Here is a 144,179-nt window from a genome sequence, read left to right as displayed (position 1 = left end):
CAAACTTCAATGCGATTGGGTCCCTGTGACTTCACATCCCCTAAGGTTTATCCCTGGCTTACTTTAGAAAAGTTTATTTAAAGATTTCAGCACCTGGCTTAATAATATTCAGTATCATATTATTCTAGAAAACCTCAGGCTAATTTCTACCTCATTTTCAGCCAGAGAAATCAATAAAGGAGGTCTCTCCTGTGCAAACTGATCGCTATCCGGAAATGACACCTTCTCACTTTAAATTTGCCTTGTTTATAATTGAGTGGGCTATCATTTTGATCTTTTTTTTTTCTTTTTTCCTGTTTCAGCTGGAGCAAACTAAAAGAAAAAGACTTTTCAGACATAATATTTTGGTTGAACCTGAACAATCTTATTATCAGAGCTGTGCTGCTCAGGGGATTTCCGTGTTGTCATAGCTTCATTTTGTCTGGGTGGGGAAACGAGGGACCACAATGAAAAGAAAAAAACTAGTATAGAGAAAAACCCTGAAGCAAAAGTACATTTTGTTTTACTTCTGGGTCTCCTCTTCAAAAGTCATTTGATTTCCAAGAGGAATTTGAGTCCATCAGTCTTGCCTTGTTGTCTTCCTCTAATGCCCTGGAGGTGGGAAATCGAATTTGTGAGAGTCTAAATCTTAGGACAGCTGAAGTGTTAGTACCCAGGAGAGGTGGAAAGAGGACTGGATTACTTTTCATTTGCAATAAATTTACACTGCTTCTGCCTCCAAATTCCGTGTTCCCCCCCACCCCCCCAAAAAAAAGAAAAAAACAGTTTAAACAAGTAAGAGTTTTGATGCTCCAGTAAAAACATACCTGTGCTTCATTGTTCTGCGAGCACTCTTTGGGTCCCAGTACTCTGCTTTGGAACTTCTGAGTCACCCTAGACGCTCTTACATTTTTGGCCATCAACAAAGTCCAGGTTACAACCCTTGTGACTGGGGAGGAAAGCAATTTTTTCTGTGCCCCGTGGTTCAGAAGTGTGTGCCGCCCATGCAGGGTATCAGCTCCTCAGCACTTCCCACTGACTGCTCCATGGAATCTCATACCTTCTTGGATTACCACTTGTGTTGCAGCTATTGAAAATTACTAACCAAACATGTTATCTACACATTAGCATTTCTGTTTGCTTCTTATACTCTTTGTTCACTTGTTTTTCATTTTCCTGAGGACACAAAAGTCTGTTTTGATTCTGTTTTGGCTCTAAAAAATGGAAAAGACTTCTGCACATATACTAAATTTAAGCCTGCCATCAGTACCTGCTTAGAAAGATGAAGCTGGTAGATCCTATCCTTCTAACAACTACGCTTTTCAAACATACCAGTTCAGAGAGATCCCAGAGCATCTGTGGGAGCCAAGTGAAGCAGGTCCTCCAGACACATCCCAGTGTGCAGCACTGGAGACAGGTCCTGTACACAGTGACGGTCAAAAGATATAGGCATCCTTGTGTTGGAGGAGGTCAGTTGGTGTGTCCTGTCCAGATACCCATGGACAAAACAATGGTCCAGCTCAGGACTGGGAGGGAACTTCTCTCATATTGATTGCATTTGGCAGGAGCTGTTGGGCTTCTTGGCTCTTTCTATGACATGAGGGTTCCTCTGTTCCTTGGACTATTAATAAATTACCTCTTTATATCACGGAACAAGGGTGCCAGTCCCTCGGCTTGACCTGAACTGGCCTGACCCTCTCTGCACTGCTCCTCAAAGATGTGGAGAGCTGGAACAGAGGATGGCACAATTTCCCTCCCCTTCTATGGGCCATAGGTGCTGATTCAAGAAGGCTTTTCGGCACTTATTTAGGTCCATCCTCCTTCAACACAATATTTAATTGTGCATAACTCTAACATGCTTCTAAATCTCATTAAATTAAAGCTTCAAGAAAAAATAACCTAAACACCCTTTAAAAAAATCTGCCACAGGATATTTCTTTAGATTACTGACAGAAAGACAAAGTGGGGGATTCATGCAGCTCTGAAACAGAATTTATGAAATTCAATAAACATTTGAAATTGAGATGTTAATACCCATATTTGTAAGTTACAGATTGGTGACTAAGACTAAAAAAATGTGGTTATTACTATGGTTATTATTACTTTTTATTGTTGTTAGCAAAGGGTTCGGTAAAGTTAAGGCAAGTAATAAACCTGAATCTCATTAGAACATGTATTACGTATATACTCAAACAGACTTTATACGTAGGTTTTGGGTTTTTTTAACCAGATATGCCAGGAAGCAGAAATTTTCCATCCAGCTTCAGCTGCAAGGAGGACTTCTACATTAAAAAGGGATTCAGAATATTATTTTTTGTTGCCTTCTGACATTTCTCGCTCTGACCTGCTTTGAAAACTTGGTTCCATGTATCTTCTCCCTGGTGGAAACATCTCTCAACACCTCATCAGCTGAAGGACTTCACTTTGACCACAGGCTGCTCTAAGAAGTGTTTTGCTGGCTCAGGAAAAGGAGCGTGTGGGAGTCAGTATTGCTTAAGGAGGAGAGAGGGAGAGCCACCACAAGAGTAGAAACTGCTGTTACTCAGATAAGAAACTAGCTCTGGTAATAGTGTTGGAAAGGATGAAATCCTGAGATTACATTGGGTTACTCTGGAAGATATTGTGCTTCCCCCAACAACAAATTATACTAGTTGAAGAGTACAAGAGCAACACAAGGTGGAAGATACATAGTTCATCACTGCATTGTTCTGAAGAATGGAGCCATGAGTAACAGAGCAGAAATTTTTGACTTTTTCTTTGAACTTTCTTTGTCTTTGAGGTTTTGACACTTAAAATGACTGCTTTGAACTTCCTCCCCCAGGACTCATAAGTTGGCACCCTATTAACAAGGAGACCTGTTATACTGGGGGAATATAGAAAGTTAGAAAAACATTGCCAGGTGAAGGGTAAAGCAGGAGCGACTGGTGTGCACTTTGGTCAGGCATTCAAATATTATGAGATCAGACCCCAAAACAGGCAGGCTAAAAGAGGTGAATGATATTTTTTTCGTAAGTAACAAATATAGCAACAGCAATGACAAGAACAGGCATATTAATACTTCTGGGCTTATTTTTGCTAGCTTCTAAGTCTTCAGGGAGGGCTCAGGATCGTGTTTTCAGCTATTCTTCACTACACCCTGAGTTAAAGCATAGTTAAAGAAAGGAAAGCTTACACTGTCTTCACATTATTTTTTGGATCTTAAAGAAACATATTAACTACTGCAAGACATATTACTCACTCATGAGCTCTGTCAGGAGAGCAGAAGTAAGTAAGAGTACTGTGCTTGCTCAGCAACATTTTTCAAGCACAATGCTGGGCCAAACCCTGTCATTTTGGTGACAATGAAACATTTTGTGAATGTATTTTAATTCTGCGAAATAATTCAATCTGATGCCTACAACTATTACATTAAATATGCTTGAATTTTCTTTCTTTTTAATGAATTTGGTTTTAAATTTTCCTTTAATTTGAAAATTGGAATAACTAAAAACTGACTTGGTTTCACCTGAATACGTTCTTTAAGAATCTGTTCAATGCAGCTATGGCTGTTTTTGGATATCTAGTATTTAGGCACGGGGTTCCTGCATATTTACACTGTTCCAAAAAATAAAAGCCAAGGGGATGTAGGAAGCTCCACCTCTGATGTATGACTAGTCCATGACACAGACCTGGACTCTTTTCTAAGCGCCAGATGAAAAGAGAGGTTTGTGCTGTTTAGACGGATATGAGTGGCAACTCAGGTGGACCAGGCTGCTGAAGGCAACCTTAAATATTAGGATAAGTTCCCTTTGCTACTACTTGCACATCTCAGTACATATTGGTCTTCCAATAGCTTAATAAGCAGCATTGAAAAAGCCAGCTACAGCCATCCTGACCGTTAGCCATAGGGATAACAGAAGTTAGTGGTTAAAATTAGCGTGGTTGAATGTAGCTTCATCAGTAAGGCTGAATTAATCAAAAAAAAAAAAAAGAGAGTTTATGACCTTTAGAAGAAGGGGCAGGCAACTCAGGAGGACTACAAGGATGTCATGAGGTTATGCAGGGAGAAAACTAGAAGGGCCAAAGCCCAACTAGAACTTAATCTGGCTACTGCCATAAAAGACAAAAAATATTCATTAATGACAAAAGGAGGGCTAAGGAGAATCTCAATCCTTTATTGGATGTGGGGGGAAACACAATGACAAAGGATGAGGAAAAGGCTGAGGTGCTTAATGTTTTCTTTGCCTCAGTCTTTAGTAGTAAGACCAGTTGTTCTCCAGGTACCCAGCCCCCTGAACTGGAAGACAGGGATGGGAAGCATAACGAAGCCCCCATAATCTAAGGGGAAATGGTTAGCAGCCTGCTACACCACTTAAACACGCACAAGTCTATGAAGCCAGATGGGATACACCCAAGTGTACTGAGAGATCTGGTGGAAGTGGTCACCAAGCCACTTTCCATCATTTATCAGCAGTCCTGGCTAACCAGGGAGGTCCCAGGTGACAGGGGGTCAGCAAATATGGTACACATCTACAAGAAGGGCCAAAAGCAGGATCTGGGGAACTACAGGGCTGTCAGTCTGACCTCGGTGCTGGGGTATGTTATGAAGCAGATCATCTTGAGTGACATCACATGGCACGTACAGGACAACCAGACAATCAGGCCCAGTCAGCATGAGTTTATCAAAGGCAGGTCCTGCTTGACTAACGTGATCTCCTTCTATGACAAGATGACCCACTTACTGGATGAGGGAAAGGCTGTGGATGTTGTCTATCCAGACTTTAGTAAAGTCTTTGACACTGTCTCCCACAGCATCCTCCTGGAGAAAATGGCTGCTCATGGCTTGGACTGGCATATGCTTCACTGGGTAAAAAACTGGCTGGATGGCTGGGCCCAAAGAGTTGTGGTGAATGAAGTTAATTCCTGTTGGCGGCTGGTCACAAGTGGTGTTCCCCAGGGCTCAGTGTTGCGGCCAGTTCTGTTCAATACCTTTGTCAATGATCCAGACAAGAGTATCGAGTGCACCTTCAGTAAGTTCACAGATGACACCAAGTTGGACAGGACTGTTGATCTGCTTGAGGGTAGGAAGGCCCTGCAGAGGGATCTGGACCGGCTGGATTGATGGGCTGAGGCCAAGTGTATGAGGCTCAACAAGGCCAAGTGTCAGGTCCTGCACTTGGGGCACAACAACCCCATGCACCGCTACAGGCTTGGGGAAGAGTGGCTGGAAAGCTGCCTGGTGGAAAAGGACCTTGGGATGTTGATTAATACCTGACTATCAAATATGAGCCAGCAGTGTGCTCAGGTGACCAAGAAGGCCAACAGCATCCTGGCTTGCATCAGAAATAGTGTGGCCAGCAGAACTAAGGAAGTGGTCATCCCCCTGTACTCGGCACTTGTGAGGCCGCACCTCGAATCCTGTGTTCAGTTTTGGGTCCCTCACTACAAGAGAGACATTGAGGTGCTGGAGTGAGTCCAAAGAAGGGCAGTGAAGCTAATGAAGGGTCTGGAGAACAAGTCTTATGAGGAGCAGCAGAGAAAACTGGAGTTGTTTAGTCTGGAGAAAAAGAGGCTTAGGGGAGACCTTATCACTCTTTACAGTGAAAGGAGGTTGTAGTGAGGTGGGTGTCGGTCTCTTCTCCCAGGTAACAAGTGATAGGACAAGAGGAAATGACCTCAAGTTGTGCCAGGGGAGGTTTAGACTGGATATCAGGAAAAATGTCTTCACCGAAAGGGTTGTCAAGTGTTGGAACAGGCTGCCCAGGAAAGTGGTGGAGTCACCATCCCTGGAGGTATTTAAAAGACATAGATGTAAACATCCACGTAGATTTAAAAGTGTAGATGTGGTGCTTAGGGACATGGTTTAGTGGTGGGCTTGGCAGTGTTTGTTAGGTTAATAGTTGGACTTGATGATCTTAAAGGTCTTTTCCAACCTAAATGATTCTATGATTTTATGAAAATGCTTAAGTGAACAAGGACGAGGTAAACATTAGATAACAAAAGGTCACAAAAGAGAGTAGTAATTTAAATGTATTTACATTTAAAAATATTTTAAAATCTCTTTCATGGTATGAAACCTGCTTAGAAGTAGAGGAACTGAGAAAAACAAAAAAATGAAACTGCAACTGAAAAAAACATATTGTAAACACAGAATCACAGAATCACAGAATCACAGAATGTTAGGGATTGGAAGGGACCTCGAAAGATCATCTAGTCCAATCCCCCTGCCAGAGCAGGATTGCCTAGACCATATCACACAGGAACGCATCCAGGCGGGTTTTGAATGTCTCCAGAGAAGGAGACTCCACAACCTCTCTGGGCAGCCTGTTCCAGTGTTCGGTCACCCTCACCGTAAAGAAGTTTTTCCTCATATTTATGTGGAACCTCCTGTGTTCCAGCTTGCACCCATTGCCCCTTGTCCTGTGAAGGGATGTCACTGAGAAGAGCCTGGCTCCATCCTCATGACACTTGCCCTTTACATATTTATAACCATTAATGAGGTCACCCCTCAGTCTCCTCTTCTCTAAGCTAAAGAGACCCAGCTCCCTCAGCCTCTCCTCATAAGGGAGATGTTCCACTCCCTTAATCATCTTCGTGGCTCTGCGCTGGACTCTCTCTAGCAGTTCCCTGTCGTTCTTGAACTGAGGGGCCCAGAACTGGACACAATATTCCAGATGCGGCCTCACCAGGGCAGAGTAGAGGGGGAGGAGAACCTCTCTCGACCTGCTAACCACACCCCTTCTAATCCACCCCAGGATGCCATTGGCCTTCTTGGCCACAAGGGCACACTGCTGGCTCATGGTCATCCTGTTGTCCACTAGGACCCCCAGGTCCCTTTCCCCTACGCTGGTCTCCAACAGCTCTGCCCCCAACTTGTACTGGTACATGGGGTTGTTCTTGCCCAGATGCAGGACTCTACACTTGCCCTTGTTATATTTCATTAAATTTCTCCGCGCCCAACTCTCCAGCCTCTCTAGGTCCCTCTGAATGGCTGCGCAGCCTTCCATTGTGTCAGCCACTCCTCCCAGTTTTGTGTCATCAGCGAACTTGCTGACAGTGCACTCTATTCCCTCATCCAAGTCATTAATGAATATATTGAATAGTACTGGTCCCAGTACCGACCCTTGAGGGACTCCGCTAGACACAGGCCTCCAACTGGACTCAGTCCCATTGACCACCACTCTCTGGCTTCTTTCCAGTTCAGCCAGTTCACAATCCACCTCACTACCCGATCATCCAGACCACACTTCCTCAGTTTAGCTGCGAGGATGCTGTGGGAGACCGTGTCAAACGCTTTACTGAAATTGAGATAGACCACATCCACAGCTTTACCACCATCTATCCACCGGGTTACGTCCCCATAAAAGGCTATCAAGTTGGTTAAGCATGACTTCCCCTTGGTAAAGCCATGCTGAGTGCCCCTAATGATCCCCCTATCTTTGATGTGCCTAGAGACAGCACCAAGGACAAGTTGTTCCATCACCTTTCCAGGGATGGAGGTGAGGCTGACTGGTCTATAGTTACCCGCGTCCTCCTTCTTGCCCTTTTTGAAGACTGGAGTGACATTCGCTTTCCTCCAGTCCTCAGGCACCTCTCCCGTTGCCCACGACTTAGCAAAGATGATGGAGAGTGGCCTAGCAATGGCTTCCGCCAGCTCCCTCAGCACCCGCGGGTGCATCCCATCAGGGCCCATGGATTTATGGACGTCCAGATTGCTTAATTGGTCCCTGACCCAGCCCTCATCTACCAAGACAGATTCCTCCTCTATCCTGACTTCTTCTGGGGCCTCAGGGGTCCGGGGCTCCTCAGGACAGCCTCCAGCAGTATAGACAGAGGCAAAGAAGGCATTCAGTAACTCCGCCTTCTTTTTATCCTCTGTCTCCAGGGCCCCCACCTCATTCATCAGTGGGCCTACATTGCCTCTAGTGTTGGCTTTACCTGCAATGTATTTGAAGAAGCCCTTTCTGTTGTCCTTGACCTCTCTTGCAAGGTTTAATTCCAAGGAGGCCTTAGCTTTCCTAGTTGCCTCCCTACATCCTCTGACAACAGACTTATATTCCTCCCAAGTGGCCAGCCCCTCCTTCCATGATCTGCACACCCTCTTCTTCCACTTGAGTTTGCCCAGCAGTTCCCTGTTTAACCATGCAGGTCTCCTGGTACCCTTCCTTGACTTCCTACCTGCTGGGATGCTCTGATCTTGAGCTCGGAAGAAGCAGTCCTTGAATGCTAACCAACTGTCTTGGGCCCCCTTACCTTCTAGTACCCTGTCCCATGGGATTTCCCCTAGCAATTGCTTGAAAAAGCCAAAGTTGGCCCTCCTGAAGTCCAGGGTTGTGATTCTGCTAGCTATTCTGTTCCTGCCACATGAGATCCTGAACTCTACCATCTCATGGTCGCTACAACCAAGGCTGCCCTCAACCTTCACCTCTTCAACCAGACCCTCCTTGTTAGTGAGGATCAGATCCAGCAGCGCTCCTCTCCTAGTTGGCTCATCCACCATTTGCATCAGAAAGTTATCATCAATGCACTGGAGGAACCTCCTGGACTGAGGATGGCTGGCTGAGTAGGCCTCCCAGCAAATATCAGGGTAGTTGAAATCCCCCACGACAACCAGACCCTGTAATTGCGAGACTGCTTTCAGCTGCCTGTAGAAGGCCTCATCACCCTCCTCATCCTGATCCGGTGGCCTGTAATAGACACCCACAACAGTATCACCCCTGCCAGCCTGCCCCTTAATTCGCACCCACAAACTCTCAACTCGCTCCTGATCCGCCCCTGGACAGAACTCAATACATTCTAGCTGCTCACTCACATAAAGAGCAACTCCACCACCTCTCCTTAGTGGCCTGTCTTTCCTGAACAGGACATAGCCATCCATGACCACATTCCAGTCATGCGAGGCGTCCCACCAAGTCTCTGTAATTGCCACTAGATCATAGTCCCCCGACCGAACACGGATTTCCAACTCCTCCTGTTTATTCCCCATGCTGCGCGCATTGGTGTACAGGCATTTCAGATATTATCAAAAACAGATATTATCAAAGGCAACAAAAATACATATAATTCACGTTATTTAGTTTAACATAAATTTTGTGCACTGAGATGTTTATCTGTTCAAAATTAATTACATCTATGTCATCTCAATAATTGAAATAGGTGTAATGTTTAAGATATCATTAAATTGAGACACTTCATGCTAGAAAACACAGGAAAATATATGTGATCAACCTGAAAGATTATCCTCCATTTTAAGTATGAAGGTAGGGTTTGGGAAAATTCTGTAGCAGGGAAAAATAATTACACGTTTTCCTCTCTATTCATTATGCCTGTTTAGCCAAGAGAAAAAAGAATATGCAAATAAGGCACCAATTGCAGAGGCACATACGCGAACTCTGATGGGACCCCAGCTGGCAGAGGTGGCATGCAGATTTGTCATCGTTTTGTGGAAAGGCAGATCTTGTCATTACAGTGAGCATTTAAAAATGACCGAGAGGTGGTTTCCACATTTTTCACATTTGGAAACGGAGAAAGTCCATAACATTTCAAATACTCTCCAGCATAACACAAGACTCTTTCTCCAGTCTTGCTTTCAGCCCAGCTACTGGCAACGAGCTCCACTCTTCCCTCTGTGTCCTTCAGAAAGCCTCTCTCTTTTCTTTTCCATTAAGACCTGCTGCTACCTGCTTTCACTGCCTGTATTCCTACTGCAAAGTCCCTGTTCACTGGCTCTCTCTGCTTCCTGCCATCCCTCTCTGCTCCTCATGCTCTCGATGTTTCCCTTTGGCTGCACATAGCTGCTCTGGGGCAGAGCCGCTCTTCCCCACTGGTTCCCCCCCAAAGCAGGGTACCACAACCATCACCACAAGGCAAACACGTGATGCTTCACTCTGCTCCTGCTGGGACAGAGCACAAAGAACACTCTTCAGACACAGAAAGAAAAGTGATGACCTACCGAGCTAGCACAGACTTGATGATCACCTTGCTCACCCCAAGAGAAAGATTCTTACCCGCTTCATATTTTTTGTTTCATTTTTAAATGGCTTGTTATCCATGCTGATCAAAACAGAGTAAAACCCCAAAATAAATACAATTGGCCTTTCTTTTTCTAGAGGATTAAATTGGTCTGTGGCAAAAACGTAAAAAAAAGAAAGGTGACATAGGACAGAAATCTAGATCAGAAATCTAGAACAGAAATCTGGTGTCTGCTTGATGGAAAGCTTCAGGTGTGAGGTCAAGCAGGACTACAGGGCAGAGCAGAAGACTGTTTGACACATTTTTTTTTATTATTATTATTATTATTATTATTATTATTATTATTATTATTGTATTTTCTCCATGCCAATTCTTTTTGAGGGATTGCCCTGTCAGTGTAGTGTCTGAAGTGTAGCAGCATGGGTCTAACAAGTCTTTCCAGCTCTCCTTTGCTTTACACTGAGGCATATCAGCAAAAAGATCAAAGAAATAAAGGGTATTTCATTATAGCAATATGTAGAAAATGTAAGAAAGAAGATAATCTGATTCAGTGAGACTTTCATGCTAGCTGAGGTGGAGAACTGGGTGAAGGGTACAGCCAAAAATATTGGTCCCAAATATGTTGAGCTTTCAACGTAATATGGAAACTGAGTCCTCCAGCCCAGCAGTATTCTCAGCTCACAGTCCAATGAAGATTAGAGGTACAGGCACCACCTCAAACGCCATAAAGCTGTAGTTACGCAAGCTGGATGCTATGCATCGTTATTAGCGTACGGTTCTGATACAGCTTATTTACTGTAATGGGAGGTGAGCTTAGATGGATCCTGTGTCAGCACAACCGTATCACCACCGTGGTTCAATCCTAGATACCGATGAGGTATCTCTAGCCCATGCTACACTGCACACCGTAAACGTAACCTAAGGTTTCGTAAGGCAGAATGTGCCTTGACTGTCATGATGATGTGTTCTGCCATGCAGCACAGCATTGTCTAAATAATATCACTCTCTCATCTCTTCATCAGTTTTATTTGTGATGCCCGAGTTATTACATTTGGTCTTCTCAAGACTTGAAGTGGAGGAGGAACTACTGCACCCCTGAAATTAGCTGTCCTTATGGTTCAAGCCGTACATGTAAATTTGTCTAAATCCGGCTCACAGTGAGCAGATCTTGTCTGCTTTTGTTCACAAAAATGGATTAACAGAAATCCTTTCCCATGCACGTAATTGTAGTCAAACCATGAAATTATAATTTTATCATGTCTTTGAACAAGTAAACTAAATCTAGAGCTTTAAACTTCTCGCTCAGTAAGACAGGTCTTCCTGACAGCAAATTTCCCTTCAGCTTTTTCCTGAAGTGCTCCGAACCAGATACAACACTCTCAGAAGAGTCTCACTAATCCCTGTATGCAGGTATATTATCATCATTGCAGTTCTCCAACATTCTTGTGCTAACACATTCTGGATCACAATAGTTGTTTTAACTGCTGCATCTACTGGTGTCATCTGTTGAATTAATGGCCACAGTCTTACCTAACTTTATTTTGGAGCCATTAGTTCCCTGAGCTCAGACCTTTATCCAATAAAAGGGATGAGAGAGTGTAAGTATTGATCAGATGATGTAAAAACCCTGACTTCTGGGAATGTGAGGCCGGTATTGAGCACATCTATTTTGGTCAGGTCCACTTGGGACCCTAATTGCTTAATTTCATGGGGTTGTTACTTGCCTTGCTCACATGCCTTCCCTATAAGCTGCAGACAGCCTCCCAGCTGCTTGGTCTGCCTAGCTGGGCTGCCCACCACAGGCTGAACGGATGTCACCAAAGTTAAAAAGAAGTAAGTTTCATTAGGCAATACATTTCCCAAAGTTGTTCTGATGAACAAAGTAAGGGTCATTATTATTTCCAATGCCAGCACTATGGTTTAAGAGAGATGTTGCCTATGTGGAGGGAGAAGAAGGACAAAAATGAAAGGAGGGGTGGAAATCATAGTGCATGGAGAGAGGTGGAAAGGCAGCTCTTGGTGTCTGCAGGGACAGCACAAGCAGGACAAGGTGACCTTCAATGGGAGGGCTCACCCATCTTATGCTCTCCTGAATGACCAACATGGAGCTTGTGGAGAAGTTTGCCAGGATCTGTGCAATGTCAGCAGCACATGAACGAGAGCCAGTGTCCCAGACAGAAGGAAGGCAAAAGGCCTGACTGGTTTTTGGGTGTCTGCACATAGGCATGGTGCAGAACATACTGCCCTGAAGTTATGCCTTTTTGTAATGTAGTGGGTGACCACGCTCACAGTATTACAGGGCTTTTTCCTTGCTGTGGGTGCAGCGTAGGCCAAGAAGGATCTTTTGTTTGCTATTCACCTCACCGAACAATATAAGCTCCACTGGCAAAAGCTCTTTGTAGTCAGCAGAGGCACGTGTGCTGCAGGAGGTGGCCACCTGCAGACCCTCAGAGGGGCCAAGCAGTTCCCCTTCCTTCGCGGCTCCTGCAGCAGATCCGTTCTCGCACTCTGTCTTGCACAGCATCAGCCAGCATTTTCTACCATTACACAAAGCTGTTTTCTCTCCACTAAAATGCATACAGGAGAGTTAGGTACATGCTGGCTCTTACTGTCTACCATGTGTATGGATTAACAACACATACCGCTGTCTGGACTTGTGGGAATGGCACTGAGTTTTGTACTTATGACACAATTTTTATCTTAGCTTTCACTCTATGGTGGGTTATATGCAAGGAGTGCTGCCTTAAAAATCAAGGAAAATGTCAAAGCCAAATTAGAAATTGATCGCAGTCATATGAGCCTGTGCCAAGGCCTTACTTGAAAGTGAAGCAATGCTGATGAAAAACAATAAACATGGATTGCTTACACATTATGGAGGCTGCCCAACCTTTCAGTGACCTTGGTCTGAGGTGGAGTTTGTAACAAAACATGAAAACAGGCATACCTCCCCTGGTTTCACTTTTCAAGGCAAACACTGCAAGCCCAGCCTCAGCGCAGCTGGAGTGTAACTGCCTCTGGAGCCATTGGTGTCAAGGTGTTTGTGTTCACAACCAGAATGTTCTGTAAACCTGCACCAAATCACCTCAACTTGGAAAAAAAGAAAAAAACAGGGAGGGAAACAAAAATTTGAATATCAAGCAGCCTAAGAGAAAAAACAATCCACAAGAGACACCAGCTGCTGAAATGCACATTTGTTGCAACCCAAGATTCAGCTAGGAAAGTGATCAGTGAGATACTAAGTGCGAGTATAGCAGAAAACAAAAGTATGGCTCTGACCATGGACTTCTGATGGGACAGTGGTACTGTTAGCGTCCACTATTTCTCCCTGTGATCAGGTAGAAAGGGAATTCATGAAGTGCCTACTTCTTTTCTCAAGGAAACAGCGGTGAAAACCAGGGGAGAGTTGATGGTCCAGGACCTCTGCTCTTCACTTGCCACAACACAGCTGGCTAGAGGAGTTGAGCTGGTGCAGCAAGGGAAGCCATCACATCTGGGCATAGAAGAGCAGATCCCTGCCCCTGCAAGGAGCAGGAAAGGCCAGGGACTGAAGTGAGACACAGGGGCACTGAGGCAATGGGCCCTTCCACCCAGCTGGCACTGCTGCCTGGCCCAAGTATCACCAGGAGGCACATGTGTCTGAGTCCCCCATAGCTTGCAACCTGCTTTACTGAGGTTATTACTATGCTATAAATGATACACTAAACTCACTAAAGTGCAACATCAGCGTTCAAGAATTCCCCATGTCATGACATGCCATCCCTCGTTCCCAGAAACCATGCTGTATGGCCAGACCTTCAGCTGGGCAAACTGAGGTCATCTTTAGCATTTGCATTTCCTTCCTTGAATGTTTCCACTCCCTGAATGTTTCATTTCCCTTGATTGTTTTCAATAATCCAGTAGATTTTACTAAACTTTGCTCCACAGACTCAGTCACACTCAAAGGGAAGCCAGGAGAAGTTATAACTGCTCGATGTTATAACCACTGAGAAACAGGATTGTATGGAGACATCCTCCACAACCACAGATACACCACTTGGTGGTTCAAGGTCATTATGTTAATGTGTACAGTGTAATGTTATAATTCCCTATGCAAACTTCATCATGCTTATAACATCAGCGAAAAATATTTAGTGCTTGCCAATGCTTTGCCTATTTGCTTCTCCCACCAACCACCACCACCATTTTTTTGCTTGCTAAAGCACTCAGCTTTTGTTTATGCTTACGTGAAGTGAACTTTGCAGGGACAAGGGAGTTGCATTGCAAATGGTACTGGAATCATAGCTTCATGCTTACTCAGCTGTTATATTTAAGTTTCCCAGCTTCCTGATTATTGCTGAGAAAAAAATTTTGAAGTGGAATCTTCCAGTTTATCTCCCACTCTAGGAAAAGATTTTCAAAGTAATAAAGTAAAAGAGAGGGGAAAAAATTCATTTCAGTGGGATTTGTGCTTCTCAGTCACTGGAAAGCTTTTGAAAATCCCAAGGTGAACCTTTTATTACCTAATATTTGTCTCGATTTTTGTAGCTGCTCAACACCCTATATTGATCTGTTAGAAGCTGGTTGTTACCTCTAAATATTTGACTATATATTTGAGTGACTGGAAATGGATTTCTGCATCTGACTTTAAGGAACTATTTTGGAAAGGACTGTCCATAGTTTCTTCTGCAGAATAGTGTTTACAAGGCTGTTGCTCCAGATAATGTTCCTTCCATTTTACAGCCCCTTTGTCTAACTACAGGGCTACATGGAGCAGTTTTATTGATTACTGTGGATTGCCATTCAGCAGTTACGGGAAAATGTATGCATAACATTTTGGAGAAATGCCCAGAATTGGCAGTGGTTTTCTGTCAACTCGTTCAGGACTTAGACTATGTACAAGGAGTACTGATTTCCTTCTATGAAGAAGTCAGAAAAGGATTGGCAATAGAAATGGATGCTCATCTGAAGTGCTAGCATTGCTAAGTACAGTTTTAAAGGCATGCAGAGGTTGCAGTCACCTCCCCTTCCCGGGGTAGGTTTGCTGCACAGGTTCCCTGTGTCTGTTGCGATTACCTTCAGCGCCACAGCAAAGAGGATGCAGACACCATCACAAACATGCTTTGTAAAAGCAAAGTGGAATCAAGCTATTTACAGCACACTGATCTGAGTCTATTGGTAACAAAACCCACAAAACCTTAATTTTTAAGATAAGTAAATATTAGCTTAATTTCACAGAGAGAAAACTCACTCTGCCATATGAACTATGAATCCTGCCAGCATCTTGATCCTTTAGCAGCCTTTTTTGTCCACTTGTCCATCAAATTCAAATACCTGAAAAGGTTAAGAATTTTGGAAGAGGAATTGAACACTGAACACTGTTGGTTAGGAAAGCAGATTGGAAAGAACACCAACATTTTAACAGAACTGCATGGTTTGGAGTACTTTGTACTTCTGCCCTAGTGGAGATTTAATGGAGGCAACCTTGTTAGCAGTAATTAGTAGCTGAAGTGAATAAAAATGCATTTCCAATGAAACCGTGGTAGCTGTCAAACTGAGTTTGGGAAAGTCAGGACTTTAACCAACAACAACATTACATCATGAACTATGATTTTATACTTAGAAAGTAATAACAATAACAAAACCTTTCATTTCTGCTCCTTGCTGAAACCACAGAAAGGCTGCACAAAAAAAATGACTTCTTAATCTTGAGAAATTTTGTTTTGTATTTTTATGTCAACTTCACTCTATTTTCTCCAAAATTGCTCACTCAGGTAAAACCATGGTGTGAACTCTGGATTTAACTATGTAGCTAAGCACAGCAGCAAGGTATGTAGGGTGGGAAATGCACTGTGAATCACATCAGGACACTAGGACATTCTCTCTCTACCACAAATATGCAGCTTTGGGTCCTATATAGGTATGCTGAATCTGCCCCAGGTACCTTTGCTAACTAACAGTGGTTTACGCTGTCACAGAAGTGGTATTTTAACAAACACATGCAGAATTTTGAAGTTTCCTGACAATTGACTCATATGCACATACAAACAAGAAAATGGTGTTTGAATAGGAAGCTATCAAAAACCTATGTTTTCCTGTTTACATAGCGGAGCCAAATCTTACAGCTTGAAAAGTTTATTTTAGTCCTGAATACTATTAGAATGTTCTTACTAATATAAAAATTACCAACACTTCATGTGCAGTGAACACCCGAAATTTTCTGTTCCAAGGTAAGAATATGCAGCTGATGAAACAGAGGGTTCAACAATAGCTAGCAACAGAGAAGATACCAGCACTGGGGACTATGGAGAGTTAAACCACTTTAACTGGTTTGAACTGGTTATTTAGTTGGGCTAGAAAGCCTCAGAACAGAGATTTTGGAAAGTGAAGCAGATTTGATAACTGATTTGTTGGTGGTGGTCAAGGTTCATAAGTGTTGCCTCCTGTGCTCTGGGGCAGTGGAACACTGCAGCGAGCGGGGGGCTTCCTGTACCAGTGGGATGTTGTCATAGACATCAGTGAGGCAACGATAGCCCCCAGCAGCTGTTCCATTTAGCTTTCTACTTCTCTTCATATATTATTAACAAATAGTTGTTATGGGTAATATTAGTTTTATATAACCTTTTGAGAATTGCTTTTTAGTTTAGTTGCTACAAACACCTATACTTGCATGTGAAGGGGACAATTATTATTAATGTATGAATCAGAATACCTTTTGCTCATTTCCCTCCCATTTAACACCTCATATAAACAGTAATTTTATAGTAATTTGTGTTATCCATGCAAATTACTAAAAATGCATAAGACTGATATGTACAAACTGAACATTCTTAATCCAAAATCTAAATGAAGTTTATGAATCACAAGTACCTTGCCACATCATTGGATCAGTTTGTGAATGCCTGGCAAAGATGAAAGGGGCTAAGATTTTTTTAAAAGTTACTTGAAAATGATAATTTCAATAACTACATATAGGGGTGGATTTGACAGCTCTGCTAATGATGTTTGTCATGCAATTTACTCTGAAAGCCTTTCATCTTCTGTAAAACCACAAAAATCTAGTGCCTTCAAATCAGCTGCAAGAATTTACTACATCTGAATAGATAGTCTATGACAGTTATTTCAGATTACAAGCTTCAGTTGATTACTTTAATTAAAACTCAGCTCTTATACCAGGTTTCCCATCTTCAAAGAGGTACAGAAATTCATGTTACTATGTTTTGTTCCATGTCTTCTTTTAAACTCATTACCTAATAGACTGTTTTGTTATGTAAAAATAAACAAAGATACTTCTGAAAAAAACATTGACCAATGTAGATTTTTTATTTACCTTAAAGATGTACAACTGGTTCATTTAGGTGTGGGTGCGACGTGACACTTTTGCCTGTGGTTTATGTGCTAGAAATGTTTTATCTAATGAGCCACTAGCATGCAGGCAACCTGCTGCTGGTTGTACGTGTTGGGAATGAATGATTGTGGTCTGCATGTTTCTCATAGATCAGCACTCTACAGTTACTTAATTGCACAAGAGAAATCTCTGTCATTTGAAGACATTTCACTTCTCACAGGTGAAAATGGTAAAACCTAATGCTTGGCAAGATGCAAAGCCCTTCCCTTCCCTTCCCTTCCCTTCCCTTCCCTTCCCTTCCCTTCCCTTCCCTTCCCTTCCCTTCCCTTCCCTTCCCTTCCCTTCCCTTCCCTTCCCTTCCCTTCCCTTCCCTTCCCTTCCCTTCCCTCATTGTGTGGATGCAACTGTTATGCTCTTGAGAGGTTAGTCCAACACAGCTTGGATGCCAGCCAGCCTGGGCTTAGCATCAGGGTAGGAGAGTCTCTGACTGGTTTTTATTTAGCAATATAGACATAGCTTGGGCATCCCTCTACTGCCCGACAGTAGTTCTCAGTGACTGCCGAATACCTCAAGTAACATCCTTAATCATCTTCCTTCCATCTTTCTGTCACTCCCCGCTTTCCCTTCCACGTGCTTCAATGCAGTCTCTGGGATCTGTCAACTTCTGCTCCTGTCCTTCCCCTGTTTTCTCTCTCAGTGATGCCCCTTGGAAGCACTGTTCGTAAGTTTTGTCCAAAGTGCTAGTTGAACCATAAAACGACTGAACAGCAGAGCTGAAGGGGAAAAATATCAGAGCTTCCTACTACAATGCCATCACCACTTTTAAAATAACCTTTTTAAAAGAAGAGGTTAACTGGACCTAACTTCATGTCTGTTCCACTCCTCCAGAGTCAGTCACAGATTATCTGAAGAGACAGAGAGATACTTTCCCTTTCTGATTGCATGAAGGCAAGAATCTATGCAGAAAAAAATAAATTCCTAATTAATGGTATTGACTCGGCATTTGAAAACCACACAAGATTATGTAAAAGAGGCTGAAGATGTCTTCCAACACTGCAGTAGTCTGACAAAGGATGTCTGCCATCTTTTCAGATAGTAGGCAAAAACCTGACCTGATATGGAATTTCCTTGTTTAAAATGTGGGTTAAACTCAGATATGTACATTATTATATCTGAGTCACTGCTGCTACAGCAATTACTGAGAAATTTGTTCTGTCTGTCTGAAAAGTTTCCAAAGCCCTTCACTTTTACCTAAGCATCACAATCAACTTAATGCAAGGACCTTTTAACCACAGTAATTCATGATCTAAATCAGGTTCAGCTTGTATTTGTGTGTGTGTTAGAAGTGTAACCTACTCAGTTAAAATTAGGTCAGCTCGCAGTGTCCTGCTTATTGAAATATGCCTCTAGAACATGTCAAAACATTAACTGAGGAAGCCAGAGCAATTTGGTGTACCCCAATCTGTTTCAGATCAGTGTACCTACATTTGTCCCCTACAAATGGAAGTGAGAAATCACACCAGCAGATTACCTTTCATGTTATCTTGAAAATACCTGGTAAAATATTTTTCAAAATATTGTGCAACTCCTGTCAAACAAACCTAATTCAACTTCATCTAACGTAGGAATTTGCAAACCCATGTTACATAAGATTGAATTTGCTTTTCCAAATGTAGAGCAGGCAAATAACTTTGTTTAGTTCTGGTATCAACACCTGTCTGCAGGTTAAAAAGGACAAGTGAATAATGCAGATCCGAAAACCTGATTTACAACACCTAAGTTCATTTAACAGCTTAGCCTGTTCTCTGAGAGTACTTAGGCCACTTATATGCCTATATAAAACCAAAACAGAGGTGAGCTCAGTGTTTCATAACTAAGCCTCCAAGAGCATTGATGCAATCAAGATCAGCTGTAATACTCACCGGCAACGAATTAAACTGCTAGGGGATAGCACATCCCCCAAATCCCCCCCAAGTCTAAGAACGACATAGCTGCTGTCAATAGCACATTTTAAAGAAAACTGCATCCGCGTTCTGCAGCAGTATGGGCTCACTAATTTTCTAAGAAGGTATTAATTTTTAAAACTTTGTAACGTATTTATATATATATTTGGCCTTTTCTGCTTTAAAAACACATCAGAAAGCTTTGCTAGCAATTTATTGAGGAGAGAGAAGGTGGGAGAAGATTTGTGAGTATTAAAATAATACCTGATTTCTAGATAGGCTTAACATAAGTTAAACTGTAAAGTCTGATCAAATACCCAAGATGCTTTATTCCAGAATATGAACTCAGTAATATCGAGGAACGTCCATACAGACATATGGGGAGAGACATCAGAAGTTAACTTTAATTCTTCTTTGTAAATGAAAGTTTAAGAAAATGTTTGGTCATTGTATCTAGCTTCCAAAAGAAAGAAGACTTTTCAGCTTAGAACACAAAGCATAACAAAGTCTAGGTGCTGGAGCAGGAAGTTGAATGAAATTCAACCTGAACAAGAGGTGCACATTTTAAAAAATAAGAGAAATTGTTAGAATAAATCATTGTCTGATGTTCTGCACTCTCTTTCTCCTAAGCTCTTGCAATCATAAATGGACACAGTTATAAACACCATCAAGAAGAATCACTAGGATTTTTTTGGGGAACTGTAGGATGAAGTTTCTTGCAATCAAAGGTAAAATCTCCATATGAAAAGTTGGTTTAGTTTGAAATCAGTAATAAACAGTCCACTGATTTCAGTAGAGACAAAAATTCACCCTATGAATATAAATGCTCCAAAACAAACTGATGGTAGGAAACAATCTTTGATTTTATCTGAGCACCAGCTCTTTTTTTCTTTTTTTTTTGAGTTTGTCCTCATTTTGTTCCTTACCTTACCATTGTTTTTGTTGTTTGTATGTTCAGATGTGGGTAGTGGTAGAGAAGAGGAAACCTGTTTTTTACTTCTAATTCATCTGTTTCTGAGAAGCCACCCTAACCCTTCCTTTGCTCAGATTTGGATCTTTTAAGGAGTCTTGCATTTTAACCTGTGGGCTTACAACTGAGCATCAGAAGAATGAAGTAATGGAGATATTTTTCTCTTTATCCTTAGCACCAGGTTGAAGAAAGATCAATTCAAACTAGGATGGTTTGCTCAGGGAAAAGATAAAACTATGCTGATTACCAAGTAGCCTATATAACTCAGATAATGAGAGGTGAAAATGTGCCATGGGCTAAGCTTCAGAGGGCTCATCTAACTCAACAAATTTTAAAGGAAGTGGTGGGGGAGAAAAAAAAAGCCAAATAGGCTGAGGTACAGAAAACATATTTCTTTTAAAGTAAAAGCTAATTGTTGCTAAAAGTGTTAAGCAGAAAACCTGAAGAGACTAATGTTCTTCTCAAAAAAATAAGGAAAAAGAAAGCTTCTGTAAATTCTTTGAGATCCCATTGTTACGGAACAAAGCTGAAGCCTTCTACTTCCTGCTCCCTTTGCCAATGGAAGACCAGAAAAGATCACAGAATCACAGAATCAATCAGGTTGGAAGAGACCTCAGGGATCACACACACAATCACACAATCAACCAAGTTGGAAGAGACCTCTGGGATCATCGAGTCCAACCGCTGCCCTTACACCACCCTGTCAACTAGACCATGGCACTAAGTGCCATGTCCAGTCTTTTCTTAAACACATCCAGAGATGGTGACTCCACCACCTCCCTGGGCAGCCCATTCCAATGTCTAATAACCCTTTCTGTAAAGAAATTCTTCCTGATGTCCAACCTGAACCTCCCCTGGCGAAGCTTGAGGCTGTGCCCTCTTGTCCTATCACTAGTTGCCCGGGAGAAGAGGCCAACTCCCACTTCACTACAACCTCCCTTCAGGTAGGTGTAGACTGCAATAAGGTCACCTCGGAGCCTCCTCTTCTCCAGGCTAAACAACCCCAGCTCCCTCAGCCGTTCCTCGTAGGTCAGACCCTCCAGACCCTTCACCAGCTTGGTCGCCCTCCTCTGGACTCGCTCCAACACCTCAACATCTTTCTTGAAGTGCGGGGCCCAGAACTGAACACAGTACTCAAGATGCGGCCTCACCAGTGCCGAGTAGAGAGGGACGATCACTTCCCTAGACCGGCTGGCTACACTATTCCTAATAGAGGCCAGGATGCCATTGTCCTTCTTGGCCACCTGGGCACACTGCTGGCTCATGTTTAGCCGGCTGTCGATCAGCACCCCCAGGTCTCTTTCCGCCGGGCCGCTTTCTAACCACTCTTCCCCCAGCCTGTAGCACTGCATGGGGTTGTTGTGGCCGAAGTGTAAGACCCGGCACTTGTTCTTGTTGAACCTCATGCCGTTGGTCTCGGCCCATCTATCCAACCTGTCCAAATCCCTCTGAAGGGCCTTCCTACCTCCAGCAGATCGACACTCCCACCCAGCTTGGTGTCATCTGCAAACTTACTGAGGGTGCACTCAATCCCTACGTCTAGATCATCTATAAAGATATTGAACAGCACCGGCCCCAGAACTGAGCCCTGGGGAACACCGCTAGTGACCGGCCGCCAGCTGGACTTTGCCCCATTCACCACCACTCTCTGGGCTCGGCCATCCAGCCAGTTTTTAACCCATTTAAGAGTCCATACATTCAAGCCCCGGGCAGCCAGTTTGTCCAGGAGGATGCTGTGGGAGACAGTGTCGAATGCCTTACTGAAGTCTAGATAGACTACATCCACAGATAAGGAAGACCAGATTTCTCAGAAAACTGATTTTTGTCTCCTAAGGATGTATGCATGCTGCAGAGTGTAGTATGAAGTTCAGGTGCTCTAAGTTTAGCCATGGCACTACAATTACCAGCCTGTCTTTATTTTAGCAAGACTCCAGTGCCTGAACTAGCTAATTAACTTACTTGCAGCCAGCTTCAACACCTCTATATTACATTTCACTTGACAAAGAGACATATCCTTATTGCAGAACACTAACCACAAGACCATCCTTCTTCCCTTTTAGGCTTCCTCCCAGAAACACTGTGAATGACATGCCCAGTTTAACAAAACGCTGGTTTCGTTGTGTCACTATTAATCATTATATGGCTAAAAAGGAAAACATGACGCTAAATCAACTGCAACATCTACTGTCTGAACTCCAGCTGTCATGGTACTGCAAAGTCTTATTGTGCATTTAATCTAGCCCTGAGTATACAGGATCTTGAATTCCAGGTGATTTCAGCACATCCAGTTTTTAAAATACTGGCAACATGATTTGATTTTTGTATGTACTGTTGTTTCTATTAAATTAAAAATGCCCAACAAAAATCCTACACTGACATAACTGTTATTTCTCTAGCAATAGCAACATTTCCACAGGACCAACTATGATCAAGACCCGCTCCTGAACCTACCTTATGATAGCTATAATACCTGTGAGGTTCTGCAGTGGGTCAGATTGTGAGTTCAACAGTTATAATGCTGTAAGTAAAAAAAAAAAAACAAACCTCAAATCAAGCACAGAATGTCATTTGCTGGAAAAGGAGCAATTCATGGTTAAACAGGATGTAATTAAACTTCTTCAGATGAAAATGTACTCCTATCTAGAATAAGGCAAGAAAAGTTTTAGCTTTCTCTATGTCTATGTGTGTACATATATACACATACATATATATACACATATCGGAAACAGCAAAAAGGTGAACCACTGCTATGAGAAAAAGAAGGGAGGAAAAATGAAGTCTTGCCTCAGTTGAACTATGAAGTGGACGTGGGCACATTCTTTGTTACTGACAGGTACTGCTGCTACTTTCTAATTAACAGGTACAATATTCATAGTGTGACATAAGTACAGGTTTTTCTCAAAGTACAGACACCACTTGTGTTGTGTTAATGTAGCAAGGCCATGAGCTAGAAGCTTGTGAAGCCTTGGCTATTAACTCATACCTCTGCTATTCTGAAGTGTAAGGATGTCTAAAGACATTGCTACTGAAGCCATGACAGTGAGAAATCTTGAATGTGCAGTGACTACAGAAGAAAAAGGAAATGAAATTCAAAAGGTTTCAGAGAATCTTTAAATGAAGAATAGAAAATTCAAAGGTCAGGAAATTCCCCCTACATTTACCTTTACAATATAAATGCTTCCAAACTAAATGAAGGTAGAGATGTTTTATTTCTGTTTTCTTTGTTATAACTATTGAATACATTTCTGTATATAAATTAATTATAAAGTGCATAATGCATATATGAGATAGCCAAGGGTGAAATCTATCAGACATTTAAAAGTGACAGTGGAAGATGACATTTCTGCCCAGCAACAGTGCTACCTGGAGATAGCCATAGTCATACCTTTTGATCTCAGTAATGAAAGAATGTTCACTTTTTCTTTCTTCTCATCATGGCGCTCATAAGATAAGCAAAAACACTGGATAGCATTCTCATCCATTTTCCTCTTCAGGAGAACTAGTTATTATGAGCCATTTAGTTATGCTTGTGTTGCATCAAAGAAGTCAATTATTTTGAACGGTACAACTGAAAATAATAAATTTAAGATCATAGAATAATTCAAGAAGGAATCTCCAGATGTTATCTATTTCAACTTCTTGCTTAAGCAACGTCAGCATGATGTCAGAACAGTTTGCTCAGGGCCTTGTGCAGTCAGGTCTTGAAAACCTCCAAGAATACAGACTGTACAGCCTCTCTGGGTAACCTGTTCTACTGCTGGACTGTTCTCATGGAGAAAAAGGTTTCTCTTACATCTGCTCAGAACCAGTCATGTTTCAAATGGTGCCCATTGTCTCTTGTCCTCCTGCCATGCACCACAGTAAAGCATCTGACTCCACCTTCTTGACAACTCTGCCACAGATATTGTAAAACTACTGTTAGATTCCCCCAAAGCATGCTCTTCTCCAGGCTAAAAAAGCCCAGTTCCTTCAGTGTCTCCTCTTCTGGCAGGTGCTCAAGCTCCCAGCCCCCTTGGTGGCCCTCCACTGAACCCACTGCCATTTGTCAATGTCTTTCTGGTATTGGGAGGCCCAAAACTGGATACACATTCTAGACATAATGAGTGCTGATTGCTGGAGGATGACTTTTCTCAATCTACTAGCTATGTCCCTTTTAATACATACCAAGATGCTGTTGGTCTTTGCTGCCAGGGCACACTGCTGGATCATGTTCAACTTGCTGTCCACCAAGATTCCCAGTCCTTTTCAGCAGAGCTGCTCCCCAGCTAGAAAACCCCCAGCATGTACCATTGTGAGAGGTTACCCCTTCCAAAGGTGCAGCCTTTTGCATCTGTCTTCCTTGAATTTTCAGGGATGTCCTATGATGAGATGTCAAACTGCAGAATCTTCATTACACATAATACTTAAAAATAATAATTAAAAAACTATTTCCTACTGTCAAGGAAATTTTGTAAAATTGGTAATGAAATAAAATTGTTTTTCTACTTACAAATGAGCATATTTGTTATAGAATCTGTTAGAGGTAACAAAAACAGTACCAAAGCAAGTAATTTGTACTGATAAAGTGAACAATATTACATATTTTGTAATTTTCTGATTGATGTTGTTTTAATTTCATAACTATAGTATTGCAAATAACTTTGCACAGTATGCTTGATTTTCAGATGGTATGTATCACTCTGTGCTTCTTTCAACAGTTTGGAGAACTTCTCTTTAGCAGTCTTCACACATTAAGAAAATTCAGCACAGCTAAGAGGCTTTTCACAAAACAGCTTGCTTCACTTATGAAGAATACAAAAAGAAACCACGGCTGAACCTCATGCTCAGTGGAAATTTTGAGGTATGGACCACAGAGCAGACTGAGGAACTTTTCTTGCTGTTATGGTGGCAACGTGACATCACATAACCACATTTTTTTATGTAAAGGAATGGATCACACCTCTGAAACAGACTAATATGAAGCCTTAATTCTTCACAGAATGAAATGTTGAGCTTGATTTATGCAGAGAGATTTTACGCGAGTCATTAAAAGTGTAGGAGACATCCTAATTCAGCAGTACTTTTTGGTTTGCTGGGTTTTTTGAAAGAACATTTTTGCAGGGATGGAATACAAATAATTTTAATTATGATAAGAATATTGTCAATATAAACTTCCTCGCACCTTTTCCAAGGCAAACTATCCAAGGCATTTTCTATGCAGCATACACAAGAATACCTGAAATAAGTGAAGTTAAGGAGTAGAGGAAATACAACATTAAAAGATAGCATGCTGTGAAAACAGGATCAAACACATTGCATACAATTAACTGAAAGCCAAATTAATTTTTCAGGTTTTGGTTTTAATTATGTATTTTAATATCAAAAGTGCAGTTATTTCTTGTGTCAGTTCCCATCACAAACTGGATTTAAAAGAATTATCCATCTTGACTTTACAACTCTGTGATGACGAAATTGCCACAACATTTAGCAAGTTGCTTCAACAGTTAATCTACTTTCCTGTTAAAAATCTGCATGTTACTTTGAAGCCTAAGGTTCCAGTCATTGAATTTTGCTTGTCTTTGTCTACCAGAAGGAAGACACCTTACACGGATTCCTGTAAACTGATATCTGAACCCCCATTAAGTTTTCCTTTGATGAAGTAAGAAGACTGAGTTCCTTGAATTTTCTGGTACAAGACATGATTTCCCATCATTCTTGTGGTTCTTCTCTGAACCCTTTCCAGTTCTCAATCTCCTGCTTGAAGTGTAGATATGAAAACTGAACATGATATGACTGTAACTCTACTCAGCATTCCCCCTTCATAAACACAAGGACCTCTTTCATGTCTGGGCCCCAGCAGTAGGCTGGGAAATCCAAGTCTATTGAATACCTACTGTGATACTCAAATATATTCAAGTAGTACTGTTAACAAAAGTAAGTTGCTATTGTCAAGGCATACATTCTTTGCTTTTTAAATTATGCCTTTACTTTTACCATAGAGAAATATGTACTGTTTGACACTCTACCATGCAATCCAGTTCACTTTTTATTATTTGACATTGCTCCACAATTTGCACTTATTTTCAAACAGTAACGATTTTATGTTCCATTCTAGGCCACAAGTTAAATATATAAACAGTGTACAACAAACACCTGAAGTATTTTGCCTAAATAGCAATTTATGATTTCCAGTAGCTTAAGTTCCCTTTTACCTCACTCAGGTTTACGAACTGTAGGCAAGCCTTTCTGAAAATAATACCTATTTATTTTCACATGAAGAATTCCAGTATGCAAAGTCAGAATTTAACACTTAGTAATTAAATCTGGCTTTTATTAAAGAAATTAAATATGGAACAAAAGCAAAAATGTAAAGATTCCAAAACATGCAAAAGGCAGAGAACTGCATTCTAATTTTTTTCTATTCACGTCATATTTTCACATGAGAAGAAAAAAGCCAAAGTCTTGCATGAATATATATATCTATGTAATGTTTCAAGAATATTGGGGATGAAATTTTGACCAAGTTGTATGTGCTATGTGAAGAAATTATTCTGGTAAAAAAGCAGATTAATTTGTATGCATCATAAAGTCTGTTGTCATAAGTGAAACGAGGATGTTGAGGTTTTAGCATGGTTTGCGGGGGCACAACAAAGTTACATCTGTTTCTAAGATAGTACTTAGCTGCAATGTGCCAGTGTGGTTAGCACAAAATATGTAGAGTGAAGAGACACAACATTATTTGCCTGAAGTGATAAGTGTACCGGGTTCTATTCTGAGCTTCAAGTATCACATATAGATGCTTTGATCTGCTACCGCTGGACTACCAGCTTTCCTTTCAAAATTTGACTGTCTTTAATCAACAAACCTGCCATTATTGACATAAGCAAGTTCTAAAAACCTGACAGTTTATTATTTTATCATGACAGAAAACAGAATGTATTTTACAGGTAGGTCTGCTAGTCATTGTCTAACTATGACTATGCCAGTTTCTCTTTTTTGTATGCTGCTGTTTCTTTTTTGATACGTAATTGTTTTATACGTCACACAGCCAATTTAGAAACCTTGTTAGGAACATAAGTAAATGTTATGTAAGTACTATACTATGTTATGCATACTTGGCTAAAAAGTAATAAAGATACATTAAAAATGTAAAAGTATTCTGTGCAGATAGCACTTCTCAACAAAGGGCAAAGGTTTGTGTTTCCCTATGAATTAGCCAAATGCAATAGGACTATTTGTATTCTTAGAGAGCATCATATGTTTGAGTACTTTGCTGAATCAAATCAGGGAAAGGAAGCTTTAAATGTTTTGTGCAATTCTTACCAGGGTACTGCCAAATGCAGACAAAAAACCACCCCAGAATGATGGAGCAGTGTTCAGCTATGAGCAGGTATCTCGGAAGTATTTACTTATTAATTATGTTTCTAAGGTAGCAAGACAATGTAGAACGCACAAGGTTTGCTAACATCTTGGGCAGCTGACAGATTGCAAATTAGAAGGCACACTGAGTTCAGATAATCACAGTTACCTGCTTGCTATGTTCAGTCTTCAGAAAACTGTAAACTGTAGATCAGAAGAATGATTACCACTGAAAACTGAGGATTTATTAGACATCCCAATGTTGAATTACAGATGAATTCATTACAAAGAATGTTCTAAAATTTATGTTAAAAAGTTCCACAAAAAAATAGTTCCTATCATCTTATAGTTAGCCATCACTAGCTACAGGAAAATGGAAAAGTTGAATAAAAGCACAAAGGAACACAAACATCCTATTAACAAGAACATTTCCATGAAAACTATTCCAGAAAAACTTCCAGGAAAGCCAGTAAGAGTCAGACTGGATACAGAAAAAGAAACAACCACTTTAGCAGTAAATAAGGGAAGTGTTTCACCAAGACACTGCTGAATCTGCCACAGAAGGGCGACATCCACTAGGTGCCATCATGCGCCATAGAGATTTTCAGACAAACACCTTTCACCCGTGACAACCTGCAACATGTGTCTGGAGCATGTGGTGCCCTTGAATACACGGCACTTATTAAAAAAGGACTTTTAGTCCATTACAGAAAACAGTTGTGTGGAACCCCACCATAAATTCTAGTGACTACCGATATGTGTGCAGAATTAGTAGTGGAACCACAAATGATGTAGCGCCTAGATTACTGCTTCAGTTGGGGCCTGCTCAGAGCAACACAATGGGAGGGGAGGTTATTGGGGAGCAGCACCCTGTGCCACCCACATCCTTGGGCTGTGTGCGCCGTGCACTGGAGAAAGAGCCTGAGGATCTTTAGTGGGTGGTAGCAGAGCTGAGCTGTAATGGAAGGTTAGAAATAGAAAGGCTGGATAACAAAGATTCATCATCTCCACTGTCAGAAAGCACTCCATTTTCACGTACGTGATGTCCTTTTGGTAGTTTATCCTGATCTTAGACAAAACAGTGTTTTCATTTGCTTATTTTATTAGCTATGAATTGCAATATGTCTTTTAAAATTAATTAATTACAACATTAATTCATTAAAAAATAATGAATTAATAAACTCAACACATAACAAAAGGTGACCAGATATCTTAGCTCACTTACAAGCACTGGACATACTCTGTTTTTATACCAATTATTGATGGACACACTATCAGTCTATTTAACTTCAGGAACTGGTGTAATTTTATTTAGAAGTATCATCAGATTATTTAATATGAACTAACCATAACTTTCCCTGTTGTTTGTTTTGATGTTTTTTTTTTTTAATTTAAAGTAACAGAAAATGTGTAATTGCAATGGGATTTTGCCCTTGCAACAATAAGCAAACAATCCTTTCCCATGGAAGGGAGGACTGGAGATCTAAGACACATTTCTCACAAACTTAAAAAAAAAAAGATTTCTTGATGTTCATGAACAACAATTTTTCATACATTGATGTCTTCACATGTGGTCTTTTTTCCATCAGTTGACTGCTTGTTCAGCTCTGTGGAGAAAGACTTTAATATCCTGTGAAAAGGAAAATGAAATGTTAAAAGGTCATTTCATGTTGCAGCCTGATGTACCTTAAAACTTGTAATAATAATGCCTGTCTTTCCACGGGGTGAGCTTTCTAGTTAGTAACTAGAAGATTATGATGAAAAACTAACTTCAGTGGAGATATATTACTATAAATTACACTTCCGCTAGGTTACATAAGATGTCTTCTAGAAGGGCAGTGAAAACAATGCTGTCATTCAGCTTAAGCACTATGTATGTTCAGTGCACTAGTGAAAACATAAATATACAATTAAAATTGTGGAAAGAACATTCTTCACGGCAAATTCTAAAAGAGTGACTGATGTATCACTAATACCACTGAGGTGATGTTTTCATGTTATCCACACAACATCTTTGCCTTCCATGGTTTTACAAAAGTACATTGTGTAAAAATGTAATTCTTAAAGTAAGAAGAGATCTTAAGCATCAGCTTAAACTTATCAGTAAAGAGAAGTATTAAGACTGTAGTTTAAACCAGCAAATATTCAGAACATACATACTGAGACAAATACTTCAAAAAAGTTTCTTTTATTATATGTCGTATTTCAGGCTGAATTTAAACAACACTTAAAGGAAATGGAAATAAAATAAAATAAGTAACTAACATTTGGAATAATACATACCCATGTTTAGACATCATAGGGTTAAATTTTTGCATAGCTCTGTGTCCTTTATAACACATTATTTGCTTTGTTAATTTTCAATAATTTTGTATTAGCACAATCTTCTTTATTTCAAATTTCAGCAATACTATCCATTGTGTAAGTAGGATGAACAAGGAACTTTTGATTTAAAAAAACAATGTGCTGAATGTTCAATACAAAGATAAATAGTAATTTCACTTTCTAGCATTTTCTGGTATTGTCAGTAAACACATTTTTCCTTTAGGAGAATAATTAACAGTCATAATTTTTATAAAATAAATTAGTTTAAATTCAAATACATACTCCAATATGTATTTTGTGTGTATTTTGAAGACACAGCCTTTTTTCAAAAGCAGAAACTGCCTGTATGTAATGATGCCTCACATACCTTGCAAAATACCAGGATCATTTCAGTGAATACAGAAGAACCATGTTGAAAGATAATTTTACCAGTCCTTTGTTTTAGAAGGTAGTACTAACATTTATCTTTGACTCTAAGAAATACTTCAGTTTAAGGAGGCCTTTTTCAGCACATTGAGTCAGAAAAAGGAGTTTCAATTCCGGTTCGACAACAGTAAATGTTAGCAACTGGAACCTTCAGCAAGTTCATTATCAGTACTTATCATTACCACACAAAGCAGATGAGGATCTCAGTAAACCGTAGTGCTTCTGGCATGATAGAATGTGAATTTTAATATGAGAGTTCTAAATACAAAGTACAAGTCTATGTTCCTGTAAAAAATAAGTTTGAGAAAGCTACTGCTGATCATTGTGGAGCAAATGATATATAGAGACACATCCAATACTGTCATTGTGTTCATATGTGTGGAAGTGGAAATTTTATGCTCTAGGAATGCCACAGAAATATATGTTAAATATCAGTTTAAAAGTAAGAATGGTATGACTGAATACTATAATCTGATCCAGAAAACAGAGTGACAGAACAGCACTGAAGAATGTATTAAGAATGAAAAAAAGTTTCCTCTGGACAGATTCTATTTTTGTAACAACCAGTTTTGCAGAGGAAACCAAAACTAAATAACCTCAAAGCACTGGCGAAATAGTACTCCAACAGATTTACTATTTCTGTGTTTAATGTTTCTGCTACATTAATAGATACTTTTATAATTTTTTAATGTAAGAAACAATATTTTTCATGTATATTTGCATTTCCTAAGATTTTTTTGATGGAATACACGATAAAGAGAAGCATAACATAGGTCTCTCTTTTAAACTAGGTATTTAAACACTGAGTTAAATTTTCCTTCTCTTGTACAGTGAGACATTTAAAACACCACATGAAAAAGGCTTCTCAAGTTTCATAAGTATTACAACTACTGCCTATGAATAGTTGTAATTGACAGTGATTCAGCAGTGTTTTTTTTTCTTCCAAAGCATTAAGTATTGACTACGAGCTATATGGTGCACCTCATAATCTGTGCACCTCGTAATCATATAATCTGTATGAACTCACCCTAGACAGAAACAAATTTTACTTTGTAAAATGACACATGGGGTTCTGAATGTTTGTTGAGTTGTGAAATATTAAATGGCTGCTGTGAGTATAAACAGGTTTTGTAGTAATTGTTCAACAAACTAATAAATGTTTTGTTGATAAAGACATGTTTACAATACATTATGAGAAAACCTATCTCAGTGGAACTCCTATTTGAATGAATAACTGAGCAATGTTACTGAAATTATTAACAAAACCAACAATAACAGCAGTAATAATATGACAATTAATTTAGAAGGAAAAAGCTTGATGCAAGGTCCTGTGTTAAATGTATTTAAAACACAGATGCACAGAAATACAACATGATATCCCTATATTCAAAACTAAAGTTTTTTAAATGACTATTCAGGATTTGAAAGCAGGATAAAAAATGCAACATGACATTATCAAATGCATAATAGTTTTGATATCAACAAACTGAACGCTAATTCTAAACCTACCTTGTTATCCTCAGTAATTATAAGAACGTTAGTCCACTCAAAATAACAGATTAATGCAAGCATTAAGAATTATAAAAGTAGAATATATCCCAGACTCTTTATGTAAATTTATCACAATCAAAATGGAGAGTTACTAAAATGTGTGGTTGTTTCTGTATTATTGTATCTGTGACAGTCTCAGGATAGAAGGCAAAATTTGTAACAAGAAATAACACTAAAGAAGATCCTTTAATAGACCAACTTTTACAGGCAAATCTATGCAGTGGAGAAAGCAGAATTGCTTGCTTCTTCCACCTGGATCAGTTGGTCTAATAAGAATATTCTCTCATTTATTATTAAGTGTATTTAAAGACCATTTCATTCAGAATGTAATGAAGTGCATTCATAAACACACACTCGTGTATAGGTGTGGTCTCACTATTCTAAAGGAATAAATTTCCTCTGATAAGTGAAAAAAATGTGTTGATAATAGCAAACCACTTGAAAGTTCTGGTCAGGACCAGAAAGACTTCTAATTAGGGCAGAAAAGACCAGATGAAAAAGTAATAGAATTTTCAAGCTTATTCATTTGTTGGCATTTGTACTGAGGCTAACAGAAAGGTCATTATCATGTAGGAAGTTGCCAGCCCACTGGTATATGAACTGAGAAAATGAACTCCCTTCAAAAGACAAGGATATATCTCACCTGGAGAAAATACTTTTAACAGAGACAGTATTGGTTAAAATTGAACAAGTCATCAGGAGGCCAAAGGAATTAGATGCCCTAACTCATATTTCAGAAATTGTAATTGAGATACTCCGTTCATCGTTTTCAGCAAAACATTTTATTTTCCACTGTTTATGACTGCAGTAGTAGAAACATTTTAACCTTAGAAACCACACCCTAGCTTGCTATATTTATCTTGTAAAAGATCTCAAAATAACAGCACTGTGGTTGAATTTCATTTTTATAGAGATTTTTATAGTCTCGGGAGAATTTCTGAAAAAATAATTGATGCTAAAAATATTGTTTACTTACTTTGGAAATATTTTGGGAAGAAAACAGTTCACCTGTTCACCGAATATAGTTCTTTGAAGAATTGTCAGAGGAAAACTGTTCCTGGAGTACATATGTTTTTGACCAGAATCCTAACCTACGTAAAAGAATGGCCACTGGGTCTCTCTGCCTGTTTGCTGATGAATATAATAATTTGCTGTAAAGTTGAGTAAGAACTCAATTCTAGTTCCCAGTTAGTAAGAATTTGAAATTAAGACCGTGAAGTGTTGATTTCATGCATAAAACAGCAGTCTGTATCTACCAGTACAGTGAAAGAATACAATCTTCTCTTTTTAAGTATAGAAACCATAGAGCACTGTATTTGAGATACAGTCAGTATAAGCACTTGCAAGAGGAAATCTAAGTATTATAAACGAAAACTGAAGCTCTGCATCACCTAACTGTCAGGTCAGGAGACAGAGGCATCAAATGAATCTGCCAAATAAGTAGAAAAATGTATTATTTAAATGCAATGATGCCAATGTATCTTTGGTAGACAAGCCGTGGAAACTCCCTTGGGATAGAGCATGTGCACTGAAACTCTCAGCTACTGCCAAGATTCATAAACAACAGTTTCTCACCTGCACCTTTTCTTACAGACTGGCGATTTTTATAACTGTACTGCCCTGAACATACCCTACTAGCCACATATAACGTAGGTGATTGATGGTAGCTAATAAATTTCAAACGTACACTACAATCTACTCTTTAAGCTATATAACATACTTTCTCCTGAAAGTGGTACAGGAACATTAGAAATTTTGATAAAGAACAGACACTGTGCTCTTCATATTCAGCCAGCGGTTAGTGTGAAAAGGTTTTAAGAAATCCTCATCCCTGAAAATAGCAGAGTATATGCATATGGCATTACTCAGTTTACACCCTGTACTTTAGGTTGTATCACGTTTGGTCTTCTTGGGGAGCTTGTGTTATGTTAAATGTTGCTAAGTCAGTGAGGTGTTTGTGTAAATAATAGTTCTTGAGATGGATAATGTATAGAACAGAGAACTAGTTTAAGAAATGCTTTGGTCTACAAGAAATTCAGTGAAGTTGGGAAAAATGTTCAAATCAGGAAATGCAGTACTCAATTAAATGAAAAGGGTCAGGAAGAAAGAATGGGGAAGGGAAGAATGACCTAACATTCCATGGTGTCTATGTTCCCAAAGTGGCTGAGACATTAACATAGGCAGGATAGGTACTCGTTGATAGTTATAATCTTCAGTTGTGTTGTCTATGTCTTACATTGTCCTTTTGTATCTCTTCCTACTATAGCAAATAAATTTTACTCCTTTCTTTGACAAAGTAAATATTTTATTCTTGTATCTCATCTTTTGCTAGAATGATTATAACTGATATAATAAATGCTGGGCACTTCACTTCTTACAAGTGATGAATATAATTAAGAAATAACAGGTTACTCCTGGAGTATCATCTATCTTATTCAGATTAACAGTTTGTGGGACACTATGTGCCCCTGGTGGTGATCATCTCAAACTTGTGAAGACTGTTTATGTTTGATCTTTGGGCATGTGAATTCAAGTGTCCTTTCACTGTGTCTCACACTACTTTCTTACACCCCGTATATAACCCCGTATATATTTTTGTCATAGTTCAACACATTTAATAAGTTGATACTCTGGCCCAAACTTGCCTTATGTGCAACTGTTTTAATGTACATTTAAACATATGTGCAGGCAACAAAGACGATCTAGAGTATGGCAGGGAAGAACATTTGAACCTGTACTACCTCTGCATGCCCTCTTCTGCAGCCTGGTTGGCCTGGGATGGAATGTGTTCTATCACATATCTCATGGTGTCTTGCAGTAAGATCCTGTTGGGAAGATAATTCAACTAGGCTCCTTCCTATGAGTGGGGGGAAAGGCAATGCCACATGTGATAAGGCAGTAGAAAAGCTGTAGGCAGCTATACACTAGCAAGACAGGTATAAAGAAAAAGGTCAGAAAGTAGTGCAGTCTTTGATGGATGGAGTTTTCATGGAAAAAAAACCCAACTGATCTAATCTACAACCTGCTATGCTGTATATCTGGTCTACACTGTAAATTGGCAGTATCTAAATTAATTACATTTAAGATTCTGGGATAATGCAAATTTCAATATGTGTACTTACAAAGTTCTTGGTCCCAGAAAGCAATACTTACAGGAAGCTTGTATCCTTGATACCTGTTGATCAAGTCTTGAATGAAAGGATGCTTCAAAAGGAGTGCAACTGGAATGGGTGTCAGATCTTCAGTGCCTAATTCTTTGCATATTTTGATGAAATGCTTTAAGAAAAAAATAATCTGTGGTCAATTTCTTAAGTGTTTAAAAAAATTCACGGAAAAGCAAATATTGCAGGAGGTATTTATTTAACATATAATGCCAGGTACAAAACCTTCTTTGAATCAACCAGCCTACCTTATCATAGATGCCTTCCTTCTCCAGATTACCAAATCTATGATTATCTTCATCTTTATTTCCTCCAGTATGAAACACTTTGAGTAGAGTTGCCACTGAAATTGTTCCTTCACCTATGTAATTCAAGACTTCTTTTTCATCTTCTATTAAAGTTTTCTCATTTGGCACAATGTTGGTATAAGGAAAAGACTAATAAAAAAAAAGCATAGATATAATACTTCCTGATAAATAGTCTGTCAGTAGGTCATCTGTTTCAGTTAGACATTCATTAAGTATCAGTGGATTATACTTCCAAACTTCAGTTTGTACAAAACAAAAATCATCAACTCATACAAAATTATCCACTGAACTATAAGATGAAGGAGTAGATCCTGAGAGTCCAGAAATAGCCACAATGTTTGAATTAGTAGAAGTTTAATGAACAGTTTTTTCCAGGAATGTGGCCAACATTCCACTGAGAAATTAATATTCTTCAGAGCAACAAAACATAAAAATGTTTAACAGTTACAAATTACAATACTATGTGTTTGTATAAGGAGTAAACTTGGTAATTCTGGATGTTCACATGAAAAAAGCAGCATGAATTTTCTAGTCCAAATCAAGAAGTCACTGCAAGAACTTTATTTTGGCTAACAGTTAACATAGGCTCACTAGCTCTCCAGCAAAGAGATGAGAAAGGCTTTATGCAGAAAATTTAGAAGTTTACTATAAACAAGCAATGAGGTATTTTTGTGGTGATATTAGAAATGTCCAAAGAGAAAAAAAAAAACACACGCTGTAGAGATTTGTGAGCACAAAGATGAGAAAGGACCTCACACAGGTGAACAATGCTTTGACTAGATTAGGCCACTGTGTAGACCAGCCACTAACAACAACAGGAAATTGCATTAAATTGATTAAGCCAGCATGTAGACTAACCATTAACAATAACAGGAAATTGCATTTAATTGAATGTACTATTTCTTTCCCCATAAGGAGGGACACACAGACGAGATTCATTCACACTTGTACTACATGTCTTTGGCATTAATACATGTCCTTTTCAACACAGCAGAAGCAGAATCATTGATACAGTCTTTTCAACATTGAACAGTGTAGATTACACAATATCAGCACTTAGGTTTTTCTATCTCCCACTGTACCGTTCACACTTAGCTATAAGACCTACACAACCAATAACAAAATTATTGAGACTTAAAAGCTAAGCATTTTAAGTGCAAGGGTCTTTGCTATGAAGTTAGTAAAAGTAATAAAAGTGTCTACAATATATTTGTCTGATCTTCTCCTATTATCATTAAAGTTTCAGATGTACTTCTGTAGGCAGCTACCAATCAGAAGTCATTACAATTTTCAGCATAGAACAAGAAAAAGAGAAGACAACTTAAACAAGGGGCTGCTGTGTAAGTGCCTACTCACAAACTGACTATCTAAGGTGTATTACAAAACTTCTTTGAGATGAGCTGGATAGCTCTTTATATTCCCACTGATGAATATTCCACTGATAATATTTACTAGATTTCGAGTTCCTGTAGTGAGAACTGGGATATATAGATCACATGTAAACAGCCACAGGTAGACAAAGGTTTAGGTTCTTAATTTGGTGCTGAAAACCACTTCGGATGTCTTCAGGGATCTATGTCTATTTGATGGAGCTTGACTCAAACATGACATGATACCAATGTACAATTTACTTTTTGCCCCCTGGTGGTTGTTGAATATCCTGCACAAAACGCTGGCCCTACTGAAGCCAATGGAGAGAACTCCTTCACTTCAGCTGAACAGGATTTTATTCGTTCTCTTTTTTCTGTATTCAACATTATTGTGAAAGTGTATACATATGGAACACAGGCCATAAGAAGAAAGAAAAGAAAATTATGTTCTATCAGCCCTGTAATTCTGAGCACTAACCTATAAAAGATGACTGTAAAGTCAAAGAGAATCCACATATGCAAGATGTTCATTTAGCATCTAATTCTTAGATATTTCTAGGTTTCTAAGGGTCTCCCTAAGATGAATTAGGAACACAAACTGTCTGTATAATACATTGCGAGACATACGTCACACATAGCACAGATTCACAGAGTCAATACACTGAGTGGGAAACTAAGCATGAAGAAACTCTCTGGTTGGATGGGGTAAAACTCTTGCTCCTCAGAGATATGTTAATTCTGGTTTGAAGGGAAATGTTGCCCTTCGCCTGTGACTCACAGCCGTAAGAAGTCATTGACACATAGGTGACAATGCCAGTGCAGTTACTTACAACCTTACAAAAGTCCCAACCAAGCAGATCAAACTGAGCGGAAAACAGTAAGGAGGAGAACAGGTTGTGTTGCCTTATATCCAATGACATGAGAGTTAGAACTTTCCACTGAAATACGGGAAACTAAGTTCAGATCTACTGTATCTAACTGGGAGCATTCGGTGCTCTCCTTTCTATGAAATGTGAAAAGGAAATTGTCTTATTCAGTCTCTCCCATGGACAAAAACTCTGTTGTGCCAAATAAAAGCAGACACAGGGGAGTACAATAATATATTTTGTCATTTGAAGTGATAAAATGTAATTATGAATATGTACAGGATTACACTGTGTGGTAAAATAATGCCCTTTCTATACTGTTTCTGGAGAGCACAACTGTATTTTAAGTATTAGGCAAATCCTAGAGTCACTGTGGTTGTGACAGCATAGTGAAATATTTTATTACCTAGGAGAGCGAGCTCTTTCCAAGGAGTGTACAGATACATATTTTATGTCTCAAAAAATGACTTATAATTCAGTAATAAGTAACTGATGAATGCAGTGCACTAATGTCAGTTTTGAGACTGTAAAAATAACAACATACTCCAGAAATACTAACAGTGTTCAAAAGCCCAGCTTCATTTGAAGTGACAATATGTTCATCATGGCTCTAAAACAAATTTTAAAACTATTTTATATGAAACTAATTATTAATTATTAATCCTTCTGATTTACAGGTAAACCAAAACACTTGAATATTAACAACAAAGGTGTACATACTTCTAAATACCCCAAAGAAACATAGTGGAAAAGAAAGTAAGACCAGCAATAATATCAAGTTTTGTATCTTTAGAAACAATACCATAAGTCACATTACAGTCTAATTCCTGGGGACTGATAGCGGGACTCAGTTGTCTAAGATTAGGTCAAAGAACGTCCTCTGTTCATCTGTACAAGGAGTAGTTACCAGTAAATATCTTAACTTTTATTATTTTTTGGCAAGCAAATTTTCAGACTTTTGGAATAATACTTCTGAGTATTATTACCAAAGTTAGTGGAACTATTTGCAGAGTTCCCATGAAGTCAGTGGGACTATTTGTAAGGACTGGAGCTACCCAGGATAAGAAAATATACAGAAATCTAGCTAATTTATAATTTGCAAGCACCACTGCTACTCTCTAATGTTTTACTGTAATATTTTACCTCACATGGAAGAGAAGCTTCTTCTTTTCTATGAATATATGTTCCCGTAGCAACGGTAAGTGCTCTGTAAACACCTTCAACCGGATCAGAGTGGGAGGCAAAATAAAGTAGCATCTCAGTATAGTTGAGCAGAGGAGGATCTTTTCTGGTATCAGCAAATAAAGTGAAGAAAAACTATAAAAGGACAAAAATATGTAAATAAATTTCTACAAGTGGAATTTAATCAAATACAAACCAAAGACTGTAGAGAAAAGGATGAAATAAAGTAATGAGTGCTGATAAGTGATATTATCTTTAAAAATGTGTTGAGACTGTGTAAATCAAGATAAATTAGAAGTGTGTCTGAGTCATTCAAGAAAACAGAAATTGTAGTATTTTCTTTTCTAGATTGAGGACTTTCACAGAACAAGGAGAAATTAATAAAATCTTGTATCATGACAAACAGGTCCAAAACATTTTCTTGTATTCAGATCACAGTATTATCTACCTCTTCCATGAAGACTTCCATGAGCTTAGATGCAGGGATCATTTGCCTCCCATTCTTTACAAAGGTGGTTACTGTGTAGCAAAATTAATGCAGTTCAAAGGAGAACAGGAATAATTAAGTCTTTCTGAGTAGATTATAATTTAGAATACTGAAGGACAATTCCTAGGTTCCTTTCCACACGATTTCTAACCTGCAGATTTTTATACATGGAAATCATATTCTGAAACACCATCTGACCTCAAAAAACTACTGACATGTTGCAGCAGTTATGGAAAAAAAAGAGACCCAAGAAACTTTTGAATGAAACCTCTCAGGTTAGAATAGTGAGTGGTCTCTTCAGAATACTTATGTTTTTAAAGTTACCTTTAAGAGATGTCCTAGCCTATCTAAAGGCAAAGGTTCTGTGCAACTTTTTGGTATGCTTAGATCTTCACTTCCAGTAAACCATAAGCCAACCTGATTAAAAAAAAAAAGGTCATTTATTTTCACACATTAAAATAAAGTGGTCTTTATGCTCTACAATTGTTCAACAGATAGATCACTAATTCCTGGACTTAATCAAACTGAATTTGTTATTAATATACAATGACATCAGAATAATTAAGTAACTGTTTGCACTTTGTAACAGATACTTTGGGAATTACTGATAATGGAGTAGGATAGAAGTGACACTATGCTCTTGATAAAAGTGAAAAAGAACTAGGCAGTTGTAAACCTACACTTCCCAAGAAGCAGAATATGATGCAGAGTTTCTATGTGTGTTCTGGTTTCTTCCTTTTAAGGTATCAATTGCTACGCCATAGCTGTTGTCCTAACTGTACTTTTTGAAGCAACATGTCCACACACTTCAATATAATGACAGGCCTGAGGGACGGGATGCCATCCAGGGGGTCTTGGACAAGCTCAAGAAGTGGGCCCGTGTGAACCTCACAAAGTTCAACAAGGCCAGGTGCAAGGTCCTGCACCTAAGTCAGGGCAACCCCCAGTATCAATACAGGCTGGGGGGTGAAGGGATTGAGAGCAGCCCTCCTGAGAAGGACTCGGGGGTACTGGTGGATGAACAGCTGGACATGAGCCGGCAATGTGCATGCGCAGCCCAGAAAGCCAACCATATCCTGGGCTGCATCAAAAGAAGAGTGGCCAGCAGGTCGAGTGAGGTGATTCTGCCCGTCTTCTCTGCTCTGATGAGACCCCACCTGCAGTACTGTGTCCGGCTCTGGAGTCCTCAGTACAGGAAACACATGGGCCTGTTTGAGCAGGTACAGAGGAGGGCCACAAAGATGATCAGAGGGATGGAACACAGCTCCTATGAAGAAAGGCTGAGAGAGTTGGAGTTCTTCAGCCTGGAGAAGAAAAGGCTCCAGATAGACCTTATTGCAGCCTTTAAGTACTTAGAGGAGGCTTATAAGAAAGACAGGGACAAGCATTTTAGCAGGCCCTGTTGGGATAGGACAAGGGGTAATGGTTTTAAACTAAAAGAGGGTAGATTTAGACTAGCTATAAGAAAGAAATTTTTTACAATGAGGGTGGTGAAACACTGGGACAAGCTGCCCAGCGAGGTGGTAGATGCCCTATCCCTGGAAAAGTTCAAGGTCAGGTTGGATGGGGCTCTGAGCAAGCTGATCTATTTGAAGATGTCCCTGCTCATTGCAGGGGGGTTGGACTAGATGACCTTTACAGGTCCCTTCCAATGCAAACTATTCTATGATTCTATGGTTCTGTAACGAAGGAGAGAAGCATGGGTTTTGCCATGCCTGCCTGGTCCCGACAAGAAGACTAAGTGTCCTGTAATGCCTACAGAGCTATACCTACAACTGTAAATTAAAAGTGCCCAGAACCAATTCGCCAATACTAGACACAACACATAGGAAATATCCCACATCAGCTAGATCTCACCTTCTAAAACAGGATGGCCGTGAACAGATTGCCTACAGAAAAACTCACTTGCTTGGAAGTGGCCCATGTTAAACTGTGCCAGGTTGTACAAACAATGTCACAGTATGGACAATTGAGTACCATTGCCTGGGCATGTTCTCTAGCACTGTGTAGTTTACTAGTACAGGTGCAGATAGAGGGGCCAGCTGGGGCCTCAAATTCCCAGTGGAAAGTTCTTCCTGTTATTCTCAATGAACATTGCTTGCCATTGTTTCTTGTTAAGATGGTAAAATAAAATAAAGTTTCCTGACATTTTGAATGCATGTAAGCCTCAGAATTAAATAGAGAATAAAGTTTGTTTCCATTTTTATTGAAAGATTTTAACATTTGAAAAAATCTCAGTATATTCCTTATTAGATTAATAGACTAATAAGGAAGATTTCAAATAGTTGGACATCTTCATGAATCACAGATGTTAATGAGAGATGCAATAGTCTTTCATTGTAGGCATTAAGTTAAAATATTGTAACAAAGTTATAAATTTCATTAGCAACATCCTTTTCCACATTTCAGTGAATTACTACATTCTTGATTATATAAAATATTGCATTATTATTATTATGTGTTTTCTTTACAAAGCAAGAGAATGAAATAGGACAAAACAGGAAATTCCAGGAGTTTTTCAGAAAGGAAAAGAAATTAGTAAAGGTAGTTTTCTGCTTTTTCCCCATGTGAGTTAGCTGGGAAAACCAAGCAAATTAATAACAAGAAAATAGACTTCCTGTTGTCTTTGAGATCTTTACCAGAAATATATCAGATGGTTTGCTGTAGATGATATAATTATAATATCAATGATAACAATTGTTTAACAATTATTTTACTAACTATCTGCTATTGTTCTTTCCTTAATTTTATGGACTGCACTGACTCATTAATTCTCTAGTGCATCATGTTCCACAGAACATGAATCATTATTTTTTCAAGAAAGAAATGAATAAGAAAGAAATGAAACAAGTATTGACCTCATAAAATTTGCCATAAATTGCTCCAAAAGGGTACAACAAACATTGCAATAAAAACAGTTCAGATGTTCCTCTTCAATTAATTTGAAATTAGAGGAATAAATTTTATTTATGCCTGAAAAAAATCTGTTCCTGTTCTTCTCATAACTGTATATGAAAAATTCCAAACCACAGTACTGTCAGTAGGATCTCATATACAGCAGATATACAGGGGTTTTGTGAGGTTTTTAAGTGAAGGAAGTTTTGGTCATATTTTTGAACATGAAATAGGAGTAGCAGACATTAAAACTTTTATTTGCAATATGAACCAGTTGCAGAGCAAAATCTTCAGAGCAATGCAGACTGTTGAACTGAGTTGCTTTAAATAGTCTGTGGAGGTTCCCATAATGCTCTCTTGAGCACCTAAGTTACATGCCTACCTATATAGTTCTCTTCTGAAAAAGGAGCTTCAGCTGTGGAGTTACCTGTGTTTATATGAACTTTGTAGTCCTTTTTAGTCTTTAAGTAACTGTATGCAACTGTAGGTTCAGAGTCGTCACTCTCATGGAAGTTTGGAAGAACTAACAGAGGGTGGGTCTATAAACAAATGAGTATACACCATTGCATATTTACTATCATTGATTCAATATGAACCAATTCCTATCCTGGAGTAAATTAATGGCTCAGTTAATATTACATTTGAACCAGGATTCTGTGTTTAAAATGTACATTTACAGTCAGCATGTCTTGTAACTGTTAGCTTAGTTTTAAACTCTCACACTTCAGTAAAAATTACCACATCAATAGACAAATAGATGCAGAAAGACCTGCACATTTTGTGGGTTTTCTGGCTTTGCAGAATTTGTTTCTTTGCTAGTCTGGGGTGGGTAGGGGTTGGCAGGCACTTCTGGAATAACACAGCCCCTATTTAATTTGTGAAGAAAACTAATACCAGGTGATTGGAAAACAAACTGCAATAAAAATACAAAATCTATGTAAAACAGTTTGAAAATTATTTTAGTTTAACCAAACAAATACGAACTGTCAGAACCGTAGAACTTTTGTGTATACATGTACACACATACATATCTACATATATACGTATAGATATGTATCTATATGTATATGTATCTATATATATGTAGATATACATGTATCTATACATATCCATATATATGTATAGATACATATCTACACATATTTATATCATATATATGGCTAGTACACATTAAAAGAGTGAACCAGCAGTCATGCTAAGTATGATTAAGAATCCAAAGTAAAAGTAAGTGAAAATTTAATGAGCAGAATTTTGGTAAAAGAAGAAAAACATATTCTTAATACTCTTTCATGAAACTTGCTTTTTGAAAAACCTCGCTGAACTATGTGATGGTTCAAATAGAAGTTGTCTTTAGACAATTTTTGATGTATTCAAGGTCTGAAAAGAAATCTTAATTTGCAAAAATTCCTTATTGGAAAAATTCTAGAAATATTTAATTTAAGTAGAGTTGGTGACCCCAAACTAAAATACTTATTCCTGTTTGGGGCAATTTTTTTGTCTTATAGATACAGTGTCAAACAAGTTAATAGTAGTCAAAGTGCTCACAGAATTCTTTCTTTAGAACACGAAGCATTTTCACTTGAAATTAATTCATGGGGAAAGTAGAAAATGGAAGTAAAAAGTAAGCTTAATTAGCCTGATTTGTGGAACTATGGTTAAGATAGATATTAGGCCTTCAATTTCCTGAAGACAATTTTCACTAGAAAGCACCCTCAGAAAACAAAACATTTAAAATTTAGATTGAATTTCTGAATGTGAATAAAACCAACAACACATCATTCAATTCAGAGAGTTTAACAAAAGAATATTATTCAAAAGAGAAAATAATTATAACCTGCATATAGTATTCCTGTGTAATAAAGCCTGATCCAGCTATGTCAACAGACTTGAAGCTATGTAGTGTTTTGAGAAGTTGTGTCACAGATGGTACTGGCCAAGGCTGTGCTGCTGCTAGGAAGAATCTGCGCCAGTCAGTAAGTTCTGAGTTCACTGTGAATGCAGATGCCAGATTTTGTAACTATAAAAACAAAACAATAAATATTGTCAAATATGTGTGCATAAACATACACTTCCCTTATACTCTGTATCCTTAGGTCTTTTTCCTGGTTAGGATGGACAAGGCTCTGCAGTGAGATTAAAGGACATGTACCACCAAACAAAACAGGCCACAGATCACTGTCTGTCACTGAGGCCAATTGGCATATGCAGTTGATATCCCTCTAAATAAATATTCTGACTCCCTAAATAGTGGTCTATATCTAAAATTCCTATGAGATAACAGCCCTTAGTACGTGCTAACCCCCGAACCATGCTCCATCTGGGAGAATGCTAAGAATTGAACAGACAATTCAGCAGTATGTGTACAAAATCTAGTAAATGCTTGGACCTGTGCCTTGGCCCTATTTTGCATACTCTTACAGGTGTCTACCATGTGGCTTTTCTCTGCTCCAGCATTATTTTCAGTTAGAAAAAATTAGTAGTAGAAAAGCTGCTTTGCAGCTTGCCGCAAATGTCTTTTTCCCGATGAAGATGTATGTGGATAGCAGCGCGGGGTACAGAACACAAATAGGAGGATACATGAAAAATCTCCTGACACAGCATTATGAAGGCGTATCTGATACAGGGAATAAAATTGGCACAGTTCATTTCTGCACTACCGGTGTGGTGAGAACTTACTATGTACCTCTACACTGTCTTCTGCCCCACACCCAGACTTCCTTGCCAGGAGAAGTGTCTGGCTTGCTCCAGACTGGAGTTCGAGAAGGAAGCAATGTGTTTACAGGAATAAGGGCCTGGGGCAACACAGAGTGAGACAATTTGGTAATGTTGTAGATGTCATCTGCCCTAACATTGGCAAGTACCATACCACTTATTATAATTTGAAAACTTATTTGAAACTCTATAAATTCACACAATGTTGAAATGGTGAGTTCAGTTCAGAATAGATTGTGCAGAATAATCATATATCTTAGCTTATGCTTCATGAATTTCCTTTTGTATGTAAGTTCTTGCTTTCACTATAAATTTAAAAGTCTCATTTTAAAACGGTGCTTTTACGGAAAGGAAATTCTGTTATTAAAATAAAAATAGTACTTATAAGCACTAAAAGTTCTCAAAGAATAAAGAACATGGGATACATGCACATGTGGTCTATTAATAAATAATGTTTGACTCATAGTTTTCCCCATATAATTAATTTCCTGTGCTAAGAATAGATTTTTATATACTGATGATGACAGCTGTGCCTGGTTTTCACTAAAATCCATCACTCAGAAACTTTAAAATGGTTTACTCCTGCAGTTCATCTGTGTGAAGAATATTTGAATAAAGCTGTTTCCCTCATGTAAAATCCAATTAAAATCTCATTGTGAATCATGGCTTACTGTCAGAAATAATTATCAAAATATGCTAAACCAAGTAAACCTTTTCATCCCATAGGCTTACCAGCAACATCTGAAAGTAAAATTAATCAGAGAATTCAGTGATGGAAGATTTGGAAATACTAAACTATAATTTTTCATATTCCTAAATCTGAAAATCTTGTATAAATAAGTTTAAGGTCATATAGCTCCAGATTTTATTCTCCTGTCTTGGAATGAAGAACATAAACAGTCTTATTTTAAGTCCTGGAAATGAATTTTCAATGGTGTCTAAAGAACTGATACAATTTGAAAATTATAAATAAATATAGTGCTGACAAAAGCATTTTATTTCTGGTACAGTGGCTTCCAGAATCTTTCTCTAGTGAAGCAAAAGAATTTTAAGGAAAAACTGATAATGCCCTATAAAAGTTATACTCTTGACTTTATCATAGTAAGAATAATGCTGCATCTTCTACACAAACCAATACTTCAGTTGAAATAAAAATAGGGGTTAACTTACATCTAGAAGTGTTAAGTTCATCCATGCATCAGGAAGGCAATTTGTTCCAAGATTCAAATTAATCAAGTCAATAAAAATGTCAATAAATACTTTCTTTTGTATAAAACCTAATAAAAGAAAGTCAATATATTAAAAAATTCTATTTACAATTTTAAATAGACTTCTTTAGCTAAAGGAAATCTGTTTTTTTTATTTTAATGGCCATATGGGAAAATTATTTATTTTGCTACTACGTACTATTTATAGTGGTAACATCTTTCAAGCCAAACATAAGATTTTCTCATTTAAAATAAATCATGTGTGGCCTGTCTAACAGCAAAATGTCAAATATTCCAATACACTGCAATTCTTTTGATACTTGTCCTGATCTGCATTGTGGTCACTAACCCATCCTCATACAGTCTACACTGACAGTTCACAAATACCAATCACATATATATGCTGTGTATTGAATACCTACCAACTTTTTCTTTCACTGTATTCTATTTTAATCAATTTTATCTCTACTCTTGAAAGCAAGCATATGTTAGAGAGTAGGATGGAAAACACAGATCATTGTCTGTTAAACTTTGAAACAAAATTGAATTGCTTAAAAAGCTTCTCAGAATTGGCTTGTGGGAGTTATATATAGCTCTGACAATTTTATTTTAAAGAAATAAGATAAAAATAAATAAGTGCAACAAAACCTATTTGTTTTTTTAAATAGGCATGGATTTGCTTATAAGCAAATAAAAACTTCAAACTTCATGCACAATATTAAAACACAAAATGATGAATACCAAAATTTATCAGACAGATATGAGTCTTTTCTTTCAGAAATGGATTTTGCTGGCTCAGTGAGGACTCACTGTGAAACCTCTGCAGTAACAACAAAAAATGCAAAATAAGTTTCAAATTATCTAAATTTTGAGACGCAAATACGATTTGGTCAGGTTATGATCACTTCCATAGCATGAAAACAGTAAGTTTTCAGATTACCTTTAAAAGCAAACATGATCAGTGAAATACTGGAAGGACTGACTTATTTTTTTTCCTTTTTACAGTCAAACTCCTTGTCCTTTTGAAAAGACACAGCTGTGCACATTCTATGGCTAACAAACTTTTTCTTTGAAGTGGAACAGTGAAGTGAAATTTGTTAAGTTTATGAAGAAAGATTTAAGTGGTAGGAATATTAAGAATGTGTTTGAATATTAATTTCATAATGTCAGTATTCAAAATCAAGTGTCAATTTGAACTGATAGTCTACAATCTCTGTAGACCTGTTTGGCTCCAATCAGGAAAACCATGGGTAACACCCTCAGCACATCTTAATACGGCAGAGAAATCCTATACATATATAAGCTTGGAGAGAAGAGAAAAAAAAAAGATTTGGAAGCTTGAAGTCTGTTGGGACAGAAAGAAGGAAGGGAGAAACACCTGGACTTGAAACCTTATGTCCTACCATAAGTTTCAGCATGAAAGCAAAAGCTGGGAAAAAATACTGGCAGATTGATAACAGTGCTCTGATGTCACCTCTTGAAGGTCTTTGAGTTATCTACTTTGAGAAATAATACTTTTTAAAAATCATGTGAGTTAGGCTGTTTACTGAAGCACCTTGGATTGCTGAATTAATAATTTTAAGGTAACTAGAAACTTGTATTTTGATGAGAACTTCAAGCCACAAGAATCCATATGGCACAATAAAGCCTACATCACAGAAGTATCATTATTGGGAGACTTTGTAGAAGATTCAATAAACAAGGTAACTTTTAGTGATTCATGGGGAGAATAGGCTATAGTCCACTAAGAAGCCAGTAAAAACTTTATATTAAAATAATACGAAAAGTTTATACATGTTAGTTGCAGTCTCAAATTGTCTATTGCTTTACCATGAAAAGTCCAGCTATCATAATTTTTTTTTCATGTCTTACTAATCATTTCCCTTTCCACATCTGATCCAAGTACTCTGGCAATCTAACTTCTTTCTCTCACATTATCTTATGGTTTAAACTGTTCAATTCCTATTATTATTTTCATATATGACAATAAAAAAATGCTGTTCCTGTATTTTCTGTGAGTTTCTGGCTTCCTAAAACGAAATTGAATTTTGTTTTTCTGCACAAAATTCTAAAAGGATACTAATATCCTCATGTCACTTTTTGGCTATATGACTTCAGAAATATACCTAAAAAGTATTTGAGGGACAAGGAAATTAAAGAATTTGAATCGAGAGATAATGTCTGGAATGGGATTAGAGGACTGGAGTCTGAAACATTAATCACAACTCATAGAACTTTGATGGGATTGTAGAACATGCTAGAACATAGTTTTCGGGCAAATTTGACATTAGTTGATGTAAGCCTACGGCAAACATGAGTTATTGTGAGATATTTAAGCACTGTCAGGTGATCTGCAGTGTCCACCCATTTTTATTCCTCTGCAGTAAATGTGAAGAAACAACCCTCTCTTTCATTCAGAGCTAAGCTACTTTCTATCTATTAATTACAGAATTGCTGATGTGCTGTAGTGTAATTTCTTTTACTTTACTAACTCGTCCTGAAACATCTGATGTGGGACAATTCCAAAGTGTCTTCAAAAACTTATAATAGTTCAAAAACTTCAAATGGGGTGTGACCTAATTCCTCCTCAAGACATACCTAGGAGGAATGAAGATATCTCAGAGCAGAGAGGGAATCCCTCATAAGCATATAAAAAAGATACCAAATAACTTTCCTCAACATCTTTTTAGATATTTTGTCTAGATTTAATGTATTTGTTTTTATATCATATAGCATAGAACTGTTTTTTAATACCTCATTATATTACAAGACAAAAGGTGATTCATCAGTTTAATTCAGGGGTTGCCAATGCACAGAACTGCTTTATAACCATGGAGAGATGCTATGAGTGAGCAGCTACATAGATGGTGCTGAAGAAAGAATAGTGGTGTCTGCAAATGGTACTCTGCAAGTACTAAAGGAAATAATGTCCACTGGGAGAGAATGGGAAAACAATTCCCAGAATTGTCTTTGTCCACCTAACAAGACTGGTTTCAAAACAGGTATGCTCTTTACAAAATCTTTTTGTTAATTCCAAAAAAAAAAAAAAAGAAACAAACCAACAGGGTTTTGTTGAATGATGTAGGAGACTGAACAGAAAATGAACTTACTAAATGTGTAGAAACATTTCTAATTAGAAGGGATAGGTAAGCATTTTGGAAAAAGAATCAGAATTCAAAAACATTTTGAAAAACAGGAGAGATGGTCAAGACCAGTAAGTAAATTTCACTGGAAACAGATCGAAGTACTTTGAGGAAACAGACTGCACAAATTAATACACTTATTACATTGCAGATAAAACCAACCAGGAAAGGACTTCAAGCACTTTGGAGAACAGGATTAGAATTCAAAGTGAACTTTACAAATTGGAGATATAGTCTAGGATAAAAAGGACACTATCCAATAAGAATAAACATCAGTGCCACACTGGGCTGAAATAATGAACTGCATAAATGTCACAATGAGAATCTTACTGCCAAAGTAAAATTTCTGTAGAAAAAGCTCTAGGGATTATGGCAGATTACAAGATTGCCAGAAAGTACATGGAAGACACTGGAAATAATTCTTGCATTCTTTTCAGCTGTTAAGGCTTCTGCTGGCATACAATTTTGGAATTTGCAGATCTAGAAGGATGTATGGAAACTAAAGAGTGCCGAGAAGAAAGCAACAAGAATCATTACAGCCTTAGAAAACACGTCCTGAGAGGCAAGTTTGAAAGAATTCTGCTCGTTTCATCCACAAAAGGAAGGTTATGAGAAAACACAGCAATAGTTTTCCAGTTAAAACCAAATGTTACAAAAAGGAGAGGGATAAGCCCCTCTCCATTGCTGCAGTTAGGAAGAATGATAGGAAATAAAATTTCTTTGCAGCAAAAATATTTCAGATTATAGTAAGAAAACCTATCATCAGAAGGACACCAAAGCAGTAAGGAAAACAAACCACAGATTCTACAGTGGACTATTTTAAAAACTTATCAAAAAAGAATGAGGGGCAAATACTGGATACAGGTTATCTGACTAAACCTGATGCCATTTTTAGACACGGATAACTTCTTGGTATCCCTTTCCAACTAGTTGTTGTGCTAGTATTTTTCCAAGGGCAATGTATCCATTATCTTCAAGCCTAATACTACAAATGTGATGCTGCCCCTGTGCATCATGGAAGTGACTTCAGTATTACAGATTCTAAATATATTTTTGTTCATTATTTTGTTTTTTGTCTTCTGCTGTGGGACATTCTGGAGACACATTTTCAAACTTTTTCTAATCTCATCATAGTTAAAATCTTCCCATTTGAAAACTTTGAGTGGAAAATCTTGGTATTATGGGACTTAAGAAAAAATCCTTAGAATTAGCAATGCCACATATCTAATAAGGTACCCTGTTTAGTATAGATCCTGTTGCTTATTAGGTAAAGTATAACTAAACATTTTTGTTATCTGAGATATCAAAAATGAAGATATTTCAATGACGGACATTTATAACCAACCATATAATGCACAGCACTGATCTCTTCTTCTGATTCCCACAGATTAACTCTACTTGAGTGGACTAACATCCCTTAATGAGGCACGCATTCAAAACCTACTCTATTTCTGACATACTATTTACACCTAGAAGTAGCATGAATATATATGCAAGACACACAAAAAAAGACTAAATATATCTGTGTGTGTGTGTATTGCGTGTGTATATATATAGTATAACTTCTGCAATTACTAGACATGTTTTATATTGAAAGTAGACAGTTAATCTTGATTTAGAAAAGCGTGGTTGATTTAAAGGTGAATGACCTTAGATTCATTTCTCCCAAATTATTTCTAGTTCATCTTCATCACTGTTGGAAGAACTAAGGGTCATTGATGATTTCACTTTATCTATCTTTTGATATAAATCATTGCCTTTCCCTTGATGGTAGAAATATATTCTGCTGGTATATTTTACCTTGATTGGAAATTATCCAGTAGAAAGTTGCATTTAGAACATATAGAATTATGAAATTATGAAATCAGATACTTCTCTGAATAATTCTCCTTCTCAGGTCCTAGATTAAAAATCAAGATACAGCATTCTCGTTGCAACCCTCCCAAACATTTTTAAAGGGAAAAAAAGTGGTTCAAGCTGTGAAGCATATTAGTCATATCCTGGCTGTAGGAGTATTTGCTATGGGAAGACTGATTTGTGCAATTAATAATCAGCAATGGAAAATGGATCTGTTCTGCCTCTGCAGGAAAGTCTTCTGAAGGACAATTCTGACAAAAATCTGTGAAAGGTCATGTTAAACCTTATCCACAAGAGAATAAAAAAGCGACGCATAGAGATATGGAGAGGAGGTACGATGCAAAATTCATAGGCTACAGAGGTCAAGCAATCATTCGATAGAAATAATGCACTGATTTGCCACACTTATCAAAAGAAAATCAGGGTTTTCATAAACAATGAAGCTTCTTGAACTGTTAAACACTGATAGTAAGATGACAGTTAACTCCAGTGGTTATAATGTATTACGACTCAGCTAAATGCAATAAACAATCAGATAGTAGTTATGAGCCATCCCTCTGTCCACATGTCACCAAAATAACAATGTATTCCATTATTTTTGTTCATTGTCTTCAGATTTACAGAAGTCAGGTATAAAAGGGCAAACATAAACATGTACTGGCAATTCAGCAATGAACATAAAGAAAAGCCATATTTTAACATTATAGTACATTATGAAAAAAATATAAATTTTACATTCATTAACCCTGGAAGGTATTCTGTTAAAGTGTCCATGTACGTTACAAGAAGATTGTGAAGTAAAAACTAACAATTTTTGTCTAGTCACTTCCACAAAGACTCTCCAAATCAAACTCAGAGGAGTAATCTGCTCTTTCATTTGTCATCATATCACCTTCCTGTAGTCTTCTATTTCTCTGCCAAGTAGCATTCCACAAATGAATAGCTTTCTGGGGGTCAAATATTTTGATATCTGGAGAGTTCATCTGAATTATCATAAGACCCGTCACACTTTCAGACATCAGTTTAGAGTGCAAATGCATCATGGTGAGTTTCATTTGACTGAAGCCTCGTTCTGTTTCAGCTGAGCTTGCCGGCAGAGTAAGGATCAAATCTACCAATGTCAGGATGTTGGGATACTTCTTTGAGTAATCTGAGTTCACTGAATCCCACGTCAAAGTCTGGATGTTCTGAAATCTAAGAAGCATGGTAAAATTATAACTATCACTAAATGTATTTCCATAATCCTTTTGAGTAAATCAATAAATAGACACAAATGCAATTTTCTTATTACCTGTTATACAGCTCTAATTTCAACATGCTCCATTCAGTTTCTACTTCATCTATTTTCACACTAGCAGCTTCTAGTGTAACTTCATAATGTTTAGTCAAGACAGACACTTCCTCTTCACCAAATTCTATCATAGAGGCAAACCAAAAATATTTTTATGCCTTTAAAAATGTAGAAGGTGCACTTCAAATAGCCACTGTCACAGTTCTATACCTTTTTTCATTTTGTCAGGCCATAGTTTAAAACTTCCAATAGTAGTTGCTCTCAAAACATCTTGACTTGCATCGCAAAAACAATCATGTAGCCTCTTCACCAAATTACTTAGTACTTTGGTTCGTACTACTGAAATATTTCCATTTCCAACAAGCTGGTAACCATGAAAGTGCTGAATGGTGTCCACTAGGCGTTCCTTTGGACCAGCTCTGAAAGATACAGAACACAAAACAATATACAATACTCTTTTATTACATTCTAAGAGATCGTGGTTCAGTTGTTAGAAATGCCAGACCTTGTTTGATACATGTGGAGCGTTTCCAGTGTTGACTGCACCGTTGCAAATATGTCTGCAATGGAGGAGTTGTGATCCAGAGTAACACGTGACAGAATGTTGAGGACATTGATGACATCCAACAAGAAGTGAGAAAACTTGACTACCTCCGTTTTCAGAAGGAGGTATAAAAGGCCTTTGACTTTCTGCTGGTTTGAGGTTCTTGAATCTCCTTCAATCTGGAAATCAATGTAGAAAAAGAAAGCGTCAGGTTATGTGGAACAAAATTAGCCATAACAATTAATTTTTCCTATCATTACATCTAAATTTTAAATCATTTACCTTACTCAGATGTAGAACAATTGCGGGATAACCTTTAAGGAGAATTTGTAGAGCTGTTTGTAGACGAGGAAGCCACTTGGAGCCTCCAATGCGAGAAGGAATAGCTGGGTGTAACTTTATGGCTTCATATGTGGCTTTGAGATTATTCCTATTTAGAGGTGAGTTATGATAAAAGTAATACATATTTCTCAAGACATTGCTTAAGATGTTGTATAGCTGAATATTTTTCAATGCTCCTTTGTAAGCCAGCTTTAGACGGTGAGCAAAACAATGCACAGACTGTACACAAGGCTGAATTTCCCTCAGAAGTTTAGCTACCCCTCTGTTTTCTCCTACCATAACATCTGTCCCATCGCTTCCAAACCCAACTAATTTTCTTGACCAGTCTTGGCTTGCCAGACTGAGCTGAAGATTTATTTGCAATGTTTCCTCAATTGCATTTTTTATAGTTGAAGCATCAGTTTTGTGAACAGGTTGAACCCCAACAATCTGGCAATAGACTTTTCCTTCATTTGCAAAGCGTACATAGACAACTGCAGCTGCTTTGAATACATTGTCTGTGACTCCACCACTAATAACAGAAAAGAATTTACATTTCTCCAGTTTCTCTTTCAAAGCTCTTCTTTCTACTTCAGCAATAAAATGTGTAAACATCCTTGCTGACTTGTCAGTTCTAAACACAGAACCAATATCCACTCCTTTCATATCATCTAGTTTGCACATCCAATCAAGGTCTGTTAAAGGACGACCAGATTTAGCAATAGCATGGCATGTTCTAAAAATATTTTCTACTCTACCTAATGTATGGAGTTCATGCTCTTCAACATCTGCTCAGCAGAAGCTGTATCTGGTGAAGCAGTACTGGCAGCTTCCATGCAGGTAGCCCAGGCATGAGCTTCACTACTCTGGTGTGTATTTATAAATTCAAGTTTGAAGACATCAGTGCCAGAACAAAAATTATGAATATTTTCCCCCAAATCCACCTTATGCTTACGACACGGTGCACAAAACATTATTCCCCTTTCATCATCATATTTTAACCAGGAGTATTTTGTTAGCCATATTTTTGGAAACTGGCGATTCCTCTTTGTTCTCTGATGTTCCAAATCTTTCTTCTCTTTCCCTCTGTCACCAACTTCTCTCTTGCTAGAAGAATTACTCTTGCTTTTAAATTGCTTCAGTGCTCTTATGGCTATAATTTAAAAAGAAACAACTAAATATAAAATAGTTTTTATTTCATAAATTATCAGCTGTATTTTTTCCTTTTTCATCAAAATTTATTTTGTTAATTTGGGACTAGACTGTGACTTGAAATAAACAACCATAAAAGGGAACAAGAGAAACACATCTACTCTTAAATCCCTCGGAGACTAGTCAGGACCCTTGTAAAAAATGGTCAGTTTTTACTCCGATTTCCTTTTGACTACCAGAAGTTTGTCAGAACATGCAACCAGTAAAGTGCAGCAGCATAAATACCATTTTTGAAACAGAAAAAAACAGGGTTAGGGAGTGGAATTCAGAATGGTCTTTCAGGCAAAATGTTTCCAGAAGATACTACTGAAGTCGTAAACCTATTACAATGCCCATTACACCTGACATTAACAGAAGAGTTAACTTGGAGCAAGTCTGTGAATACATAATCAAATACCTGTCACAGAAAGCATAAGATGTTCTACAGCATATGAAGATGACCTGATCTTAAAATATATTTATCAGCAAAATGATTTTATTACTGCTTTGAGAAAGAGAAACTGTAATAAGCTTCATATTTTGTTCCCAAAATGGAAACATTATTAAAGCATTGGGATTGTTCTCAATATTATTTTCCCAAATTGTTCTCAAGATGGTCATTCTTGTATTTTGTAGGAGCAAATGCCATAAGCTGACATTTTTTTAAAATTCTGTCTCTAGAGCTCATGAATCTCCTACTTTTGGCCAATAATTTAATTAATCTTTTAGTACACTGTTGCCATAAAGTCACAACTTTGAAAAGAAAGCAGCCAAATAGTGATGACAAATTCCATGCAGAACTGAGGCAATAAAACTAGAAATCTATTCATTTGGGAAATAGCAGAAGTAAAGCACTGAGGAAATAACCTAAGAACAATCTGACTCCCCACCCTCCTTGCTGTGATGTCTACATCTATTACGTTAAGCTAATCATAGAAAGAAATGCTATTTCTGGTGCTTTAAAAGGTCTTAACAAAAAGAGTCCTTGTACTCCACTCTTTTCTATTTTACAAGAAGGGGTAAATTTTCACATATGCATTATACAATTGTGAGAAATGTTTGTTCCCTTTGTCATAAAAATGACAGTTTGTCTGCTCCATTCTATTCTGAGCATCCTGAAAGGCCATAATACTAAAAAATGTTAGGAACATGCAGTTTAAATACATTTCCATTATGAGCAATTCTTATAAAGAACTTTAAATCTGAGGTAGCAGCTGTGGTCCACATGGACAGCAAAAACAACTATACCACAGAAGCTTTTTCTGACATGTGCTCAAGTACCATCCCCAGGACCAAAAATAGAGGGGGAGAAGAATTCTTAACATATAGTAAAGATTAAAAGCCTTCCCTAAAATTAGGCAGCCACAAAACCACATGAAAAGGTGAAAAAGAGATGGGAGACAGGATTAATGGATCTGTAACTGCGCAAGTCAGAGGGTGGATGAGACAAAATGGTTGTAACACGGCTCTAGTGCCTACTGCTTCTTGAGGTGTATGGGCATCTGTAGAAATTCGCTGATAATTAAAAAAATGGGGATCAGAGTAGATACTGTGAGCCACTGTCAGGGATAAGATTCTCTGTAAGATGGACCTTCAACATCACCAACATTTTTCACACAAGGGTTTAAACTCTTCGAAAAATATATTTGGGACATCATGTGTTTATAAGTGATCAGTTGTATGTGTCTTTAGAAAGACAGCATATGCTGCAGTAAGAACAGTAAATATATAGCTAAGAGGCATGAATCATCAGATCAGCTCTATAACCCATCTAAACTATTATTATACTCATTACAAATCCTCCTTCTAGTATATTCTTACCATGCTTACCTAAGGAAATGAAGGTTATGCAGTTGTGTTGCATATATTTCTCAACTTCAATTTGTCTGCCTGTCAGTTCTCCCTCACTGATAATTTTAGAATGGCTAATTTGAACCAAGTTTGTCAGTAAGGTAGAGTTATGAACGTCCTATAAATTTCCTTCCGATCTGTTCCAAGGTACAGGAGAAAGACCCTCACAACCGCCCTACTGAGGAAAAAGCGGGGAGATGACCAGCTTTTATCCACTCTGTGGCCAGGAGGTGTAAGTCAGCCTAAACTCAGTTCCAGACCACACACAGCATCCAATGCATCTTGGCCATAGCTGTTCAAACAAAACACATAGGCAAGATGACATGAAAGAAAGACGTTAGGTTTGGTTTTGTGTTTTTTTTTTTTTTTAGCTGAGGCTAACAGACATGGAAATGAAGAGAGGATGGACTAGTGGGAGGGAATTGGGAACATGGGAAAGGTGAGATTAGTTGCAGTGGTACTACGGAAAGAACACAGGATACAAAAGGAAGCCAGACTGTACTACTTATGAAGCAATCCCTTTTTCACATAAAAGTTTGTCATCAATGAAATCAAAAGGAAAACTAATGTAGAAAAAGCTACACAGGTAGAATTGTTTTGCATGAAAATCTTTTTAAGAGTATCATTCACTGGTGACATTGACAATCATTTATATATGTTTCAATAAGCAGTGCAGAAACATAATAAACAAATGCAAAAAAAATAATTAGTAAAGAAATTAAGATTATGACCACAAGCGAAACTGAAAACAGAAAAATAAACATTCAAAAAGGAGCATTAAGAATGACAGTAGCATAAGTGTACACTAGATGAGTACCTTGTGAACCAGGACTGTGACATTTTAAAGTGACATAAGAAATAAAGAGCAATCACCATGCCTCAGTTATAATTCACAGATATGATACAAGAGACTATTTCTTAATGATACACCAGTCAGCAGGCACTGTATGAAAATACTTCCCTAAAGTGAGGAACTCTACAAAAGATTCAGATTATAAATTTCCACAGGCAACAAAATATTGGTTGTAAACCTACACTAGAGATGATAATTATGTTAAAATTTTATGCCCTTTTCATAAAATTTCACCAAACCATTTAAACATATTCCTATTCCCCTCCATTTTCACTGAGAAAAATGTTTCCATAGCAATTTCTGACTAGAAGTTTGGATGATAATCTATGCAAGTTACTCATCAGAATCTGTAGCAATGCTATAAGGGATGAATGCGTGAAATAAACCCTGAGGCTGAATTATGTTAATCTGACTTTAGTAGTCTAAAAGCTAGTAAAAGGGGATACTTCTGGCATCAGATGAAAAAGACAGGACTCTCAAAAATATGATTCCTTCCCTCCAAGACATTGAGATACTCATCACCCCCTGCAGGTGATTTTCACTGTAAGTATTTACTTAATTTATTAACTAATTATTACTGATTCTGGTATGTTACATGCCCAATCGTCACTAATTAGCAAGAACTGGGATTTTACATTTGGAATCAAACAGGGTAAGCTATGCCTGTTGCTGCACAGATGCAATGAGGGGAAAAGAGAGTTCCTCTGTCATACTGATTGAAATCTTAATACTTTGATATATATATTCAAATGCACAGAAACGTAAGCAAACGTGTTAAATATGTTTCATAAAAGTAATTGGATACACAGATTTTTAAACACCATAGGCAAACAGTCACAGATTTCTGAAATTAAATAACATATATAATTTAGTAAGAGAGATAGCAGGAGGTGTAAGTGAAACTAAGTCAGTAGAATTACCAAATTTTCTATTATCTGTTGGGAGAGGTATTGTATCTATTCTGGATTAACAGCTTTGTAACCCAAACATTTAGGCATTTTCTATGTACATAATTTGTCTAGTAAAAGGTATTTGCTCCGTCTACAAACTTAACCTTTCTTTTTTTCAAGTTTTGAAAAGAGCATATTGAAAATAAATATAGTCTTACAAAAGTTAAGTTAGAGATGACAAACTTATTTCTATGCTTACATATGGACTTTACTCTCTATTCACATCAAAGTCAGATCATGAGGATTACTATTGTAAGCTCTGGAATTTTTGTTTATACAAAAGTACTTGGGAAGAGATAGCATAATCTATAGACATTATTCAGGGCCAGCATATAATTCTGACTGTTCCACTCAATAAAATATTCTACTAAAAAGGCAAAATTTTAGCTGAACTAGATGCACACTTTAATCATCTATCTGTTCCAAACCTAGCAACATAGTAAAACTCAATTGACAACTCTACAATTTGAAAAGAAATAGCAATACAATTTGGGTATAGTCAATCCTCTGTGTTTTACTGCGAACAATCCACATCTTAGCAGACTATTTTATAGTTTTATAAATAAGCATTTCAAACATTTTTTGGATATTGGATATAGAAGTTTTTAAAACCTGAGTGAAGTATATTTCTGATGAATAATCATTTCTATAATTCAAACTGGAATCGTTCATGAAGATCATGACTGTGAAAAAATGAGTAAAATGTAAAATTCTCTTGTGTAACTCAGTCATAAGGTGGAGAACTGGGATAGAATCTATTTTGATCTGTTTGGTAATGCAAAACATTACCAAAATTGCTTTCTCTGAAGTACCTTTAGAAGAAAATTAAGACATGCCAGATGTGTGCTAATTGAATTGACAATAGATGTGGTCATAGGAAGAATATAGTGCTAAAGGGAATCAAAGAGGATGAGATCTAATAGATGGTTAGTTTGATTTTGTTGATAAGAACAGAATTCATCCAAAGAGACTGTAGAAGAGAAAAGAAAAAAAAAGTGAGTATTAGTAGCTCCATTTGAGACCCGCCACAGTTCCTTAGGCAGTACATTAAAGCACTGTCAACAAAGTGATCAAAGGGGTTAGTAAAATTAACAAATACTGCAGAGCCACCTTGAGTTTGGGCAATAGCACTTGGAATAACAAAAAAAATAATAATTCAAATATTTCTTATCAAATGAAAGACTCTGTTAGTAGGTAGGAAAGTCCAGCATAGGCTGCATTTTTTGTCCATCGGTGCTTAGAATGGTAATGTGCTTCCATGTAGAACCAAGTGTGCAGGATAGAACAAAGTTGTCTGTGATGGATCAGCAGTTCTTTAATACTTTAAATTCCTAGGAAACATAAAACTGTTTACAATTTTTATAAGATTTCTTTTGTAAACACCAAACAATTTATAAGTATATTGAAACTCCCACTTTTTGCTTGCGTTTTGGCAATTTGTTAAACATATCTTGAAAAGACATCCTTTTGATATTTGCCAAATATCTGTTGAGAAAACTGTTTACATGTTTATTTCTTCCAACATAATAATTTCTCCCTTGTTGCTCTTTGTTTTGCTTGGATTTCTAGGTAAAATTCTTCTTCATGCAATCTCCATAATGCTATAGAAAATAAGCCGAATTTTCCATTTTCAGAACAACTTCAGGAATTTCGCTGTTTACATAGTACAGAAGACTGGTAGATTTATTCTGTTTAGACTTGCCCTATAGTCTACGCCTCATGTGCTCGTGTGTGTGGATTTCCATTACGAATGCTCAGAGGACTGCTCAGATGAGTGAGAACTAGAAGACTAAGATGTTTGGCAGCAAATCTAGATCTGTTTAGAGGTTCTCCAAGACAGGGACCAGTTTGTTACTTTTTTGTATCTCCTTCAGATATGTTGTCCAACAATTTCACTCCCGGTGTGCTGGGTGCATTAGTGTTTTTCCCTATTTTATTCAAATAGGAGACTAACTACCAAGGAGGCATGTGTCTTCTGTTGAGCATTCTGTTGAACAAGGGGAGACACAATGATGTGAAAAACTTTCCTAATGTTTTCAGAGAGGAAGGATTGAACTCTTCCTGTAGATTCTCTATAAAAGAGGGGAGTGGTTGCCTTAGGAAATCTGGGATGTGATTTATGCTGTCTTAAAGTGTGTAAGAGAATGGGAGGAAGTATTTTAAAGATGACTTGCACAGCTTCTGTTTCCCATCCTAATTCAGCTATCCAAAAAGGTAAATATCTTGACTTAATAGTCACCAGACAGTAGAAGAATGTCGTTGCCTGTTCTTTGGGACCTTATTTTAAACAATAATTCCTTACCATTGTCCCAGAGAACAGGCAACAGTATTCTTTTACTGTTTGGTGACTATTAAGTCAAGATATTTACCTTTTTGGATAGCCATGCAAGTCATCTTGGGTCATTTTAGTGAATATAATATCATCAAAAAGACAATACTGTAGAAAGATAAAGATTTCTTTCTTTTTTCTGCTAGTTATTAAAAATGTACAAGGAAAATAGTTGTTCTGTCTTAAACATGTCAAGAATATTAGAGTTTGTATTAAACAAAATTTTTTAGTTTTAAACATCTTAATGAATAAATAATTTAAAAACAAAAGAAAACCTTCTAAATGGAATGACCAGACTCGTATCTGTGTTTTGCCTCTATGGCAATATCTAATGATTACAAATGTACAGATTTTTAGTTTCACATGGCATTTACTATATGCTAAATTAATCTCTATAGAAGAGTTTGTAATGCTTACACACACCCCGAGGCTCCTACACTATAGCTAAGATGTTATGCATCTCTCTAAAGGAAAACTGTTAACATCTTTCTGCCTAAAATGGGTTCATGGTCAAAAGGCAAGTGGAATTGCTCCATAAATAAACATGAAAAGCATTTCTGAATAAAGACTTAAATTCAACGTCATTGCACCTTTGTGGCCTTATTAGATTGGAAGAGTTGGATCCAAAATTTTAAGTATGTTTACACATTGTATTTCAAGATCTTAGTGTCAATCATACTAAAATTATAATTATAATAAGGAACACTGGTAGTAATGAAACCCTCTGCAAATATGTGTTTAACTACTTTCCATCTCAGTTTAAAACTGCCTTATTTAAATTATAACACTTATACAGCAGTATTAAGTTTTGAAAAAATCTTTTCTAGCAACCTAAGCCCAAGATTCCCGTAGTTAGAGTGTAGGCACACAATAAACAACTCACATACAGAGGAAAAAAAAGTCATATCTGAGTTAACACTTGCAAATCACCTAAAACAACTGGCACACATTGACTTGAAGAATATAATGGTTAATAGTTATAACAGACCCTATGTAATAGTTTCATGAAAATAATGATTTCTTTAAAGATGTTTTAAAATAATACAGCTTCAGCTGAGCAATGAATTAGTAAATGAGTTACAGACTTGCATCTTTAAGCAAAGCATGATATGCACCACTCTTAAAAACATATTACAGAGACACTTGTTAGAGGAATATTAAGTACGTGGTCTTCAGGATATAAACCCCATAGCAAAGACATTAAAAGATTTCAAGTAGTCTGGTATTTCACATTTTCAATATTCTGCACTATGACTTTGCTTTTATATGTAGCATAATCTTTAACCGTAGTATGATCTTTAATAATATAGGTAACTAATGTTTAGTAGCTCCCAGCAGTTACTTTAAATTTTAAGTAGGTAACTAACAGTCCTTCAGAAGTGAAAAAGAAAAATTTTTGTTACCTTTAGGTGCCACCTGTAGAAACTGCTTATGAAGTGTAGTAAGCTGTGAAATAGTCAGAGTACCATTTCCAGAGGTCTCTATGTGTGGAACATGTGGTGAAGGAACAGGGTCAGGAATCACTTTTACATCACTGCTGATGAAGAAATCTGTTTCTTCTAAAGTAATTTCATATTGAATTTTGCTAGAACTCTCAATATGATGTCGTGCAACCTCAATCAGCTTTTCAACACTGTGAAAGTGTAAATGCAAAAAAGAGTGCCTTTAAAACACGATGTTAATAACTTAGGTTCAAATTTTAATGTGTTTACACTTTGAGAGCTTTCCTGAAGTAAGAATTACAAATCTCTGTGTGAATTCTGTACTCAGTAAAATCATTATGAAGTGTACCCCTCCTCTGGCAGCAAAAAATCTTTTCCCTGTGGTAAGAAATTTGTATAAAGGCAGATCTAAGCCACAGAAGAGACCTGATGAAAAAATATGAAAGGATGAGACTTTCTTTATTCTATAAATTTTACAGGGGTGGAGCATGCATGTTCCATCTGTAATCATCTTTTAGCCTATTTCAATGCCTTGTCGTCTGCTCTGTCCCTAAATCCTAGATGTACAAAGCACTTTCTAGAGTAGCATTGTGGAGGGGCATACAAACTCTTGTTTCAAGTGTAATAAGTACAATTTATACACGGAAAGACATCAGCTGCCTATAATGTTCAACTAGACATAGGTTTGACCTGGTGTGTCAGGTCAAAGGACATGATCTTCTGTAAATACTGTGTCTTTGGTAGTGCTTGTTGTTGTCAAGAGAGAAAATAAAACTGGCTGGAAGGCAGAGCTCAGCCTTCACATCCTACATTCATGTCTCTTGTCTTGGACTTGCCCTGACATGGACCAACTAGCATTGTCCCAGGTATGCTTCAAAAGTTAGTACACGCCAGAAACATTTTCCAAAAGGCAAAGTGACCGCTTTCTTTTGGAGAGTAAAATACTTTAATGATATGGACATAGGCCATTCTATGCCAGATGGCCTAAGTGTCAGAGTGGTCTCAAGCACATTTTATTTACTAGGACAGAAAAATTAGAAGCAGAATTTTTGTTTTAACGGACTTTGAAATAATTTTGAGAAATTTTATACATGGTGGCAATAACAGTAGGTGGAATTTTCCAGCATGTGTAAAGCACAGGAAAGAAAATAACCCCACAATCCAAAGTGACAGAAACCACTGGAATGATATAGAGGCTTCTACTAAATGGAATAACTGGTTGTCTGCTGATGCTCATAAATCTGCTAAATCTGTGGTCTAGAAAAACAGCAGAACTGATAATTACCTCTACTGCTGCCAGCAGAACCTTATAATCATCCAAGAAGGGAGTTATTCAGGTATTTAAGATAAAATTAAATTCCAGTTCATGAAATGAAATGATTACTTTCTACATATTTTTTTCAAATTATTTGCTTCTATATAAACAACTATCTTAAGAGCACAGTCTAGTTTAAAAAGAAAATGTTCCTATTTAAAATTGTATATACATTACCTGGACATTTCTACCAAGAACCTGGATCCAAGCCACTTTTCCATATCTTTATAAGCCTCTTCTGCTTTCACTGTTAGCTCTTCAACAAATGCTAAAGCTTTTCCTTTTATAAGTTCTAGTTGAGATTTTGTGGCTGCCTCTGTTTAAACAGTAATGTGATAATAATTTGTATTTATAAAATTTGAGGAAAATTCTCAGTCTTAAGCACCTGAAGTTTAACATGTTAACCTTTTTTTTAGGCAGTAAAATATTTATTTAATTTCTCATATTCTTGAACAGATTATTTTTCAGAATCACCCCTATTGCACCATGTATTTTACAAAAGCATATCTTCTATAAGCATCAGAATTCACAAGGTAACAAATATCTTAATAAAACTAATACAGAGGTGCAGGGGATGTTTATGTAGACAGTGACATCAAACTAAATTAACAGTAGACAGCAAGAGACCTAGAAGCTTAATGATGCAAGTGTGAGTACCCTGTTATGGATAAATTTTAAAGAACACACATCTAAATCATTATGTGTGTTAATCACAATAAAAGTTTGCTTTTCTGTTTCTTACCTCCAGCCCTTTGCAATTAACCTCACTGGTTTTGCTCCAAGCTTCCTACATATGACTATTTTAGAACCTAAAACTCAGGTTGCATCAGAAAAGAGTTTGGTTAGTGAGCACTAAGAAAATAATTCACCTCTACCAAAATTATGCATGGAGTATTTACATGAAACTTTTAAAAACGTTGAGAGTTGATTGATTCAGAATTTTTTAGTTTTCAGAATGGGAATAACTGAGAAAAAAAAAATAAACAGTCTCTCACTGAGAGGCTAATAGTTAAAAAAAAAAAGGAGCTAAAAGGACAAGAAATGGGAGCAAGTTAGCAATGTCCAAAGTGAAAAGGATGCCAACTGGATGGAAAGACAGCTAAGGTAATGTATTGAGAGAAACATGGAACAGGCACTGAAAGACATTAAAAGCCTTACAAAAGAAGAGTAAGAAAACAGGACCCATAGCTAGAGATTATTTTCAATCCTGAAGGTAAATTCAGAGTTCAACTTGATTTTTCTTCATATTTAGCCTTCTGTACTGCAGAATCTTTTAAACAATTAATATTATATAGTAATTGGTACAATTACTTCAAAGTTCAAGACTTATATTATAATGTAAAATTATTTACATTATAATCCTTATTCTATATGCCCCTAAGTTTTCAAAATACTTAGGTTTGGGGCTGAAACTTTCTTTAGGTAGCCTATGTAGAAGATGGACCCAGAAAAACATAAGGCATGTCCTTTTAATGTTATTTCTCAGTTGCAGTAGAATGCAACACTGCACACTTTCTGTTTTGAGCAAGAAAGAGCTGACATTCAAAATTTTAAACACAGAATGGATTTGGGTCTCACAGAGGGTTATTTTATTTGATGGCAAAGATGTAAGAGTAAAGGTTCTAAGTAACTGAAAGTATCCTAGAGGATGCTTTGTGCCTGTCTAGTCATCTTTCTTTAATACAGTTTAAGGCTGCCTTATTTGTGTCGTCTCTGCATTTTCGTTGAGTAGCTGCTCTCAGTATCTTACAAAGATAAGTGTATGACAATTATTGTCTCCTTTAATTTTCAGAAGCAGGTACTGCACAGTCCTGATAAAGCTGCTCTCTTAACAGTAACAGACGCACATTGATGCAACAGAGAAACGGAATATGAAATCAACATTAAAAACTTAGTAACTGTCCACAACTAGTGACTTTGCTAGTCTCTCTGTATCTGAATAACCAAAAGCACAAACATCCAGTTACCATAGCTGCAAGTGAAACTATGATCCTCAAATGTACAAGCTATGTGCCCGTGAAATTATGAAACACAGCTCAACAAGTTTCTTAGATTCTTATCTTCGATATTTTGTTAAACGTAAGATGAAAATGAAAAAACCTCAAGAAAACAAAACATGTCAACGAATCACTAAAATTTGTCTTCATGCTATTAAAGTCTTAAAAGTTACTATCATTCCTCTTCTCTTCATCCCAAAATCTTAGAATATTTATTCCTAGACAGCTTTTGGATTAAACCATGTTGAAAGTGGTAGGTGTACAAGCATTTGTTCTGGTGTGGACCTAAAGAAGTCTTAGGAATCTGCGTTTTGTTCATTAGCTGTTGTTTGCCCTCTGCTTTTCACAATAAATACTCTGCCAAAGTTAACCCTTTCAAGGATGTAACATACATGATGATGGGCTTGCCAACTTCTGCCAAACAGAATCTCTAACGGCTAAGTTCTATCTTCCCTTTAGTGAGAAAGGTCTTTTTCTTCTAGACTAAACCCATCTTCAAAAAATTTTCAACCCATTTTCAGTTTGGGACTTCTGCTTTTCAGACAGCTATTTTTGGCTGAAATTGACCAATTGGCTTGGAAGTTATTGGGTAAGACAGACAAAGAGACAGAATGACTGAACAATACATAGTTTTTGGAAGGGTCTGTCTGGAAAGGGGTTTGGAAGAATAAACAAAATCTCTGTCTTGCTGCTTGAATCCCATGTGGCTGGAGGAGGAGGGAATCAGAGAGAAGAGCATCAATGAAATATATAATTGCCAACAAATTCTTTCCCAGATCAAAACATTTCAAATACTGAATTCAATTCAATTGAATACTGAAGAGTGGCTAACCACCTGTGTGAAACATTCTCTCATGATGAATACTTGCTTAGTCATGGAAAATGAAATTAAATGAAATGAAACAGGAGAACAAAAAGAAGAATGAAAAACATATTTATATTTTAAATATATTTACCACAAATTCACTGACGACTACCACCCTAAAAAAATCCCTGACTTCTCCAGACACTCCTTTCTCTCCCCTCCTTTTTCTCACTTAGTCATTCATTTTCCCAGGAAGAGTTTCTGGCTAGTTTTGACTATTACACTACCTAAATTAGGAATAACAATCACCTCCCAATATAAGTAACCAAAGAGTAACATACCTTCATGTTTCAAGGCACTGAAATATTCATGCTTTATTTTAAGTGTCAGTTCTCGTTTCTTTAATTCTTCTGGGGTTAGAGGAACTGGACTGACTTCAACCACAGATGCTGTAGAAGTTGGTCCTGCAGGGAAACAGACCCCTCACAGGTTTCGGACTTTGCTGGTAAGTTTGTGTATCATCTGTACACAGGCACTCACAAGACAGTGCATTTTTTTAAATGAAAAATGGCACTTTCCACCTTACTTGATGTGACCATTTATGTGAATACAAAGGTGGTTGTTCAAGCGTCTTATGTCAACAGAACATATTTAGATTTCTGTCACTTTATAGTTTTGTGATTTCAGGTAAGTTATCTAGTACAGGTCTGAACAAAAATTGAGTTCAAAGAAGCAATCCACAAACCCCAGCCTAACCACTTAGCATATGACAGGTGATAGCTACTGATTTTTTATCACAAGGCTTTTCTAGAAATATGAAAATCTGCTACGCTCTTTTGCAAATAAATTTTATATTCTCACCTGGTTGGACAGATTCTTGCCAGGCCTAGGAACAAGATCTACCTCAATGAGTAGATTTTATGTTCTTTATTTACATCATGTTACAGTTATATATAAAAATGATAGACCTTGATAGATCCATGCCACTACATGGCTGATAAATTCTTTCCAAAATATCTTGGAGTGTTGGATAATTTATCCATTCTATTCCAGTACTTTTATTTTAATATTTGAAATATTTTGACTTATGGCTGGAAAGTAGGCAAAATTTAATGGAATTTTGTTTAATTTGATAAACTAGTTCTAAATATTCCATTCCAAAACAGCGCATGGAGAAAAATTAATATTTACTTTCTAGGTTCTATTTAGAATATTTATTCCTACATAACAATAACAGCAACACAAATGGTCAGATAAATTCAATTGCCATTCAAAAGCCTCTTCACTCCTTTATCACTACCAGATTTTCACATTGATATGTCAAATTTGACATTTCAAAAGAGAAAGTAAATCCAAATTAAATGTCTTGGCTTACTCTTTTCTGTATTACTGACATATTTACATTTCAGTAATTTCAAGCACTGCTAAAACAATGTCTGCATTTCAAATACCTTTCTTTTTAGTAGCTGATTTGCGAGAAAGCTTTTTGTCATCTTTGGCATCTTTCCCAGTAGCTTTGCCTGACAGTGTCTGTGAAGATTTCAGATCTTCTTCTAGCTGCTGACATTCTTTTTCTTCCTCCATTTCTTTAGACTGAATTTCAGCTGTTACCTTGACACCATAGTCACACATAGTAAAGTACATAGTATCAACACTGTGCAACTAGTGTTTTATATAGCCTATACTTACCGGAAGTACTTGCTGAGACATATACACACAAATAAAACAAAGTAGATGTTTTAACTAAATACACATTGATTATATTTTGATTATTTCTCACAAATAAAATTCTATAGCAAAAATGCGAGAGAGAGAGATAGTGGTTTTCATTCTTATAACTCATTACCCATACTCTAGGAAAAAGTGAGAAATGTTAAGACTCAACAGTATGCAAAGCAAGACTACAGTTACACTGTAAGGTTGAAGAAATTAACTTATTTTAAAATGATCAAACAGAAAAGAAAAAGCAACCATAGAAACCAACCATTTGAAAAGCCTACCTAATTTAGCTATATATAAAAAAAGAATGTAAACATAGCTTTTGAAGTTGTGAAAGGTTTGAGCAAACATTGCATCACAGGATAAAACTTGTCCCTCTTCTCACGCGTCTATTGAGGGATAAGGGGACAGTTCATCATGCACGAAGTAGATATATAGAGTCAACATTCGAAGTATTTCTCTCAGTAATGGAATGAAAGGGTCAGTTGTAAATACGGAGGTGCTGATAATACAGAGATTCCAACATTTTCCTCATAGAAACACAAACATATTCAATGGAAACACCAGTAGTGGAGCAAGGTGCATGAAACTGAGGTACACAGTGCGAAGGCTGTGTGTTTAGGCTGCCTGCTGAATGGGAGACTTTGACTGTCCAATCCAGAAATGTTTAAGTAAATAAACATTCCTTACCATATCTGATACTGCTGTTACTGCTGTTTGCCATGTATCAGTAATAAGATCTTCACATTTCCTAAAACTGGCCACTCCATTTTCATAATTCTCATCCTTAGCCCTCTTCTGTAGAGTTCCCTTGACTTTTGACTTGGTAATATTTATTTCTAGTGAAGGCAATCTCCAAGAAACTAGAGGAATCCTTAAAAATAAAATATAAGGCATAATTCACACCCCCTTTATAAAAAGTATCAATTTAAAACTACTTTGGAGAATATGCTAAGAAAATGAGAATGTTATTTTCTAAATTTGCCATAGCAGCAGAAAAGGGATGAACTTTTCTTATGACCAAAAGTGGTGAAATATGTGGATAACAATAAAACGGGCTAGTTTAACTACAGGAGCTAAGGAATAATAACAGATGGATAAAACTAGATCAAATGACTGCAAATATTCCACATGGGCTAGAAGCACAGCCTCATTATTCAAATAGTTGAACTATCATTCAGAATGAACTGTAAGTATTTAAAAAAAGCAGGTGTCATTACTGACAGCATTTTTGATACTGTGAAATTATTTGATAGTATACCTTACATTTTAATATGGCATCCAGTTCTGTGCATATTTGTAGGCTGCTTTGGTTTGTATTTGTCATTACATACCCATTTAATTATGTTAGTTGGTGCAAATTTTAAACCTGTTAATGTTCTGTAATAATATTTAACTTAGTTATGTGAGGATTGCGGTGGAAACTGTCAGCAACACAGAGGGAAGTAGGAAACACTTCTCTAGCAGATTTCTTTCTAAGGCAGATTTAACATGTTTTATAATTCAGAGATGTATTAGTGAAAATTATATAAGCAAATCAGCAAAAAATCAAGGATAAATTAAACCTATAAGATGATTCATCATTTGACTATAAACCCTAGTTAAAAATTCTCATTTCCCCATCCTTTGAAGTATACACACATATATTTCCACATTAACCCACAGAGCTATCAGTTTATTGTATTTGTTGATATTTATATAACTTAATAATGCACTTCTACCTTCTTGATTTGTTTTGATCTTCTTTCTGCTCTACATCAATAATATCTAACAATGGGATTCTAGTGAAATCTTGACTGTCTTCTGTTGGAATTTTTCCTTCCATTGCCCTGTAATAGTCATGAAGAAGTCTCTTTGTATCTTGGAAACGATCCACTTCAACCTCAAGAAGAAAGGACAAAAAGATTGCAATTCAAAACAAGACAGAACAAATTTCTGTTACATTTTTAAATACATGATAGCAGAAGCAACTCTAAATTCTAAGAGTTTGAGGGAGAGCAACAAACATAACCATATTTGTTTAAAAATTTATAGTATATTCAATGCATACTTCTACTTGCATCTATAATGCCTTCACACTGGTATTTCTAAGGATTAATAAAAATCTTAGTTGTTAGAATAGGAAAAATTATTCACAATAAATAATGTTTGAGGCGTTAAATTTAATTACAATTTTTTAATGTATATGTATTTCTATAGTAGCAAGTGTACCAGTAGCAACAAATCATATAGATCTTTTGTTCAAAAGAATTAAAGTCCTAAATAGCATAAAATAAAAAGGATTAAGTGATGGAGAAAATTTGAAAAGCCATACAGTTTTTCTGGACAAAAGAAATCAATAGACTTTACACGCCTAAGTGCCTTGAAGATCTTTTCGTGTGAATCATCTTGAAAGAAATCAACTAAGATTCAAAAAACATTTAACACCTGTCATGTTTTGATTTATTGATACAGTATGGTGTTAGTTTCTAACTGACAAAACAGTACTAAATATTCATGGGAAAATGTGCAAAACCACACTCACAAAACAAAGGATAAAACCTTTGTGGTGTAAACCAGCAGTTATCCATAAGTTAAGGAGAAATTATCTTCTAGTATAACAGTGCATAAACAGAAAGGTGGGAAGAAATCTGATAAACGGCATTTATAAAAATCTATGTATTTATACAGTAACAGAGCCACCTGGGGAATATATGTAATTTCCCACAGACGGAGAGCTTAAGACCAAAGAAGCCTATTTTTGGCTGCTTCTCAAACAAAGCCGTAACACAAAGATATAGTTATTATATTTTTAGTTCTATAGTTTTAGCATTAATAATGCATTTATTTTGGGGAGTATATACTAAGTGAAGAAAGTAAAAATGGTTTCCTTTGCTTTTTTTCTTTAGGAAAATAAAACTTCATATATGGTTAATGCATGTGTCTGTAATTTTAAATGGCTATTCTGCATATCCACACAAGACAGATCAAATTAGATTCACAGTGAATCTCCTCTGGGCTACATCATACATGTCCATGAAATTCTGCTAGAAGAGGATTAGGTTTGTGAAGCTATACATCAATACAAAAGGAGAAAAATAAAAGATTTAACCTCAGTAATATTACTGTAATTTGGCTCCCTTATGCATATAATTCAAGATATATTTTTTTTAAATACTCAGTCATATAAATATCCTAATTACAGGATAAATGTGGTTCAGTTAGTCAGCAGTTACTTGATATTTTGACCTCTCTCTTTAGCTGGTGGCCTTACGGGCATTAATTAGGCTCTTTGAAAATAGAATTAATGATTCCTTACTATAGCAACTGACCACTTCACAAACTTTACTTAAATTACCACAACACTCATATGAGATAAGAAAGTGGTTCCCTTGTTTATTAAGCATATAAAAATAACACAGAGAATCAAAGGGCAGGAAGCTCACCCTAAGCTGCTTAGGCCTGATTTTTCAGCCAAATTAGCATCACATGGCATGTGTTTAAAGCATTGTTTTCATTGTCTTCTTTAAAGTTACCAAAACTTTTGCAGAATGGTCACTCAGTTTACAGAAAAGCCTGTCTAGCCTAGTCCAGTCTATTCTAGTCCAGTACAGCCCTAAACCAAATTCATGCACCTAGAACAGCAGACACAGGGAAATCTTACTTTACTTCAGAACCTGAAGTAATTAACGGTCAGGCTGAATGAGAGGAAAGGCTTATTGTGGGGGAGGGGAGAGCCAACTAATTGAAGTTGGTCTCTTGAAAACTTTAAAGTTAGATGTGTGAAAGCTGGGTCATATTTGAACAGATTTTCTCAAGTGCAGCAAATGACATAACATTCTCAAAAACATTCCTTGCAATTTTTTTTGCAGTCTGTAGATAGAATTTCAAGCCGCATTGGTAAAGTTACAACTGAAATAATTTTGTGATATGGGAAATATAGCACAACCTTAACAGCAAGTGGGTGTACAACAGCAGTGAATTATGTAATTTGTAAACTAAGAGCAGATACCAATATGATCACAGAAGGATAAACAGCTCTAACATTTCTGTTACAAAACTCAAATGATTTACTGCACTGATTAAACTGGAAAAAGTACCACTATACACTACAGATTAAAAGTTTGGGGGGTTGGACAATAACAATGGTATTTTTCTTAACCTTTTCTGCCTGACAAACAGTTAAATGCATGTAATGTCATCTACTTTTTGTCTCTCAACTTTCTAGATAAATTCAGAAGAGGCATGAACATTTCCTTATCTAATTCTCAATCCCTCACTTATTTGGAGCCAACCATACAAAATTCCTCTGGGGCTTACTGTCCTCCGAATCTAATCCATTGTCCCCTTCCATTGCAGTGTCCATAGCAGATCCATACCTGCATAAGTGAAAAGAAATGGTTCATTGCAATCCCCCTATGATCTGGCAACCAGCCATCATTCATGATATCAGTACGTTCCTGCTCTGCTTCTTCCCTTCTGTTATCACAGATATCCCAGAGAAGATCTCTTAGGTCCTAAAACACAAAATCAAACAGAGAAATAACTAGTAAAGAAAACTTAAATATCTTTTTTATATTTATTATTAAAAACATATTTTTTCCTGTGCACAGGGCATCTTCCCATTTGGGGCTTTTTCTTTATTGTTCTAAATGTCAAAGCCTGGTCAACAAGTTCTATGCTTACAGAGAGCTGACAGAAAGTAGCTTTACAAATGTTCCAAACAGAAGAATACAAAGGCACGAGATGAATGTGTAGGCTGCCTTGCTTTCCTCAGGCAGAGAGACCTATCTAAGCTAGCCAAAGAGGTGATAATATAAATAGCTAAGCTCCTAACTGCACCAACAACTTTCCACTTGAATGGTTTGCTAGATAATAGATTTATAATACTCTAAGGGGATGTGCAATATGAAAAATTCTGAGAAAATTACGTCAGTTTTCAAGTATTCTTCCAATTTGTATAGCTCCATTCCATTTTTCTTTAACGTTCTTTGTAACTAAGGGCTCTTCAACAAGTGACTATATCTAATAGCACTACGTGGCTCACTGATAAGACCTACTAAGCATACAACATGTGTGCGAACCCTCTGTTCCCATTGCCATCTCTGCACAGAAATAGTGCGACAGACCTCTCTGTAATAAGAGAAGATGGGAAGAGAAGAGTGCTGTTAAATGCAATGTAAAGGTAGGCTCAGATGAGTTGTCTCTCAGGCTCCAAGCAGTTCTACGCCACCTGACCTGTTTCAGGATAAAGAGAAAAGGTGTTCCAGACTACAAGCCCTGCAATGAGGAGCTTTGTCTTCAGGTGATAAGCGATTCCATATTCACCAGGTCTTGGTCTTACCCTAATATGCCAGATCCTGTTTCTCTCCCCCTGTCCAAAGACTTCAGACAAATCCAGTTGTCCTCTGTTGGACCAGAGCCACAGGGAAGCTGACAAATGAGTAGTCCTTGGGCTACCTAACACATCAGTGATGGCATAGATATAAGGTAGCCAAGGTGAAGGCTATCAGATATTCATGATTGTCCACATTGTAGGATATACATGTAAGGATATGCTACTGAATAAAAAAAAATATAAGCGTACAACTTATTTGTTTTGCAGTAGTGGGTTGAATATGGCTGGCTGCCAGGTGTCCACCAAACTGCTCTATCACTCCCCCTCCTTACAGGACAGAGGGAGAAAATACGATGCAAAAGTTCATGGGTGTAAATAATGATGGGGAGATCACTCACCCACTACCATTGTGTGCAAAACAGAATTGACTTGGGAAAATTAATTTAATTTATTGCCAATTAATAACAGAGAAGAATAGTGAGAAATAGAACAAAACTAAAAACACTCTTCCCCCACCCCTTCTTCTTCCCAGGCTCAACTTCACTCCTGACTCTTCTACCTCCTCCATGCCCAGTGGCGCAGGGAAGATGGGGAATGGGGGGTTGCCATGAGTTCATTATGCATTGTCTCTGCTGCTCCTTCCTCCTCATGCTCTTTGCCTGCTCCATAGTGGGGTCCCTCATGGGATACAGTCCTTCATTAACTTCTCCTCCATGAGTCCTGTCCATGGGCTGCACTTCTTCAAGCACTGCTCCAGCATGGGTCCTTTCTGTGTGTGCAGTCCTTCAGGTCGATACTACTCCAGTGTGGGTCCCCCATGGGCCACAGGTCCTGTCAGAACACCTGCTCCTGTGTGGGCTCCTCTCTACAAGCCACAGTTCCTGCCATGAACCTGTTCTGGTGTGGGCTCTCTACAGGCTACCACTCCCTTCAGGGCATGTCCACCTGTTCCAGCGTGGGGTCCTCCATAGGCTGCAGGGTGGATATGTTCTTCACTGTGGTTCTCCATGGGCTGCAGCAGAATAACCTACATCACCACGGTCTTCTCCACAGGCTGCTGGGGAATCTCTGTTCTGGCACCTGGAACACCTCCTCCTCCTCCTTCTTCACTGACCTCAGTGCCTGCATAGTTGTTTCTCTCACATTTTCTCACTCCTCTCCCTCAGCTGCCATGCAGCATTTTTTACCCTTTCTTAAATATGCTGTCACAGAGGTACCACCACTGTTGCTGATGTGCTCAGCTTTGGCCAGCAGCAAGTCTGTCTTGGAGCTGGGTGACAGTGGCTCTCTTTGACATGGGGGCAGTCCCTGATGTCTTCTCACAGAAGCTACCTCTGCAGCCCCTCAGCTACCAAAACCTTGCCACATAAACCCAACATTACACAAACAGAACAAACTGATGTTTTGTACAAACCGATGCGCAGCTCTTTCCAGTACCTTCCTGAGACATGTAAAGAGGAACATTTTCTTCTTTTTCCTCATGTTATTCAAGTCACAGTTTTGATTTACTGTAAGCAGTAGAGATAACTGGAGAGGGAGACTGCTAGGTTTCTTTCTCTGGGAGAAGCTAAAACCATGTTTTATTTGTCTCTTACTTCTCTTTTATTATCCCACCACTCTTCCTCTTTTCAAAGTGAAGCAGCTTCTCTTTCTTTCTTTCCTTGTACTCAGGTGGGTGAAAAAAGAAAAAAATAGATGCATGTGCTGACTCCTTTCCTATCTGGAACTAGAGAAGTAGTGGGACCAAGTGACTGACCATGTTTGATGATAGCAATGGAGTGAGAGGGAAGTTGGAGAAGATGTTGAAAGACATTGTAACAGAGATGGGTGGCTGAAGTGTATTTTATCCACAGTGATTCTGAGTTTGGATCTTTAGGATGACAAAGCCTTGGCTGCCCTTTGGGCTTTAGGCCTTTGAGCAATTTTTCACACATCACAAAATGGGGTGGATTTTTACTTTTTCCAGTTGATATCAGAGAAATCTGTTTTTTCAGGTTTCACAGCTGGCAGCTTCCAGTGTGGATAGTGTTTCAGAAAGGTTCCAGCTGAGGTGACACGGTTGAGCAGTCTGGGAAAGCTGAAATGTTTGAGGAAAAACATTCCACATATTATCACTCTCTTAATTTCTTCTTCCTCCATCTCCTTTTCTAGCACCAAGGAAGGATGGATGACAAATTCTCACATTCAGAGAGGTAAACGGGTAGGGCTTAAAAGCATAGAGGAAGTATCATCTTCACATTCATCCACAGGTGTGGGATCCACAAGGACTAGAATGGGTCATTCAGAAACAAAAATCCTGGAAATCATATATTTACTCCAAACTGCCTTACTTGCTGTGCTTAGCCTTATCACAGTATCTGAGTCTCACTGCATCATATGGGACTATCACCTCCTCTTAACCTAATTGGAAATGGACAATGTCAAACATGGATTTTTGATGTGAGTGAAAGGACAAGTATTTTAAATTTAACTTTTTAAAATATAGGATAGAGGGATTCCAGTCTTTTTATAATTCCATTTAGTAGAAATTAGGAATATAGATGATGATTTTTAAGTCCTTTACTTCATTCTATTGAAATAAAGCTATAGCAAAGGAGGTCCAATGCTTTTTCCATCTCAGCCAATTCATCCACAATTCCATCAATGTTCTCTTCAACTAACAATGTTGCCAGCATTTTTTTCCCCTTTTCTGGGAGCATTTCCTGATATAATTTCAACTAAAAATCATGTCTGTTCTGAAATGAGAATCCAATAAATTCAACAACAGCTCTACTTCCTCTCTCTGTTAAATCTGGCTCTGAACTTGTTAGGACCTTTACTCTTATGGATTTTTTTGAAGAAGAGCTCTCAAGACATGTATGACCTAGCAAAGATCTACCTGAGTCAAAACATTTCAAAGAAATTCTTCGACTTTGTATGAATCAGTTTTAGAAGACATATATTACCATATATCATTTATGGAAAAAATAAATGACCGCCAAGATTTGTTAGAATGTGATAGAAATGCCCAAACTTGTGAGTAAAATCTCTGAAAACCATAAAAGATAAAGAAAGAGAAAGCAGAGAAATATTTATTTTAAAATGTGCCAGAATACCACAGCATAACCTAAAAAAAAAGAAGCAAGACATAAGAAAGATAGGGCCAAAACCCAGACAAATAATTGTGAAGAACACTTTCTGTACAAGAGGAAGTGAAATAGTTTAAGAGAAGTGGTAAAAAGGAAAAAAATGTAAATAATAATATCATTCTTATTATATTGAGCTTCTATACAAAAATAATAATTTAGGGTATATTATAACTTTTGCCATTTACTTACAGTAACTCTTTGGTGTAGTTCTGCTTTTGTTTCCTCATCTTCTCGCAAGTCATCAGCAATTGAATTAAAATCTGATTGCCACTGAGATACAAACTCCTGCTTAAGATCTGGACACTTCAAATAATCTTGGAATTCTTTTCTGTATGTTATGGTAATAATAATTTTGGTGTTAAAAGACATATAGAATGCCACAGGAAAAAAATGCTAATATTAATGCTAATATTTCTACTCACTTAATGTCTGCTAAGTAATGAATCATGGAGTGCTGTTCATCCCTTAGACATCTAAGTATAGTTTTGATGGTATTCATATATGCATTTTCTACCATTTCCCAGTAAGGTACTAAAAAAACAGGTATCTCCTGTGAAAGGATAAAAACATCAAAATTAATTGATACATTGCTTGGTAACCCATTCAGTTGTAGCATTAGTAAATATAAGAAAGATTATTTCATGAAATCATATTACTGATTTTTTTTCACTATGTATTTCTTTTGATTTACTACTATTTACAACTGATTATAGACACTGTATCAACATATACTTTATCCTGTGCATTTCTTTGGAAAAAAACAGTGGCAGTACTAAAAATGAATAGGAAATTCCAACAGAATACTCCAATGTCTGTGGGTTTGGGTATACTCATAAACTAAGTGAAGATACTAAGTGTGTACTTAAGTATCAAAATTTGTTGGTACACAACTGTTCAAGCTGGTAAAAATCTAAGCTGTCTGTCTGGTGTCGCAAAAGTGACATTTGACTGACTGACTGTCATGAAATGCAGAATAAAGCCCATGGCCAGAGGAAACCCAGCATATGCGAGCTAATGGCAGTCATGAAGGCAAAACTGACAAATATTAGCAAGGGAATTACAGAACAAAATACAAAGCATCATTATGCACCCTTCAAATCTACATTTCAAATACTGCATGCAGTCCCAGTGCCCCATCTCAAAAAATTTATAGTAGAACCAGAACAGACAGACAGAAGGGCAAGAATCATGATTGAACATAATGAACTGCTCCACATGAGGAGAGTTAGACGTGTTATGACTGGATTGGAGAAGCAAAGTAACATTGAGCAAAATGAAGACTTAACAGATGCCTGTCAGATCTTAAATACCTTCAGGAGGTGATTATAGAATTATTATTCATTGTATCTCACAATACAAGAACTAGGGTCATAAAATGACCCAAGCAAACAACATTTAAAGCAAAGAGACAGAAATATTTTTTCAGAAAGAGCATAATTATACAGGCTGTATCATGGAGAAAAAAATGTAAATTGCTTCAAAAAAAAGCAACTAGACATAATCATGGAAGGAAAGTCTATTGAGCGCTACTAAACACAGAAATGCAGATACAAAATTATCTCGGGAAAATCCTAAATTTCAGATCATTGAAAACTAGGAAGATGTTCTCAGGGAAAACATGTTAGAAAAAAGTATCCTAGGAGGAAGGTCAGTGCACTGTCTCCCCATTCTTACACGGTTTCCCAACTGGCCTTTGTCAGAGACAGGAAACTAAGTCCGTGCTAGTATTTCATAATATTGAAAAGTATTATTATTTTGGCATCCATGTGCCATTCTTCATCACGATTGTGAAGAAATTAGAAAAAAAACAATGATCAAAATTTTAAAGTGTGCTTCCTTATATATGTTAGTAGCAACTGTTATTTGTATTTTTAGATATTTATAATACTGTATTAGTGTATCTTTCATTGAAAAATATTGAACAAAACAATGTGCAATGAGACAAAAGGTTTAAGTAGAATACGCATAAAATACTGAGGAAAAATACATACTTTAATATCTAAGCCTTTTAATCATGAATGAATGTACCTTGGGAAGTGGTTCATCTACATAAATCCATTCGTTTGATCCTGGTTCAATTGGTGGTGGTGCCACAGGAATGGGAGGAAGATCATCTTGATGTATGACTGGTAAAAGCTCTTTTCCTGTTGATTTTTCTTGAATAGTCCCTTGTATATGAACGTACAATTAGTACCTTCAAATGTATTTTAAGTACCAATAATCAGAATTAGACTTCTATACTACTCTGGCAAATGCAAAATAATGGAACATTCAATATTTCATTACATAGGTCTTGTTCATCAAAAAACATACTAATCAAATCAGTGATGCTATACTTATAAAATCACTTTTCAGTTAAGCTTATATTTTACAGGACTGATACTTTTCTGAAACCGTCATTGTGACAGAAAATGGAAGATAATGAATTAGTATGTATGCATATGAAAAATTCTTTACCAGGTAAACCAAGGCCAGTGGTGTTGATACAATTTTGAGATTCATTATAACTATCATGATTTCAAGGACTCCCTGTTAATTAAAGAACAGTTGTAAACACTTATAGCTTCCATGCTAGACTTGGGAAAGAGTGAATTAAGAAAAAAAAAACATTGAAGAAGAAACAAACAGATAAACAGAGCTAAATCTGGCCTCATATGGAAAATACATCTTACTCTGAGAAGCTGAGAAGTATGAAAGATGACAGATGGGAAAAACGAAAGAGACAGAAAGATCATGTGGTAGAGAAAGAAACAAGTGAAAAACTAACCCTGCTAGCCTATAGTATAGCAAAATAATACTGAATGTAGTTAGCAGCTTCAGAGCATGATTCAACCCTACGATCTAAACAGACCTCTGGAAAGAAATCAGCTTCTCCTCAGTAACCATAGAAGGATCCTACAACAACGAGATTTTTAAGTTAACATTAATTAGCTGCTCAGAATCAGGTGCATGAATTGTGGCCAGTTTTGCTGTGGATTTGAAAACATTCAAAGAAAATAAATAGCTTTGCATTAAACCACTGTTGTACAGTCTTGTCTTTTTGTTTGAAATAAGCTTAACATTTATAGAATAGATGTGGTTTGTTTTACTGTAAGTGTCACAAATCTGCCTCTGACAAACACTGTCTTGCGGGGTGCTTCAATGGAAAAACTGTTACCATTCTCCTGATTTAAGCTTATAAAAAGAAGAAAACTGTTGGCCACATAAAATACTCCAACTACTCCAGCTTCTGCTGAATATTTTGAGAACCAATCTCTGGATTTTGCTTTACCATGTCACTCCCAGAGTGCTACTAATGTCTGAATAATTAATATACAGTCTTATACCTCTATTCTGCTTTTATTAACTTAATAGTGAAGGACAGCTTGGAATCTCTCAACGTAAATATGAAATTAGACATTATTAACTGACCACAGGAATTGCTTCTCCATAGGGAGTAAACAGTCCTTACAGTACTTCTACAAGACAGTTGGATTCTAACCAGAAAATCTCAACTCCATTTGCATCAGTAGGAAATTTGCCATTGACTCCAGCAGGGCTGTGAATTATATCAAGCACATCAAAAAAACTATTCCAAACAGGTAGTTCTGTGAAAACACTCTATCCAGTTTTCTGTCAAGTGTGATATTTCCAAGAATTTTTCACGAACTGGGAACCTTGTACAGGAGTAGTGGTCTAAACTTTTACTGTTAAGAGTGCTTTTCAAGCTAATACTATTTTTTTCTTTTGTGGTAGAAGACACATCAAGACCTTGTAATAATTATGAAGAAAAAAAGTGGTTATTCAGAAGTCTACTAATCCTGGTTTACTTGATGCATCTTTTCCCCTGGATACACCTTTTTTCCTTTTTATTTTTAAATTATTCTTTCCTTTTGGGTGATTAAGAGGAAAAATGGAATAAAGATGCACCAAGGTACATGTCAAAAACACTCCGAGTTATCCATGCTTTTAAGCTGATGCTGATATATGAATATATCTTGATAACAGCAAGTTAAGTCTTTCTTATACCATTATGCTAGGCCATATGGTGAAGATGCTGGATGTAATATTTAAACCAGGAAGAAAGGACTGAATTTAGTAATCCTTTACTTCACAGGACTCAAGTAAACCCAATTGACACTTTCTTTTAAATATTTTAAAACTTTTTCTCAAATATTCTTTACAACTGTGTGAAATTAGTCCATATTCTCTGAAAATATAAAAACCTAATAGAGAGGTTGTCCTGGTTTGGCCTAAAACAGAACCAAATTCCCTTTCAGTGATTTTTACTTTCAGCTAAGTTCTTCTAAGTAACTGCACTTTCTGAAACTAACTGCGTGCTTTGCAGACAGTGTCTGCTTCTAGGACTGATAACACTCAAAGTTTATAGTTATTATTGAGGCACTGGTAGGAATGGTATGCAGAAAGGCTCTTGCTGTACTTAGAGAATGCAAGGTCACTGCTAAATTCCTCACTAATTACAAGTGAAGAGCTGCAGAAGGGTTGCACCTGCAGGGAGGAGTGGACAGGACAGGTGACCCAAAATTGACCAACGAGCTATTCCATCCCATACACGTCATTCTCAGTATAAAGCAGGGGGATCACGAGGGTCTAACTTCTTCTGCTATGGCTGGCGTCCCAAGAGGACTCTGTCCATTTTCCTGCTGCCCCTGATCATGATCCGTGCGTCCCTTAATCCAGTTCCTGTCTGTCACTGGGCTCAGTCTGGGACTTCCTGGAGCCTGCCCTTCAGTGCCGGTGGTGACATGACCGACATCGGGGGAGCTCAATCTTGGGTTTGTATATATTTGTATGTATTTAATTATTTCAATTATTATACTCTTTTTCATTATTATAGTTCATTAAAACTGTTTTAACTTTCCAACCCATAGTCTCTCTCCCTTTTCTCTTTCCCTCCCCCTTCCAGCAGAGAGCATCTGCCACAGGTTTAATAGACAGCCCAGCTTTAAACCGTGACAGAAGTTCACAGTTCTGGTGCAGTTATCACTAACTCACCCATCCCCAAAGTCTTGCAGGGCCAGTGAAAATGTGTGTTTCCATATAGTTTTATACATTAATTATTAGTGTTAATTATGAAGAAAAAAGTCTTTTCTCACTGAATTTTAAAAAGTAAGAACAAAAAAACTTACTTCTATTCTGGTTTTTGGCAATTTCTTCCATTATAATTTCCTTCACTGTTTCGCACACCAGACTTTCTTCTGTCTCTGCATTGACTTTCACTAGAATATTTTGATGGATTTCAAACCATTTCTCTAATTTTGGCCACGTGTCTAGAAAGCCTGAAATTCTACAAAAATCATAGTAATGTATAAAATTAATATCCAACTAAAGACAAATAAAACATTTTCCTAAATTATTAAGCAAAAGAAAAAGCAGACCATCTAATTTAATAAACACATCCAGCCAATATTTTTTGCAAAATAATACTCCATCCACATCAACCCCTTCATTTTCAACATCGGAAAATTTTCAAAATCCTACTAGTTAACTAGTCCCATATATTTCTTACTCTTTCTTTTCACGAGGTAAACCTACTGTCTTATAACTAAAACAATAATAATCAATAATATAATAGTCTAAAATAGTCACTAGTATCAAATATTTAGAAACAAAACTTGTTCTTGGTTTTGCTCTTTATGTGAAGTTAGATGATTCAATAAAAAATACAAAACTAACTGTTTTTATTAATGTAAAAGTGGAAGATACCATTTCAGAAAATCTGTAATGCAATTCAAGTGCATTTCACTCAAGGGCAGTCACCTGATGTATGACATACCTCAGATACATGTATGTATAGATACATATATATACATATAGGTATATGTATAGTTCATGCAATACATATCTGAAAACAAATTCTCCTTGGAAGACCTTGAAAAAGCAAAACACATGTATTCTTATCTTCTAGGATTATTTATAATGTGTCAAAAATGAAAGTACTATTTAGGTTCCACATTAGAAAAACTCCTAAGTAAAATCTCAGCGTTAGGCATGTCAGTACTATCATGGATCACATATGAGATTCGGATCAATTACATGCCTAAACATCAGTCTGAAGCAGCTTTTTTGTACTTCATATAACATACTTATGTAGCACCTGGTCCCTGGCTAAGTCAATCTTCTCTTCTAGGATTTCAGCATCTGAATTTTGATTGTTGTTCTCCCGTTCAGTTTGAGATGACTTTGATTTATCTGCTGCGTGGAAAACAGCATATATGAACATATATTGAAAAAGGCAATTATGCAGGTAGTTATTTGCCCTAAGCAAGATAATTATTAAAAGAAAAATTTCAGTGTTCCTTGATCTTACATTTCTTCATTTAAAAATTGGGTGCCAAACTTCCTAAAAGAAAGGAAAAGTCAGAGAAAATCATAGAAAGATTAGCTGGAAAGGACCTGAAGACAGTGTCTTGCCTCTTCATCTATTTAAATGCAGAGGCAATTATAGCACTAACATTTCCTGATGGATGCTTTGCAGTCATAGAAATTTCCAGTTGTAGAGTGGGAGCATTCCTGTGGGTGGACTATTTCAGGTTTATTAACTGTTAGAATAAACAGAAGGTATTTTCCCAGTCTAATCTGAATCTTCCTTGGACAGTGGGATCAAGTGCACCCTCAGCAAGTTTGCTGATGACATCAAGCTATGTGGTGTGGTCGACATGCTGGAGGGAAGGGATGCCATCCAGAGGGACCTGGACAGGCTGGAGAGGTGGGCCTGTGCGAACCACATGAAGTTCAAGGCCAAGTACAAGGCCCTGCATGTGGGTCAGGGTAATTCCAAGCATAAATACAGGCTGGGCGGAGAATGGATTGAGAGCAGCCATGAGGAGAAGGACTTGGGGTTGATGGGTGATGAGAAGCTCAATGTGAGCCAGCAATGTGCGCTTGCAGCCCAGAAGGCCAACTGTACCCTGGCCTGCATCAAAAGCAGCGTGGCCAGCAGGTTGAAGGAGGGGATTCTGCCCCTCTGCTCCACTCTCGTGAGAACCCACCTGGAGTACCGCGTCCAGCTCTGGGGCCCCCAACAGAAGAAGGACATGGAGCTGTTGGTGTGAGTCCAGAGGAGGGCCACGAAGATGATCAGAGGGCTGGAGCACCTCTCCTATGAAGACAGGCTGAGAGAGCTGGGGCTGGAGAAGAGAAGGCTCTGGGGAGACCTTCTAGCAGCCTTCCAGTACCTGAAGGGGCCTACAGGAAAGCTGGAGAGGGACTTTTTACAAGGGCATGTAGTGATAGGACGAGGGGGAACAGTTTTGAACTGAAAGAAGGTAGATTTGGATTAGATATTAGCAGGAAATTCTTTGAGGGTAGTGAGACACTGGCACAGGTTGCCCAGAGAAGCTGTGGCTGCCCCCTCCCTGGCAGTGTTCAAGGCCAGGTTGGATGAGGCTTTGAGCAACCTGGTCTAGTGGAAAGGTGTCCCTGCCTGTGGCAGGGGGGTTGGAACTAGATGATCTTTAAGGTCCCTTCCAACCAAAACCATTCTATGATTCTGCGATTCTATGAAGTAACTACTTCTTTTCACAACAATGGGCAGATATTCCACTGCATTGGCAGACAAGGTATTCTCTCTCTCTCCGAGTCTTCTCTAGATTTAAAAAACTCTTTAATTGACTAGAAATAAGCCATTTTTTAATAGATTTCTGATTTGTTAATGTTCTTTTAACTCTTTCTGTCACCACATTATATCTTATGAAATAAATTCTGTTTGGATTTCTGAGATTATATCATGTATTATCACATTTTCAAAGTGTACTGGCAACACAAGGTCTTCGAACTAACAAGAATTTCAAGTGTCTGTACATTTATCTCCACTGCATTGTTAGCAGAATGCTTTAATTCAAACCATGTGCTGTGTAAGTGCTGCAGTGAAAACTATTAAGAGGAATTTGGACAGTATGGGACATATGAAAAGAACTTATGTTTCACCAAAGCGAGTAAAGGCAATTAAAAATGTGTGGTCTGGAAGTCAATCAGCCCTCAAAAAGCCTTTGATGCCTTTGCCATTTTTGGCCAAAATTGACTATTTCTGATTGTTCACTGACTAACTAAAGACATGACAAAGGCAGTAATCAATAGGGAATGAATGTTGGCACTCCCAGGGAATGAATGTTGGCACTTCCCATAGTTTATCCTTTCCTTCATCCCTTTCCAAATGTGTCTCCTGGAGAAAAATACTATTCACATATACTCATTTGTAATGAGGCATATTTCTGCATCTCCTGTAACTAGCAATTTTTCCAGCTGTTGTTTTATATGATATGTAACACCAGCCACTGTGCTATCTCAGCTCCAGTGAGAATTCAGTACAAATACAAACCAGCATATACACATGCACTTGCAGACTTCTGATCCGCCTTTGACTGAAACAAATCAGACTATTAGAAATAATCTGGAAGCATTCAAGATGATAATGCACAATTAATGAAAGCAATACTGTGAGATGTAGAGAAATTGTGCAGTAATGCTATTTTGCTCCAATAAGTACAATTTACAGGTATATCTGGTAAATAATGTTTGGGATTAATGTGTTCCTTATACCTAGTCACATACTATTAGTCAGCAAAAGTTAAAAGGGGCCTTACAAATGGAGAATAAAGCTGCCAAGAAATCTAAAAAATTTCTAATTTCATAATTGTCAGAAGAAAATACCGATATTATATAATTTAGCATTTTCAATTAAAATATGGCCTTGCTATTATGTTGCAAAGTACTCACGATTTAGTCATTTCAGTATTATAACAATCTTTACATTCCTCATACATCAGAATCTGCTTGTCATTTAACTTTGTTAAAAGTAGTCGGAAACTTACACTTCAAGTCAGCCACACGTTTCAGCGCCATGGTGTCGGAAATATCCAATAATATAGAAACATCAAATGCATGTGAGGTAACAGAAGGCTTGTTAGGGACTCTGGGATCTGTAACAAGCGAGAGCTTTCCAGGATTTGCATCTTTTGCTTCTGGATCAACCCCTGTGTAGGCTTTTTCAAATAGCTTTGCCTGATTAATTGTCATTGGAAACCCATCCACAATCCACCCCTTCTCTGGTGGTATTTGGCTAAAAGTAAATGAAGAATCAGAATTATACAGTGAATTGATAGCATAATAATACCACCTAAAGAAGTGCTTGCCCTAGGAGTCTTTCATTCTGAATTCAGCATATTAAACATCCCAAGGAATACAGAATATGACACACATCGTTAAAACTTAAACTGTAAAGCAATGGATTTTAAACCAGAAAAATAACATCAAGCCTAACTAAAAGTGGAAAAAAAGCAAAAACAGAACAATTTTTGCTGTCTTATAAAATAAAGTTTCCAAAAACGATCTCTATATAGACTATGATCAGAGGTGCAATTTCACTATTTTCTCTACTAACTTCTGCACTGAAGTAACATATAGCAAAATCTGTTTCATAACTTTAAAATACACTAATGGGAGTAATATAACTTAAATAATATTCATGTGGGAAATGAAGTGCTCATTGCACATCAGGGTATTTGAGACAATTTTCTGTCAAACAAAAGTAGACAAAAATAAGCAATCGCACTGCTTAAGTATGAATGCTTGGATTATGCATCTAAAAAAATGTAAAAGAAAAAATACTAGCACGTGCTGAATATCTTCCAACTAATAAACAAAATAGAGGCATTAGTTATATTTAATGACTATGTGATAGTCATGTATGTTTTTACTTACCTTCAGTAGTGTACAAAAATGTCTGCATAATTTAGGGCTAGATTCTACTGCTGGCATAAAATGAGCATTAACTAGCTGCACTAATTAGCTCCACTTTCCAAGTACAAGACTCCAGTGTTCAAAAAATACCTCAATAAAGAGAAATGGCTGAATCTGGACTACAAGCTTGGTCATTACATTCTAAATAACTGAGGAAAAAAAGCTACACAATTTCGTACTTAATGGCTTCCAATAGGATGTCAATTAGTAACTCATCGGGAATACATTTTCCTTTCTTCAACAATTTCTGTGATGCGGCGCCAAGCTGGGCACGTACAGATAGCTGTGGAAGAGTACAGTGTAAGACTAATATGCTCAGAATGTTCACAACACTCATTGTTAAGAAGAGTATGATTCTACTTTATACAGTATATATTTATTTATTTCAATTTAATGTTTATTGTGTTATTTATTTATATTTAATATTTACTGTTATATTAAGGAGAAATAGTTTCAACTGATGGAAAAAAAGCCTAATTTAATTCAAATCTCCAACTGATTTCATTACACCCATGAAAATGCCAGACAGAAATGCTGTTGAGAAACAAAGGATATGAAGGCCAAGAAATAAAAAATTAAGTGTCCTGTTTCTAAGCTTATTCTGATTTTCACTACCATAAATCCACTGACTGCTTCCTACAGCAGCATTTAACTTAATTAGTTCTACAGGGATTCTTTTATATCTTAGCTTTTGAAGTATTTTCCAGTGAGCAATAAAGTCAAAGAGATCACTGTAGAATTAAGTACTTTTGAACAAAAAGAAAAGAAACCTTGTTATGGGATGAATGATCTGCTTGGCAGCAGCAAGATCAGGAATACATTTTTGCTAACGCAGAAATTACAGAGAAAGTACCACAACTTTTGTAAATGTGAGATTTAACGAGAAGGTACAGAATTTTAACAGTATGTACAAGTCTAACCAACATACACTGGAATAGATTTTCATAATAAACTCTTTTCATATCTCATACAGAGAATGCTTGCAGTGAAGTCAATAAATTAATTCAGAATAAAAGGTTATCACCATTTAAGTAACAACTATTTTAACTAACGCATCTTTATAAAGCAGAAGTTAAAACTGGATTACAAACCTTGGACAGACTATCCTGACTGTTATCTGATTTAAATTCTTGCCCAGATGGATCCTTTTTGACAGGACAATCGCCTATAACAGGTACATCATAAAGTTTGACAATTCTATTACTGTAAAATTTATTACTATAGATAAATAATAAAAGTATATACATCATTATTGTTCTCTGAACAAATCAATATAAAAGGTGTCTACAATTGTTAGAATCATGGGATCATTTACTAATTCAGGTTGGAAGAAACTTCTGGAGGTCACCTAGGTCAAGTTCAACCTTCTGCTCAAAGTGGTGTCAGTTAAAAGGTCAGACCAGGTTGCTCAGTTGTTTACCCAGTGTCATCTTGAAAATTTCCAAGGATGGAGACTACACCACCTTTTCAGGCAACCTGTTTCAATGCTTGATGGTTCTCATGAGGAAAAGAAGACTAGACTGTCTTATGTCTAGTCAGAAGGGGAACAAGAAGGGCTTTTACAGGTGTCTCCACAGCAAAAGGAAAGCTAGAGAAAACATGGGCCTGCTGAAAGAGACATGCAAAAGACTGAGGTATCACAAGCCCCGAGACTAGCAGGAAAGTCTGCTGCATGAAAGACTTAGCCTTGGTGGAGGAGGATCAGCTTAAGGAACATTTAAATAAACTGGAAATAAACAAGTCCATGGGACCTGACGGCATACGCTTACCCGTGCTGAGGGAGTTGGCTGATGTCACTGCCAGGCCACTCTCAATAATCTTGGAAAGGTCCTGATGACTGGGGGAGATTCCCAGGACTGGAAGAATGCAACTGTCCCTCCTCTCTTCAAGGAAAGCAAGAAGGAGGAACTGAGGATGTACAAGCCAGTCAGCCTCACCTCAGTCCCTAGGAACTGATGGAGTAAATAAGCATGGAAACTATTTCGAGTATTTTAAGGACAAGAAGACGAATGGGTGTTGTCAGCATGGATTTATGAAGGGGAAATCATGCTTGACTAACCTGACACCCTTCTACAATGAGGTGTCGGGCTCAGTGGTTGAGAGCTGGTCAGCGTATGCTGTTTACGTTGACTTTTGACACTGTCTTCCTTAACATCCTCATAGACAAACTGATAAAAGTATGGACTAGGTAAGCGGACAGTGAGGTGGCCTGAAACCTGGCTGAACTGCCAGGCTCAAGAGGTTGTGATCAGCAGTGTGAAGTGCAGCTGAGAGACAGTGATGAGTGGTGTAGCCTGAGGGCTGATTCTGAGACCAATTCTGTTTAACATCTTCATTAACGACGTGCATGATGAGACAGAGTGCACCCCTCAGCAAGTTTGCAGTCAATAGAAAACTGGAAGGAGTGGCTGATGCACAGATGGTTGTGCTGCCATTCAGAGGGACCTCGGTCATGAAGTTCTGCAAAGGGAAATGCAAAGTCCTGCATCTGGTGAGGAAAACTGCATGCTTTCAGCACCAGCTGGGGGCCAACTGTCTTGAAAGCAGCTTTGCAGATGAGGGCTTGGAGGCCCTGGAGGAGAACAAGCTGACCACGAGCCAGCAATGTGCCCTTGCAGCAAAGAAGGCCAACAGCATCCTCGACTACATTAAGAAGATATGGCTCCGGTGAGACCATACCCGGAGTGCTGTGTCTAGGTCGGGACTCCCCAGTGCAAGAAAGACATTGATGTACTGGAGCAGGTTTAGAGAAAGGCCCAGATGAATACTAAGGTCTGGGAATGTCTGACATATGAGGAGAGGCTGAGAGCTGGGACTGTTCAGCCTGGAGAAGAGAAGGCCTGAGAGGAATCTTATCAATGTGTAGAAATATCTGGGGTAGGGAGGGGAGTAAAGAAAATAGAAACTCTTCTTAGTGGTGCCAAGTAAAATGACAAAAGGCAACGGACAAACTGAAACACAGGAAATTCCATTTAAACATAAACATATTAACTGTGAGGGTTATGGAATATTGGAACAAGTTGCTCAGTGAGGTTGTTGGGTCTCCTTCCTTGGAGATGTTCAGCATCCAGCTGAACACAGTCCTGAATAACCTGCAGTAGTGATCCTGCTTTGAGGAGGAGGATTGGACTAGATGACCTTCAGAAACCCCTTCCACCTTCAATCATTTTGTGATTCTGAGTTTAAGTGGCTGAGCCCAGTGTCAATTCCTTTGTTGGTAAGATCTGTTGTAAAGAAAGGCAAAAGGAGGGGAGGTGAGAGCTTGCCCTTCATTCATTTGGAAGCTGCTTTTAAGCCAAAGCTGTGATCCTGGACCCTGCCTGTGGTACACTACAGCTGTGTAGCAGCCATGTCTGCACTCTGTGTCCTGTCTTCTTGATTCTGACCCTGATCCACACCTGCTGACTTGAGTTCCAGGCTTGACCTCAGACTTGCTTCATCGGCAGAATTGCTGAGTTATCACCAGACTGAGGCTCACTCTGATCAGTGTCTTCGGACCTGATAGTGTCCCTGACTTCAGTCAATATCCTCACTCTTTTTTGGTGAACGTTGGCACTTCCTGCTTCATTACTGCCCTTGTCACCTAGCTCACCTTTCTTCATGGAGCAGCCTGCACTTGCTGCTCCCAGACACTAGGAATGTGTGGAAAAAGGAAATTCATAATGGGAGCTACCGTGAAAACTCAGATGTCATGGATACTATCTCAAATGTATAAGAGAAAGGGGAATTGTCATTTAAATCTAATAGGATAAGGATTGAAATTAAATTTTATAAATACATATATGCATATATAAACAAAATATATAGGCACCTTTGGTTCCATTGATAGGTGTTTCTGTTTGGAGTGTCTTTGGAACTTTCAGTGGTGATTCTGAAAAGTTCTTCTGGACCTTGTATGAATTATGGAAGGAAATGTATTAGAAAGGAAACTACACATTCCAGGAAAAAAAAAGCCTGTCAATTCAAGCTGACCCTTGAAGTAAGTCAAAACTTAAATTAAGTTTGAAATTGAGTAAAAAATTGAAACAATATGCTTTCTTCCTTGTATATTTCTTTCTCATCTCCCCGTGGGAGCCATAACCAAAATTAACAAAAATGCTTACCTCATTTTTCCCCCCAGAACTGTCTGCTTCCTGTGGAATCACATTGTGCTCACTTTTCATTTCATTTTTAAGAAAAGCTTGAATAGCCTCCTGAACCAGAGTATCAACAGATAGTACCTGAATATTGCAAACTAATACACAAAAAAAATAGATAACTTTACAGTTTGAGTTAAGCATATATAGAGAGAGACTATTACTGGCAATTAAATTAATGATGAGAAGGCAGTATTATTACATGCAAGGCAATGCACCATTCCTTTCATTTGGGCTTTTGATGTAAGTTGTTTCCACTGTCTCTGTAAGCACTGCACAGTATGTATCCACAATTACATAGCTATCTTGCTAGTCTCTTCTACAACAAACATCCTCAAAGAAGTTTACCAAAAGCATTTTTAAATTCTCAAAGCAAAAGTAATACTATATTAACACTATATTCAAGTTCAGATGTTTTTAAACTTATTTTGAAAGATAATGAATGAACAACTTGCAATCAGCTCTTGCAAAATATAGATGCATCTGAGGTTCAAGGATTAGTAATGCAAGGATTTTCCCAAATGATTTTAATTGTAAGAATGGGATTTTTGCACAAATAAACATTTTTGAGAATTTGAGGAAAAAAAAATCTCTACCTTTTTCAATAAACTTTACACAGGTAGTTTTTCCACTAAAAAGTTTTCCCAAAATACATCCCTTGATAGGAAATGGAGGAAATACAGGTGGTGAAGATTTGGGTGTTGAAGGATAGAAAATCTCCATCAGTCTACGAAGCACATGACCCAATATGTTATGATTAAGAGGATGTTTGTTTTCACTGTTCTCTTCAGTCGGGCACCATTCCCCTGTCATATTCTGTATAAATGACAAATTAGGAAATAATTTGTCAGTATGCCTTGTCTTTCATCTTTCTAGATATATGTATTTATACATAAACACAATACATACAAGAACCAAATCTGAATAGTACTAAACAGCAAAATATGTTTTAGAATAGACTCTTGTTAAAAGCTGTAATTATGTCAGAATCATTAAGCATTTATTGATATACACCAATACCTAGCTACGAGAGACAAGTTCTCCTACAAACCATAGATTCCTAGAATATTTTTTTTCATTCCATAAACATGAAAAAATCATTTCATCAATACCACAGAATAAATCAGTAGCAGATTTTTGGAATAGAAGCCCAGTATCCCAATATTCAGCATTCTAAAAACTGGGCAACATTATTGTCCGGTATCACACATAAATCTTCGAAAATTTTTATGGACAAAGATTTCAGATAAATATATTTGCCCAACACGCATTCAATAGAGAGGAAAAGAAAAAAACCAAAACCCAACAACCCAGAACAAACAAACCACCATATAATTAAAAAAAAAGTAAGGGAAGAAAATACTGAGTAGAAACTTCCAGTTCATCTACTCTGAGACCAATATAAATTTATCAGTGGTATGAGTCACCAGCATACAGCTTAATGAGGTTTTGGTAGTAAAGATACTCTTATTGACAAACACATTGGGAGAAAGATGAGAATGGAAGGATGTACTCAAAAGAACTGAACACAAAATTGTGCTTTTGACACTCTAATATTTACTCTACCAGTACTGGGTCTTATAACACTAGGAAAGTCCTGGCATACAGTTTATGCTATGAGAAGCTAAAAGAGAACATTTCAGTATGAAGGGTAATACTAGTTCTGTATTACTTATTATTTGGTTGCAGGCTACTAAACAGCTGTTTGGAAGATATGTGGACTAATGATATTCCAAATTAGATTCTAGCTTGTCATCTCATTTGGGGTGCACAATAAAGGGTTGAGAGGCAAAGTCAAATGTTTCAGCAAGAGAAATTCCAACTAGGAAAAAAAATGAAGAAAAAAATGTTCACAATGAGAATGGTTAAGCACAGAAACAGGTTGCACACAGAGTCTGTGGAATCTCTACCCTTGGAAATACTTGAAAGCTGACCAGACAAGGTCTGAGCAACCTTATGTAACTCAGAAGTTGGCCCTGCTTTGAGCAAAGAGGTTAAACTATATGACCTCCCCATCCCTTTCAATCTCAACAATTGTATCATCCTATAAATTAAATATTTAATCACCATCAGCAGAAGCAACCAGTTTCATTCTAAGCTCTACTGAAAGATAATGTTTTGAATTCATGTTCCAGGTAGAACATGCAATCTTTTCCCGAACTTACTATCCTGAATTAAATATTGCCACAGCATACATTCTACTAACAGGACTTGATCAGTGTTGACTTTGAACGTATGTGCCTTAGATAGAATAACACAATGTAACTTATTACCACTCTAAATGAACATACCATCTATTTGTAATCAGTAAAAACAAACAAAAAAAATATTTTTGAGTTGCACAATATCCCCTCTCCAACATATCTCAGAAAACGTACTTCTTAATATGTAATTTAAAAGACATGCTTAAAAAAAACAAATCCTTGTCCTGTCTGAACCATTCTTGCTTAAACATAGAAGTAGAGGTGGATCAGTTGTTTTAAATTCTATCAGACCTGTAGGAAAAATGAATTCCAAATGGAATGGGCTCCCCATTCAAAGTACTCACCTTTCAGATTTCTTGCCTTTTTAACCAGAAGATTGTTAGAATGTACCTCTTTAGCTAAAGTAGCTTACCTGTCATCAACAAGTTTTCAGGTATCCAGGTGAGAGTTATAGAACTCCTGGCCAACACTCTCAATCGAAACTAGAAATTATTTGATATTTTGAGTAGTGCCTACTGTTACATGTGTTTGGGGTCATTCCAGTAATTTATGAAATGATCAGCCACAACTGATGATGTGGTAGTTTCCAAATATTTTCAAGCTCAGTCTAATGTGGAATGTGCAGCAGACTGATAGCACTGTATTTTGTTCTTGTATTTTATCAAATATATTTGACACTTGTAGTCAGTATTCCTAATGTAAACTTATTATTTTTGAGAGACGCCAAATTGCTTGTGCTGGGCTTTTTTTCTCCAGGGTTAAGAAAATCAGAGTAAACTTTACCAGAATGCCATGCCAATACACTTTTATCTAGAAGCAATACTTTGAAGGTATTAGCTGTTTGATTTTTAGAAGACATAAGCATGAATTGGTGTCTACAATTTTACACATCATATAGAATTGCAGAATAATTTTGGTTGGAAAAGACCTTTAATATCATCGAGTCCAACTGTTAACCTAGCACTGACGAGTCCACCACTAAACCATGTCCCTAAGCACGACATCTATGCTAAATACCTTCAGGGATGGTGACTCAACCACTTCCCTGGGCAGCCTGTTCCAATGTTTGATAACCCTTTCAGTGAAGGAATTCTTCCTGATATCCAATCTAAACCTCCCTGGTGCAACTTGAGGCCTTTTCCTCTCATCCTATTGCTTGTTACTTGGGAGAAGAGACTAGGACCCAGCTCACTACAACCTCCTTTCAGGTATTTGTAGAGAGCAATAAGGTCTCCCCTCAGCCTCCTTTTCTCCAGGCTGAACAACCCCAGTTCCCTCAGCTGCTCCTCATAAGACTTGTGCTCTAGACCTTTCACCAGCTTCGTTGCTCTTCTTTGGACTCTCTCCAGTACCTCAGTGTCTTTCTTGTAGTGAGGGGCCCAAAACTGAACACAGTATTCGACGTGTGGCCTCACCAGTGCCGAGTACATGGGGACCATCACTGCCCTAGTCCTGCTGGCCACACTATTTCTGATGCAAGCCAGGATGCTGTTGGCCTTCTTGGCCACCTGGGCACACTGCTGGCTCATACTCAGACAGCCGTTGACCAACACCCCCAGGTCCTTTTCTGCCACTTTCCGCCAGCTTTCCAGCCACTCCTCCCCAAGCCTGTAGCGGTGCATGGGGTTGTTGTGCCCCAAGTGCAGAAGCCAACACTTAGCTTTGTTGAACCTCATACAGTTGGCCTTGGCCCATCAAGCCAGCCTGTCCAGATCCCTCTGCAGAGCCTTCCTACCCTCAAGCAGATCAACACTCCCACCCAACTTGGTGTTGTCTGAGAACTTACTGAGGGTACACTCGATCCCCTCGTCCAGATCATTGATAAATATATTAAAGAGAACTGGTCCCAGTACTGAGCCCTGGGGAACACCACCTATGACTGGCCACCAACTGGCTTTAATTCCATTCATCACAACTCTTTGGGCCTAGCCACCCAGCCAGTTAATGATGATACAAGCTTACATATGATACAAGCTTTTCATGAATACTGATGCAGAAAGGCATAAGACTAACATCTGGAAAAAAAAAATTAATTACGTTAATGAGCATTTGAAAAAAACTGGTAGTGAAAAAGAGGTTTTAAACGTATCATTAAATGTTTATGACCTCCAGTGCCCTTACATCTAGAGAAGACTGCTAGGTCTTTGTAATATAAACAACAATATGACTGGAAAACTTCATTTTTAATTAGTGCTCCTCAGTAACTGTTTCCTGCCTGTCTGTCCTGTATATCCTCCCTGTTGGTCTTATATACCAACAGGTCTCTTTTCACCTGAAGAAACTGATCATGAAATTCATTGCATGAGTTGATATGGTCTGTACAAGGACCTTATAAATAGACAAATCAGAAAAACATACATTAAGATTGAAACCAAAGTAATTTGAGCTATCAGGCATTCATCACAGAAACTCGTAATAAACGTCTAGACTCATTGCAAAAGAAAATGTAACAATTCAGGTTCAGGATGTGGCTAAAAGCATAGATACATATATTTTGTAGTTATAATTTCCCAACAAGTCAAAGACAGGTTATTTGCACTGATTTTGCCATATTCTAGTTAAACAGATTATTTGAAAAGACTAAATGCATAGCAGGATTTTTTTTTCCAAAGAAAAACATCATTAATTTGGAAAAAATTATACAATACATTACAATACAGGGAAACATCCTTCATCTTTCACTTGTGAAATTTCATAGTGTATTGTAAAGTCAAAGTTTTAAGGAACCCTGAAAAATAGTTACTTGTATTCTAATAGGAGGTTAACAAAAATGTCAGCCATTTTTAATAATTTTCATAAACATTACCATCTTAAAATAAATGGATCACCCAAACCGATAAATCTTGTTAGAAAGCTTTCACTCAAAATTGCTGAAATTAAGACTATCAGGTTTTGTTACAGACACATTATTTAATTTTACTTGCTTTTGCTGTCTACTTTCTGTTGCATTTTCAAATGTGGTAGCATTAACCACACTTCCAAATATCAATTAGCTAAAAATTAATTGCATTGCAATTTACATATTGGTCCTACGAACTCAAGAGAGAAATATAATCAGTGTCATATACAAGAAAGAAATTACAACAGGGTTTTAAAACTGCACCAGCTCTCCAGTGCTACTAGCATAAAATACAGCCGTATATTTCATATAGAACCTCATGCAGTGAAAAGAAACGGCATGTCAAATTCTGATATCAGAAACTAGCAAAATATACAAATGAAACACCACACAAAATGTTTATGATTACGAAAAATCAAGATGTATTATTTTCCATTATGTCTTATCAGTTTGATGTACCTTATATTCATCATAATCTTTTTCATCTAACAGGTTCATTTTATTCAGCTCTACAAGTTTTTCCGGGCTTGGTTCATTTGGCAAAGATTGAATTGAAGCTTGTTCATATATTGGTTTTCCATTAAAAAAAAATTCCTTCCAATCACACATCAGTTTTAATGGAATTTTGCTGCAGCAGAAGAAGAAAAAGAATGAGTTCCAAAACAAAAATTAAAGGAGTTAGATATTTGAGAATATTAGACTCAAATTTACAAGAACCACAATCATGAAACAAGCATATGCTAAACTAGATATATAGTGCTTTCTATAATTATTACAGCTTTTTATAAGTGATTGGTTACTTCTATGATAGCAGTAGGTACTTGTAGGCTTCCGTATTTTCACAAATGTATCATCACACAGTATTTGGCTGGCAGAGCTCTGTAGTAACAGTTTCGCTATAGCTTTTTTTCCTTGCTCCAAATTATTTTTCCTTTTTGTGGAGTAACACCTCCCCTCATCAAAAATCTATACAATTTTTTTCCTGGAAGCTAAAATTAATTCAGAGTTAGATGAGTAATTAAACTCTTTCCTTTTTTTCTTTTAGAAAGGAAAAATATTCATATGAAACAAGACAAACTGCATATAGTAGCAAGCTAAACACAAACAGGATGCTGACATACGTCACATTAGAATTCCATGGCTGCTAAATACACTCAAAATGAAGGTTTCTATTATTTCTTAAGATTACATCAATTTGGACTTTCTTTTTTTCAGTGATGCTTGTAGTTAGTGGAGTGTTACAGCTTTAAATAAACTCTGCATGTGCTGTTCAAAAATAATTGAATACACATTACATGCATCCTGCACAATAGAAATGCACAGAAACACAGACAAAACATACCTGTAGTGGCAGTAAATGCAACATACCACCTTGATATGCATATTTGGGAAAGATATTTCAAGTATCTGTACATATTGTCGTGCACCACTCAGTACAAGCAAATCTGACACTAGCTAACACCGGAACCATGACTGTGTCACAAAAGGAAGTCATCAAACCATCTCTAAACCATGTCTAGGCTGACTACTTTATCAAGTACCTACTGGGCCTAAATTGATATAATTTTCATAAAATATAATCATATGTATTTCATATGGTTACAGCTTTATTATTTTAACACACAATTACACTAAAAGGCAATGAAGATTTTGGCATACTTTCTAATGCTGTAAAGCTTACTCCATAGTCTAGTCACTGAATACTAATCAAAGAACAGCAGCAGCAATGCCCCACTCTGTGTTTTGGAAACAATCCTACAGCACAGGCACTTGGGAGGCTGCTGCCTTTTTAGGACCTGCTCAGAAACCTTGTGCAAAGTGTCCATCAGAAGAGGGAATCACAGCATGTAAGAGACTGAAGATTCTGGACTGCGTTGCTACTTTTAGGACAGTCCAGGCAGGCTGATATATCTTAGGATATTCATTCTGTTTATATTACACTGGGGAAGCGCTCAGCTAGTCGAGCAGTCTAGAATAAGATGGACACCACTCAGTTTTTAACTTTTAAACTAAGGAATCTGTTCATAAAAAAAGGAAGTCAGTAGTTCCACAAGCGGTAGGACTAGTGAATCTTGATCTCCTAAGGATTCGAGTTAGTTAAGTTTTCAAGAAATTATGCTAAGGCTTTAGCATTTGTTCACCCTGTAGTACACATCAGTGAATCCTCACACTAAAGTAATATCATCATTTTCCCACGCAAACAAATTGAAGCTGTCCTGTAAGATACCTGAGAATATAGGTAAGATGTTTCTGGTGCTTAAACCACTCTGAATAATGAAATCTAACAGCTACCTAACAGCTATTAGTTTTGCCTAAAAACTAGCATACTCACTTGTTTGTCAGTATACGATATTCTCCTACTTTTGTGGACAAATCAACAATTTGGTCGATCACTTCCCAACATATAGAATAATGCTTTTTATAACGAGCCTGAGCTCTTTCAACAGCGATTTTCTCATGACGTTCTCTTTCTTCGATAATTTGTTTTTCAAAATCAATTTTTTCTTTTTCTGCCAGAGCCTAGAATTTTTTTGAAAGAGTAATTTGAGATTGCAAAGAAAATGAAAGTGCAGAAGTAGACAGTCCTGGAAACAAAAATGAACTTACTCCTTTAGCTCAAGAAATGAAAACAGCTAGATTCTCACCAGAGTTGGATATCCAGCAAGCAGATTAACACATACAAAAAATCTAAAAATTTCTATTCATTCTACAAATTCCAGTTTGTTTGCTTTCTAACTGCTAAAATACAATGAAATAAAGCAGAAATATATTACTTCTTTCATGACAAACAGATTAAGAACATATTCAGCGCTTGCAGGGCAAGGAAAAATGAAATGATGCTGTCTACTCTTTCTGAGGAACAACCCTGAAAATGCATTGGCAGATGCTTAGTTCCACTGAAACCCACAATGGAATACTCATTTAGAATATGCGACAAGTAATTTAACTTACAGGATTCTGATCTGCAAATAATTTGATATTATTGATGTTGTTTGATCTTTGAGAAAGGTCTCTGGTCATGGTAGAAAATAATCAGTAGTTCCTGTGATGGTGTGTTCCTTTTGACCAAAAACATACTAAAAGAGATGTTGTAATCAATAGCTATAGCTGCTGATTATTTAGGACTCCACCTGTGTTGGAAGATTTGGAGCTGCTAACTGTTTTTGGCAGGAGCAAAGTAAGAGCACTACCATCACATTATGGCCTACCATGGGCATAGCACTTGGCGATTTGCCACAGGATTATGAATTCTTTTAATTTATTAATCAACTTCAAGCTCCCGGGTAGAAATTAGCACTCATGAGTGAAACTCCTCCAGTAGTTGTGAAAAATGGATGTCACATCTAAAGGAAATTAAAAACATGATTCTTGAAACAAGATTTTATATCATTGTCTTCTGTCATTTTGCCTCTGCAAGACTGTGCCTTTTAACCTTAGCATACAGAGATGTTTCCCTACAAAGTTAAAATTAGTTTGGAAGAAAAGATCAAAATTAGACTTTAAGTTGCTCAGTTTTATGCCTCATTAACTTAGCTGTAACTCTGAACCTAGATAAAAGCAATATATTCATTATTATATCACTCTGTACCTAGAAAAGTCCTAAATTCTAACACTTGACAATACAAATTCCATTTTATAACAGGAAGGTACTGTAACAGTCCTACAGCAATTCAGGGAACAAATAATCTTTTACCGCTTCTCTATCAAGAGCATTCTGGAATTCTTTCAGTCGTCTTTCTTCATATTGTTTTTCCCTGACAATTCTGTTTTGCCTTAACACCTCTTTTTCATGTCGAACATGCATGAGTTGAACAGCAATCCTCCGCTCCTGCTGAGATTGTCTCATTAGTCTGTAAATAAGTTGCTCCTCACGGTAAGCCTCCTAAAAGACAAAAAATAATAGTATTAAGCACAGCTTATAAACTATTTCGTAGACAACTCATTGGTGTCTCGTATGAGAAATATGAAGGGAGTCGTAAAACTGCATTTACCAGCGCATTTGATACATAAATCCGAAACATATATATCTATTTATGAGTACTATTTTTGTAAACTATACAAGAATTGTAGAACTATGGAACTGAATTCCAAATATGTGTTAGCTGAGATGCTCAGTAAAAATACATTTGTTTAGATTAACTCAATTTTAACTTAGGTATTTCCTGTGTGCAAAGAAACTGCAGGATATTTCAAATAATTGCTTCTGAATGTAAAGATACACCCTTTCCTCAAATCATTAACAGTCATAATTTCCCGTACTTATCCCTGCTCTCCACTAGTCCCCATTCTCAGCCATACTCTGCTGGATCTTTGATCAGTCTTTTCTTCTAGAGGTTTGGACTTTTTCCTTCTTTCTTGGGATTCCAGTAATTATCTCCTCCATTCAGGAGACTGAGAATATAGTGAAGCATTCAGAACAGAGGAAAATACAAGACTTCTAGGTAACTGTTTTAGGGTTCTCACTGGGACATGAATAGAATCCCCTATTCAGTACTACAAGAAAATCATTCTGAACCGTGGCTTGAAGCATGGTCAGTGTGCACAAACATTTTGACGGCTGTGGACTGTTACTTCTCAAAGTACTTGACAAAACATAATAGTATCTTCTCACTACTACACTTCTGTACACTTGGTATCTAAACTAATGCCTAACTTAACCTAAAGTTTTGCCTCACTACTTTCACAGTCCAGAACTACTTCTGAGTTCTAAGCAAAAGCACCAGCTTGCCTTTCAAGGTGCATTGCCAAATATCACTCCTACAGCAGAATTTTAGAGGAAATTTCTGATTCCCTGGACTTTTGTTTCAGATGCAGCAAAACTGCTATGAAATGCAAGTTCAAATTTAAGGACCTAAATTGGGAACCGATCTGAAGAGTTCAAATTCATTTTCTTAAGAAAGAGGGACAGGTAAAGTTAGTTAGCAGTAGTATAAAAAACATTAATTCCAATAATAAGAACAACAACTTTCTAATAAATTTAGAACTTTAGTGTTGATGTTAGGGAGAAGCCAATATTTATGAAACAAAACTCTGTCCATATTTTTAAGTTCCTTTGCCTTTACAACTGCTGAGAATAAAATACATTCCAATTAAATACTGATGACTTGAAGACTAATCTCATATAAAGATATCTCAACATTTTGCTTATTTTAGCCAAAATGTGAGCTTTGCACTCCCGTTCTCTAGCACTGAATCTCATGACACTGCATGATAGTTCTAACGGCAAAGATGCAATCATCTCAGGCTTTAATCCCAGAGTGCTTCACCTGCATGCAATATTGTCTCCCTACAAAGCTTATCACAAAATGAGCATCTAATTTTGAATGTGTTTTGCTTTGTACTCTATTTTTAGTGTACTGTTCATACACTATTTTTCTATGCACAGAATTATCATCATCCATGCAACTGAAATGGAAAAGAATGCAATAGTAACAATTCTATATGGACATTTTCATATTCATCCTATGTGTCATTTGATACAATTCAAGTGACAACATTTTCCAGTAGCACTGCCTACTGAAGAGTTAATCTGTCCATTGGTCTCTTATATTCATGAAATCAAGGCAATAAAAGGAGACATGATGCCCTTGGCTGTCTCAGTTCTATCCACTGCTTCTTTGGACTCAGTATTTCATTAAGATTTCAAAGAACAGTAGAGAATGCACAGAGCTTGCTTCCTATTATAAGTAAATATCCTTTGTTTTCTTTAGTTGCAACTGCTTATCCCCAACCATGGATTAGTACAGCAAGAAGTACTCCACTGGAGGAAAATTGTTCTTTAAATCCTAATTCACAGAGGATTGAAGGAGCCACCCTAACAGAGTGGTCATTTGTCGTACTCAAACCATCAACTGTATGGTGCAAACAGTTGGCCCAGTGAAAAATCAAAGCATCTCATCTAAGTGAATGAGCTCTTTATAAAGGAAATGGGAAGATGCTCCTTTAGAACACTTCAGAGCACCCAAAAGAGACCTTTTCTTTGTTAACTGAAGGGTAGAGAACTTCAATCAGGTAATCAAGTATTTGGACATGATGAGTAGGCCTAAAAAGAGTCAGCAGGAAATTTTTGAGAAACAAGAATATCTGAAAAGGTAATTAACTTAGAGCTACACAATGGATAAATTAGGACTCAGAACACCAAACATCATTTCAAAAAGGGTGCTTATTGGACAGAGGAGTGAAGTATTCGTAATTATTTTTCATACAAACAGGAATGGACAAAGTACTAAAATCCAAGGCTGAAAAGTCTTGAAACTTCTAGGACTACTAGGAGACAGAATAAAAATCGTAGCATAATTATTTGACCTAACTTTTTACATCAACTTTCTGTCTGAATAAATCATAAATATTGTAAATGGGACATCTTAGTAATCATTTGAAAAATTACTACTGAGAAAGCATAATACACACCTTCTTTTTCCATTTACCTACTTGAGACAACAGTGGCATCCAGTGGCCAAGCATTAATGTGTATATGTTTCATGTTTTTCATTATCACGTTTTACTATTTTTCTATTTCCTTGTTTAATTTAAATACAAATTAAACAATTCTTTCCTGTTGTGTAGTCCTAAGTTTTATGACCAACACTTATAGCTTAGCATACATAAACTATTTGGTTACAAGCAATAATCTAGTAACAATTCATTTCCCCTCCCATTTTCATCTTCTCAATTTATTGCTGACAGTCACTTCTTCCTGATAACTTTTTAAATTTAGAGAGATGATAAAATCTGAACAGAGCATTTAAAAACAATGAGTACTTAGAACAGATACTTTGTTGAAATAATGGAGATCAAAGATTCAGTTGGGATGAAGCCATGTTACTGTTAAACACTTTCAATTCCTGCCTATGAAAATCTGACTGGCATCACCGTGTGCTCCGCATAGAGGAGTGTCACGTAATTTTAAAGTATTTTTTCTCCCATGCTCCAACTTGTACTACAGCTTGTAATGTGCCAAAACTCAAAAACTGGAATAAGATTCTTCTAGTAGAGGTTTATACATATGGACATGAAACAGATTAAAGCACTTTGAAGGGAGGAAATTCATTTGATTCTAAACAATCCCATGGCCTGGGATGGGGTGTTCAAGTTTTATGCAGCATAGGTAAATTCTGACCCTAGTGTCTACAAGAAAGCTACAATTTTAGCCTGAAAATCCTTTCTGGTTCAACGTCTAATGGAAGGATAAAGTAATTTTCAACTATTTTGTATATTTTTATTTTAATTTAAAAAGGAAAAAAAAGAAAATATCTCAATTTGCTTCACACTTTTCTAAGTCAAGCAACATATAATTGTTGAAATCAGAGTCCCAGCTGGTCACCTCTTCCCCTGCTAATTTAGAACCAAATTAGCACTGAATAGATTCTCTGATCTGGTAAGACTGCTGTTCCAGTCAACTGCTCAGTTGTCTTTCCTTCTAATTCCTGCAGTCTGTGACTTCTGTTGTTTCCACAGCAATGCTGATTTTTCTTCCTGGGAAGTTAGGAACACTATGGTTACTTTTGCCTTGCTTTGGAGCCTCACTGGAACCAGTCTGATTGGCAGCACATTGCAACAATTCCTCCATCTTCAAACTGGCAAGTCCCCTACTACAACTGCGGGTGGACTGGCTGCCTGATCTCCTCAAAAGCACTGGCTGTCTTTCAGCTGCTGTATCCACCAAATGCCTCAGTGCTGCTGCTGGCCATGTGGTCATTAGCTGATATCCAAGGCTATTGGAACCACTACTCCAGTCTGCTGGGGTTACGCTGGGGCTGCAATCACTGATAGCAGGTAAAGAGTGTTTTGGTAGTACAGTGATTTCAGACAACTGGGTTGCAAAACTTCTGCATGCCCTATGCATATCAACAAGAACATCACACAGAATCTCTTTGAGTGACAGCTCAGAGACAGGATATGTGGACAGGTGGACTCTTGGTCTAAGCTGCTACAGGTGTTCGCAGTTTTTCATAGAATACAGGTTGGGGACAGATATTGAGAAGTCATCTAATTTCTAGATGTCTACCCCAGCAAATTAAATTTTTTCTTAACAGCTCCAAAAACATCTCCAAACATTACATGCCAATGCTTAAAAATATATATCTGTGTGTATACATATATAATTTCATACTTTTCCTTTCCAGAGATGCCACACATCTTAAGTGCTATTATTATGCAACACCAGAGGAGACAGGCTCAGCTACACTGGGTTCAACATATATGATCTAAGCTAAGGGCTCACAGTCCAATACTAAGAAAAAACATAACTAGAAACTACAGAAATTTAGTAAGTTACAAGGTTCTGTTTGATGCAATCATTACTAAAAAGAAGATCTGTGAAATCAGTAATCTAAAAGCTGTTTTTTGAATGAGGAGTGTCTGAGGAGGAATCTGAAAAGCCTTGCTGCTTTTCAGGACAGGATTCCAATGGAATAACCTGCAACATTAATTTTTGGACACAATGTGGACATCCTCCTGAGATACATCTTCTATTCCATAAAACATCAAAAATCAAAACTCTGATCTGCAAAATAAGTGTTTTCCTTCTTCATGGCACCCAGCACAACCATTTCAGAATTCAACCAGTTCAGATCTAAAACTTTACAGGAGATATTTGTAAATACACGTTTTCAACTGAGGAATGCTGTGTTTGTTGTTTGTCATTAGTACCTTCTTCAGAAACAGTACACATTTTGGCAGTTTAAAGTTCAACTTGGGCAGGGCAGGGGGAGGGTAGGAAACAGAAGGCAGGTTTTCAACTCATTTTTAATAATCTTAGCTCTGCTGCCTTCACTTGGTCTTTTACAATTTATAAGGATGAATTATGACATAAAGGTGGCAAGAAAGAATGGACAACCTTCCATACTTTTCAAGGAAAGGCAATGGTTGGAATAAAAGCTATATTCAGAGATAAGTGTATATACCTTCCTTTATCCCCTCCAAATTTTATTCAACCCTCTAAAAACACCATTCTTTTATATTTGTAAGCAAATTTTTAGATTACTAATTGTGCATGGGTTATATACTTCAGCATACATTTTCTCACCTCTTGTGCTTCATGTGCTATCAACTGTTCCATTACCATTTTTCGTCGTCTCTTTTCTCGTTGTTCTCTAGCCAACATATCTTCCTCCAAACGTTTTTGAATTTTTCTTATATATTCATCATCTGAATAAACATTTAACAGCTCAGTTGCTGTCTGTGCTGCAGTTTCTAGGGTTGTTGCTTGCAACTTCTGTGTTTGCAATGATTCTTGTATATCACTGATTGAAAAGATTAAACAGAAAAAGATCACTGACTTCATAGGAATTACAGTTCTTAAACGTGTTTTCATACAGATCCTTGTTTAGTTATATGCAAGTCTGACAGCAAAACAGAATTATTTTGGCCAACACTCTTTGTAGGTACTGTGGCTACTTCTTGATGCCCTTGTGCCCCACAATCCCCATGAAGTCCAGAGGAGGGCTCCAGCACTAACTTGAACCAAATGTCAATTAATTAATTTGCTAATATGAAGCCAAGTTCTTCAGAAATAGGAAATTAGGATGGCTCACAGAATATCACAGAAAGATGGATTACTATTCAATATACCCATACTTTCTGAGTGCAACTTTGCAGAATTATTAATCACAGGTTGTTTACACGCAGAAGTATCCACTGCAGTATGCATGAGTGCCACCTCTTCTAAATATAGTATACATATCACTAAAGGGGACAGAAAGGCTATTACTCAAAATTATTCACAAATAAATCAACATACAGATAACATAATTCTAAGGAGAAAGGCTACTTCTCTCTATTTTCTTTGAAATGTGTTGCTATCTATATACACACACAACCATTCTCTTCTCTCTGCAAGCCTAACTGACCTTACAGACTCAATGACTGAAATGAACAGAGAAGGAGATGCACTTTGCGCCCTTTGTTGCTGCATATATGGTAAAAAGGAGAGAAGGAAACTTGAACCATCCCTATTACTACCCTTACCTTACTATAGGTAAGGTAAAAACACTGTAACAGTGCTGGAGATGGAAAACTTGCAGTGCTAGTGGGACAATCATTCAAAGAAAAATCAGTTTAAGCTAAACAAGCCATTACGGTTTCTTCAAGTAGCTGTCTATATAGATAGCAGGCACCTGAGGCAGGACTCTGTCTAAGCGTAACAACTTAGTATCCAAATATTACCTGTCAGTAACTTCGCTGTGTATTGCAGAGGCCTTTACTGCCATTGACTGCTCAAACTTTTTAATCTCCTTGTATGTGTCCTGAAGGAATAACACAAAATCCAATGTTTTTTTTCTCTTCACAAAGCATCACAAGGAAGGTTCAACAGAGTAAGTATTAGTGAATTATTTTTACGTCATGTTAGTACAACAGAACGTTTTACACTGAAAATATATTTAAGCATCATCTAGATCAAGAAAAAAAGGCAAGACTATTTCCTTCTACCTTTCATTTCCTTCCCTCCCTCCTTTTCTTAGCTGTACCTGTCAGCTATTCATTCTGCAGGATAATTCTGATTTTACATAGGGCTTTAGCATCCCACCATTCAGGGATCTGAAACAAGACATTCTGGGCTATGATCTGCTTTAGATTTAGTAGCTTGAATTCATCCCTGATAGTTACTCAGGCAACTGTGTTCCTAAATCCTACATTTAAATGCATCTGTCTCGGTTGTGCAGTTGAAGAACTGGTAATATTTGGAATCCTGATGACAATATGATCCATTGAATGTCAGATTACAATCCAAGTACCCTTCAGCATTATACATAATTCAGAATTCTGGGGTTTTTTTGATTGCTGCATTGCCATCACCTCTTGATTTGACCTGAGACTATAGTAAATTTCAACTGTTATTAACATTTTTGATAGAGCAGACCATTTTACAGTGTGTTATATTATGGCATGAACAAACGAGAAGGAAACACTAACGCTATTATTTCACATATTCGACTCACTAGACTAGAAGCTGAAATACTGTCAGCAGTTTAATTAGTACCTACCTATGGTATTTATTCAATAAGAATTTTCTCTTACATCAAAACAAGTTTTTCCTAAGTAACAAATGCAGAATCATAATCATATTCATATTTAGCCCAGTTTTCACTGGTTGAGTCTACAGTATCATTGTAACAGTTATATCAGTTTTTGGATGGTACAAGTACAATATTTGTGAGTGTAAATGCTCCCAGAACATGATATGTTTTGCAAGTTCATATAATTAACATTAAAAGAACATAGGTGATAGTTACCTCTGCTTCTCTTTTCTTCTTTAGGAATGTTTTGGCTTCAATAGCTTTTATGGTGCGGTTTGGTGGTGGCTTTGGAACCTGTATAACGGCTGCTTGAATCCTGGCCATTATTTCGTTTTGTCTTCTTCTTCCTAACCGATGCTGAATATTCAACATCATGTGTTCAGATACTTATGTTGAAACAAAATACACCATATGGCTCTAATATAGTACCCTCATATCTATGAAGTAAATGTAATTAAGCCATAAGGAATAAAATCTTCTAGGAAGAAAGCAGAAGAGCGTATCAGGCTCCAGGCTTTACTAAATGACTTCTCTGTTTTTTTAAAGTGCATCTTTGTCCACAGTTTAACCTTGTCTCAAGAATATTCTCAGCCACTGTACTCATAAATTACCATTTTTATATCAAAAAATAGATGTTGTAAAATACGTTTGAAATTAAAGTATCATTCTACATTCTGAATAATTCAACAGCTTAGCAATATGCTAGTATATGTCCTCAATATTTGAGGATGAAGATATATTTTTTAAGTATCATTATGAGAAAATGGTACATCTATATATGCTATGTCCGCATTAACAAATAGTGTGATGCAATAGAAGCACATCTGTAAAGAAAAATAGTTTGTGTTCAGTGCCTAATAGGCATTTAAGTGCTTGTATTAAATTCTAGCTCTAGTATGGTACCTGTTTCAGGTTAGAATTCAGCACAGAAACTGAGAATACCATTAGGTAATATTAGTGCTGAACAATGAGTCTCAGGTGATCAGGAAGTAACAAACATTTAAATTACACTAGTTAAAGTGCATGACAGATACATGCAGTTAAAGGTGGAATTGAGTGGGAAAAAAGTTTTTTTACAAAAAGTCAAAGAAAGTTAAAAAAATAATATGTAATATATCAAAGAAGATATTAAAAATTTTATTTTAAAATTTTATTTTGAAAATACATTGGATATTGCTTGTATTTTCTTTTCTAGATACATGAAGGGAATTTTTTTTTCATTCTTGTTCATGCAGCAACAATAGAACAGCTAAATAAACACGGCATGACTCTCTACCCTTAATTAGCGATACAAAATTAATCTCAGACTAGTCAACTTCATTTTCATTGTGGCTCAACACCCCTTGGATAGGTGGCCAGTTCCTCTACATAAACTATGGGCTGTACTTTGCATGACTGTTCCCATATCTTAAGAAATTTGTTCCTCTTCTTCACTTTATCGGAACAGCTACACAGAGTTACAAGATGTTCTGAGACCATACCTACTATAGGTCCCCTTCCCTGTATCTTTTTCCTGCTTTTGAACAATGCTTCATCTTTTCTTCACACATGAGGAATGTCACAAACCTCTTTTACAAGGACACCTTAAACACTTACAGTTGTGAAATTTTCACTTTGTCTTCAAATCTATAAATACTTTCCATGCCTGACAACATGCAAATACTCCTAACTTAACATTAAGGAAGTGATTTTTAAATATTAATGTTTCTAAGGGTCTAATAACAGTATATTGGCTTTATATCTACATATTAATGATTGCCGTGCATACTCCTTTTCTTTGTTTTTGTATGAACATGCCGGTATAGCACAGAATTAACAAGCATTCACACTGGCTTTAACTAAGTCGTGTACACGACCTTAAGAAAACACTTCTTCAGAACTCAAGAAAAAGTAAGTCGTCACCTTTTCAATGTCTTGCGCTCTTTGTTCCTCTTGGAGCTTCTGAACTTTCTGTTGTTCTGCAATATGTATACGAGCTATTTTATCTTCTATTGCCTTAGACCTTCTTTCAAAATGCTCTGAAATCTGCTGTAGTTGCAAATCAGCCTGACGTGGCATTAAAGTTTTCAAACGCTAAAATTAAACATCAAGCAATGAAGAGGCAGAAACAGTAAGAAACATATTTAAATATGATAGTTTTGAAATAGTTATTTCAAACTGTGTTTTGCTGTGTCAATGTACACTGAACAACATCTAAACATGGTGGAATACTTTTCAGAAAAACAGGACTAGCTCCATTGAAAAGAACTTTCAGATTTGAACTTGAACAATGCCTAACATTGTCTATTTTGAGAAAAGGAGGCTGAGGGATGACCTCATTGCTCTCTACAGCTTCCTGAGGAGGGTAAGTGGAGAAGGAGGTGCTGATCTCTTCTCCCTGGCATCCAGTTGACAGGACATGTGGGAATGGCTCAAAGTTGCATCAGGAGAGGTTCAAACTTAACATTACAAAGCATTTCTTTATCAAGAGGGTGGTCAAACACTGGAACAAGCTTCCTAGAGAGGTGGTCGATGCTCCAAGCCTGTCAGTGTTCAAGAGGCATTTGGACAATGCCCTTAATAACATGCTTTAACTTTTGGTGAACCCTGAAGTGGTCAGGCAGTTGGACTAGCTGATCACTGTAGGTCCCTTCCAACTCAACTATTCTATTCTATTCTATTCAAACTGAAATACAGGAAATTCAACTAAAACATAAGAACAAAAAAACTTACTGAAAGGGTGATAAACAATTTGTCCAGACAGGCTGTGAAGTCTCCATCTTTGGAGATATTCAAAACCCAACTGAACAAGGTACTGAGCAACCTACCCTAGCTGAGTTTGCTTAGAGCAGGGGGATGGATTACGTGATCTTCAGAGGCCCCTTCCCACCTCAAATGTTCTACGATTCAAATGTAATTCTGAACCTATCTATTTACATGAGCTACTTGCAGTTGCTATATCTTCTTTAAGCTATCCACAGGTGAAGGGATGTTTCGACTGTTTGGTACTATCCTTGCACTTGTTGGTAATTTTTCTGCTTGTAGACTATTTTTCAGGAAGAATGACAGAAAAAATGTGAAAATAAAGATTGTTCATTGTGACAAAAAAATTATGGTCTGCACATGCTAACCATTACTGTTGAAGACAAGAAGAACATCCTTAGCAATCTACTACGTCAACACTGACTTCCTCTTAGATACTCTCTTACCCCTTTGTTTTCCCTCGTCTCATTATTCACTGTATGGTTATTGCAGACTGGAGTATAGTATAAATATATGGAGACACATGCAACAGAAGGAATCAAACCATTGTGTCACGAAGCTCAATACAGCTATAAATAAGTTTCCTGGCGGGGAAATTAGTCTAAATTGATACCTAGACTGCAACGCAGTCTGCAATCTGTACTGATCAAATGACTAAGATGGCAGCTGCTGAACAGTTACTAGCCTTTGTTTTTATATGCGTTTTAAGTCTGGAGAAAGCTTAAAAACAGAGGCAAAAACACAGAATGAGCCAAAACAAAGGAACACAAAACACAGATGATCACTATCCTCATGAGTCACAGATAAACCGTGTAATCCCATTGCCTATAAATAAGACATAGAACAGGGCTGCTTCTTCTCTGTGGAAGTATGGGATTTAAAAAAAAAAAAAGAGAAAACAATAGGAGAAGTAAAAAGTGGGGAGGGACAGCATGCAACATGCCTGAGATGTACATGTAAGTATGCTACCTTTTTCCTATATATTTATACAAAATAGTCATATTTACCTCTCGATACAAAACACTTCCAATAGACTTAAGCTTTGCAGTTGCTGCAGGTCTCATTGCTTCCATGGCTACTCCAGTGAGCTTAGCCTTTCTTTTGCTTTCTAAAGCGATATACAATTCATACAAAAGCTTTGTTGCAGCCCCGTGCTGTCCTGTCATTATGTCTTGCGCCACATTCTCATTAAACTGTACACCAAGGAGGTGAAACGTGGGCTCCAGGCGAGAAAAATTGTTAAGTTTTGCATTTGCAAGCCTACATGATTAAAAACAACAACAACAAAAAACAGAGCATACACTTATTTTCAATTCCAATTTGCTGCAATAAGCATTGCATAAATAATATTTATCTCATACCAAGATAGGAGGAGGAAAAAAACCCAGAGGACTTCCTTAAAGTAATGTGATACACATTTTGGCTTAGGTTTTGTATTGCAGTACATGTAACTAGATTGGTCAAGTAGTTATAACTTTTGGAAAAAATAGAGACCACATTGGGTTATATAAATCTTTGCTGCAAGGGCACATTGCTGGCTCATGGTCAGCTTGTTCTCCTCCAGGGCCTCCAAGCCCTCGTCTGCAAAGCTGCTTTCAAGACAGTTGGCCCCCAGCTGGTGCTGAAAGCATGCAGTTTTCCTCACCTGATGCAGGACTTTGCATTTCCCTTTGCAGAACTTCATGAGATTCCTGTCAGCCCTTTTCTCCAGCCCACCGAGGTCCCTCTGAATGGCAGCACAACCATCTGTGCATCAGCCACTCCTTCCAGTTTTCTATTGACTGCAAACTTGCTGAGGGGTGCACTCTGTCTCATCATGCACGTCGTTAATGAAGATGTTAAACAGCATTGGTCTCAGAATCAGCCCTCAGGCTACACCACTCATCACTGTCTCTCAGCTGCACTTCACACTGCTGATCACAACCTCTTGAGCCTGGCAGTTCAGCCAGGTTTCAGGCCACCTCACTGTCCGCTTACCTAGTCCATACTTTATCAGTTTGTCTATGAGGATGTTAAGGAAGACAGTGTCAAAAGTCAACGTAAACAGCATACGCTGACCAGCTCTCAACCACTGAGCCCGACACCTCATTGTAGAAGGGTGTCAGGTTAGTCAAGCATGATTTCCCCTTCATAAATCCATGCTGACAACACCCATTCGTCTTCTTGTCCTTAAAATACTCGAAATAGTTTCCATGCTTATTTACTCCATCAGTTCCTAGGGATTGAGGTGAGGCTGACTGGCTTGTACATCCTCAGTTCCTCCTTCTTGCTTTCCTTGAAGAGAGGAGGGACAGTTGCATTCTTCCAGTCCTGGGAACCTCCCCCAGTCATCAGGACCTTTCCAAGATTATTGAGAGTGGCCTGGCAGTGACATCAGCCAGCTCCCTCAGCACAGGTGAGCATATGCCATCAGGTCCCATGGACTTGTTTATTTCCAGTTTATTTAAATGTTCCTTAAGCTGATCCTCCTCCACCAAGGCTAAGTCTTTCATGCAGCAGACTTTCCTGCTAGTCTCAGGAGCTTGGGATTTCTGAGTGCCAGTTTTACCAGTAGAGACCAAGACAGAGACAGCATTTAGACAATGGTTCAGAAGAAACAGGAAGAAGACATACAGCCTGGCACGCTTGATATACATGTGCGCCAAGGTCCATCTTTTGCCAAAATGGAGCATAAGCCAAGGAAGCCCATGAACTGCATCATGAAATACCAAGGGTCACAGACCTGCAGAAGATTTTTCAACTTCCTGTTTGTTATTTTTCTTCTTCATTGTGGATATCACACCAGTTTACTTGTAAACTTATAAATTCTTATATAATCTTCTGCCAGAGCTTCACTCAGAGCCTCACAATGCATCTCCACCATTTTCATTTTAGTGAAGATGTAATGGCCGCCACCAAACCAGACCCCTGGATTCCTGGCTCTACACAGGTCATAGGGACACTGTCAGTATCTCCAATCTTAGAGACATCTTTGAAGGGCTTGTTGAACTTTTGGTCTAGACTGCTACTGTAACTATCTTAGTTACAATCAAAATGCATAATTTTCTTGAAGTAGTATGATCAATGTCTCTGGAAATACGAAGCTTATCCATGTGTCAAATACAATTAACTTTTGAGTGACTGATAAATGTATCAAGTCTTAGTAAGTTCTAGATGGCTTTCCTACTCTGAATTAGAAAATCCTAACTGAAAAATAAATATTTTGTCTAATGTCTGTAAAAGACATGTTATACATATGTACTAACCTGCTCTGTGAAAATTGGTCAAAGTCATCCTGAAGACCGTATTTGTGTAGAAGTTCTCCTAGGAGGTAGCCAGTAGAAAAGTTTTCTGAAAATGACCCTGGAACTAAGTTGGGTTTTTTGTTGTTTGTTTAAAAAAAAAAAAAAGATAATTAAAAGAATTAATACATTAATCTTAAGAAAACTCATTATTATTTTTGTAACAAAATTAATCCCAAACTTTATTAAATAATTCAAAGGAATTTTAGGAGATTAATCGAGCAGTAACTAGTTTTCAAGACACAAATAAATCTGCTTTCAGTGTAGTTATTTTGCAACATAAGCTTTAGGCAGTCTTTTAATTCCCTTTTTCAGTGTTAAAAAGTAAACATTGTCATAATTGCCATTAAGATCATGGCAATATCTATAATTGATAATCACTAAATTTTCCGTAAAAAAAATGCAATTGAAAACAAAGACAGATCTAATGTGCTTGTCTTCCATGGGAAGTTGCTCCCTTCTTGCAGAACAAATGCTACACCAAAGCCAGCACAACACCCGCCATTCAAAACAAACCACTGCTTTGCAAACATATTAAAATGTTTTTATCCCCTGGAGTTCTTATTAATAGATGAAGCCTGAGCTCCTCATATCTCCTGAGGGCACCTGCGCCTTGAGGAAAATTGACTTCGCCTCGAAAATCACTGTCTTGCACATGAAGATAAAAATGCACCTGAGGAGGTATCCTGGCGCGAGGAAGCAGGAGGGTTCGTCGGTAGGTCAGCGGGAGCTAGCCCCGGGGGACCCCCTAGACCCCGAGCCGCACGAAGGCCTGACCCTGAGGCAGCCCCCCGCGCTGACAGGCAAGCCATCTGCCCCCCGAGCCCCTGCCCCCTCCCACCGCAGCGGGGCCCCCACTCACCCACGCTCCGGGAGAGCTTCACCTCCTCGTTCAGCCACTCGCACAAGATCTCCGACATGACAGCCGGCGGCGGCGGCGGCCCCGGCCCTCACGGCAGCCCGGCACCGCGTCCCGTTGCCACGACGACCGGGCCAAGCGCATGCGCGGTGGAGGAGGCGAAGGCGGCTCCGCGAAGACTGCGCATGCGCTGCAGGTGGGGCGGGGTCGGGGGTGTGGCCGGGGCGGGGAGACGAGGAGGAAGGTGAGCGCGCAGCGAGGAGGAGCGCGTGCCCGCCCCCGCGGCCGCCGGCGGGGCCGCGGTCCGGCGCAGCCGCCACTCCGGCGGGGCTGCCGAGCGCTGGGCGGGCGGGCGCCGGCCTGCCCGCGGGCCGAGGAGGGGGCGGCGGCTGAGCACGGCAGAGCTCGTGGCTGCGGGGGGCGGGCAACAGGTGGCCGGTAGCCCCTGTGGTTCAGCGTTCTGTTCGATAATCCGCTGCCGCTTTCTGAGGCCTGTCCGCGGCGCCCGGCGGCGCGGGCGCTGCCCTCTCAGCCGTGCTCCGCGCCTGCCCCGCCGCCTTCTCCTGGCTGCGCGGCCGCGTGTCCAGCTGCTTGTTTAATGTGTGCTTAAATCACTAGTTCCCCGTCACGCCCCGACCTTACGCAGCTCATTGCTGAACGTGCTCTAGTGCTAGTGCAGGCGGTGCAGAGCAGGGGACTCAGGCTGAAGCACGATCTGATAGGAAAAAGAAAAATGAGAAAAAAATTTATCCAGGGTAATTTTCCTATAACATAACGGCACAAATCACTGTGTTGGCACTGTATGAAAGGGGGAGGGAGAGCAAAAACTGCTGAAGAAAGCTCTGCCGGTTTAAATGTGTACTACACATTTACAAGGATGTTTTTCAACAGTAGTGTTTGTGAAAGAAGTCTCAGAAGTGTTTATGTGCCAGTGCAGCTGCTCGTGTGGCTCTGTGGTAAACCAGTTTGGGGATCCGAGCTTGGTTTGAAGTAAGCCTCACTGATACCGCTTTTTGTTCTGCTTTTGTTTGTATTAGATCATCTTTGTTTTAGAATCACACTAAAATAATCATACATAGTTTTGGTGCCCCCATTTTGAAGAGTGCGTTCCAAAAATGTAGACCACAGAGAAGAGAACTACGTCTGGAAAACACAGTGTACGCTATGGGAATTTAAATTGGCTGGTTTCTTTTTCTGGAAAAGATCTATAGTTGATTTAATTAAGTTTTCAGTGCAATACAGAATTACCTTTCAGTGCAATACAGATCCTAAAGGATTATTTAATCTCGAAAAGGCAAGGACAAGGGGATCTAGTGGTTAGTGACAAGCAGGCAACAAACTAACCATAATTTTCAAAAGTGAGAATGATTAACAGTTGACATAAACAACTTGGTATATTATGGATTCTGTTCCTCTAGAAGTCTTCAGATTAAATCTTTGTGCTTTTGCAGAGAGTGTGCTTTAAATCAAAATAAATTACTGAGTTTTGTAAGAGTAAATCTATAACTGGCCAGTCATTTGTATCTTGAGAAGGTCATTGTAGAATTAGTTGCACATGAATGAATCAAGTAACAGGAAACTTCAAGATCAGGGAAGTACTTTCAAGGCAGATGTTTAAATTAATATTTATATCCTTTTAAAGATTGAAAGTTTTGTGTATATGTTAAATTATAAAAATACCCACACTAGGGGAAGAAAAAAAGTTGATTTCTTTTTTTTTTTAATGATAATGTTAGCAGTGGGAGTATCTACCATTAAACTGTGTTTCTGGTATGTCAGAGTGCAAAGAACAAATCCATTTTTAGCTTCATCATGGAATTTTTTCCTCAGCTCCAGAAATCAGTGTATATGTGTTTATGTTTCTATATAGTTAAATGTTGCTGTCAGTAGTCATAATAGAAGTTTATGTTGATTTAAAAAATACAAACCAGAATTGATTAATATTAAGTTTAGAACATCTTTCCTTATCACCTTTGACTTTGAAAAGCTGGTACTTTTGTATCTTTAGAATTTTTCAGGAAATGTATTCCTTTATTATCAAATTCCGTGGATTTTTGAACAGCTAATTTTGTTTAAAAATAGCATTGGTTGTTCTGTCTGCTGAGGTGGACATAATAAAATCTTACTCAAATAAACTAGAATTGGGAGAAAGATGTGAAATTTCTCTCATACTTAAATTCAGTAGTAGTCTGCTGTTTCATCTAAGTCTGTCTTAGCTCTTAACAAATTAATGTAGCTTTCTTACAGAATCTTGAGTAGTGATGGAATAACGTAGTAATCAATTTTTACTTCATTCTTTCCCTGAGTTTAAGAACTTTGAAAGATGTCTGTGATCTACACTGTGAAAGCTGAGTCCAGAGAGTGTTTAAAGGAAAATACTTGCAGACGAAGTAAGATAACTGTTTCCCTAATTCTACCCTTGCTGAAAACACCAGTATTTTAAAATAATAAGGTTATTTATTCTGTGTTCTGTTAATTTCTTACTTCTCTGCTGGGAATGCCAGTGGGAATGTCCTGGAAATTCCAAACTGTTTTTCCACAGGACACTGTACTTTGGATAATGTAGCTTTTAGACACTGATACTGGGCTGTGGAATGTATATGAATTTTTCACCTAAAACTCTGTGTTTATTTTAAACTTCATGCATCTTCCTGTGGACTTGCTTTGAAAAAGGAGAGAATTGTCTGTAAGTTGTATTTATAATGGTCAAAGGAATAGAAGACATCAAACAGCAATCTGTTGAGCACAGAAAGTTAAGTACCAGGGATTATCTGTTACATTTCATTCTTTTTGCCCTCCTGAAAGAAACTGCATGTATGAAGAACAAAAAAAAGAGTTTATGACATAATCAAGCTTTTGCGGATATTAGTTTTTAATGACAGGAACGTAATAGTGGTATGCATAAAGAAGAAAAGGGCAAAATCCAGGTTTTAAAGTTATTATCAAAAAACTTAAGCTTTTGTCACAAAAGGACAATAAGAATACTTTTATATGTTCAAAATACTAAACTGAAGGGGAAGTTAGTTAGGAGGAATCATTTCATCTTATTACAACCAAGATTAAGAAAAGTCAAATGGAGAAGTACCTTCTTAAATTAAATTGCATTTAGATTGAAGCTGTGCAGACAGTAGTAGCACTAAACTGATACAGAGTAATTAAAGAGTGTCTGGGTTCAGGAGTTTTCTTTTTTGCACCAGAACTTGTTGCTGCATCACTAAGATTGTTTATAACCATACTTAAGTACTATTTCCTGTAATTTTATGTTCTGTATTGTTTGCTTGCCTTGTCTCTTGCCCGGGAAGTTATAAAGAGGCTGCGTAGCCTCCACTTTCCACAGGGCTTCTGTTTCTACTTTTCCACTTTTTCTCTAGCTACATTATTCATTTTACTTAGTGTTAGTTATTCCCTCTGGCATGATCAAATGATCACGTCCTCTTTGAAACTTAGTTTCAACTATATAGTTTCAACTATATTGATCCTGCACAGATACTCTCCTCCTGTCACCTCTGGATCCTCATGTGTGTACTGAGGACAGAAGAGGATCAAGCCCTAAACAAAAGAAAACATGATCTTAAGGTTTGTGCTTACTGCACATTTCCACAGCTGTTTGCTAGCTGCTTCTCTCAGTTCCATTGCTCATACTGACATAAAGAACACCACAGCTCTGGAACCCTGTCCTGACTCCTACCTTGGTCTCTGTTGCCACAAGACAACGGCTATATTGATTCAGACCACATGTTTGTCTAGTCCAGTCTCCTGTCTCTGACAATGATCAATAACAAATTCTGTGGAAGAAATTAGAGGAAAGCATATAGCAAGACCTGTTAGCATATACTAAGACGCCCTACAGGACATTCTTCCAGCTACCATTGATTGTGATGAGGGACTTTCTGCATCCACAAAAGCTAGTACAATTAACTTTTCTTTCCACAAACACAGGCAGACAGTTTTGAATCTGTGTAAATGTTTAACATTGACAGTGGTCTGAGGAAAGGAGTTCCATAGCTTAACCTGGCTTTATATGAACAAATTATATTACGCTTCATTATGTGAAGAATTACATTGTTTTGTGTATTTTGAAGCTGCATTCTCTGCTCATTGCTTTCAGTGCTCTAGTAGTTCTGTTATTTTTAAACAAGAGCATTAGGCTTGCAGGTTGAACTCACGTTTCAAGTACTATCTTGCTTCCAGTAGCTGTATAATAGATGTCTTTTATACGTACATTTACTGTCCATCTTTCTTCTCTCTCCTTCCCTGTTTTGGCATTGGACGGTTGTGTCTCTGGAGAGGAACTGTGCATATTCTGGCATATTCTGCTCTCTTTATTATCTGCATGAAGAGTGATAAGGTGTGAGTGTGCTGTGCAAGTACTATAAAAAAAGATCCCCCACTTTTAAGTAGTTGGAGAACAAGCACTTGGCAATGCTAATGTGGCTACATACGATGTATATCCAGGAACTGCAGTTACTACTTAAGTAGCCTCTTTATATTTTAACCAAGTATGTCACCTGTGTTCAAATACTGGTGAGAATGTATGATGCAGTCTGGAAAATTACAGGTACACTGTGTGCAGGAGAATATTGTAACTGGATGCATTGTTTTCTGTACTGCAGACTAGATTATTAGTATGTAGGTTCAACTTGAATAAATCTCAATAAATTACTGGGCAAGATTGAGGCAAGAGAGCTGCAGAGAAGTTCTGTCACTGTGAAGAAGAAACAGGGCAAAATGCTTCCAGTATGAGGAACAAGTGTAGTCTTATGGCTCACTGATGTTTTGATTGTTTTCCATACCGGTCAGTTACAAGTAAGGAAGAAGGTAATTTAACCTATTGCACAGAACCATAACTTGCTTGTTGTACCTAAGACAATATGGTTCAATTTAGTTCTATAATAGCACTTCCACATTTAAGCCAAGGTCTGAAGAATTTTTCACCTTCAAATGGAGCCTTATCTATGAGCCACAGTCTCTCCAGGGGTATACCTGCTGCGGCACAGACTTATCCACAGCCACAGTCGCTTTGAGGTGCACCTACTCCCACGTGGAGTCGTCCACAGGTCACAGTCCCTTCAACGCAAGTTCACAGTGGAGTTCCAGCCTGTCCAGTGCAGCAGCACAGAAACAGTGGTGATGCCCTGGCACAGCATCAAAACAGTAAAACCTGAGTGTAAGTGATGGAAATAAAGAACCAAACTGCCTGACAGAATGAAAATTCACATAAGCAAAATAAAAGGAAGTAGAAAGCTCATTAGAACCTAGCCAAATAACGAGTACATATATGTCTTAAGAACACAGTAAATTATGGGGAAATTAGAGACTGGCATGTAGATACAGCTTTAAACAAGTGCGTAAAACAAAGGAATGGGTAATTATGGACATTTGTATTTTAAAGAGGTCACTGTGATGGCTCTGAATTGATTACCTATTTTTGAGCATCTCATTCTTAGTAATTAATTTTTGGGTTTATTACCCATTTCTTTAATACCTGTATGGTAAATTTTTTCCATCAGGTAGAGATTCTGGGATGCAGACTGTGATCCCTTAGTGAGACGCTAGGAGTAGTTGGGAAAGGCAGTAGGCAAGGGGTAAAAAAAGCTCAAGATTAGAGACTGGAATTGAATAGATATTCATCAACAATGCGACTGGTACAGATAGCTAGCCAAGAAGAGGGTTCCATTAGGGATGGAACAAAGGGGAGCAAGGGGACACAAATTGCCTTTTAGTTCTATGGCTTGAACACAGCCTTGAAATTCTGACTCACTATTTCTCTGTCATAAGAAATTTTATGTAAAACATACTGGCAAGGGATGTTTTCAGTCAATCCCAATAATTACCCACATCCACACACACATCTGTGTCATAATACAGTTAGAACTTAAATTACGCGAACGTTTTTCTTGTAGTCATTCCTTTATGCACAGAATGGTTGTGTGCTTGGTGTGAATGAATGAAAGTTCTCTCCAGTTGGCTTTTAAACAAAAAAAAAGAGGCAGCTAAGTAGTAAGTAAAGTTCAGATGGTTCATTTTTGTCATGCACAGATGATTTCAGTCTCTGGCATAGTGTTTCTGCAAGATACAAATCAAATTAATAAAACCAGAGTTTTCCAGATACTTACAAAATGTGAGTTTATCATTTTATGGGTGCATTACTTTATATACAATGGCCTGATATATTTTGAATTGTATTTGGAATGCTCACAAGGCCTCATCAGTATTTTATCTTTATCACTCAATAAATACTCACTAACTGTGCATCACTTGTCTTATGTTCTTTCACTGTAGCTTTTGTCTAGCATTATTAAAGAATTTATGTAATGTAACTAGAATCCTTTTGGCTGTTACTGAAACGCAACTGCTTTTTCTTTTAGAAATAGGACAGCTGTTGTGCACTAACAGTTCTGTTCAATTATGTTTTTAAGGTGTAAAATGAAGAATAGTGTGTCTGTTCTGGAGTGGAGAGGGAATGCAAGAAAGCGTAATGTAACTAAATGATCTGGAATTTGGCTAGCATCCTTGCAACTAATGCCAGCACTTAAATGCCTTGGATATTTGTTCTTTCTCATTATGTTGAATGAGAACATTGGTCTAGCATACCTTACATTGAAAATGTTCTTGGTAGAACATTGGGCTTTCACAATTGTTCTTTAATCCACAGTTGTTAGCTAATTAGGGTAAAACTGATGATGTAAATAGTTAAAAAAATTGAAGTGATATTGATGTAGCTAGACAAAGGAGAGACCATGGGCTAACATGCCCAGTTGCTCGTTTTAACAATAAATTAATGATAAAGCATGGAATGGTTATGCTAGTACACAGAATTTAATTTCATAAGGAGAAGATACGTGTAGACTTTCTTGTCTACAATAATGATCTATCTTTCAGGTTGCACATTTCTCTCCTCTTATGCCAGAATAAATTTGTTCTTAGGCTGATTCCAATAGATGTTTTCTTTTTTTTTTGGATGTAAGAGCTGCTGATAATGATAGGGATAGTGTTGTACTTGTGCTTATTGGCTGCTGAAATACAATTTTGTCTAACAATATCTTTGTCTTATTCATAAACAGTTTCTTTTTTTTCTATATGCAATCTGACTAGAAGATTTAACTGGGAATAAACAGTCTGCCTTAAAATAAGTGAAATTCTGTAAAAAAGTTTAGTATAGAATGACTGAACACAGGCACTAGTGAAAAATGCAAAAAAGCCATCCAGCTGTTCATGCTTTAAGTTGTGGCACAAATAAGCATTTTAAAGAAATGACAGAAATTATAACTGTTATGAAATTGTGTGGTGAAGCAACGACTGCCTTACTATTACTCATGTATCACTTCAAATCATATAACAACGCAGAATGCTCTATGTTCAAACCAGTAGTAAGACTCTAAAATAGTGTGCTACTCTGCCTCTGATTTTCTCGAGCTGTCCTACCACTTATTCCCTTTTCCAGCTCTTTTTGCCTCATTGATTCTTATTCTCTCCTGCAATCAGAATTATTCTTACCCATATATTTCCATTTATTTCCTTCTTCATATTCCTCAGGTATTCACATTTGATGATGTGTTCTTCTCATTTTCATCTACTGCCCTAATCCTTCTTTCCTACCAAGGCTCATAGGTGCATTTTGTTTTCAAAGTAGTTTATAGACATTCTGAATTATGTGTTATGTCAAATTTTTACTGTAACAACTCTGATCATTCTCTTTTCTCCTCATTCTCTAGAGTGATGATAGAAATTGTTAAATTTCTTCTTAAGTTCGATAGGAAGAGTTTGTCCGTTTTGGCCATTTGAGTCTTGTGGAGAGTGGTAGGCCAAAACAACCCATCAGCTGTTCCTTTTGTACAAGTAATTTGTGAGCTATTGGGCATAAGGACATTTGACATATGCCTATCTAGACATAGGCATGTCAAGATAGGCATATGTTTTCAAAAAATTTGAAAAGTTTTTTCAAATTGCAGTTTTGAAATTCCTTCCCCAGAGGGATGCTGGATCTCCTGCTGCATCCCAGAGAAATGTTGTATGAATGAGATTTAAAATTAAAATCAAGCAAAATCATGGTTGGACTGTCAGGTATGCACAAAACCAGCAGATGAATATGCCATTTAAAAAGCCCTAAGACTAGACAGAGTATCTGTTTCCCAAGTATCTTGGGAACCATTGATCATGTATCCTCAAATTTTCATAATTACGCCTGTGTTGATATGTATATTGTGCCTTATTCTGAACCTATGATATAAGTTCTAATTTATCTTACACAGTTTATGTTTGAAGTCTGGCACATCCTTTTGTACCCTTGGGTTTCAAAAGATGCTTGCTCCCCCTAGGATCAGCTAATTGTCAGTGTGTTTAGCTTTTTATGCAGAATGAATGCTTCCAAAGAGATTATATCAATGATAAGTTCCTTTTTAGCAGCACACTAGCAGCATTTGTCGGATTTAGGTGTACATTTTTGGTTTCTATGAGGGTATAATTCTTTTTAATCATATTTGGAATGAGAAAAGGCCCAAGCCTATAAAAGGCAAGTGCAGCATACTGTTTATTGTACTATTTTAAATCAAATAAATTACATCCTTTGGTTTGATTTTTTTTTTTCCATATTAATGCATGATATTACCTGAATGGCCCAGGTGAAGCACAGAAAAATAGTTTTATTTTTGAAACAAAAAATAAGTGTGATAGACTTTAATGCTTATACAGCATCAAATTAATCTCATTTATATGCAAATAAAATTTAATAATTTACTGCATAATATGTGGAACCTAATATTCATATAATTCTGTTTCTGGTATTGTGCAACTGCTTCCTGTGATTAGCTGCCTTGGGAACCTCTGTTCAACAGTCCCTTTTAAGGAATGTCTTTAACAGTTTCTGTTCCATGGTGAGAGAGGAATCAGGTATGGAAAGCCCAGGAATGGCAAACATAACCAAAAAAGCAAATAAATGGAATTGCGACATTGTAATTGCTTTCTTAAAGACCCAGACATTCATACAAACAAAATCAGACAGTACAGCAGTTAAATTCATATGAATTTTTGTTCAATTGTTTCAAGATTTGGTCATCTTGTCATTTGTGTCTCAAGCTAAGAAATTAAGTTTGCTTTGCTTTGGTATGTTAACGTGGAAAACCTTTTCCTAGTGGGAATGGATCATGGTGGTCGCAACTATCCCAAAGCAACTCAGGGAGAAAATTAAAGGACATTTTGGGAAGTCAAACTCTTATCCCATCTGCCTCATGACACCCGGTTTTACAGAAACCTGTAAGATTAATAAGAAAAATTACCTGTAGATTGTGTGTGGGTGTGCAAGCATGTGTGTATATGCTTTTAAATATTTTTTTAAAACATCCAGTGATTTTAAAAGCTCTCTTGCAAACACAAAGTTCAGTGCTACAGCTCAGAGCTACTATTTACAACCTTTGTGTAAGATTAAAAGTAGCTATTTCCATCCTGTGTATAACATGCCAGCATATAGAACAGCAGCTGCTACAGAGGTGTAGCTTTTCAATAATTGTAACATTTTGTTTTGTTGAGCTTTGTAATTTATTATAGTCTATGTCTGTATTAGACAACAGAAACTTTTAAATATGGTTAGTTTTTTCCCTTCATCTTTGAGCTGAACATGATGATCCCTTTTTATTTCATAGCTTGTGTTTTGTTTATGATGAAGATATCCTCACTTGCGAAGAGAATTTAATTTTTGATCATTCATTTCCAGGGAGGATCCATTATAGTGTTCAGAGTATGCAGGTGTGGTTCAGCCATGGTTTATGAGACAAGTCTGTAAGTGGAATTTAACAAGCAGAAAAAATGCATGTTTTGCAAGGTGGTAGACGACAAGAAATTCAGGACAAATAATGGAAGCATAGATGATATAATGGCTAGATAATGGAGATGTAAAATCTGTATAAAGAGTATGTAATTGCAGTCTGCCGTAGCACGAGATATTTGGTGGTATGAATGTCACTTAAAGGAAAAAAGCCTTTGGAGATGAGGGGCATTTTGGTTTTAATCCAAATGTGTCTTCAGTCATAATCAGTAAAATATATGTGGTAGAAAAGTAAGAGACAGTGATAATGCTTAGCAGAAATTCTCATAGAATTCTGTCAATCTGTTGAGAGTTCACTTGCCCGCTCACTACAGAACAGCCTAGGTTAACTGGGGAGGCAGTTTAGGTGTACTGGCCGTAACTTTTAAGCATACCATTTAGAAATTTATGCTGACTTGTAATGGTGATCCATCTTTGACTTTTTTCAGAAATTAATCCTATCACAAGGCATTGCAACTTACCAGTTACCCTGATGAGAAATATACAGTTACCCTCTTTATCACGATGTTATGCTGAACCTGTCTTACTGGCATCATGTCACATAATTGTCTCTGCATTAGTTTCATGTAGTTTAAAGACCTGTCTCAGTTTCTAAGGTGATATTCAGAGTTGAAGCATAAAAAGGGAGAACTGAGACAGGGCAAAATTCTAAATTATTTAATTTCCTCTTTTGCATGCGTTGTCCTTGTATGTATCAAGAACTTCCTGAGAGAACTGTAGGTACTATGCCATAATATTCCTATTGCAAACTTTATTTATCCTGATATTCTAGATATTCGGGTATAGTATGTATTCCATATGTATTCTGTTTACATTCTTAATGCTGTAATCATCATTCTCTGGAATAGTGTTTGGGAAAAAAATGTAGTAACGGTTCAAACCCTGTTGTGTGAACAGGCAAAATTCTTAAAAATAAAAATAATTAAAAACCCACTGTACTTCTGTGAGAAGTTCCATTTCAGACCCTAGCTGAATCTTATTAGTATTTCTCCAACCTCTGCTTTCTGGTATGTTCCTTACTTACTCCTCCTCGTTTGACTGACATTACTATAATTTTTATTGACAGCTCTGCGAGTTTGTGAGTAGTCAGGAAGCATGCTGTCTTTAATTCTGTCGGCTTTTGTTTTCTCCTGTGCAAGACCTGCTCATTGTCCATCCCACTTCTTTCTGCTACCCTTCTTTCTATGTTGTCATATTTCCTCACTGAAGAGAGGATTTTTTTCTGCTTTATTCAGTTCAGATTCCCTTTCTTTTCATATTTTTTTCATATTTCAGAAATACTAAAAGGCCTAAAGTTCTTCTACATTTTAAACAGTCTGTAAAACTCATTCGTTTTCCACAGAGGTTTCATATTATGATGAGTTTTACATCAGGTCTTGGCAATGTAAATAAAACTCCTAATCTAAATATATAGGATACCTCCAAAAAAGGAAGAAGAGAATGTGTGAGTTAAAGGGAAATAATTTTGCCCTAGCGTTATGAAGTCTTGCAAGTCCTGTCAGCAGCTCTTTAACAATCTGCTGATTTACAGCAGCCAGAAGAAAATAATACATTTACATAGAAAAAATATGTGTAAGATTTAACTTTGTGATCAAATAAGTTAGGTTTAAGGCCCTAAAATATCATCCTCATCATAGCTGATTTTGTGAAGCATTGTCATTACTGAGCAAGATATAATTTCAAGCTTAAAAAGGCATGTATGTCACAGAAAATAACCATTGACCACATTTTCTGCTAACATATAATTTTGTTAAGATAAACGGAAATTTGCTAGCAAATGGTTTACTGAGCCTGGATTTATCACAGTGTTCTCATAAATTACTGATGTATGCTAAACACTTTCATTATGTAGTATGAAGCATATGCATGCTGTATTGCTAGCACATTGAAAACCTGGAAATATTTCAACACCTTCAAGCTAGCAAGTATGTAAAGCAGTAAGGTAAAATAATTAATAATTAGTTTCTGGATAGAGATTACACAACTGTTATTGAAGCAATTCTCATTAAAGCAGTTTTTCTGGATAGGATGTGCTTTATGGAATAAGAATGCAGCTATACCAGAGAATGCAAGCAAAGACTAGTAAACTTGAATGTGCAAAAAATTAGAGGAAAAGATTCTGGTTATTTTTTTTGGGTAAAAAAAAAATCACCGTTTTGACTAGAATCTTAAGTGTGAAGCTGTAGACAACAAATCAGTAGAATAATAAAATAGATGAAGCACAGGCTTTGTAATTCAGAGTCCATTCATAAGCAATAAGAAAGTAATGTGTTTTGAGGCAGAAAAGAGAATTAAAGAAAGTGGGGGCAATGTGCATAGCTGGAAAATGTTGATATTATTTCCATGCTCAATCCTTAAAATGTTGGCAATCTAAAAATATAAGAAAGGATTTTATGATGAGTAATTTTTGATGGAAAGATGACTAAGTTCACCTTTTTATATATCCCAGTAACACACACTTACAGGCTTAACTTGGCTTTTTTTTTCATGCCCCAGTAAGACATCTGTTTATACTGTTCTAACTCCTGGCTGGAACAGTTATATAGTAATTTATTGTTGAGACACAATACAATCTACTTAAAGGATTTAGAATTATCTTTTCCTTTAATATTTTGGCTAGAGTACTGTACCACTAATTTTTTTTATTTGAAGAATTACTTTCACTCAGGTTGTAAACTTGGAAAATTTTTTGCATATATGTGAATAGTTTTATTTCTGTTCTTAAACAATTTAGTATTTTTTATTTACAATTTCAAATTAGGTACGGTATGAAATTCTATTTTTTTTTCTAATTTGGGGACTTCTTTGTTTTTTAATCCACTTTATGGTAGATCCATTTTATGCTTATTTTTTAAAGAAAATAAAATCAAATTCTGGGACACAAAACACTAGTCCTCGCAACAAAATGCCAGCTGCTTAATCGTTAAGAACCAGTCTAACTTGACATTATGATCAATATACTGGTTCTCATTTGTGACAGGTGTGGTCCTTTGATGGCTTGTATAGACAGACTATATGTTTAAATGGAGTAGAAAATTATACGTTGTAATTTATAGTTATTGCCAGTAATTACTGTTTATTGCCTCTCCATGGCTCAGGAATCCATTTATGATAGGATTTAAGAGATGATGATGCCTGAGAACACATATGAGGTGAAGATTAAAAACATATTTTCTAGTTAGGGATTTTATTTTTCTTTCTTTCTTAGTTTTGCATTTGACTTTAAACATGTTTTATTTGTAGCAGCTCATCAGTTAATATAACTTGGGAATAATTATCAGTGTGCTAGCCACAGAAGGATACTGAACTATACACTTATTTTATTGTCCGTACAAAAATACTGTGTAGTCTATCGTTTAACGGAGGGACAAACTCTGGAAATCACCACAGCTTAAACTAGCAGATGTAGACCATATTTGTTGCTGCCGAAACTGTGCTGCTTTGTTGATCTTGCCCAACAACATTTTCTTTAGTCTTAACTATGTTTGTTAGGGTTTCATCAAAATTCTGTGTCCTTTCTGCTAGATACAGTGAATGCCAAGTTTTTCTTAATTCAGCCATGTCTTCTGAATATTTGATATTAAATTATCTTACAGCATTGAAAGTGGGTCTAGTGTTACAGTCTTTTAAAGCAAAATTCTATAATTCTACGTTAGACTGTAAGATGTTTTCTTAAAAGAAATTAAACAGTAAGAGAGATTATCAGTCTAGTGCTTTCCTGTTCTGTCCCTTCTTGTGTATTATCTATTTCTCAGTTTGATCCCAGAGCAGTCAGTCTGAAAGAGGATTTTTTCATTATACAACCTTTTAACATATTACCTGTATTTTTGCTGTTTATTAGTTATTATATATACCTTAAGTTTATGAATTTCCTTTAAATGTTTTTAGATGAAGTGACAAATTATATGTTATTATGAATGGACTTGGTTTTACATATTCTTTTTATGGGCTTTTTTGTTTGTTTTTGTTTGCTTTTCTGGCATGGGAATTATTTGAACTATCTGGTTTCTTCAAAGAACATGGGCTTTTTTGGACATGTAACTTTAAATTTTGGAAGCGGGTGATAAAATTATTAAAGCAAATGTGTATTTGCATTGTGGTGGTGGGTTTTTAAAAATTGATGGATCATGTATATAAATTTTTTCTTATATTTCAGAATAAAGTTTAGTGAATAAGTTAACGGTTGGACTTGATGATCTTAAAGGTCCTTTACAACCAAAACGATTCTGATTCTATTAATATATCTATGTGTGTATGTATTTATATGTATATAAACATGTATAATTCATGTATATATGTATGTAGTATTACCCCTTCTATATGAAGCCATCTCTTTATAAATCTGCACCTTAGAGTTGTGAGAAAATATTCATCATTCCTCACTTACTTAACGACTTTTGCTTAGTGCATAAGAAAGACATGATTCAAAAAAATACATTTAAAAAAATGAAAATGGGATTGACATGATGCAACTGGCATAAAAGTCTGTTCATTTTTTTCCAACTTGTTTTTTTAATAATATTGTATTGATATTAGGAAAGAAATAATGTCCTCTACTGTCTTTTAAATATTTTAAGTTAAGGTAGTAAGCTGTTATGATAAATGACTTGGTACTGTGTAATTTAACTGTGTATGAGGAACAGTAAGCTGCTCTAAGAGATTATATGAACTTTGTAATATTTGATGCTGTCTGTTGATTTGTTTTTTTTTCTGAAGACAGGTACATGATTTTGAGATCAAGGGAAACCGTGCTGCAGATACAGCCATAAAAAAATGAGCCTTTTCTAAAATCATAAGGAATAGCATATCTGTAAGAATATTGGGTTACCCTCCTATGAGCCTGAAAGGCAGAATTAGTACTTCTTACACACTAAGTAAAGTGTCTATTTCCTGCCCTCCATGCCCACCCTCCCCCAATCACTTGAAGTAATATTCCTGTTAAGACATACAAAGCCATGCAGTCCCAGAATGGAAAGGTAAATAATTGGATACAGAAATATAAGTCAATACAAGGAATTTATATTGACTCCCCTCACTCCTTATCGACAGGAACAAAGTAGATGGTGGTTTGATACACTATGGTCAGGTCTAAATGGCTTGAGTGCTCTTTTGTTTACAGAGCAAGTGGTGGCCTGTGATGTGATTTAAAGTGCAAATTCTGGTCAGGATTAAGACTGGCTTTTTCATAAGTGGTAACAGACCATCAATAGCCAGGTCTGAGTGTGTGAATAAAGTATAGACTGGTATGAGGAGTTTTGCTGCTGCCCTTCAAACTGTTCACTGTATGTGATGTGTCAGAGTTTGTTCTTGGAATCAGCTGAGATTCAGTGGGCTGAAGAAGTTATCTTAGCAATTGTGGAGTCAAAAACAAACTTGAAAATACGAAAGCATCATGATGACGATCTCAACCCCTGAAGTATTTGATCTGGATTTTAAAGAGACGTATCAAAATATGGATACAGTATGTCTTGAGTAGCTGCCTCTGAAGACTCACAAAGCATTATGGAGTATCATCTAGATGATGAACTCAATGTACCAAGAAAGAGTTATTGTGTAAACAATGAAAGCCTGAATATGTGTGTGTAAAACCAACAATGATTTTGGTATATATGATGCACATTCTATGTAACACACATGGTTTACTTTGTATAACCATAGCTTGCTTTCTAAATTTGACTCCTTCCTTTTTCATTCTTTAAGTCTGCTTGGAGTAACCACAGAACCAAAAAGGGAACATGGAACAATTGTATGCAAATTACTGATATGCTAATCATATCAGTAGCGATCTGTAGATAATGCCAATTGCTCTTCAGATATTAATTGGGCTAAAGCTTTGTGGCAGTTAATGTTAGAACTGATTCATATTAGTTTAAGTCTTTAATTGCATTTAATTATAGATTTCCCTTTGAAACAAACAGCTGCACCTTTCCATCAGCTCTGTTAGTCTGCCATTTGAAAGGATTAAGCTTCTCTGCATCTCTACAAAGTATTTTTCAACTTAGCTTCTCTTGGCTGTATTTTATATCTTACCTTGTGCCTGGCCTAATTTCAGAGCTCTTTATTGATCTACTGCAGCTTTTCATCTAATCACATTATGACATTACTCTTTTCATTACTTTTTGCAGTAACCCATTTGGCTTGCCTGTCTTGGCTCAAGATGGTAGAAATTAATTGTAACATCTCAAACAAAACAACACATATAATTTGCAAGCAGCATACTTAAAAATGTTGTAACAAATGAGTTAAATAAAGTTGAGTACAGTTGAAACTTCTCTAACCAGTTGCTGATAGATACAATCTGGACAGTATTTTGCAAGAGTATTTATTGAGAATATTGAACATCAGCTTTTGAGAGCTTATGAAATTTGCTATATATATATAGGCCCAAGCATAGGGAGCTAAGAAGGAAGCTTGAGTGTGATAGCAAGATTTTTACAGAAACTTACATTTATGTCCTCTTTTTTTGTGGAGAAGTTACTGAGGACTGAACTGCAGGGCAGTAGAATTGCTTCGACTTTTGTTGTTGTTTGGCCACAAATGCAGATAAGTTGTTCATCTACCAAATTAGTGAATGTGGCTGTTTGGAAGCCAGTATAATAAATATGGAAAGCACAATTACTATGAAGTATGGTTGGGTGGATATGCTTCAAATCCCTGTATCATTTCCCCACAGGACTGATACTGGTGTATGGTTCAAAAAAGGGAAGCTACTTTAACTGTGCCAGCAACTGAATCTTGAAATGCAGCAAAGGTTTTCCATACCAGCCAGAGTAACCAGAAGTTTTGCACATGAAATCACAAAATCTTTGATTATTTGTTGTCCATTGAATTCTGAGTTGCTTATGCTTCTACTGTTTTTGAGACAGCAATGCAAAAAACTGTGCATCTTTGTATTTGCAGATAGTGTGATTTTCATTCATAATTATGTCACAATAGATAAACCAAATAGTGACAGTTTGTGGGTGAATTATAGAGCAGATTGGTCATCATTACACCTCCAAGTGTATGATTGGGATAGAAATTTGTCTGCTGGCCATCAGAATGACATGGCTTAACAAATGTGATCAATCTTGAAGCAGACTGAGCCAAATTTTCTTTCCCAGGGGAACAGAAGCCCCAAGATATATTCTAGCCAGTTGATATGATAAATTGTTAAATACTTTTTGCAGCAACCAGGAATGGCAAATATGCTATTCTGTAACCTTCACGAAAAAGGCATCTGAGGAGCAGTTTGTTCCTTTCTTCCTTCTTCTTTGGGTTTTTCCATTAATGTATCCTGATATGTTAACATTTTCCATCCGTCCTCCAAGCTAGTCAGTGCTAATTCCAGTAAAATGATCCCCATGACAGGGAAGCCACCTCTTTGCATACTTCTGGAAGTGCAGCTTTGTTGACTTGGACATTGCTGCAAACCTTGCAAAATTCATGCTTGCTAAAGACTTAACTTCTTACTATTAAATGAAGGAGAAAAAATATGAAACGGACCTGTACTGAAACAGTACAATATACATATTACACATGCTAAAGTTAATGTGCAAGGAAGGATGTATCCTGCCACTTTATATTTAAAAAGTGAAAGTTAAGCCACTTTCCATTAAAAGCATGGCATTTCTAACTGCAAAAAAAGGTTCCATGCAACTGGGAAGATGATTTTATAGTCAAGAACAGAGTGAATGAGGAGGGTAGGACTGGGAGCCATGCAGGGGACAGGAAGCAACGAGGAAGCCAAGTAATGGTAGAGAGTCACTTGGTATGAGAGAGTGGCAGCACTGATAGAAGCTGGAAGAATGGAGGAGCTGGGGTTTGCTAGGCAAAATGAAAGGATGTAGACAACAATAACTGAGGTGGAAGAACAGAGGAAAGGGGCTAAGAGACAGACTTGTATTGGTTGTGGAGACTGAAACAGAACAGCCTAGGCAAATAGACTATGAAAATAACATATTTCCTTATGATGCCTATTATGATTAACTTATGGGAGTAATAAGATTTTCTTTTTCCTAAATATTCTTAAAATGTAATTTTTCCCTCATGTTGAGAATACTGTAATTTCTTATTACACTGTATACTTCATCAATGTGTGTCTTCCCTTTAGGCCCATCCAACTTCTTATAGATGAGATGATTACTGACAAGTTATAAATATTTTCATCCCTCTGCTTAGGAAGGGTTGATCTTCTCTGTCTAATAACATTCAGAAGACTGAAGTAGGAAACAAATGTATCGTTGGAAGATACATTAGCTCCAGTCTTTCTGATCCTATCACTAGTGGCATTTTACAGACAGTAAGAACATCAGGATTGCAAAAAGTCCAGTTGCTACACACTCATAGCAAAAAACTCTTTGCAGTTTGTTTTTTTTTTTTTAAAAAAAATCATTCATATGGGCTTACATTTTTCATTAAGAGGTGTTTTATATCATTTAAGATCGTTGAACTGTGACTGTAATCTGTTAACGAAAACTTTGACATTTCTGAAAAACTGAAAGCGAAGTAACATACAAACTATGAACCTAGAAGGCAATAATAATCAAGAAAATAGAAATATAGAAAAACCTAGTTAAAAAGTTGTTGGTTGTTGGTTAGTAGATGGAAGTACCTGGACTATGTAAAGTGTTATTTAATTCTGAAAAAGAAAAAAGATACAAGATGTTTAATACTTTTGAAAATTTCTCATTTATTAATAGGAAATTGTAATAGATTTGCTTCACTATGTTGAAATGTGTTCACTGTATAAAGAATATTTTGTTTTAAATCATTTGAATTATTTTAAGTTAGTAATGTTTTCTAAAATGATTAATTCCATCAACCAGAGACAATCACTTGATCTGTCACACTTCACAGACTATGTAAGACTACATGTAGATGTTATTTCTACATTTGCATCTAGAAGGATGCTGAAATTTTACAGATTTTGAGTGGCATATCCCATCACTGAAGAGGATGAGACCCTGCTAGCACTGTTTTTAGAAGATTTACTTTACTGGGAGAGAGGTGGGGTCAAAAGATATCACTAGAAGTCTGCGTTTCCTTGTAGGATGTGCTGGCAACATCTTAAAAAATCATTCTTTTAATGAAAAGGGACAAATTATGCAATGTCTTTATAACTATGCAATCCAAAAAATATTGTTATGTAGAAAAAGTGTAAACAAGGAATACAGAGACAAGCAGGTAGTTAAACAGGAATTACTACTGTAAGACAATTAATATTAGTGGAAATTACTTGTATCTCAACTTTATTGCTGTAATGAAGGATAATTATGATACAGAAATCTAAACTGGAGCTGCAGTGATTGAAAACTTATATGACAGATACGTGGAGATGCTGGCAATTTGGGTTGTTTCATTTTGTTCTTAGACTCCTGGTAATTACCTGAACACACCTGACAAGGCATCATTAAGCATGACAAAAAGAAAAATCTGTCATCATCACATTAAAAAATACATTCCATAATGCTGAAAGCTACACTGGTTTTTAGGAAATGGAAAATTTTCTGTCTGATTTTAGTGCCTGTACTACTGCTCCATTTTTAACCTATGTTTAACTCTCCTTGCAGATACTGGAGGCTGAAAGAAGCCGTAGAGTTTTTGAAACAAGAAGTGTGAAAAAAGTTCTCCTTCTGCCCAAGCTCCTGACTGTGCAACATGATGTAAGTCATTTAACCATTTTATCTCTGTTTTTTCCTTTGTAGATCATGAAGATTTACTGTTTTCTCTATTTTTTGGAATGGTTTGTTTTGATTAAACTCCCTACTAATCATGATGAAAATTTTAATTTTATTTTAAAATTAAATTTAGTACAGAAAAGCTGTTTTGAAAAAAATTATAAAATGAAACCTTACTTCATTACTTTTCCAGCTAAAACATCAATTAGATTTGTGATACTTACATAAATAATTTCAGCTGACCTAAGCCTGCCGTATGTGAGACTGCTTTTTGTTATTTTTTTTTACACTGTTACTTAATGGTTTTACAATGTTTTCAGCATTTAATATATATATCTGTTTAACATGTAAATCTTGTATCAGCTGCAGTTTTGTAATCTTATTACATGCTTGATTGTGGTTTAAATCATTTCATTCTTTTGGAGCTGTTGAATTATGATTTCAGTGTTTAAGTTCCAATGATCTGAGAGGCATTCTGTTCACTAGTGGATCCCGCAAAAGAAGTGATCTCACAGAAAAGAAATCAACAAGTTCCGAGATATAAGATATGGAGAATATAGGGAAATATCAAATAGAGACTTCTTAGGAGAAGAGAAGCATTTCATTCTCTGTGTGAATCAAAAAGGCTGACAAGTTTCAGTTCAGTGTCCATGTTAACACATTATGAGCAGACAGTCTGCCTTGCAAGTAGAATATCAGCATCTTTCAACTGATGGCTTACAACCTGATTAACATATGTTCTTAATAACTTAAGGAAATAGATAATGGAATTTTCAAAGGAATTTCTTGGCAAGCTAGGATGGTAGAGCTCACTCTGCAGTAGCCAGGACATAAATATGTTGTTTAAAGACAAGAATAGGGGAAAGGATTGGGAATCCTGAGTAGCTCATATTAGAAAGGGGTGTTCATAGCTCTAATGACTCCTTTAGTTAGCTGGCAAAACGTGTATTACCACCATATGTGCTAGGAAAGCCATTCTTTTAAGGTTCTGACTGTACTAAAATAGCAATTGAGATCAACATATTATTTTATTTGTAACTTGGTTTTTAGCATTGTTTTCCATACCTTAACATTAGTATAAATATATTTTAACATCATTTATGTCTTCATTCTTACATGAGTATTATTGTAAGAACTTAGGGATTCAGAGTTCTTCTAGAGTGGATATAAACATGAACTACCATATAAGAATCTTCTTGTTAAACGTGAACTAACTCTGAGTATGCTTGTATTCTTTTCGATTAACTAGTGTTTTTTCATCTTTCTTATTCATTCTTCTGTTGAAGAAAGCCTTATATGCAACTAATTTTTCTTTTGCTTTTGTCTTGCCCAGTATGTGCCAGCCTCCAAAAGGAGTGAACTTGAAATCTTTGTTGTTTATTCACCAGTCATTCTTTTTAAAGAACTTAAAAATTAGATTCGTCACATTAGTCATTATTCTCTTTTAAGCATTTGTAATTATTTTCTGTGATTTTTAGTTGATGTTTTTTAAGGTAGCTAGGAAAATTAAGTTCCTCTCCTCACTATAGATTTTTTTGTAATCTGGTGTGGATGTAAAATACGTGATGCAAATAAAATAGCGTTTGTAGTTGTCGTCTATTTCAGAATTTCTAATAATTAACTCTAGGGCTTTCCTATAGGTACTTCTTTGTCTAATAACATTAACTGTCTTTATAAATGTAGCTGTATTTCTTATAGAAGTTTCACTCCTAGATGAGACTTCTGCTTCTGCTTCATTAAGGTTTAAAATGGCTAGTTAATGGTTTGGTTGTGTATTAACATTATATTTTTAAAATGTGTAAAATATTTTATAACAGTGATTTCACAGAGCATTGATAATGCAAGGTGCTTATAGTCTTTACAGACTGAACACTCTTAAACAGCCTGTCATTTTCCAAACGCCACTTAGTCTCTCTTCACTGTCTTACAACTGCAATATGCAAAGTTTGTGTGGTTGAATCACCTGTCTAAATTGAACCTGAATTAAATTGAAACCTTCAATTCTGAAGCTTTCTCAGAATTGAAATGAGCAAATAATTAATTATTAATAGTTTTGCATAGGCAATATTTTATTCAAGATAAATTTTTACAAGTTATAGAAAATTTTGGGATTTAGACTTTTTCTAACTTAAGAAACATGAGGAGACTAAAGCACAAAGAGTACTCACCAAATGCTCTTAACTCGATTAACTGTAGTTATTTTACTAGGCCTACTATATCTTGCTTATCACTGTACTATCTTAGTATCTTAGAATATTGATATTGTCTCTCTTACTGCATTCTTTCAAAGGTCCCAATTTTCTGTATTAGTTATTTATCTAATATGCAGTCTGTAGGATGATAAGTCAAATCATACATTCTACATTTTCTTCTGAAAGCAATACATTTGTAGTTTTTCTGACTTCCCAGGGCTAAATTGACAAATATGCGCCATACAGATGGAGAACACTTTCTATGGTTGGGTGTTTAAAAACAAAACTAAACTAAACAAAACAAAACAAAAAGACCCCCCAAAAAGCCCAAACCCCACAATAATTGTCTTTACATTTTCAGCTCCACTGTTCTTGAAGATGGAAGGTCATTGTTGTGGGAGGTTGTGTTCGTAGCTGTGCTAACCTGATCTTTTCTGTCATGTAAGCTTGTACACTTGAGATGTTTGAAAGAAAAAATTGAAAACTTAAATTTAACCGTATTCAACAGGAAAACAATTATATGAGTGGAGTGATGTATTCTTGGTGACTTGTGTTGCTAAGAAACAAAAACTACTGTGTTCTCAATCGATTAAATCCTTCTCTTCTAAGTGTTTTTACCACAAGGTACATTGCAATGCCTTATTCAGGTTTGGACATCTCAAATCCATTAACCATGAGGTCAAGCTATTATCTGCTTCTTTACTTACTTCAGTCTTGCTCCATCTAAACTAAAATCACTCAGACATCTCTCTGTGAATATCTACTATAAAGTTCCAGTTCAACAGGGGACAAAACAAAACTCTTCCCATTTCTGCAGACTTGTCTCTCTCTCCTGTTTCTTGCCCTGATCCTGGCAATGTGTCTGTCATGTGATACTGAAGCTGGATGCCATCTTCAGCCCATTCTTGTTCCACCGTCATAAGTATTGAATTTGCCCAGTGCAAGCTGGGTTAGAGCACATGTGGGCACATAGTGCATTTCTGTCAAATTAGCCAGTGCACACAAGAAAGGATTGTTTTAACAGCTTTTTGTTTTTTCATTAGATGAGTTGATACATAGTCAGATAAAAAATCTGCCACTTGAAAGTTACCCTGTCAGCATTGTTTAAAAAAATTTAAACGAATAAAGTAATTTTATGCATGGTAGTACTGCATTACTTTGATGTAGTACAAAGAATTATCTGGCTAGATTTACTGCAAAAATTTTTTTTTGCCTATACTTACTGAAGATTATTTCTAAAATAGCACCTTCCTTATTCAGCTACAGAACTGATACGTTTGTTTTCTCTTGTTTCACCATTTATCTAAATTATTGTAAAATCCTTTTTCTGAACTTTGAAAAACATAGCTTTATTCCATGTGTATTTATCTAAAATATTGCTGCAGTGTGTAGTTTGTCACCATCTCATTTCTGTATCCACCTTTGAACTTGTTCCTAAACCTTTCACTTTGGACCCGCAATGCTCCCTCCCTCCCTTTCTATGCCAGCCATTATTGCCCACTTGTTAAATTTTCATATGGTAATTTTTTTTTCTTTCTCTCATGTTGTCTCTCCCACTTGATAGGTATTCATGCAAACATTCAGTAATCCCCTTACATCCCATGGCTTCTTACTATCACTTTTGCTTTGCTAGCAGCACAAAGTTCATAATGGTTTGATCAAGGTTTTGGTGAGATAACAGCTTATAATACTGGTCACTGTATTAATTGTTTCCTTCTTCCTCACCTGTCTATTTCCATTTCTAGTCTTTCACGGTATTTTTGCTCTTGATTTATGTGAAATTAGAATTTTAATCCAAATATCTAAATCCAACCATTCAGAACAAATCATGTACCCAGAGAAGATCCGAAATTTATTAAGTCAACTGAAAATGATAGAACATTATAAACTACACCCTGTAACATCTTGTGCTTATCAGTTAGTGTTGTATGGCTGTGACTTGACAGGCGTTAACCATTATCTTTCTACCTTTCCATGTTGTTCTTAATTTGATATATTTCATTTATTATTCCCAGCCGTGTATTTTCAAGTAGTACAAATAGCTTTATAGATCAGCTGTCACAATCTCAGCTACTTTTTGCTGACCCTCACTTCATACTCATTCTGAAATATTTTTAGGACAAATATCAGAGGCTCAGTATCTATTGATTTACAGTAGCAGTAATGCTTGTCCTCAGAAAAAAATATTCCTGTGAAATCTTTGTATTCCAGGCTAATTCAGAATTCTCAGCTTGTTTTACTAGAGATGATTCAACCGATCAATCATGACTTAGAGTACTAATTTGGAGATATGGCTTATGAAATAACAATTGGTTATTTCACAATAACAAATGAAATAGGTTGGTTTGTTTCTCAATTTTAAATTCCATAAGACTCAATTTTGTTCTGGGGTTTCTGGGTAGAAGTAAACACCATAGGCCACTACCATTGTTATTTCTAGTGCTTGAAAGAGGCTACATTTCATATTAGATCTAAATTCAGTAGAAGTTGGTATACTGTATACTAATTTATTCTGAACACTTCTTTTCCCCAGTAATGAGTTATAGATTGTAATGCTATCATCTAATCAGCTTTTCTGTGTAGTACAGGGATGTAGAATTTCCATGCATTTATTGTTTTTTAAAGTAGAATGTACAACCTAGAAAATGATCTAGAATTCATGGAATGTTCTACACAGCTTTCCAGCAGTAATTTCAATGCCTAATTGTCAGTAATGTTGAAATTCTGCGCCTTACCTCTGTGATGAGTTTGTCTACCTTCAACTTGTAACCAGAGGACCTAATAATGCTTCTGCTTTTGAAATCTTTGTATATTGCCCAGCATCCACTTCCCATGGGATAATCAAGATGTTTTTTAGCAGTTACATACATACACACCTAGCAGTTTCAACTCATTCCTGAAATTTCCAGGAAATACTTAAATCTGGATGAATTACAGTCATGGGTAAGAGCTACAGGAATGTTTGGAATTCATTAAACAAAAGCACAAGTTAGGCAAGGTTACTATGTCATCTAACCAATAAACACACTGTGAGCATTTATAAATCAGATAACCTCTCTCTAATAATAAATGATAATAAAACAACAGAAAGGAACTTCTCTGGGTCACTTTTCCTAATGCATTAGCCATTTCAGCTGAGAAAGCTGATAAATTATTTTAATACTAAGTCATTATAGTGATACTTTAGATGACAAATCTCTGATTAGCATCAAGAGGATAGACAGTTGACTACCTTGGTTAAGAGGTGAGGTGAGGCTTAAAAAATATGATAGGCTTTGCATGATCTTTCATGATTCTCAACTTCAAAACTAGTTCACTGGGTATAATGTATGCCAGTCACTTTTTGAAAAAAAACATTTCAAAAAGTTAAAAAAAATCAAGTTATCTCCCTGTTTGTGATGTCATTAGTCATATTTCCACTCTCCAGATTATTACTGCATTTTTCTATATGTTTCCTAATCTGTCTGTCTTCTTATATCACAAGCTGATGATTAATTCTTACTTGCATATCACATGTAAATGACATGCCTTGAATAAAGAACACCCTTAGACTGTGTGCTCACCAAGACAAGAATTGTCATGGCTCCTGAGTTTCAGAAGTGTCCATCCCACGTAGGGAATGTCTTTGTAAGTAAGTAATAGTAAAGGCCTTAATATTAACAGAAGAAATAGAATGTATGGAAGATTTTCACTGATTTTATTTTTAGCCTACAATGACTTGTAGAAAATAGCATTGAATAACAGATTTTCAGCTGGGCCATGCCCTAAACCTGGACATTCACATGTGGCTCTGGATGCTGTGGCAACTGCAGCTGTGTTGTCAAGGAAACAGCCTTGTGCTCAGTTCGCAAAACCAATGAGGATTAAGCAAGGCTATATTATAGCTAAGCCTCGGTGACCTTATCAGGGATCAACAAGATCTGTCTGTTCTTCACTGTGCAGGTGTCCCTCAGGAGTGAGGAAGATATGCACAGGCAAAAACATACATTCAATATACCTGATCTAAATGTCAGACCTGGATTATTCTAACAAGTGAATGCATTTCCCAGTTAGATGGATTAAAAGACTCCATTTGTGTAAGTAAAATGTTTATATAAAATAAAATCAAATAATAGAAAAGAAAGTAATATGACATTTTTCTGTAAACTATGACATGAGGAAGAGATAATTGAAGTATGATGAACTCTGGAAGTCTTTTTGATCTTTGTTGTAGCTTTATAATCAGGCTAAAATTCACACACAAGTATGCCACTATAAAAAATATGTTAATTTCCCAATAATAAGAAACAAAGTTCATAGAACACTGAGATGCAAAATAGTTGTCGACAGTTTCAAGCACAGTGTTCTTCTTTAGTAAAAAGAATTAATGCATGTGTCATTGAAGTAAACTCACACTCCAACATACACGTGTTTTTTCATCACAGTCTTTGTATCTAGAGGAATCAAAATCCAAATGGAACTGAGATAAATAAGTGCAAGAGAGAAATGCCTAATTGTTTTTTGTTGTGTGGGGAAGGAAGTTGAAAAAGTTGTTTAAATTGCTGTCAGAAGTTAATTGTTTTCTGCTTAAACTTGAAAATATTTTTCGTTTCTGTTTCTAAAGCAAAATAGAATGTTACACTTTAATTGAAGCTTCATAATAAATAAGAATGAATGAATGAGCAACTAAACTTTACATGCTTTGGCAGAATCTCTGGAGTTTATTGTGCTTTTTTATATTGTCACATAACATCAAAGGTGATTAAATGTCTTCCTTAATTAGCCCTATGTTTTAATTGTTTATCTGCATGTATTAACCATTGTATTTTTCTTGTTTGTGTATCTCTTGTGGTGTTACATGCCCGTTTAAAAAAAAAATCTATGTTAGTTTATCTGCAGATAATGCCAGATGAACCTTTTTCAATAGTGATACTATCCTGTGTCTTGTACAGAGAAGGGAGGAACTGAAGCAAACTGTGAAATGAGACACATCTGATAATCATAGTGATTTTGCTCCTGACATTATCTTGTGATTTATTTCCTTTCTTGGTGTTTTTTTTCCTACAGAGGTTAATCTAAACCTGCCAAAGCCAATGGATTTTGTCAGATTTTGATTGTTCTTTTCTGTCATCCCACTCCTTTTTTTCAGTGCTTCTGCATTTCTTTCTTGTTAATATCTGATTATTTAAAAAACTTGATCTTCTTTCCCAGAATTACCGTTTTTACCATTTCATCTAAGTTACAGGAAAATTCTGTGTATAAGATACTTCTATCAAAGAGACTTCAGGCATTTTGCAGCATGTTTAAGGCCACTATAGAAAACTTGAAATTGAAATTGACCTGATTTCATTGCTTCATTTCTGAGAGTTGCCACTCTCCTGATAAGATCTTCTATCAGAACATCAGGGGAAGAAATGAAGCAAAGAGGACAGGGAAGACTCAGCCGCTTCTGTGAGCTGAATATGATGTCATTCTTAACTATGTGAAATGCACAATAGAAAAGTTAGAGATGAGAACATATTCAATGCTTAAATATTTAATGCTTAAATATTTAAGAGCATAACAACATCAAAGTTGTTAGAATACATGCAGCAGTTAGCTTTAAAAACTGTGACTTAAGTCCTTGGAGAAAAGTCCACTATGATCCAAATATGCTTAGAGAAACAGAATTTTAATATTCAAAATAAAAGGATTAGGAAATGTGTAGTGCCTCTCCAAAAGTTTCTCATTCCCCTTCCTTCTTTTCCTTTCAATTTTCAGGTGGTTTTGTACTACTGTCACATTAAGTCCTTTTAGTGTCACATGGGTTTTCATCTCTCATACTTCTGTTTATTCCTCATGTGTCTAACAATTATTTTGAAGGTCACATACAGAGCTGGATACTTCTCCTAATTTATTGTCTGCATCTTGACCCTTTTCCCCTCCTTGCATTTTTCCTAATTTTGTACAAATAAATCTGTCTTTATTCTGTCTTGGTCCGTCTTCTATCTGTAGCTTTATGGTCATTTTTCTTTGGTTTTCAATCACAAGCATCCATGCTTTTGTTAAATAGTCTGGGATCTATAAGGAGTTTGATGTGAATTAGATTTAGTATTTAATCTAGATCTCACTAATATGAATGACCTTGACCAGTTATCACTAATTTAGGGAGAAACAAGTAGAATCCAACTTTTTTTCTTTAAACCAACTAACTACTTCAGTGTGCCAGTAAATTACTGCAGGTTATCTACTACCCTGCCACTTTCTGGGGTAATCTGAAACCCTAAACAATAGGCAGAGCAACAGCAGTCTCTCCAGTTGAGTTATTTGTGGACAAATATGCATATAAGCCTTTCCCTGCTCACGGAGTGAGTTAGGTGCATCCAGGACATGTCATCCCTCCTCTGCATGTGCTGTACAACTACTCTGTGTGTGCATAACAAATCTAAGATTTTTCTGATGCTGTAGATTTACAGCAGGCCATCTGTACATGTCCCAAAACCATGTGTCCAGGTGTTCCAGCTTGTGTAGTCAATCTCTTTTCTTCCATGTGAAATGCTGGCAAATATGATTTTCTCATTCCATTTTAAATTACTGGTGTAACTTTGGTCCGTCTATTCTAAATGCCTTGTACCAAGGAGATTTAATTTATTTGATCAAATTCAGACATGAATTCAGAAGTAGTCATTGGAAACATATTACTGTGAAATCAGATTAATTTTGTAATATCAGTATGGAGGAAACCAGAACTAGACCTACAGTACTTACGTCTAATTTTTCTTCATCTTTCATATTATGTAGCTATTTACAGCGCTGTGAAGTGGAAGAACAGTTTTATCAAATCAAAGTGTTCACATTTGGCATATATTTAACACTGACAACAAAACCTCAGAAGAGAATGAGGCTGTGGAAGGCGTCAAGTGTTTATGCTGCTGTTGTCAAAGGGCTGAGCAGAGAACAGTAGTAGTTTTAACTTAAATTAATGAAAGTGTAATGTGCAAGTCAAATTAATTTAGTCCTATGTTCTTCTCGAATCTTTTGCATGTGAATTATATCCCCTTAGATTAGGGTGAATTAATTCTATTGTTGTTATGAGATTATGTGTTTATAGGAATAAACTATATTCTATAATTTTTTCATTGTATTGTAATACTTTGAATTTGGTGCGATGTTCATAATACATGTATACCAATCTGTACATTGGATGCTTTTTTTTTTCCTAATTTACCTTTAGACTTCTCATCGTATTTACACGGTTAAAGTAAGTTTCTCATGCAGGTAACTTAGTAGCCTTAAATCACTTTCTGAACAGGTTTTGATGAGTGAAACATTCAAACTTGAACACGCATTTTTGGGTTATGAAATCCAGATTTTTTTATGGGTATATTAATCAACAGATATGTGGGTTTTTTTTAAAAAATAACAATATGCTGTCGCCCGTCAGTTTTAAGTCAAAGACTGTCAGCCACAGTAGCTATCTGTGAACAAGACAACTAAAGACATTTATGGTATGTATCTTTGTATCACTGCAATAATAGGTAGCAATAGATAATCCTAACAGAAATCAAGGGTACTACTCTAAAAACTAGCCAGAAGTACCTCATGCTTTTGCAAATTGCTTGCTCTGTTTTCCTGAAACTAATTGACATTGATTATATAGAAGATTATGTAAAATGTTTACATTAATATTTTTGTATTCCTCTGCATAGGTGACTGCATTTTTTTGTTGTTTGCTCCTTTAGTGTTCATGTTACGTCTTCTGTGTACAAAAATAATCAAACAAATAGAGAAATAGCCAGCAGTAGGCTTTAAGATCTATGGATATTTTTAAAAATCAGTTCACTGTGAGTGTATTTTTCGCATAAGTTTGTATGGTTTACATACTGATTTTCAATTTACAACCCATTTTAAACTTAGATAGAGAACCAAACCAAAACTTCATTTGTAAGACCGTTATCACTGTGTTTGAATCCATATCCTTCCTAAATTCAAATTGTTTGACAGCAGCAGTAGTTAATCCTATTTAAGATGATTTTATTGAGGCTTGCTCTGATCCAACGAGCAGAGTACAAGCTGGACTGTGCTTAAGCATGCTCCCCTATGGCTCACTGCTTCTTCTGGGAGACAGCAAATGGCTGTCAAGTAGTGAGTAGTAGCTGAGTGCCTTCTCCTGTGCCTATTCACATCTTACCTCAGAGAGCAAGGAGCTTGCTGCACAGGTATGGAACTGTGAAGTTGTAGCTCTGCACTGGAGGAAAGTGAAGAGTGCCTCTCACAGCTGTCTTCTGTCTGTAAACAGGGAAGGTGTTTCATTTCCAAATCGATGTATTTTGGCTTAGTAATGTGGAAGCTGTGTAATGCTTGCCAGCAAGGACGACTTACTACATCATTATTTCATTGTCAGACACGTTCAGAAAGAGGGTCTTTAGGGAAGCCTCAATGCCTGTTGAATTTTTTGATCTCTTGGTAAGTGTTGTGCACTTTTCCAGATTATTTATTGAAACAATGCAAAACATGCATTTTTTCCATTACCACTTTCATTTAAAGCACCAGTGTTTCAGTTTAGTGTTTTAGAAGTGATAGAACCAAATCCAGAAAATTATTAATAGAAAAACTGAGAAAACAGGTTCAACATTTCCAGTCTGCAATCTTGATAAAACCTGAGTAAATACTGGTGATGCTTCCATTGAGAGATATAACATTCTTTTGAAAGTAATAATGTTCATCCTGTTAACAGACCTTCAGGTTGGCTGGGAAAAACACAGAGAGGATCATTTGGATTACCAGTTCTGTTTTTGAAGGGTATTAACAGGCCCACATCCAAGAAGATTATTATTTTGGAGCTGGTTGCTTAGGATTTATACTGAGGCACATGGTTGCTAACACAAAGCTGTTGTGCTTCCTTAGGAGGTCCTTTCAGACACAAGAACGTAGCACTCTCTGTACTGGATCAAAGCTGTTGTTCATTTTTCTGATATTCAGCCTATGATTGGAGTTGATAACCCATTCTTCAGAGAAAAAGGCAAGAATCTGTTGCATTTACAGAATAATCAGCTTAATAAAGAAAATTTCATGTTAGGTTCTCCCAATCACTGCTTGTGAGGCTTGATTTATATGCGAAGACTCTGCTTTGTTGAGTTAAATGGAGAAAATGAACGAAAGGTAAAAGTTACTTCCTAGTGCTGCTGGGGAAAGGAGAACAGTAATAAAGACTGGTAGAAGGAAAAGGAAAGACAGAGACCCATAGACTGACAATGACACAAGTAGCTGACAGTATCTTCTGAATAGTCAGTGTTTGATGGATACTGCCTGAACAAGAATGGAGACATTGGATAAAATTCGGTATACAGTTTCAGGGAGAGGATATGATTGTGTCCGTCATGAGTGTGGTGAGAACCTTGGGTATAGCGTAAGGGGAAGAGACTTTTGGGATATTGATTGATGTTAATTACGTTTCCTGATACACAGCTTATTGGATAACAGTGATAAGAGACCTGTGTGATATCTGAAGAGCTCCATGTTCAGCCTCTGATAGTAAACAAGACAAGAACCACAAGGTTGAGAAAAAGGCAGGTTTAAGCATTTCTTTTTGTCCATTTTGAATTTACTGTTTTTTGGTTTTTGAGTAATAGCAGCCCAGTTTATTTTCATGGTATCATTTGTTGTTTTATAAGCCCCCAT

General features: G+C 37.0%; 1 protein-coding gene across 1 annotated transcript; it reads right to left on the bottom strand.

Moving 5' to 3' along the window:
• Positions 1-52,019: 52,019 nt before the first annotated feature.
• Positions 52,020-112,930, bottom strand: SPEF2 (sperm flagellar 2). The gene is given in 35 exon segments (XM_068423428.1): positions 52,020-52,058; positions 52,061-52,190; positions 52,288-52,417; positions 52,498-52,706; positions 52,793-53,010; positions 53,114-53,919; positions 53,922-54,305; positions 61,730-61,959; positions 63,261-63,399; positions 66,227-66,349; positions 67,337-67,496; positions 68,295-68,478; positions 69,326-69,486; positions 71,963-72,100; positions 76,239-76,377; positions 76,472-76,599; positions 78,078-78,217; positions 81,179-81,336; positions 82,136-82,244; positions 84,863-85,110; positions 85,970-86,073; positions 86,882-86,955; positions 89,602-89,680; positions 89,894-90,024; positions 90,523-90,742; positions 95,429-95,597; positions 97,302-97,489; positions 98,664-98,852; positions 103,998-104,214; positions 105,137-105,216; positions 106,204-106,344; positions 107,890-108,060; positions 109,737-109,989; positions 111,975-112,077; positions 112,873-112,930. Coding segments are annotated over 35 exon segments (6,150 nt in total).
• Positions 112,931-144,179: the final 31,249 nt, after the last annotated feature.

Source organism: Nyctibius grandis, chromosome Z, assembly GCF_013368605.1.
Source record: "Nyctibius grandis isolate bNycGra1 chromosome Z, bNycGra1.pri, whole genome shotgun sequence".
NCBI classification, from domain to species: Eukaryota; Metazoa; Chordata; class Aves; order Nyctibiiformes; family Nyctibiidae; genus Nyctibius; species Nyctibius grandis.
This window is presented reverse-complemented; position numbering and strand designations above follow the sequence as displayed.